Below are 122509 nucleotides of genomic sequence, written 5' to 3' on the forward strand. Positions count from 1 at the left end.
TAGAAATTTGGTGAGTTTGAACACACCCTTATGAAGACATGACACTCAATCCAGTAATTACAATTTCTTAAACATAGAATCATAGAACCAACTAGGTTGGAAAAGACCTTTAAGATCATCAAGTCCAAACGTTACCCCAAGAAATCACCAAATACAAAATAGAATAATATTATGGTAGACAAAGTATTAATGCTTATGAACAATTTAAAAACCATCTATTCATCAAGAAGGCTGAATTCATAGTTATTGTAATGCTGTTCACTTATTATTTCTATCATTTCTTATTTTCTAGATATTGTTCCTTTAGCTGAAATCTCCTTCAGCTTGCTTACCAACTTACTTGCTCAGTAACTGCCAGTAGTAACAGTGAAGAATGATTTACTTCAGCTTTCTCTGGGCCAGATCATGAAGTTTCTATTTAAATTTTGTCTGGTAACTTCCATGAGCTTTCAATGGTCTGTGCCTTTCGAAATCCACAAGTATAAGCTGTTTTATAGGATGCAGAGCAGTTTATGTGAAGAGTTCACCAACTAAAAGGCAAGGCTAAGCATGAATCTTTTAGATGCCACTGTGCGATGGCAGATGAAGTCCCTCCTAGTCTTGTTTCTGACACAGAGCCCTTGAAGCATGGAAATTTCAGTTCTCTAATCTAAAGTTCTTTACCAGTCCATGAGCAAAAGTAGCTACTCATTAATCTTCATTGTTACAGGATGAAAAAGAAATACTTGGATGTTTTCACAGAAACTGTGTGTGTTGGTATAGTCCATTTAAGCCAGAGATATTCTAAGCTAATACTCCAAACTTTCCTCATCCTGCAATAAACCTGCCTTGAACCTAGGAGGATTCCTACAGCAGCATTAAATAAGTCTGCAGCATTAGGATGGCAGTCTTCTCTACACCATCCTAAAAATTAGTACAGAGCCAATATCTGATTCTGAATACAGAGACAATGTATTTTAAATGCATGATATTATGCCAGAAAGCTTTTGACATGTCCTAAAGTTGGAGAATGCTATGCATCAATCCTCTATGTCTAGATGAACTTTGCCATTTTGAAACAAAAGTTAAAAAGTTAGATGGAGTTTTGCTCCAGTAGGCATTTATTTGAATTATGTCCATGGTTTCAATGGAAAAAGAATTGTATTTATTATTCTAATATGCTAGTAAATTGCCCTCCCATGTACCTTTGTATTTAAATGAAATGTGGGCAGTAGTTTTCACAATTTGTTTACAAGAAGATACATTCTACAACTGAAATTAATCCCTGAGGAAGAGTTATAAAAGAGTATTGTTACTGTTGCTGTGACATCCAGAATTCTAGAATTCCTTGGGTTTTCTTACAGTAACACACAGTTCCATCATTAAAATACACACACATGATTAAAAGCATGACATATTAAAAAATGATTGATGGAGTTCATGAGAATTTAGAATTACACCAGTATGTTTTTTTCCTGCATCCTAACAAATGGGTAAAAAACCAGCAAGGAGTAGCTCCCAACCTAAACTCTAAAAGGAGGAACTAAAACCAAGCAAGATAAAGGCAGAAAATAAATCTAGATCTGATATTAAATAACCTTTAGGGATTACAGAAAAATAAATTGAAACTAAGGCAGTGCTCCTTAAAACATCCTGAGGAAAACCACACAACTGCAACAATCTGTATAATTTTTCTTATCATTTCTTGGGTGCATTCTTCCCTGCTCTAAATATTTAGAGACGTTCATTGCATTCAAATATGCCCTATATTTTGATTATGGACACAACTCCACTTTGCTTAGGCGAGTCAGAAGCAGTCAAAGCTTTAAGTCCCCAGAAAATGAAAAGTGTTTAAAAAGCTAAAGCCCTTCTCATCTTCTGCCAGCAGAGGATCTGGCCTCCAGGTACTTAAATACAGAAGGTAAGCCAAAAAAACCGCTGTCTGAAAAAGTCTTCGTTTGCTGCTGCTTTGCCAGTCCAAACTGAACTGCAAATTTTTTCTTCTTTTGTTCTGCCCCCCCCCCCCCAAAATGTGTACAAAATATGTCACATAGTTATTAAAGATATTCTCTCTGGGCAAGAAAAATTCTTCCCAACCTCACAGGCACAAAGCATACCTCAAAAACAAAGGACAGTGAAACGGAGAAATGATGGACCCACAGAAGGGTCCACTTGCACACAGACTTCTTCACTTCAGCTTGCAGAGACATTAGGGGGCAGGCCAAGAAAGAAAAATAAAAGCATCTGAACAGTGAATCTGTAGCCAAACCATCGCTGTTGACAGCACTGGTACTGCATCAGCTGCTGAGGCTGAGGTTAAGGTAACACTCAAATATCCCAGACACCCAACAAGTAGACCACCACTGTGGCCTGTATGAAAGAAGAAAATTATGCAGTAGGGCAACTCTGTAACAACCTTACATATTCCTGCTTTAGACAACACCTTCTTTATAATAACAAAGTGCAGAATTATTTCAGACTCTTCATTTCCTTTTTCCTTCATGAATAGGAGTACCTGTACCTGCTGCAAAGGGGGTGGATATTTAAAGCCGCAAACTCATGGCCAAATAGATGAAGTAAGTGTTAACTACTTTACTTCAGACCTAACAAGTGAGTCAGCAGTCAGATTCTATTTCTCCTGCTGAAGTCAAGGAACAAATTAAGCTGACAGCATGCCTCTAATGGTGATGACATCACTCAGAGTGGAGTTATTTTCAGTCTCCACAGCACTGGTAAAGAAGCAGCATGAAAGAGAGTATGGGAAGCTTAACTTTTTCTCATGCCTACTAATACATTCTCTTTCCACCCACTCCCTCAAATTAGGTATTTTTTGCAATTGTCATTCCATGCTAAAAAGTATATATACATTTTTCAAAGGCTTGTAACTGAATATTTTTTTCTTTTTTTCTCTTTCTTTAGGGAGCACCAACACGTGATGGTTACAGCAATTTTAGCCTTGTATTAAGTGGGAACAAGTCCTCCAAATACTTTAGAATTGCACCTAATTAAACCAGGGAGGAGTTTAAACCATTTGTCAAAACATTCAAAAGTGACCTTATATGGAGTCTGTCAGATGCCCAACCTGTAAGCCCCAGAGGACAGTACAGAATGGGGCTCTACATCTGCAATAATATCTCTCTCTCAAGCGCACTACTAACTTTTAAAGTGGAGATGGAAGAGCTACTTTTCCTTTTTGACAGTACAAAACCTGTGCTTTGAAGAGTTTTCTAACTTGGAAAAAATACACTTTCTGGGACAGCAGCTGAGAGACATTATGAAGATGGATACAAGAAGACTCAAGGGGATTTGGGGAAGAGCAGGGATTTCTATGTGAAAAGCCTGAAGCACAGAGTGATATAAAAAATGCATGAGGCTAAGAAGCACTAGGAAAGAAGATGCAGAAGAATACAGAACCATGAACAAGGTAAAGGATAAAATGAGAAAAGTGAAGTAAGCGAGGACAGAGTTCTGCTGAGCCATGAAGCTGAACCCGAGGCAGAAGCAGAAAGAACTGAAGGTGAGGAAATGTCAAGAGAGATGGGAGCAGTTTGGTTTTGCTGGTGAGTGATGAGAGGAAAGGTGATGAAAACATTGCAGCAACGGGACTGCAACTCCTGGCAGTGGTGACAGACAGGAAATGCTGAATTGCAAATACACAGCTCCTGAAGGTACACAATTTAATGAGAAGCTGATGACTTGACAAGGAGGATTAGAGAGGTTTTTTGTAGAGCAAGTGGGAAGATATGAACAGAAAGGGTTTAAGTATGAAAAGGGAAAGCAATGCAGAGATAGGTAAAAATTAAGATGACTGCACAGGAAAGAGGAAATGTGGTGAGGAAATAGATGTGCATGAGGTGGGTGAGCATCTCGTACTCTATGTATTGCAGGGAGAGCAAGAGACATGCTTGTTCTGCCAAGTGCCAGAATTGACCTGTGCAAGAAGGATGAAGAATACCTTGAAAGAAACACAAGAATGAAGCTAAGAGAACCAGGTCTGTCTTCAGAAAATAAAATGAAGAAGGATAAATGTACAGAGGATTAGGAGGACTGAGAAAAGGCAGTCAGAGCTGACTGGAAGGAAATTAGTGACAAATTTCCTGCTTGCCTCCAAGGAAAAATAAACCCAGTGTGGAATGTAATTCTTTAAACACAAGCATTGATATGTCACTAATATTAAAGGGGTTTCTGTGGACTGAAGTAGACAAATTTTGTCATATGGATGAGTAGTGCTTTAAGGAGCTCATCAAGGATCTTTTTGTCCTGAGAAACTATTAAACAAAACAAAACAAAACAATCTGTTGCAATGAAATTAATAATTAAAGAAACCTTGCAACAGACTGATTCAGCACCCTCTGGAGATAGCCATCTTATTGCAATTCACACTCTTTTAACCAATGTCATTAGTAGTGGTTCTAGAAAGCACAAAGGAATGAGACACTGAAATACTGCAGGAACACTGTCAACACTGATCAAAGCCCTCATCACAGCCTTTGTTCAACTAGGGCAAGCAACCCATTTGTGCTCAGCAGACGAACATTCATTCTGGTGAGGCAGGCAAAATAATGTCATTTCTTCCTGAAAACTGTGATTTCTAAAATAGCTTCTTTGAAGTCAAAGTTTCAGTTTTGCTGAAAGTGAATCAGTAGAGGAGGAATGTAATCCTGAGAACTCTTTTAATCCTTTCTACTGTCTGTGGTGATATAATACCAAAGATTCCATTTATTTGTAGGCCCACTCATTAGCTGGAAATTTGCTTCTTACTGCAAACTTTTAGTTGAAGCCGTTCGAAATGTTATCTGGTTGTAATGGATTTAATGAGACACTGAATGCTTGTTTGTTTCATTACTCTTGTATTGAGTTACTTTAAAGAAGAAAATATTTGCAGATTTCTGCAATTGCTTACAGTATCTCTATGGCTTATCACTGTTATCACATCAGCCTATCCAATTTCCTGTGATTCACGAAATCTTGACACAAAAATTCTTATATAGGATTAACTGGTTATTCATTTTCAAGACACAGAAATGCTCATTATATGCTCTTTAGAATTGTTTTTTCTCTTCCTTAATCTTCTAAAAAAATTTAGAAAACTTTTCTCTCTTCCTTGTTTAAAGCATCACCTCTTCTTCTCAGCCTCACATTCCAATTTCCTCCTCCATCTTAGGTTACCTTCCTCTTCACTGGAGAATGACCAACAAGGCAAAAATCTTTTATGAGCTCCCCTCTTCCACCTACAGTATCTCACCTGATCTAGCAGTAGGTCAAGTCCTACTACTTCTTAGCTTAAGCACACCGTAGCCCAGAACATTTTACAGCTCAGACTGCACAGATTTTACAGTTCTGGACTTACCTGTCACATACACAACTTTTTGAAACACCAAAGCTCCAGATAAAGGACCATTTCTTAATGCAGCCTTCAGCTGCTCTGCAACACTGGATAAATGTTATTGCCTCCTCATCTTGGTACTCCTTATGGCAGGACCTTGAGGATGTCGGCTCCATTAAATAGGACAAAGTGGGTCAACACAGCAGGGGCAGAGCACAGTATCCATGAGGGGGACAGGGTTGTTCTAACTAACACATTTCTCTTCACTCCCTTCAGATAATGATATAGGTTACATCATGTTTATTCCTCCCTTCAGTAAGCACTGATTCTGAATGATGGAAATGAGCACTCACTGTGGAACTATGTCAACACATGGTTCTGGAATGATTGCTGGGGATCTGAAATATCCATATTCAGGGTAGGCACAGAGTAGGCTCCATGAGTGATTTTTCACCTGTAAATCACTCACATGAGTGACCTACACAGAGTAGGTCCCGTGAGTGATTTTTCACCATCACTCAGGTGACAAAAGGAAGGGTGCCAGTATACTTTGGAGTTTGCCAACCCCCAGCTCATAGTAAGTGGTGAAGAAATACTTCAGGGTAAGCCAACCATCAGTGAACTTCTTTTTTCACAGAAGTCATATATCAACGGTACATGGGAATGTGAATCCATCACATACCTGAATTACAAGGGGGCCAGGGCTCACTGCAGAAATTTCCCAGCTGCACTGAAAAGCAGACATCATACAGGCAGGTGGGGAAAATACTACATACATACAGCCTGTTGCACAACATGCACAATTACAATCCCTTGTGATTTACATTTGATGATGCAACAAGTTTTATTGATCACTGGAAAACACTTACAGGCATGGTCACAAACCTTCCCTCCCATCCCCCAAATGGCACTCCTTAGTTCCCTGCAGAGGAAAAGGCAAGGCACAAATGTAACATGCTGGTGGAAGAGCGAGTGAACTGTCTTGACAGAACACACAGATCTTTCAAATCAGTAGAGGCAGCACACCACATTTTTAGGTCTGATCACTTCAGCAGCAGGTATTTCAGCAGACTGCTGATAATGAGGATCAGTTGTTATCAAGCAGAATAAAGTACAGCTGTTAGCTCAGTCAGGAGAATCCTGTTGAGTGTAATTAGGGGTCAGGAAGGAGAAAGTAAAGCTTTCTATATTTAAAGGGGATTCTTGGTTAAGAGTTACTGGATAGTCTATAAAAGGAAATGAAGAGTAAGATTGTTAGATGATTTGGTAGGTAGCTTTTAAAAAGATCAAGGAACAGGGAGGACATTAAAACTATTTAATTGGGAGAGCATAAAACCAGAAAATTGAGGTAGTAAGGTTAAATCCCCCAAAAGCTAAACTGTGCTTTGCATGTCAGTAGACTTTAAAGCAGATCTAATTTGATAGCAATAATAAAAAGCAATAATAAAAATTATGTGACCCTTAAACTCCTAGATCTTGGGGATGAGACAGGTAGGGTATATATAGTGCTGTGGCCTCTTCCAGGCCTGGTGTGTCTTACAGCAGTGCCTTGTGAAGCTGACAAGTTTGTTATTGCTATAATATCTTATATATCATATTCTACCTCTATCACCTTTGTTGGTTTTTTTTTTTTTTCTTTTTGTGAGCAGCTTGCTTGTGTCATTTTTAACCCAGAACCTCAACCCTTGGCAACTGATCCTTACTCATACTCTACAGTTTCCTTTTTGTCTCAAAATACCACAATCTGAAATTCTGATCTGCTTATCAATGTTCCACTGTAACGGGGTGACAACTTGTAGTCAGTATGTGATAGCAGGTTTCCATGTAAGATTTCAAAGCTCAGCAAAAGGTTTCTCACACTCTGTGGTGAACGGGATAATCTTTGTCATTCAGAAGATAAATATGAGCTATCTGTAATGTACAGAAACACTAAAATGAGACCATATGTTGGAGACAGGTATGGTGTAATGAGACCATATTTTACTTAATTCCAGATTTCCACTCAGGATGTAGAAACCACAGGCACAGTATTTCCTGCTAGTACAGTGACCACAGATAAAAGTCAGAGCAGTAATACCATGGAACCTAGCCCATTACGCTTTACTCTATCAGTGTAAACGTACATACATTCAAAAAAGAGTTTTAAGTGATGAGTCAGACACCATATCTCTAATATACGCAGGATTTAAAGGTATTCTTATTGTCATTATCACATCTTCTACTGCACTTGCAGGATCAGAACTTCAAAGAAGAGCCTGCCAGAGGAAAATGTAGGAAATGTTTGCATTCCTGAATGATTCCATCATCCAGGGGCCTGTAATGGTGAAAGCACTCTTCAGCAGATGTTGTTTAAAAGGTCAGGTTAAGTCTTAATACACAATAGACATTCATTTCAGTTCTTCCCATTTTAATTATTGATTATAACTCCAACCCTGATTCATATAGCCAATCCTTCTGGGGTCGCTGCTGTAACAATTCACACCAGCTGGAAACTTCTTGCAACACTTTGTCTCTCTCTCCTTGGTCTTTTGTCAGCATTCCAAACATCAATGTAACATCTTTTCAATATCCCAATGAGGTTAAGGAGATGTTCTTTATATTCACAGCTAAAGCACAAAGCAACCAGTTCTAATTAGCACTAAGGATTCCTTAGTCTGTTTTGGCAGGATGTATTTACACTTCTCCAATCAAAGCCTCTTCACACTTTTGAAAACATCATGGAGAAAGAAGTTCCCTTAGTTGAATCTCATCTATATTGAGTGACTTACTAAATTACACAGTTGTCCTTTGTGATCTGCTAGGAATTGAATCCAGGTGTCTTAAGAGACTCTCTGCATCTACCGGCTATAGAAATAAATGGTACTGATTTTTTTTTTTAACTCCTTGGGGGTTTTTCCCACGGAAATTTGGACAGTAACTTCTGTATATTTTCTCATGCATTAAATTCAAATTATACACCTCAGTACTATGGCTGTAATATTTAAACTGAATTTCACACTTTTGGAAAGCATTTACTTTTTCATATTCTATTCATTTTAATCCAGAAGAGGCTGCATTATAATTCACACCTAGAACAATACTGCAGCTTCTAGATGAGCATCAGATTGTGGGGTTTGTTGCTATAAATACTTTGCTTTGTTTCCCCCCTCCCCCTTTTACTTGTATTTTAAAAATACAAGTGTAAGCTCCAAAGTATTATTCTGATAGCAACATTAGAAAACTAATCCCATTTTACACTTACTATTTTTGGGGTAGGACTATGGTGATTTACTATCTCTGCTATGAATTCTGCATTAATTGCAAAGAGTAAGTAGCTACTACTTCAAAGCTAGCAAAGCATTAGATACCACCAACCATAAGCAAGCTTTCCCAATTTCTGCTACTCACACACCAAGATGCCTTTTGTGGGGAAAGACAGCTAAGTCCTGCTAAGCTGATGTCTTTCAATACGGTGGCATTTTAGTGAGATCTGTTAGAAGCGAGATCAACAAATGGTGGGGTTTGTGAAGCCCACCTAATTCATACAACAGGTTAAGAGGATTTTATACAGCATTGTGATTTTGGTGTTATATGCTACCCTCTTCCTAATGAATGGGATCAAATTTTCCAGTGCAATGCATGCAAAATATTTGCCTGGATGGAATACAATTGCAATCACTTATGCAAAGGTGAAATCAACCCACACAACTGAGTCTAGTGACAGACAGTTATTAGTGGTGACTACAGTTGAGTAGTGAAGGCTGTGCCTAGAAGGAAAGAAGGTAAAAGGAAAGGTCTGCTGCCACAGGTGAAAGCATGATCTTGCTTTGGCCTAAGACAAAAGAAATGAAAAACAGGAGCTGCTGTCTTGAGGCAAAATATCTTCAGCATCTTACCTCTCACTGGGATTGCAATCCAACTCTGAGTTTACCAGGATCTGAAAGTCAGAATCCCCCGCATCTCCCAGAGATTTACTGATAGGTTTCTCTTCCCCGTGGAGACAATTTCCAGACAATTTTCTTGGCCTGAAATCTGTTCTTGCACTTCAGCTCCTATTAAAATCCTGATGCAGCTTTCTCCTTTATAAAATTTAAATGTGTGGTGTGATAATACTCAAACCCCTGAACAATGAAATGGCATACTTCTGCCTACCTTCTGTACTTCAGTGCCTGAGAAAAGGTCAGGTTTCTATTGTTTGCAAGCCTCTTATATGCTCATCCATAAAATCTCTGCCCTTGTTTTTTCTGGATTCACAGGACGCATAAAGGTAAGGACAAAAGATGACTAACATACAACATTTAGAGATGCTAACTGAAATGTGATGCCCACTCTCCTTCTAAAAAGAGGTTTTAATTCAATTTTAATTCAATTTGGAAGTTATCTAAGGCTGGAAAGGATTAGACAACCATGAGAGGAAAAGAGATCACTGAATTTTTTTATTTAAAGGAAGGAAGTCTCACATAAAGAGGGACTGCCTGAACTATGCTAAATGTAAGCTTAGGTTTATGTTTTTCTTCCTGTCGCCACCTTTCAGCTGCTCAGGCTCTTCTCCCTAACAGCATGTCCAGGTATATGTACCTGTGTAGCTGATGCAGGTACAACCGCATGAGCTTTGATACTGTGAATTATCCCCATGAAGGAATAGAAACTGATGTTTCCAAAGGGATGGAAAGAAACACTTTTTTTCATTATGGAATTTTACATGAACTCAAGGTTTTTTTAAGAAAGTCCTGATTTGCATGTCACATTACGTACAACTGCTGCGAACATGAGTTTTCTGTTCAGTATTCCAGCAGTTTGAGATGGAAGTGACCTGGTGCTGACCAGACTACAAAAAAATTATTCCTCACTATTAGTATTATGCTATTAAGCATAAAGACGGCAAAGCACTACTGAAATATCTATTTTCTGTTCTAAATTTCATACCAGTGACTGGCCAGAGTTTGGCAAAATGCCTCCATTTTTGAAGGAAGCAGTTTTGACCTCTCTTCAACCTTTGATAGAGTTGGTTGAGAGCGAGGGGAGGAGGGATCTGAGGACAACAGAAGGTGAAAAGGATAGGGTTAGTTTTGACGTACATCTGTTCCTCAGTCTAACTCACCATGTGACAGCTCAAGCAACTTCACCACTTCAAAAGAGAGACTGATGCAAGGGCCAGAGTGAACTGCAGTGAGCAAAGGGAGGGCACAGCTGCGTCTCCCGGCTGGCAGTGGAGATGTCAAGTGATCATTCAGTCATGACATTTTACTCCAAATGTGGAAGCCTCTGTAGTACTAGCTGAAGTCTGATTCATTCTGAGCAACTGTCTATCCACTCCTTTGTACCCCTCCATAGATAGGTATTTATGTTTACATGACTAGGAAGATGAAAAATGTTACCAGACAGAAACAGGAGTAGGCTGTGTGCATACACACACACACATTTTTAATTACTAGCACTCCTGCCATTCCTCCCACCCCCAAAAAAAACTCCAAATATTTAAAGAATGTTAACTTTTACCAGGGATGGAACAACACTTTGGGGCAGTGAAAATGAAGTGGCCTTCTCAAACAGTTATGAAAAATTTGGCTTCAACGACAAGATGTTCAGGACATCTGTCCAACAAGACACCAGGACCCACCTTCAGTGGCTGGTATAATGTTTCAAGGATTCTTCTGCATCAGCCAAGCCCTCTGATGCTGCAAATTGATGGGTGTTTATTACAGTGCTTAATAATTTAAAAGAGCCACGTAAGAACACACAGGTTCACAGATCTCAGTAAATGTAAGTCAGCTGTTTGTGTACTAGCTAACAGCTGATTATAAAAAGTAAAATAAGAGCTGTTTTCAGAACCTGTGGGTTGGTTTGGTCTTCTGTTGTTTGTCTTCTCTTTTTTCTGACAGCTTTATCTTCATGCCTCTTGGCCTGCAGAACTATGACTTTCTCACTTCGAGGCAACTCTTACTCATGCAGCCCAACCACTATTTAAATGGCATTGCTATAAAAACAAATTCCTGCATCTTAATTCCTTTCCCTCTTTACCTAATGATATGCCACACAACGCGATGTGTGCCTCCCCGTCCACACTCCCTCCCAACTTACCCATCTGTACTTCTGTTTATACAAGCAAACCTTCCGTCTCTCCCATTTCCCTCCACTCCCCGGGCCCTAGCCGTGCTTCCCAAGGCGTCTTCAACAGCCTTTCAGTGGCGGCTGCTCTGACTGAACCCCGCAGCGACGGCTCCGACAGTGAAACCCCGACACGGGCGCCTCGGATAAAGAGCCGCGCCTCGGCCGAGCCAGCTAGCCGGTCCGCCACCACCCTGCGCAGCGTCGACCAAAAACAACCGAGGCTGGAGAACAACTAAATATGGACAGGCTTTGCCTCAATAGCCCCCACCAGCCCGCCCGCCCGCGGTCACCGAGCGCTCCCCCCGCCATCCGGCCACGGGGTGGGGCTGCCTAGCCATGGCCGCGCCCGCGACTGACTTGGTCCTGCCTGGGCTTTCAGGCAGCGCCACGCTCCAGCCTTTCGCCCGTGGCTCCGCTCCTCCGGGCACCCTTCGCTGCGGCATTCCCCGCGGCGCGGCGCGGCCCGGCCCGGCCGCTGAGGGCGGAGAGGTCCGGGCCGCTGGCAGCAGACCCGCCTGGCGGTGGCGCGCGCAGGCGTCATTGTCCGGGCAGGTACGAGCCCGGCGCCATGTTGTGAGCGGAAGCCGGACCCGAGCGGCGGGTCGGGGGGAGGGCGGAAGCGCGGCTCCGCCTGGCAGTGGGGAGGTAGGCGGGGGGAGGGAGAGGCGGACGGACGGCGGCAGCGGGCAGCAGTCGCCGCGGGAGCTACCGCTAGAGTCAGCCGGGGTGTCCCGCGCCCTCCGAAGGGCTTGCTGTCTGCCTTACTGCCTCCGCCTTGTCCGCCGCCGCCGGGGTGCGGGAAAGCGGAGCGCGGAGGCTGCGGGAGCCGTGTAGGGAAGATGCCCCTGGCGCAGCTGGCGGACCCTTGGCAGAAGATGGCTGTGGAGAGTACGGCCGAAAGCAGCACCGAGGTACGGGGGGGTGGTGAGTTGTAGGGAAAGTTGTGAGGAAGGAACGGGACTCGGGCTCTCGCCGCCGCCGCTCAAGGGACAGGAAGAGTTTCCCCTCGCGAGCGCTGGGGACAACCAGAGCCGCCCCAGCGGGCGAGGGTCCGGGAGGGGGCCGGTGGGACGGCAGCCCGGCGGGGGATCGGAGCGCTGCGGGGCCACTCGGGTGGGCAGCGGGGGGAGCACTGGTGCTGCCGCCCGCCGGCCCCTGCGCGTCGCTTCCTTTTCGGGCACTGACTCACGGCCGAGGCCGGCCGGGGCTCCCCCGCGCCGGTGCTTGGGGCGTGTTTCATGGGACCGGGCTGCTCCCGGCGCGCTCCCTCCCCTTCCGCCCCTTTTACCGGGAGGGAGTGACCTGCTTCTGCGGCGGCGGGCGACTCGGGCGCTTTTGTTCCAGCGCGGTGTCTGGTTACTGTCACGGCGAGTTTCCTTTCCCCGGGCGGCCCCACCGCCTCCGCAAGCGCGGCTCGGGGTGGTGGGGGGGCAAGAGGGTAGGTCCTTGTCCTCACCTTGCCCGGTGCCCTTGCCTTGCCGCTGCTTCCCCTGAGGCGGCCGAGGGGCGTCCCCGCCCGTGTGCCACTGCCCCCTTATCTGAGCAGGATGGTATTGTCGCTGCAGTTTCGCAAGCGTTTGGGAAACCGCAGGGACGTTTCGCTTGGGTGAAGCTTTGTGCTTGACGGCGTTTATGGGAACATCCCCGAGATGCATCGCAGTGTGGTTTCCTGCTGTTGGTAGCAAGGAGTTGGGTGATGTACTCCTGCCCTTGTTAGGCAGGACGCGTGTCAGCTTTCCTAGGCTGAGGTAATGAGAGCGGCTGGAAATTAGATTCACGTGCATCCGAGACCATGGATGCCTTCGTTTTCACTTTTTTTCCTACAGCGTACTACTGTGTTGGTTCGGATCTATGTAAACACTGCACCTACACAGTCAGTTGTGCTTGCTCCATAATTCCCTAGTAGCCCACAATGCAAGTGCTAGTTTGCGATCAGACTTCCATCTGAAAAGAAATAGCGTCCTCTGACAGTGCAGCTTCTACCTGAATCTGCTCCAGCTGATATGCAGCCAAGCTGTTATAAGTGATGCTGATCTTGAACAGTTTGAACTCAGGCCAGCTCATGACAATTAGTTGCAAGGTTAGGACTTAGAGAGAGGAGCAAAGAGAGGGACCAGTGCAAAGTTACTGCAGTATCAGAAGTATTTGTCTTGCTGATGTTTGTCTTGTCTTACTTGTGCTTAAAGTGACTGCATCTCTGGGGGTCAGAATAATCTGCAGTTCTGATCTGGCAGGCATATCAGTCTTTTAAAATCTTGCTAGTTAGTGTAGTTTACTTTTAAATTCTTGCCAGTTGTTCACTGACTTCTGAAGTGGTGATCTTAAATGTTTTATTTTCTTTTAATGGGGAGTAACTACAATAGTAGTGTGATGCTTGAGGGCGGGGGAGAAGATGGTAGGGGAGGTGTTTCTGTAAGACTGCTTACACTAATGATTCAGAGAAAAGATCTTAACTGTTACTTTAGTCGTCCATGCTCACTGTATGTAGTCTGTGTATCTTCAATAATGGCATATATACTCTGGAAAGGTAGCAAAATAAGTTGCATTATTTAAAAAGTGTGTATATGCATGATTAGTTATACTTTATTACTTGTTTTAGCATATTTCAGTGGTCTAGGACCATTAACAAAACATGAAATGACAATGAGCTGATAGGTTTGCACTCTAAGGCCTTAGTCTAGAATCAGCACTCTTCTCTTGAAAAGACCAAACTGCACCTGTAAACACTCCTCATATAACCTTCAAAAGGAGAAAGGTTTAGAAAGGTTGCCTACCTGAAATGAGTCTTTAAGAAAAGGTATTTTAGTGAAAATAGAGAAGTTTAAGTCAAATACACAAACAAATGATCTAAATACATAACTTGCATTTTCAATTTGCATGAGTTGTGTTTTTCTGTATCATAGCAATACCCTCATTACAGACCCTATCCTGCAAGAGTATCCTTGGGCAAAAATATTTTTTACATCCACCTGGAAACTCTTTATGATTTCAGTCATAGTTTGGTAGTAATAATGCCTTTAGCTGTAATACTGAGTGAGTTAAAGAGTTTCCGCTAACCTCTCAGATTTGCTGACACAGTTCTTGTAATTCCATGTGGATAACAGTGTTACAAATTATTGAGCTTTAAAAATTGGCTCAGATGCTTTCCTGGTCTCAACCTTGCAGAGTTTTTAATCAGAATATTTTTTTTATTTGTTTCCTGCTGCAGTCTTTTATTTGATTTTACAGTGGTACCACTGAGGAGGTGATTTGCTGTGTTCTGTGAGCAAGTTTAGTAGGAGGACTAGAATACCTTTAACTAAAATGACTTTGGAAGACAGTATAGTTAACTATAACCAACTGCTGTAACTTAAGTGTACAGGAAAGCAGATCTGTAGAACATGGTCCTTAAGAAATAATGCAAAGAATTCTTTTAGGTAAAATATGGATTTATAGTCTTGAGAGATCAGTTGCAGGACTTCTGTTTCTCCACGTACAAATAGGTCAGTGATCAATGTTGCGTGTCCTACACCTTTTTTCAATTCATAAAGTTGTTACACTATTTTAAAAATAATTTGTCTATATAGAATAATGCATAGATTTGTTTTTAAAGTTTTACGGTTTAGATCACACCACCCTTAAAAGCCTATGAACTGATGACTGTCCTTTATTGACTAAGGGTCTACTCCACATTTCTAACAAGCATAGATGTGTTCTTCATGGTGAGAATGTGCCTGTTATTTCCAGTCATCTGCTTTCAAGCAGATTAAGTATTGATGATTTGAGTTTGTATTGGGATGCCTGAATAATTAGCTTCATCCTTTGATCTGTACTACAAGCTATGGGTAATAATGTCAAGTGGAGGAGAATGAATACAGTTATGGCTGTTGAATTGTGGACACTAGTACGCTGAAAGAACTGGCCATCATAGGAAGATGCTATTTACTAAGACTTTCTGGGAAACATTTCTGCCATCTGTCCTTAGGAGTTTTAATTTAGGTCCTCTAAATTGGCAGTGAAGAAAGTTCAGGCTTTTTCCGCTGCTCTTGACAGTAAATTTATGATCACCAATTTAGGTGTCTAAATAGATGGTATGAATCCCTTTTTGCAGAATTCCTTGTTTTATCTTTTATATCCAGAAATAATTAAACCTTGCACAGGACAAGGGGTGCTAACATTTAACAGTCGTGCTGATGCTTTAAAGAATCAAAGAATCTGGTATAACATCATTTTGCTATGTGATTCCATTCTGATGTCAATGTGACATTCTCTATGTCAATGGATACTTCTGGCACGGAATCTGAAATTTATGATATATCTTGCCATGAGTCTGTGGTTGTGATTGTCTCTTTAGGTGTCTGTGTAATCAGCGTTGTATTTACGTTCCACAGGACCAAAGGCTATATTTACAGTCATTTCTAGTATAAGCAACACAGACAATTCAAAGCCAAGGTGGAAACACCTAAATGGGCAGGTCTGTGTGGATTTTGAAGACTAGCCTTTGTCTCTCCATTGTAGGCAGAATTCTCTGCAGGACTTGGCTGTTGCATCTCATACATACATGCTCTCAGTACAATGTATTCTGAAGTCTGTGTTTTTCACAGATTTTTGAAGAGACATTTTCTTACACTGGGTTAAAAGTGGCCATTGGCAATTTAATTCTCATCTAAATAAATAATACACCCTGTATTCCACAAACTATACTGTGATAAGGAGACAGATAACAGATGTTATATATATGTAAATACTGTCTTGAGAAACACATCATCAGCATGAAAGGTGTTTAGGTGTGGGGGGGTTTTTTCATTCAGATTTTTCAGATCCTTAATGGTACAATTTTACCTGCTCTGTTTTTTAAGTTAGCAGAATTCTACTATGTGACATAGTGCTGATGCCCTGCTGCCACCTGGGTGGGTTAAGAGGAAGCAGGTGCTTTACCCTGCTGTATTCAGTACCTTCATGCAGTACTGTGTATGCTCCGTGGCTCTTGGTTTCCTCCTGGAAGATGTTGAGTTTGACTTCTTGAATCATTCTGTTATTTTTCTTACAACATCCACAATTCTTAGATTGTTATATTACTGTTTTGTTCTTTATAGAGAAGATATTATTTCTCACCACAGGTGGGACTTTAACACAAAGTAGATGTAAGCACATCTGTTGTTTTTGAATTGATTGTGATCTATCGCACTAGCTAGTTGTTTTTCATCTGAAATGCTCGATGTAGATTCATGATGATATGTAGACTAATAATTTTTTTTACAATAATTATTTCTACACATCAAAAATAATAGCTTTTTAAGTTGATTGATCTTAACAGTTGGCAGACTTATCCACTTTAAGAACTCATTCAAGATACTGGTTTTGGGTTGTGGAGCTTTGTTTGGTTTTTGGGGGTTATGTTTCAGTTTGTTTCCAAATACAATTCATAGCCATATTCCAATGATTAAACTTTTAAGCAGTTTTTCAGGCAAGACTGAAAACTTGTAATTGCCTTTTCAGTCTTGGTGACCTTTAAAAGGGGAATCATTTAATGATTCCTGGATAAGTTAGAATATCTTCAGGGAATTTTTAAGTTGAGACAAACTAAAGTGTTTGATTACTGCCAGTATTGTGCCATATGCTTGCGTACATGATACTTTACTGCTTATTCTCTCCTTATCTGAAATACGATTAAATGTGTTATCCGTTAAAAACCAGGGGGTGGGGAGGAGGGGGGTGGAACAGGGAGGACTGAAGGGGCGGAATCTTGTGTAACAGATGGGAAAATGAAGCTCAACAGTATAGTCACCCCATCTAGCCTCATTCATGGAGTGTGTTCTTGCTAGGAGATGAGCTCCGATTTCCAGGGACCTAGAACGTGGCTCAACCACAAAGTTACTGCTAGCTTGTTTTTATCAGTAACAGATACCATATGTTCACTTTGATGCAAGGAGCTCCCTGTGGTATTCTTAGGGCTCTATTTAACTCTTTTTTTGTTTTTGTTGTTGTTGTTGTTGTTTCTTTGAATGAAGCAATTCAATTGTGTAAGAAGTAGCACATGTCTTCTAAGTACATTATTATGGTCTAGGTCTGTTTTCTGGCACAGTTTCTAAGGTTCCATTTAATTAACTAAATTTCCATTTATCATTTAATTCCAAGCATTAATTTATTGGAACATGCTTAAGTATATACAGAAGATGTGAAGAAATGGTATTTTACTGTGATTTTTAAATCACAGCAAAACATAGGTTTGAGAGATAAAATCTCCTTCATCCTGCAGGCCTAAAAGGTGGAGGTTTCAGGATGTAATCAGACCATGATAAATATTATGTTTGTTATTCCTTACATAGTGTTGACTAATTTTGGCAATCATGTTAGAACTCAGACTTGCATGTTAAACAGTCCTTTTCACTTAATGGGGAGTCTTTCTCCTCCTGTCTTATAGAGGTTGAGAGTTGTTGTATAGTCACCTTGGAAAACCTGAATTTTAGGAAATGGTGAAGTTGCTCCATAGCTTAGTCTCCTTAGTTGAATTTACTAAAATAGCTAAATGACAAAGCGAGCATAAATGAGTAATGATTTAGTTGACTTCAGTATCAAATTCCAAGCTCTGTCATTTATCATGCAAAGAGATTCTGAGAAACCAACTCATGTCTGTAAACCTTTCTGCATTGTAAGAAGCTGCAGGCACACAGCCTAGCTGTGCCCGTTGACTGCCCCTGACTCACGAGGAAAGGAGCTGGTACAAATCCCTTATCTGTGAAAGAGCCTAGGTGAGTGGAGGGCATTCTGGTGGGCCTGGGACAAATTGTATTGTGCAAATACAGCCTTGGTAGTAAGACTGGTATACAATCAGGTGCTAGAGTCACTCTTAGGATAATGTGTGTGAACAGAGAAGGAATTTCTTTCCGTGAGTGCAGCAGTGGCTGGATTTATTGAAATGATTTCTACATGTATATTTCTTCTTCCTCTTTGGAGCAGATGAAAAGAGAATATATGGTGTGTATTTTGTTTGGGATTTCATTTGTTTGGTTAGCTGGTTACCACTCATACACGTAAGGAACTTTTTTTTTTTGTTGGCCTGGACAAGGATTTAATGATGCTATATGTCCTGCATCTTGGATAATGCCATGGCACTTATCTGACTTCAAGCTCGACTAATTCAGAGAATTAAACTCACTGGGAGCTACAAACTTTTCTTCTATAGAAGCACTAATTTTATTCCTTAAAAATAGTCATATCTGTAGTGTTTTGATTTTTCAAAAAATTCAAGTTTTTAATACTTGTGTGTACTATTTTTAACATAGTATGCAAAATGGATGAATGGAACCAGAACAGCTAAGGAAATCTAAGATGATAGCTCACTTCTGCTACTTACATATAGTAAGTTTTAATTGAGTCAGGATTTAGTTAAGTGCTTTGGATTGTTGTGGCTTCACAGCTCAGGAGTTAGGGCACAAGTTATTAACTCAAATTATATTAAATCCTTATATTTTAGTTAAGCATTGGAATAGATTGTGAAAACTCCATTACTGAAGATTTAAGAAGGGGATAGACATGAAAGTCTTATGAGTGATATTGCAGGAATGCCTTGGTGCACTGAGATAGATTGGATGACCCCTCAAGGTCTTCTCAGTCTACTTTCAACTGTTTTTCTGTGGACATACAGATTTTTTTCTCAGAGTAGCTTGTTGTGGCTTAGAATAGCAAGCTTGAGCATGTACAGTTTGAAAGGCTTTTATTGGATGTAGTTCCATGCAGCACCTTGTGTTGCTAACAGCAGATTTGTTATTAATGTTTTGATAGGAATACTGTATTCTTTGCTGCTATGAAATAAGTCAGAAGGATTGTTACAGCTTTACTCAGTTCAAAGATCACATCGTTCTTGAGCTTTGTCAGTTGAGAGTCCCTTGAAAACAACAGTGTTAAGTGCTCAGATGTATATATGGCCAGAGTTTTAGTGACTAAATCATAATACTGAGAGTTCATGTGTGTTTTGAAATAATTTTTTAGCAGAGAGGCTACTTAAAGAGCGCAGAATAGTCTACCAATAGTCTAAACACAAAGCAGAGATGTTTTGGGGGTGCAAGAAGACATTAGGTGGTGTCTAACATTGAAGAAGCTTTGGGGACAAACTTAGGTCCTTCAGAAAAAAAAAACCATTAAACTGTAGGAAAGAATGTAATATTCAGCAAGGTCAAGTCCAAGTTAGCAGAACTTCGGTTTGAAGATAGAATGTGAGAGTGGGGATGCTAAACTAAATCTAAAAACTTCAGGTGTATACTATTTGTAATATTATTGATGAAACTAACAGGAGAAATAGGGGGAAAATAGTACTACAGGAAACATGATTTGTTGATTTAATACTTCAGTTAATATGGTCTGTATATCTGTAATAAACCTGTGTGATAGGAATGATGAATACCTGGCATTACTATTAAAATAAGATACTCTGCACCAAATTGGTAAGTTTAAATCGCTCTTAAGGGTGGTTGTATTTTTCATACATTATTACCCAGGTGACTACAGTGTTAATCAAAAGGATAGGTGGGAATATCATTTGTTTTGTTGTGCAGGTGCCCAAGATAGTACAGTTTTACCAGACTGCTGAGATGAATTGGATCTCTTGCAGTAAATGTTGGAACCATAATTAAAAAAAATTTGTAAGTGGCATGAAGACTCTCAATCAATATACAGTGTAGAGTACAGGATATTCCCTGCTTCACAAAAAGTGGTTAATTGATTGTGAGTGGGATGTGGGCTACATTTCTGATGTACTTCTTTCTTACAAAGGATTTACTGTGATTATGTTTTCTAAATATCAATACCTTAACATACAGCACTACCTGCTACCTTTTGGTCCCTTTCAGTGCAGTAATTAATGACCATGCATTACTGGTTAAAAAGTGAAATAATCTGAAATTAAAAACAAAACAAAACAAAAACAACCCACAAAAGAAAAACAGAACACACACATGCAAAAAAACCCCACCCTCAAATCCCACAAAAACACACTCAAAACCCACCACCACATTCTTTAAGCTGCCTTTTTGCCAGGAAAATAGAGTACTTGATTATACCTTAAGAGTTCAGTGGGCTTAAACCTGTAATTTTTGATTGCTAGAAATACTGATGTTCATTCCCCGTTTTGTAGTTGATTTTCTTTTGTGTCAGAGGTTCTGAGAGTTCATACAGGGAACACTCACGTACCACCTGCCTGATGCAGATTCCCTGATACTTGGCTGTTTTATATGTACTTAAGGAACCTGTAGGATCAATTTGTGTTCCTGTCCATGTGTCTTCAAGAAAACTGCTGGAACACAATTGTATTTAAGTATTCATTTCTACCAATTTAGTTAAATGTGGCAACAGGTTTAAAAGCTTTTTGGAGTCAAACCTGTAGCTAACTTAAGATAACTGTTTCCACTGGAAAACAGAATAGGAAGTAGAACTTAAATGGACTAGACGAGCATTTTGTTAGGTTACCTTTGTAAAGCATATGCATCATCTTTTCATGGTGTAAATTGATTGCTGATGTGCTTAGGTGCAAGTAGAAACATTGTGTGGACCTTTTCTCTTATTTTTCTTATAGTTCTCTCATGCTGTCATCTGAAATATGTTCTACTCTTGGAGCCAGAGTGCTGGAAATACCAGCTCTTTGGTCCATTTTGCTTGTTTAGTGCCCCACTATGGGAGGAGTGCAGCTGAAGAACAATCAGGGTCTAGAATCTGTCTTTTGAATTAGACCGTGAGAAAAATATACTTAACCTTCTGTTATTCTCTATTCATCAGACTATTTATTTCCAATCTGTTATGTCATTGAGACATGCCCTTGGATCTAGTTAAATACTAGAGGGAGCCTACATCATTTGCTTGCCTCTTAAGCATGCTGCTGACCTCTTTGCTCCACAGTGGTTTTAATATTGCTATTACCAATATAGGAACCTTTTGGCTTTACATTTTAATTCATAAGAAAAACAGTACACTTTGTAATCTTTCTGAATACACAGCTGCATCTAATGGTATCATATACCATCAAACCATAAATCATACATACATATTCTTCTTTACCTTACATGGCTTAGACTGTTCTGAGAAAAACTGGTTCTGCCATCCAGTGATTCCTTTAGCATAATCGTTGCTTGGGTAGACTTATTTAAAAAGATCTTGCTAATCCAGTGATCTGGCTCAGACATGACAGCATAGAGTACATGCTGATTGCTTGAGTTTGTTCCTGGCTCCAATAATAGTGTTTGAAATTCGTTGCTTGAATTCAACTGAAAATTACCTGAAAGCAATGCAAGAAAACCAGATTGTACAAACCAGTTCATTTGTGTTGCAAGAGGTTTTTATGTTCCTTCTTGGGTTTGTTTTTGTTTTCTTTCCCCTGGTTAACTGATGAAATGTGGAAAAAGTCAATGAGGTAGATTGAGAACCTTTTTAAAAACGGAGGTTGGTCTCACATGGTTGCTTCAGAAAGGCTTGTTTCAAGTTTCTGATACTGTGTTCCACTTTCAACTATGTTTCGATTGCCTTAAAATAGTAAATGTGAAATCTTAAAGCTTATTGTGTAGTAAATTCTTATTTAACCTGCAGTTAATGTATGTTGTCATTCAGCAGAATGTCTGCTGTTTCTGAAAATCTGCATGTGGAGTCAGTTTAGAGCACATGGCTTTGATACACAAATTGCCCTATTTTAGGCCCCAGAGTTTAGCCATCATTAGTAGTTAGGACATTATAGACTCCTCCTTTCCAGCTAGAGTTAATTGTCTTGTTCTGCTGTTTTTCTTCTCATTTTTTCCTATTGACAAGATACTTTGGAAGCTGTCTTGTAGCATGAGCAGAATATAGAGATGTGTAGCTAAAATACAAATGTTAACATAATTTAAATATATGCCATAGATTAAAGGGAGAGTATGTGACTTGTGGCCTTGATGGTACTGGTACATGTATACACAATATGCTTTCTTGTAAACAGGCTTTATTAAAAACACTTTTATTAAAAACACTCATTTCTGTTACTTAGCTAAGCTGGTATTTTTATGGTCTTCTATTTGGTATTTTCAACTTCTTATGTATCTCAGGGAAGGATAGTACACTATTCGTTGCCAATATACTGTAAGTGAAAGATGTTACAGTAAGGGGAATTTAGGCTTTTTGGAGCATCATCTTATTAAATTACTCTTAGAAGGTTGTACTGACTGCCCTTAACAGAGACCACTTATGCAGATTATATTCATCTCTATAGTAAACTATAACATGTGAAGCTGATTTTTTACTAGTTGTCTGCCATGGAAAGATGACTGCTAGAGTAGGCTAGGGTTATATTAAAAGTCTCTAGTATCTTCCTGGAAACAGTTACGATAAGAAAATGCCAATGCCAGAGCTTTGCACTGGATAATTTAGCTTTATCCAGCTGCATCATTTAGCAAGAAAAATGCTCAGGAGAAAACTTGGTAGAGAGCTGGTAATCATCTGAGATGAAACATTCACTGTCCTTGAAATATTTGAAAATTAGAATTCATAAGTGGTTAGGATTTAATCTGTCATTTTGTATAAAAGATTCACCTTCAGCCATGTGCAAGCTGGGGAACTGTATTAATCAGAAGTTGTTACAGAAAGATGCTAGGAAGGTTCCACACAAGAAGTCTGCTGAAAAATTGAATTGTGGGAAGGGAGGTATAGAATGAAGCTAAAGTCTCTGAGCAGCTTTTATGCACTTTCTAACATCTAGAAAATATCTATCCATACATGCATGCAATTTTAAGTAAATTAAGCTTTGAAAAATAGATTAATTAGGCTTTGTGTCCTCTAGGGGAAAAAATACACAAATGAACTTAAATTCTGCCACCAGTGTTAATGGAAAATGTTATGATTTTTAATAGTTTCTTATTTGTTTCTAAAATCATATTGAAGCTTTAGGAGATGACTAAGAAGGTACCCTGTACTATAACTTAGGAAATAGATATTTTTCCTTACAACTTGGTAATACTCATGCTTGTTATGTAAGCAAGGTTGTTCTCTAAGTCTTTCTGGGAAAACTGTCACTTAGAGGTTGTTGAAGTATAATATCACTGACAAAGAAAGCATTTGTTGACCAACAAGATATTTAAGCTTTTTTTAAATCTTTATGGCAAATTTCAAATTCAAAAGCCTACTTCTCTGCATGGCTTGTTAGAATGCTTCTTAGAAAGATACAGAAAGTAGTAAATGATGGTTAGTAAAATTAATATTGCATTCAAAGTTTTTATAAGGCTATACTGTAGCTATTAATTTCCTTGAAGTAGTCATGGTAGAGTAAGGGCTGACTTGCTACATAAGGTCTTGCTCTTAGAAAGAACCTGTTTATTTGTTCTTTGTTGTGACTTTTTACTGTTCAGTCTTCATCAGGTTTAACTCTTTTGCAGAAGTTATAGTAGTGGAAAATAATGTTTAGCTGTGCAGTAGTAAGATCTCAAATGCCAGATTGTTTTGTATATTCTCACTGTGACTTCATCTAGTTTGATAATACATGAGGATCAAAACAAGACTGACATTGCATGCCAGCAGTATATGTTTACTTTCAATTTATAGAAATGGCAAAGAGAACACTTGATCCTGTGCAGTAGCATACTGTGAAAGCACATATCTTCTTGGATTAATTTCTAGTAACTTGCTGTGTCTGGTTTTTACAGAATGGACAGCAAATTGTGGATGAACCAATGGGAGAAGATGATATCAACCCACAAACTGTGAGTAAAAGATGGTTGTCAATAAGATACATAGCACGCTGTTGTAGCACACTGGTATTAATTTACAGGCATTTTGCCATTAATATTTGTTGTTTAGGTTTACTAGATGTGAGGTGCAATTTCGGATTCTGTTAGTTTTGAGAGAGGTTTTTTCTCACTCTCTTGCCTGGTTCAATATCCTACTGTTTGTTCTGATGAATTTTTTATGCTTTCCCTAGTATTTTTGTATGACGTAAGCTCTCTCTAATATTTTTGGTATGAGGTAGGCTTTCTTATGGAAAGCACAAAGCTGAATGTGGTGGAACTTATAATGGAGTTGGTGAGTGCGATGGTTTCGTAGTAAGATGTGGGTAGTTACAGCATTCCTGCATAGGGAGGTTGAGCTCCATTTAGCAAAGCTTGAAAACAAGTAGTTCTTTTTTACTGTCCACTTTTCCTAGAGGCAGTGAGCAAAGCACTTTCACTGACTTCTGGTAGTTTTATCATTTCATAGGTGAAAATATTTTACATCTATGAGTTCCAGAGTATGCTTCATTAATAGTTAAGATTTCCGTTGTGGTCGTGTCACAACAAATGATTCTCTCATGGTTAAATGCCACACAGATTCCGTTGCAGATGCATGTGTGCTTGTTGTTTGAAATATGATTCTTTCAGCATGTCAGTGTACACCTTAGCTTTTCCCTTTCTATTTTGATGTGCAACATGTAACAGTAACTATCACCTTTGTTTTTCCATACTGTTGTAAGATTTCTTGGCAGTATCTGTCTGTGCCCTTTAATTGTTAGCATTAGTCATTTCATATTTTCCTTATTGACCTATGTAAAACTAGATTATTTGCATAATGAATCTTCATTATCCTTGAAGATTCTTTCTATTCCCTTTCTCTATAGAACTAAAAATGCTAAGGTAGAGGTTTAAGTCCTCTTCCTGGGCTTCTGGCTGAAAAGTTTAGATGTGTCACTTCAGAGTGCATTCAAGAATAGCAAAGCTAGTCCATGGAGGCCCAGGGGTTTCTTAAGTCCTGTTGATGTACACTCCAGCTTTCTCTTGTGATGATAATTTAGCAAAATCAGAGTGGAAGAGACCTGTTTGTTGGTTCAGAGCTGAAGAAGCTGAGGCCTTCAGAAGTGTTTGCATGGAGATAACTCAAGATGATAGCTCTAAGTATCAACTTAGATGGTGACCTCAGACCTGTCCCCTGCCTGAGATAAGATGCTAAATGCTGAAACGTGCTTAGTGGAATTTTCATAGTGATGCAGTCGCCAAAAGCAGAGGCTGAACTACTAATGTAGATCTGTGTTTGCTGTAAATTGGATCTGGACAGTAAGCATTGGAGACCTCTCAACTAATGCACTGTGAAGCACACATAGGAGTACAGTGGTCGTTTTGACCTTGACCTAGCAAGTAAACACAGAAAAATGGTATCTATCCATTTTTTTCTTCCTTCCCCATAACATCTCCACTCCCCCCTGCCAGCTATCCGTAAACTCTAAAAGCTCATACTTCGTATTCCTTCTGCTTTCAGCTTTCAGTAGTCTTTCAGGGGTAAGTCAAAGGTGAGGAAGGACTGTGAAACTGTAGTTTCCATTGCTGTTGTTATTGAGAGGCATTAATCAAAGAAATTCTTAACCTAGGCTTCTCAAAAATAGTGGTTGCTGCTAAAGAGAAGATCACAGAAAAGTCAATTGATAATTTCTTCATGTTCCTTATCTTCATGTCAGACTTGCAGTTTACAAACTTCATAATGTGAAGATACGAGGGAGATCAGGGTTCTTACTGCAACACCCATGACTTTTTCTCAGATGTGAAGGCAACTTCAGTGTTTACCTGTAGTTTTGTGTCGGAGAGTGCTAGTTGACTGTTAAAACTAGTGATAAATGGCATTACGAATAAAACAGAATTTTTGGAACTCCGTATTTGGTTGGAATTCAGGATTCTATGCTGGTATTGCATATTGTGCAAACTTCAGCTTGTGATTAGATGATCAAAGCTGTTTACATCTATGTAACATAGATATAATTGACACACAATTGCAGTTTCTGCTGAAGTTGTGGACAGAGCCAGTTTAGAAAACATTGAATCAACCAAGTTGGAAAATGCCGGTAAGATTATCAAGTCCGACTGTTCCCCCAGGACTGTCAAGACCACCACTAAACCAAGTCAATAAAGGCCTCATATGCACAGTTTTTGAACACTTCCAAGGACAGTGATTTCACCACTTCCCTGGGCAGTCTGTTCCAATACTTGATCACCCTCTATGTGAAGATTTTCCTAATATCCAGTCTAAACCTCCCCTGGCGCAGCTTGAGGCCATTACCTCTTGTCCTGTCACTTGGAAGAGGTGATTAGCCACGTCCTTGGTGGAGTTACCTTTTTCGTGCTTGTCTTCAAAAATACCAATAATAGATGTAGCACTTAAGCTGATAGATTAGGAGATTAAAAGCCTCCACTATATAACTGCTTCTGATTCCTCCTCATAGCATGGGAGGCTCTGGTGTCTTAACATAGGGTGAATAAACAAAGCAAGTGCTGACAAATTACTCTAAAGTAGTGCAGTGTTAAAGAGTAAGAAAGGAAAAATACTTGTGTGGAACTGTGGCCCATGGATATTCATGCTGGAGTCTGTTCCTGAAGAACTGAACTCTGTGGAAGGGCCTATGCTGGAGCAGTTCTTGAAGAACTGTAGCTCGCGAGACAGACCCACGCTGGAGCAGGGGAAGCTGTGAGGAAGAAACAGCAGAGTGTTACAAACTGACTGCAATTCTCATTCCCCAGCCTATCTGTAATGCTGGGGGGAGGAGGTAGAAGAATAGCATATGAAGGAGTAAAGATCAGCCTAAGAAGAAGGGGAGGGTGGAGAGAAAGGTGGGTTTAGTTTTGTTGTTGTTTCTTACGACTGTATTCTATTTTTAATTGGCAATAAATTAAATTTTTCCCCAAATTGAGACTGTTTTGCCGGTGACAGTAACTGGTGACTGATTTCCCTGTTATGAGCTTTTCTTCACGTTATTTTCTTCTACTTGGTTAAGATTATTTTAGCTTTTTAATGCCTTAGACCAGTATTTTAGGAACAGAATTTACTTTGCATTTATTTCTAGGTTGTACTGAGTGAAAGGTTGCTAATAGTGATAAAATCTTTTTCTTTTTTTTTTTTTTTTAAACAGAAAGTTACTATGGCTGCTCAAACAGTTACAGCCGAAAGCTTGCCTTTGATGTCTGTTGCCTAATAAAATACTGCTTCATAGAATCATAGAATAGTTAGGGTTGGAAAGGACCTTAAGATCATCTAGTTCCACCCCTCCCTGCAATGGGCATGGACGCCTCCCACTAAACCATGCAAGGCTCTGTCCAACCTGGCCTTGAACACTGCCAAGGACGGAGCATTCACAGCTTCCTTGGGCAACCCATTCCAGTGCCTCACCACCCTTATATTAAAGAACTTCCTCCTTCTCTGTATGAACTTCAGCTAGGATGTGATATTCTCTCAGTGCTTTATATCTGTTTAGGTGCAAGATAAAGACGAATTTTAAATTACCACTGAAACTCACTAAAGTTCTTCTGTTTGACTTTACACTTAAGTGGACTTAGAGCACTATGTGGTCACTGATTTAGGAAATTCTCAGCTGTAACTGAGGACAGTAGAGCGAACAGGCCTAGCATGTGGTATCACATTGGGTAAGAAGACAAAATATTTTGGTAGGCGTGTAAGGTATGCAAGTGTAGGATAGAGAGTTGCCATTGTTCTGTGGAGGTAGAAAAAGATGAAAACTTGAAATACTACATGCTTCTGTAGTATTGTATATGTGGATAATGCAAATCAGTTAAGAAATTTGAAATAAATATTGAAGCCTGACACAGTCCTATCTACATAGGAACTCTCTCTAGTAGTCTATGTATCAAAAGATATATTTCGTTTTATTACATCCCTGTTCTTTTGGTCAGAAGTAAAGTTAATTGACAGGAGAGTCTGAGTTGTATACCTTTGGTTCAAATTCAGTAGTTTTTATTAAGAAAAGCAGGAACTATTATGGTACATACCCCTTTCTGATGCGTTCAAGATCCTGTATGCTTCAAAGTTTTGCTCCTCTTAAAAAAAGGTATCATTCAGTATTTCAGTTTTATTACAATGACTATACTGGTTACATCTGACTTTATGGCTTTTTTATGACTTTATGTATCTCGTTAATGATCTGACTACAGCATGAAATAAATGTAATAACAAGTAAACAACTGGCTGAAGGTAGACCTAATGTGAAAGTTTAAGTGAACATTACTGAAAGAGGGGAAGCTACTTAAAGCCTTTGCTATCTTTCTCAGTCTTGTGCTGTCTGCCATTGCTTTCTATGTCTCTATGTCCATAGAGATTAAGTAAATCAACTGAGAAAATTGTTTTAAGCTCTCACAATCATGGTGCATGCTACTATATAAAGCTAACCAGAAACTACAGCTAGTCCAGCAAGTGACTTCCCATTTTGTATATATGTGAAGAGCATATAGTGTGTGCTGTGTTCTTGTTACACTCTGCTACCTGGATTCAGTTTAGCTGTTAAGACACTTACTACATCAGATGTGCTACCATTGCACTCTACTAGCTTAAGCATAATTATTAAACAAAAATATTAGATTCCAGGAGTTTGTGAAAAGTTGTTTTCAATAATACTTTGTCAGTTGCAGAAAAACTTCAGCGTATTTCTTTTTGGTAACCTGCAAGACTGAAGATTACTTTTTTTAGTACGGGCAGGAGTATTTCAAGCTCAAACAACTGGGATGAAAAAGTAAATCCTCTCTCAAGTGGAGTTAGTTGGGTAATATTATCGCACTTCTTTTGTGCTTTGGTAAAACTTTAAACAAAACCCTACTTTTAAATAAGGAGAATTAAAGCTTACATAGAATTAAATAGAACTAAAGCAAAAAGCAGTATATTAAAATATGATCTGGATGATGAAAAACTAAATCTTGGTGGCTGTCATCCTCTTACTAAAATTATGTAAGATCACCCAAGACTGTAGTGAGAGGCTAGTCAAAAGGTGTAGTGTAAGAAATGCTTGCAAAGAAAATGTAGTAGTTAAAAATATATTATTTATTTTTCTTTAGTAGAATTTAAATAAAGCAACTGTTTGCAGTCAGGGGAGATGAAAATTATGACCTTTGTCCTGCCAATCAGTGTTTTAATAGAAGAGCTTATAAGAAAAGTGTGATCTTGGAATTAAGACACATTAGAAAAACAATTTGAAGCACGTGGGCAATATGGTCTCTTTGTGGAAGCACTGAACTTGATCAGTCAGTAGTAACAATGTTGAGATTCTGTATTGTGTTATGCCTGTATACTGTACAATTTATCATGAATCTCTAAAACACTGGTCAGCATGGGGATTGGGCACAGAGATGTCAAGATAAGGATAGAGAGAACATCCTCCCATTACTCAGGCAATAATACTAAACTCAGAATAATCTGGGATAATCTCATTTGTTTTGTCACCATCCATGAAAATAACAGGTAAGAATGTTAAAATGAAGTAATTCAGAAAAAGAGATATTAAACTGACAAATATTTTAAAATTCAAAAGACTCATTTTCCATTTCATCTCAATTTTAATACTATATCATTGTACTAGTGTGAACTCTTAGTTTCAAAAACTTTGTTTGCATTTTGGCAGGTTGAAGCACTGTTTCAGGACTGCTCCAAACTCTCGTTGGATATTGCTGTTCAGGTGCTCAATAACAGTTTCCAGTTACAGGAATAATCATGCATATTAACATGACAATCAACATTTCTGATGATTGTTTTGATATGTTTTCCTTTTGCTGGTATAACCTTTATATACATTTATATACGTTTCAATTTTCTGTTTGCGTATTTCTGTCGGGTTTTGGATATAAATTCTTGGCTCCTGTGGTAGGGCATAGCTAGAATTTCTTTAATATTACAGAAATGTTTGGGTTCACAAGTGTCTGTAGACTGCCGAGTTTGGGATTTCACATTTTTTACAGACTGATACTTAATTTTAGCTGAGACAGCTACTTGTATAGCTTATCAGAAGTAAACCAGTGACAATTTAACTTTTTTGCAGTTTTACTGAAAGATGATATATACAGCCAAGTTATTCTTTCACATTGCTTACACATTCTTGAATGTGTAATTAGTGTCTGTTTATATGCAAATCAGACTAAGAAGACTTTCTTTAAAGCCGTAGCAATGCAATTGTTTGAAACCAAAGTACTACATAACTCAGTATACCACCATGTTCCTTGTTATGTAGTGAGTTGTAGTTTCTGTTAAAGCTAGGTGATAACCTGGCCATATGATGAGTCGGTGTCCACTGTGTGGTGGAGTAAAGGAAACAATCTGGGTTACAAATACTAAACTCAGACTTGAAGGTCCATAATTCTTACATTCCTTCTAATGTATCCTACTAAATATACTTAAATATACATATGCATGTATTTAATTGTATTTTACATTCAAATAACTTGATTCTTGAACAAGTAAGTTTCTCATTTACATCTGTAGAACTTGAATCCACTTACTCCCTTCTCAGTGCCTGCATTTTCCTTTGTTAAAGGCAGTATACCTTTTTTCCCCCTCTAATATAATGAAATTGGAAGTCATTGTCTTCCAAAGCACTGTGCTGTGCTGCACTGTGGATGAATTTTGCTAGAAACTCTGTGAAGTGCATGCATCTTACCTGTGTAAGAACAGACTTAGTGGTCCTCTTATAAGAAGTTACAGAGTCATTGTGACCAGTGCAAAGCTTTTAGTCTTGGTAAATTAACTGCTAGATAGCAAACCCATATAAAGAAGGTAACCTCTGGAATATATATATTATTTTATCCCCCCCTCCCCCCCGATGTGATCAGGTGTTTAGGAAGGGTTATAGCAAAACTCTTCTTACTGATGTCTTCTAATGGATTTTGAGTGGCTTATTTTATACTTAGTGTCTTAGGTGCAGTGTTCTTCCTGGATCTTGGTCAGAAAATTGATTAATCTGAGAGTATAAGCAAGATTCGAAGTCAAGCTGCTTTCTTATTACATGAAGAGAAAACAGATGGGAACCCGGAAAAGCCTGTAAACTAACAGATGGAAGCTGCCACACCCCCTCATTAATAGAGTATTGCTGCTTTGGCTATACAAACATTTATTATGAAGAGAAGTATATTATGCGGCTTCTGAAAACTCCAAAAAGTAGCCCTCTTCCTCAACGGTTGAACTTCATCAAATGAGTGCTTTTCAGTCCTTCTGTGTACTCCGTTTTTGTGTTTTCCAGATAATTGAAGGCAATCCGTACTATAGAGCCTTGCTTACCTAGCAGCAAACATGCTTAATTTGCATTATTACACTTCTTGGCCTGAGGGTATTGAAAGATTATGGACTCAGATGAAATGCTTCATGCACAGTTTATTCAATAAAACCTATGGATTCCCACATATCCTGTACCGCCTTGAGAATTCCTCCAGCATCTTTCAGTTCTCACTGTGGAGGCTGTAAGCCCCATTCTCTTTGAATGTCTGCACAGCAAGTCTGACATTTTCTCTCCATTTTCGTAACTTCAGAGCATTGATATATATATTTTTGTACTAGAGGCGAGGTGCATTGTGCACGTGGAGTTCTGCAACTGAGAACTGTCACTGGCAGGCATAGCAAATTCCTTTTGTTATGGAGACAGTTGTGATGTGTGATAAACATGTATAATAAAAATCCTTTTCAAAGACTTCAAGGTAAGGGGAGCAATTTGCTGGAGCAATTTGTCCTTGTTATCACAGATTTCCCTGTTGGGGACTGCTGCCCTCTAACCTGCCTCTTCCTCATTCGAAGGAATATATAAAAGGGCAAGCTCTCTTCTCAGAGATTCTCAAGATGAATTATGTAGCATATATCTTGATGTTTCTGATTGGCTGGTAGTGCTCTTTGGGAACCATGCAGCCTCTATTCTCCCAGAACACAAGAAATTTCTTCCACCTGCTGTGGGACTCATGCTAGTCATAGGAGAACTATTGTTGTGAAGTAACCCCACTGACCCCTGAGCACTGTGCTTTGTATTTTGCTAGGAGGTCACATAAAAGATTTTGGAGAGCAGTAGTCAGTAACTGTATGAATGTTGCAGTTGAAATGCTTTATTCCTGTCACCCTTAGCAGATAGAGCTTATCTGCAGCAGAATACACTCATATAACCTTACAGGAAAAGGGAAAGAAACTGGTTATTTACCCACAGTATTTTTTCATCTTTAAACAACATTGTAGTTAGTGTAGATCTTATCACTTAGCCTCTATTTCTGCTTTTAGCTGTCCTTGCTACCATAGAGTTTAATTTAGTGACTCGGAGATTGCTGCTCACTCTGTTTTTACTGCACTCATACATGCTGTTGACAAGGTAAGCTAGAGAGCTTGAATGGTCTATCATTTATTTATTTAAATTTGAGTTAAGTCTTCAAAGTGTAAACAACTATATTGCTGTTAAACTGCAATTCTTGAGATATTTCAGGGGGACGTATCTGGAGTTTATTTCTTCTCTGCATTTGGACAAGAGGGTCTTCGCTCACACTGGGGAGACATGTAATCCAGGTTTTAAAAGCAAAGTTAGAAACTGATACTGTAGGCAGCCAGGATGTGGCAGAGATAGAAGCAACATGTTCTGTCACTTAAAATAAATAAATTACTGGCTTTGTCTTCTGAAGAGGAATTAAAATCTAAAACCACCTACAGTATTCCAGGTATTTGTTGGCACCCAATCAAAGGAGGTAGTTTGGAGGGTTACCTCTTAGCTTCTTGTACACGAAGAAGTACTGTATTTTGCTGCACGTTCCCTTTGGTTCAGAGTCACTAAATGGAATCACCTGGATCTGTTTATAGCTGAGTACTTGTATATACCTTAGACTAAATATTGTTACTTGCCTTTATTTATTCCTTGAAGAGAAACATTCTTGCTCCATATTCTAATAGTGCATACACTGTGTAATTCAGTGGTTTTACTAAGTATCAGAAAAGCTAGAGATGCTGTCAATATTCAGGAAAATACCCTCTGTACTAAATCTAAAGAGAGATCAAATAAACTTCATCTCTAGCTGTTTGAAGTAATGAGACTGAATTCTCATTCGTATTCTCAACTTATTTGAAGTTGGTTTGTTTTCGTTTTTAAACATTGAATGAAAGCTTATGTATATTTATTACTTTAAGACAATTTTTGCTCTGTACAAGCAATATAATATTGGTGTCTAAGTCAGATACTTGAGCTGGATGATCCAATTCAAATAATTTCTACAGTTTGTCTTGGCCTAAACCCTCTAACATCTGTATAGCATTTTCTATGTGCAGTATTTCAAAGGGCTATGAACGGGGTCAGTTGGTCCTCCAACAACACTAGTAAATAAAAATAGTCATTAAGCATACACATACTGCATTCTCTTCATTGAAGTCTAAAAAATTGTGGTATCTGTTATTTTGTGAAATAAAAATTAATAAAAATACAATTATCATGTTTAGGACTTAAAGTAGTTGCTATTCTGCTTAACTAGTGAGATGTTGCATGGTAGTGTGATTTCTGAAATAGATGTTGATGGTTTTTCTTTTCTGGGAACCACGAATAACTTACTGTCTGCAGCAGCATGTTGCTATCAGTCAATCTGCTCTAAGTTTCCTGTGCTGATCTGTACAGCATCGGCAGCATGAGTACCACTGCTGCCCAGTTTAAATTTACCACAGGCAGGGGGAAGAATCATCTGTTTTCTTTTTTTTTTTTTTTTTTTTTTTAATTTCCCTTCTCTCTCCCCACCCCCCAACTGTGTCTGACTTGCCTGACAGGAAATTTTCTAATTGCCGGAACAGCTGGTCACAGCAAAAACGCCAGGGTTGGTCTTCCCTGTTAGACTTATGATCGCTCAGTCAGAAAATCTAAACATCATGGTTTCTTAGTCATGTTTAAATTTCTGGCTCTACGTGCTCGTTCTGTTCGGGTGAGCTTAGTTTCTTATTTAAAACAATAAGGGGGAAAAGGGGAAATTTTATTTTAATCTCCTAATTTCAAGGCAGTGGTAGTCTTTTGCCTCTTTGGGATCAGTACCGTTTGAATACAGATCCTTTTGTATTTTCTTAAAAAACGGCTTGTGTTGTGCTCATGTTTCGTACTTGGTTTTGGGGTACCTGTTGATAATTTAGCCTGGTTGGGAAATGCTTACCTCTATGTAAATACTGTAAAACTTACTTTGTTTTTTCCTCCAGAAGTATATGATCTTAGCTGTATGTTAAGTTTTCTCACTGAGTCTAGTGTCATTAAAAATGTTTAGATTTTTAAAAGTAATACTTAGTGGTTATTTTAATAGTTACGTTTTCATATAGTGCTTTAAAATGTGAAATATGGTTATGTGTGAAGTGACAGTTAAAATAACTCTAGCTTATTGTTTTAAATTTACTTCTGAAAATGGTGCTAGGAATAGTGATACCCTTGCTTGCTAATGTTATTGTTATTTCAGCTTTTAGATAATAATTTAGTCATAGCAGACATTTAATTTGTATAATTTGTCTTGTTGTTGAGCATAAATTTAAACATAAAAGGGTTTTCTGAAGTTGAGAAAAAAACTCTATTGGAGAAACGTGTTATCCTGAGCACTGTTTGTGAACTGTTCAACAATACATGTAAGCATGCAATGTGATAAAGCATTTGACTGTTAAAACTCAAGTCACTTTTCATGTTTCCCCTCTTGTAAGTCTGCAAGTACTTTTCAGTGAGGGGAATTAAAAAAAAAAAAAAAAAAAGACAAACCCAACCCCCCAAAACCCCTTCTGTTGTATTGTCTTAACATCTTAAGTGAAGCAGGCCGGCTAATTTATAAGGAAAAGGGGTAGTAATTTAACACCTACTAGCCTATGCACTGGTTTAAACTTTGCATTATGTGTTAGAAAATGAACTTTAATTTGCTTGCCATAACTGAAACACTGAAACAAGGCATATATGTAAAACAATAGAATGTAGTGTGCATTATATACAGGGGTTTTTAAATGTAAACCTTGTAAAATAAACATTTATCAACTTGTAGTCCTGAATTAGAGTTCTTTTCCACAGACAACATGAAAGGAACACCTTAGAATTTTCTGATTAAAAAAAAATAAATAAAAGAGATATTGTTTTATCTACCTATGGCAGCTTGATTATATTAACATTCTGTTGATTTTAAAATGCTACACAGTGCAGACCAAGCTAAGGGTTTTCACCCATACAGAAGTTAGAGTATATTTAGGCTATTATCTCAATCAAACAGGAATCGTAGCTTTCATAGGTAAGTGCTGATTATGTTCATGGATTCTTTAAAAAACATATGTTTTTTTTATTTTTTTTTAAACTGCAATGCTCTGAAACATTAGTGCTTACAAGGTAGGAACAAAACTTATATTGAAGCTACTGGGAAATGAAATTTGCGATACAAATCTGCTTTTGGTGACCAACACTGAAGTTTTACATGGTAACAGAAATTCCTCAGCTTTACCTGCTAAACAGCCTACTGCTCACAGTTCTTTATAGAGTCCTACTTATGGCTGGGCCTTTGTGTTTTCATTCTGAGGGGGGAAAGCATCTTCAGGCTTATCCTCCCAGTTTGGCCAGCTATGTTTATCCAAAGGACCTCATCCATCCTTTGAGTTGTTGCTTTGGGACAGGACTTGCTCTTCAAACTACTCTCTTGCTTCATCCGTAATGCCAAACGAATGGGAGGAGTTTGGTCATGGTAACCAGGTCTGCAGTTTTCATTATGTGAGCTGGCTACCTGAAATAAATGTGGACATAGACATCCTTCTAGATCTTAAAACTGTTGTAGTAGAAAGCCAGGAATGGGAAAGAGTAGAAAGTCTAGAAAGAAAGGAACAAATACATAAATACAGTGATTTTTCTTTATTATCTCCCCGCATTGCTTTTCTCTTAGAGACTTAACAATTTAAGAATAAAAAAGAAACCCTGAAACTAAACATTTAAAAATGGTTTGCTTTTAGGAAATCTTGTTTTCTGTCAGGTGAAACAATAGATTCTGTCTGCAACAAGTAATTTGATGTCAGTTGAAAGTGCTTCTTTTAGAAAGATGGAAAAACTTACAAAGACATAAATTATGGAAGCCTGTATTTCTGACTTCAAATGTCCATGTTAATTACAGCTTACTTCTGCTGTATTCTTGTTTTTCTTTGGTAGAAGTATAAAACAGGCAACATCAACAGAATATCCTTAAGTCAGCTTGACCCAATTTTATGCATGGCAGTGCTTGCTTTTTGTTGTATTAGAATAATTGCTACTTCAAAAGCAGCATTTTTAATCAGCTTTTTAGAACAATTGTTTGTGTATGAACATTTAAGTAATCGTTAGCTCTATTAAGTGACTCAATTTGAATATTAGTCACAGATATGGGGAATGTTGTGGGGCTTTTTTATTCTGTGGTTTAGCTCACTAACATTGCTTACTGAAGTAATGGGAGGTTGTGAAATGTTTGTTGGACATAGAATATTTTCTTTTTAAACGCAGTTTTGAATTTAAAGGTAGGAGTATAATGAGTATAGAATGTATGAATACATGTGGAACATCCGAGACTTTAAAAAATACCTACACTGGTGCACTCTTCATGTTTTTAATTCCCATTTTTACCTTAATAAAGATTTCTGTAGGCCTTAATGCAAAAGGTAGAAGTAATCAGTTTTTATTTTGCTAGCTCTTTTTTACTTTAAAAAGCATAGCTCATAGGGGTTTTATTTCTTCAGGTAATACTGAAAATTCATCCTATACTCATAACAAGTTGGGAAAGTAAAAATGTATCTAGGAGACTTCCTGACTCAAGGGAGGGGAGGAAAAGGAAATTATGTATATGAGCTGGGGAACTGTGCCAACATTGAGTCATCCTTTTAAAATCACTTGATATCCAATAAGTTTACAGTCTTTACAGGACATAACTGCTTTATGTAACTTCAGCACCAAAGTTTAGTATCATAGTCAGTTTTTCAAAAATGGTTTCTATTTGATTACTGGCATCAACATTATTCTGCCTGTGACTGAAAAATATTTTGCCTAATACTTGCAAATATTTTGCAGTGTCTAGCAGAGCCCTGATCTGTACAATGAAGGCTAGCAAAGTAGTAAAAGGAAACCTGCAGCTGTGTTTGGAGCAGTGTTAAGTAACTTGCCTGGGAATCCATTTTTCTAGTTTCAGTGTTATCTTGTACATGTGTCTCAAGAACAAACATTTGTCTAGAGGAAGCAAAATGTTCCTGAAGGATATTGAGAGGGGTGAAAACAAAGCCGCTACTTCCGTAATGAAAATGGAAAAATCTAGGTAGCTATGTACCTAATATTAAGAAATGAAAACTGATAAAAGCAGTATTTTTGCCGCTGCTCAACTTCCATGTGGAAAATAAGATTGCAATTAGATCTTTATTAATTGGATTTTCTTTTTTGAAAATTGTGTGGTCAGTAGCCTAAACTCATTCCATAGTGAGTTTGTCAGAAAAATTAAAATTGATTAATTGAAGTTGAACAGTATTACAGGGAAGTACACTGCAAACTGTCCTGTACACTGGTAAAAATTACTATTACCTGTATTAGAGGAAAAGGTTTGCACTTTAATACTGTTGTGATGTCTGTATATTTATTTCAGTAACTCAATGCTAAAATTTATTTTTGGGGCCGTCATCTTATCTTGAAAAATGGCTAATGTGTAAGGGGATATTCACCAGTACTGGCAATATAGATCTGGCTTAGTTGTTGTGATTAAAACTAGCAGCAAGATTTATTTTTTTTCTCCTTCTTTCTCTTTCTGGTTCCTGACTGTATAGAAGTTGAAATTCCAGAATTGTGAACTTTCTTAGTGGTGATTGTGGCAGTTTCTCATATGTAAATTATCACTATACAAAATAAATATATAAACCAGATTTTAATCCAGTCTAAAAATCTTACTTTAAAGAGAAAATTGTCATGAAACAGTTCCTTGAAGAGTTCCTAGTGAGATCCCACCAGCATTTTTTTATGTATTAATTGTGTCCTTCCACAAAGAGTGTTAAAAATACCAATATGGGCACAGTTAAATGCTGAACTGTATATTAGGAACAAAGGATCTTGGACAGTATGGGGAAGTGACTTTGGCAGAGCAGCAACTCTGAAAGGACTAGCAGTGTGACTGAATGCTCATGGTCAGTGCCTTGGCAACTTCAGTCACTGCAAGTCGAGGCAGGAAGATTGTGGATAGTAATATGGGGCTATTGCGCTATCAGTCCATTAATGCTTTGTCTAGCAGGGGCTTGGGGCCTTCCAAAATAACATTAAAAATCAAGTATTAAAAATAGAAAAAACTATTCTGAGAATACCTCAAAAGAATAGGAGCTTTAAGGTCACTTTACACCAAAAAACCTGAAAACTCAAATTAAGTCATAACTTATGTCTGTAAGTAACTATATGTAGAAGATACTTCTGATTGTACCTTCTTAACTCTGTTAAGAGCAGAACAGAATTAATGGATGAAGGTGAAATCTGTTGGAACCAGGGATATCAGTATTAAAATTAATTCCTTCAGTGGTTACTTAAACTGGCTAAGATATTAGAACAGATTTTAATTATCCATGAGATTAAAATTTGTTAATTAGTTTATCTAACGTTTACCTTAAGTCAAAGTCTTAAGTCATAGAATCATAGAATAGTTAGGGTTGGAAAGGACCTTAAGATCCAGGGGGGTTCTAACCCCTCTGCCATGGGCAGAGACACCTCACACTAAAATCAGTTTTTACAGTTTATGGTCAGCATGTCAACCATGTTTGCTGTCCAGGAAGGACTTTTTGGAGTACGGGACCAGCCTAACGATTTGTTGGAAATGCCACATTTCTGTCCATGAGTTTTGATGAATTCAATTTATGTATAGCCATGTGTGTCCTAGTCATCTGTGCCTCTTAATATAAAAATATGGTTTATTTAAAATCTCCACTGAGAGGCAACAAGTTGTTTCTCTATTCCAAAAGCAAGCATACTATGGTATTTTCTTGTTCAGAAATCATGTTGTATAATTAAGAGGGTTTATTTAAAATGAATGTGGAGGATAGTGTTCTTGTTCCTTTTTTATGTCAGTTATTTCGTAATTTCCAGGAGACTTTCACCTGCATTTAGGTAGTATTTTGTTTTGTGGCAAAGTGACCCGTGCAAGTTGTTTTGCAGTCACTTCTGTCCCTTTTATTAACAGAATACGGATGTTGTGTGTTAATATTCCCTTCATGATGCAGAGGTTTCGAGATAGGATGCAGTTATTTATCACATATTTCACATAAGAACTTCTGGGGCTTTCTAAATCGATATGTGAACTTTTTTAGAAAGAGAATTTTCTCATCTGTTTATGAAATTGTTAAAGCTTCCTGGTGAAATGTGATTATGATGGAGCCATTTATTTTATTTATAGTATTTTACACCCTTATTCTGTCATCAAATAAGAACACCCATTTTTCCACAACAGCAGGCATTAGTGTAATCAAAAATATAATGCCAATCCTTTTGAAGTGTTTTAGCATGTTAAAAATAAATTGAATGTTCTTTCAGAAAGCCTTAATCTATAGGTACTAATAGCAGGTACTGCACATACAAATTTGCTTTTGATATTATTGAAAATAAGCTGCCAGTTATTGTTATTCTATGCGTAGTTGAGCACAATTTTTTTTTTTTTTTTTTTTTTTTAACCAACACTGTTGTTATCAAATAAAACCTTCCTGACATGTTGTGCATGCCTATCTCTGTTAGAGATCTTACCTTTGGATATCTTGGTTTTGGTTAACTTTGTGTTTCATCTGATTTCAGTTTAATTTCAGTGAGGCTGACAGCAGAAGTGATGCAGTCAGTCTTTCTTTTCAGGATGGGTCTAGTTTAATTTCAGAGTCAACAGGCTGTTTGACCTGAATACTTTGGATATCTTAAGCTATAAATGTTTCATTGTGTTTTTTCTTACCTTTCCAATTCTATGTCACTTCATGACTATGCCCATTAAATGTCACTCATGTATAGGAACAATTTAAATACACATTCCATTATTACTATTGCTGTAAAACTATATTTTTTTAGATGGCTGCTCTTTTCCCCTTTGGTATAATCTATACATACCATAATTTTAACTTACACATACAGTATACTGAAGAGTGTATACTCAGATCTTTGTCACTCATTGTGAAGGTGATGAACTAGTTGCTCTTTTAATAGCAGTTATCTAAAATATGCTATCATAAAGAGTTAAGCATTTAAAATATTTTTACTCATATTCACATAATTAGAGTACCCAGAAAAGGAGGAATCTGTCTTCCAGGGCTACCTTTCCTAAGTAAGCGTTCCATACATGACTTAACCAGCTTACTCTTTGATGTTCTGCTTAAGTCAATTCACATCTAATTCTTACACATCTTTGAAAGTAAGGTAACATTCTTCCTGAATTTCCCCTTTCTGCCCCAGTGTTTTGAAATTTCTTTGTCAAGCACTTGTCATTGTGATGTTCACACTTTGCTTATGTGTTTATTCATAAAACCTGAAACTGAGAGTTTTAGATGTGGCAGGACCCCTGTGGTGTTTGGATGTGTTAATTTTCCTTATTCTGGATGGCCTTCTTCTTCCTGATATTAGTAAGCACATAAATATGATCTTGTGCCATCTATTTAGATGATTCCAAACATTTTTCCTTGTGGATTATTTTGTTGGTGTCAGAGCACAGAGTTAATTTTCTTTTTGGTATTATTATTGTAGTCTTTGGTTGGTTGTTTCTCTGTCCTCTGTATATAAAATTTGTAGACTAAGAATACTTACATGTTTTTTGGAGGTGCTATTCAAATTCTGGCAATATACTAGGATATATCAGAGATATATCAGTTTACTAGCCCCAGACTGGCTTTTCGGTTGTCACTAGTACATACTGCTCAAAAAAAACCAGTCTGAGATAAACACATATGATCCTACATATAGATAAACTCACTTTTTTCTCTGGCTTTGCTGGGCTTTTTCCTTACTACTGAGAAATGCTTACCTGGTGAGGCTCTTCTGCGTCTACTTCCTTAAGGGTTTGAAGTCCAGTTTCCTTTTAATGCGTTATCTAGTTGTTGTTCCTGTAATAAGATCTCAGAAACAAATACAAGTATTTTATGTTACAGCAGAGTTTGTCTTGAATTAAAAAGTAAACATAAAAGAAATTCACATAAATTCAATTACTAGAAAAAATTAGTATTTAGTATTCATAAAGTACCTAAAAATACAATATTTTTGTTATTCTTTATAGCCCAATAATGCTTAAATAGTTTTTCACTGCTTGCCTAGAAGGTGTGCATCCTAATTTTTTTTTTTTGTCTCCCTACAAGTATGTTTTCTATTCTAATTTGCAGCTGATTCTTAAAGAGAAAAATGATTCACACTTGGTGCTCATGCCGCCACCTCCCCCCACCTTTTCTTTTTTTAAGCTTTTCTATTCTAGGTTTGACTTGTCTGTGTCCATTCACTGTTCTTTCCTATGTAGGTATGAATTCCTGTGCGTAGACATATATTGTGAGTGTACCTTGTTAAAAGCTTTATTCTGAAATACTGGTGTTTTAAATTCATACACATACTTGTTTGTCACTTACTTCCTTTCTAGGCCAGTGTTGATTTAGCACTGTTATACTGTTAAGGAAATGTTAAGGAAACTCAGAGTAATGTTACCTTCTGTTTGTTTCCTTGTATTCTATATTTAGCTTCATGATAACAGAAGCCAGTAGCAACCACTTTTAAGTTGACAAATGTGTTTAGTTGAGTTTAGTTTTCTTTCTTTTTCTTTTTTTTTTTTTTTTTTTTTTAATGTGGCTTTTTGTGACAGTTTTACTTTGCAGCATGAAGAAGGATGTAAGGCAGCTGTGTGGCTAGGAAAAGAAATTTATGTCTTGGGACTTTTATTTAGACACTGCTGCAATATAAGGCTTGAGAGAAGGGAGCTTTACAAGCTTATAAATAACAAATAAAATACAGGCAGTAGGGTGTTATAACTGTAAAGAAGATCACACCACTGCAGCAGCCAGATCGCTGGTGTGAGTGTCTGCAGTGGTGTGAAAGTTGTCAAGGAATGGAATAAAGGAGAGGAGGAGCAGTCTTTTAGCACCCTATATGTAATCTCATTTAATTTGAATTCATCACGTGGGACAATGTTGGTGTTTTTCAGGGAATGATTAGAGGTGGGGCTTCAGTACCAAACTGAACAGCTGGCTTCTCTTCCAGTTTGCTGTAAGACAATATCTATCAACTAATGTAATTAGTACAGTTGGCTGAGAACGAGATTGCTTTCTACAGTGTGAAAGTCTTGTATTTTAATTCAGGTAGATAGTGGGTGCAGTGAGGGTTGATTACTTCTGCATATAATTTTCATTTCTATAAAAGGTTTTGCTTTTATATTTTTTTATATTTTTAACTGCATTTGTGAAATAGTTTAGGTTAAAATAACAAATGTTCTGCAATTATGTCAAAAAAGGAAACTGCAAATTTGTGGGTAATTATCGTAAATCTTGCTCCTAGATGCATGTAATGGACAAGCTACTAAAGTTATCTGCGTTCCGTTTTGTTTAAAAGAGTTGTATAAGGTCTGCCTTATGAAGACTGAAGTGTATCTGAACCCTGAGAAACTGTGAGGACTGGGAATATTCTGTTAGTATCAGGAATACGAAGTGGTGGTTTCGTTTTGGGTTTGTTTTGTTGTTTTGGGTTTGTTTTAGAGGGTGCCCAAAATAATCACTGGAAAGTTGATTGCGTAATAATTGCATTGCACTCAAAAATAATTTTTGTTTGTGTATAGAGAACAAGTTAATACCTATCTTCTTCGTTTCTTGTTTTTGTTACATTCTGTGATGCTTTTAAAGCAGTGTGTCTGCCTGATCACTCTGTGTCCCTGAGTCTGAGTAGGTAAGAGAAAGGTTTGAGGAAGTTCTGTTTCACACATTTTTCACTTTGCCAAGATTTCTAGAGAGCTAATAGATAAAACAATTCAGCAGAAATGGAACAAAGTATTTGAAGTAAGAATACTTGGCAGTCTGTTCTACTGTGCTATTCCTCCGCTGGGATTCTTTAAAATTGCAGTGGGTGGTTTAGGTAGTATGTAATGCAGCTGATCATAAACTAATGTAAAAGATGAAAATACAAATGTCCACCAGCAAATAGTTCCCTTGACAAATAGAATGAATCAGTATTTCTTTTAAATTCTGTAAGGATTCAGCCTTGAGTTAACGATGGTAGAATTTTCACCTGAAAGGAGAAAGGAATTTAAGTTTATTAGGAGTGGTACACAGCATGCATACATGTACACACATGCAAAAATTTGTCAATATTACAATGGAAACTAGCATCTATCCTTACTGGTCATCTTAGATTTAGAATACCCAAGACAAACGCAAGTTCTTTACAATGTTTACATTCTTTACAATGTCTTTAAAATATGTTTTTTCACCTTCCAATTTTTAAAGTTGCTGGGATGATGTGTTCATTCTGCCAAAGTGTACATCTGATTTTTTTTGTATATATACACACTCTGGCACACATACGTGCTCAGGATTTGTAACATGCAGTTTGTTTCCAACTTTGCTGGAATATATTGAAAAAAAGAATATTTTGAAAGAGAAATGTTGATCTAAGAGAAGTATGTGTTTGAGCATGCTGATGTGTACACACAGTTGCTGTGCACGTACAGATGGTACTGAAATGATCAGATACAAAAGGATATTTTCGGCAATAATTCATGCACATAGATTTTGCTGAATACTTGAAAAATATATAAATTAGTGCTTCAGAAGCACAGCTTTAGAATGCTGCCTCTGCTGCCTCATCACCAGAACCAGTTAGTGCACATTTTGGCACATATAGATAAAGGGAAGGTCTGGAGAAGGGAAGACATACTCTTGATGGAAAAGGGTCAGGTTAGAGAATACTTGGGCATACAGAAGTCCGTTGGTCCCGACAGGATGCACACATGAGTGCTGAGGGACCTGGCAGATGTCACTACGAGGCCCCTCTTGATTATATTCCAATGATCACAGTGACTGGGAGAGATGCCTGAGGACTGAAGTAAAGCAAATACCACTCCTGTCTTTAAAAAAGATGAGGAGGAGGAGCCAGGGAGCTACAGAATGGTCAGGCATACCTTCATCCCTGGGATGGTGATAGAACAGCTAATCTTGGAAACCATTTCCATGTACAAAAGGACAGAAAGGTAACTGGGGTTAGTCAGTATGGATTCACAAAGGTGAAATCATAATTGACCAACCTGAAGGGAGGGTGCAAAGAAGACAGAGCCAGGCTCTTTTCAGCAATGCCTAGTGACGGAACCAGAGACAGTGGGCACAAACTGAAAAGTAGGGGGCTCCTCCTGAACATCAGGAAACATTTTTTCACTGTGAAGGTGACTGAGCCCTAGCACAGGTTGCCCAGGGAGGTTGTGAAGTCACCATCCTTGGAGATACTCAGAAGTTGCTTGGACAAGGTCCTGGTCTAGGTGGCTGTGCTTGAGCGGTGGGGTTAGGCCAGATGACTTCCAGCGGTCGCTTTCAACCTCAGCTAGTCAATTCTGTGAAACAGATCTGAGACTTCATCATTAAATAGAGGAAAAGCGTTCTCACTTTTTTTTTTATCCGCTATCGCCATAGAAGGAATAGAAAGAGAATGCACAAAAAGTTGAAGTTAGTATGTTTGCATTATCAGAGTTAACTTAGTGTTTCATAGGTTGGATTGCATGTAATACCTAGATAGTTCTTCATATGGCATTGATAAAGATACAGGTTTTTACTTCGGAACGATAGAAGTTGCCGATAAGTTCTGAAATTCTTTCCTTGTGTGGCAGGAAGCATTGCTTTTCAGGGGATTTTTAAGTTCTGTGCAGACAGTGCTGACTTAAGTGCAGAACACAAAAAGACTAGAAGATCCACTGTGCGTTAGAGCTTTCTGGTGACCAGTTTCTTACAAAAGGGGAAATGCTGAAGACTGGTAGCTTTTATAGAATAGTCTCTCTTCAGTAAGAGAGCAAATGTGATTCTTTTTATCACAAGAATTTTCTCAGTGGCAGGTGAAGAGTTTATTGCTGCTGAAATGGGGGTGGAGGGTGTGCTGCATTGCATGGAAATGTCTTGAGTCTTACACTGTCATATAAAAGTGAGCATTGGCATCACTGCAGCATAGTGGTGCTCATTCAAGTGTGAAAAAGGAGGGCTTTACCAACCTAGGTCCATTTTGTGCATTTTATGTGTGATTTAAGAGGATTAAATTCTTAAGAAGATTGGTTTCCATTAACAAGTTGTGAAACTGGAATGGATAGTATAAACCAAACAATATGGGCCTAAGCACAAAAGCTTTGGGATTGCCAACTTGTATTGTCCACTCTGTTACATCTGGATTCTAATGCATCCCTAAAAGTTTAAGCCACATTGTTACTGAACTAATATTGCTTTTTGTGACAGATATAATTATTTTGTGTGTGTGTGTGTGTGTGTGTTAATTATGCAAATAGCATTGCTCAGTGTTTTGTGTCTACATTTGGGAGCATGTAGTTGGTTGGATTCAGGCTTACTGTTTTTTTTCCACATACTGGGAATTTATAAATGTTTTAGGAAGATACACCACTAGTATCATTCATTCCATTCTTTTCCTCTGTCAGGAAGAAGAAAATATCAAAGAAATTGCAATAACTCACCATGTAAAGGAAGGACATGAGAAAGCAGACCCTTCACAGTTTGAACTTCTGAAAGTACTAGGACAAGGATCCTTTGGAAAGGTTGGTAACTGAACTTTTGTGGAGCAAATGTTCAGGAATACAGCATTGAATAATGTTAGGAGTGAAATATTTAGAACAGCCACAATTTTGCGTTAAGGCAGTTTTGGAAGTGAAAGCTGCTTTCTAAATTAGTGCTAACTAACCACTGTACTTGTGTCAGATCTTTTTGTAAAGCAGTAAATTTTTTTTCTAGTTTGTGTACTATGTAGATCTTGAAGTTCCGTAGAAAAATTGGCTTGATATGAAATAATTGGGTATTCACTGTTAAAATGAAATGTGATTTTTCTATAATTACTCTTCTTTTATATTTGAGAGGGAGGTAAGGTTAAAAGGTTTTTTTAATAAGTATTCCTAGTTGCTAGCTTGCTAATGGTAGGTCATCACCAGTACAGAAGCTATAGGCAGAATTTATTTTTATGGCAGTTTGGAATTATGAAGAACATATTTTAGGCAATAATGGCTAATGAATTAAACATGATATGCCCTAGTCATGTTCGTGGTAGGCATTATCTGCGTAATTTGGTTAAGGCACAGTGTACTTTGATATTTATTTGAAGATCAGTTAAAGACTTGGTGTTTCTAGCCTGTAGTGAGTACTGTCCACATGTCCACACTGAGATCTCAGTAGCTGTATGTCATATTTTTGCTTGTCCAAATCCAACTCTGAAGCAAACATGTGGCAAGATAGATTGAGACAGAATGCAATATGCAATGTAAGGCAACAGAGCCTTTATATCCATTTTCAGCCTTAAATGTAATTCTGAATATGATGTGTAAGCTCTAGCATATAATGCCAGATCCATTTTGGATATGGGGGAAAATGAGAACAGTCAGTCCAGTTCTCATCTGGTAGTAGAAACTTGCTGTTAGTCACGTTATTGCAGTAGCAGTTCAAGTTCAGCTTGGAAATCTGTAACTCTAGAAACTGTAAAATTTTGCACTTGAACTGGTAAGAATTCACTGAGAAACCTGATTCCAAAGGTGATTTCTTATGTTGTTTGATTTCATCCAGAATCATAACCAAGTTTTTACTTGGAAATCTTCAGGTCAGGAAAAGTAAATCATTCAGGGGCAAGGAAATATAAGCTAATACATAATTTCAGCAGTCCCTTTTATTTTGTTGATATTACTAAATTCAGTGCTATAAGGGGGGGTGTGCAAAACAGAAAAATAATTAACTGTTTAGCTGACTCAAAGTATGCAAAAAATGCCAGTTTTGTCCTCGATTGTTTTAACACTTATGCAAAAAGGAATAATATTGTAAAACACATAATCCCTTTTTTCTAACGATTTGCGAAGATGTCGCTGCTTCCCATTCAGTCTAAAAGGACTAATTCTTCGTGCTTTTCAAGGTCTCTTGATGATGTTTTGGTAATCTCTTGATAATGCAAAGGGACATTAACATAAGTGAGAACCAGATAAAAAACCAGACATAAACCTAATTTCATATAACTTGTTTAACATTTTCATATACCACAACATGTCTCTATGCTTTTACATAAATAACCAGAAAACCTGTGACAGGTTTATTTTTTTTATTCTTCACTTCTACATCTAAAAACTGGCTCTGCTAGAATTAATTTTCTATTAAGGATATTAAAAACAATCCCACTCAAGAAATCCCATTGCACTGAAGAAGGAAATGAAACACACTTAAGATGGGGCTGGTTGCTCTTTATTGGTATGTGCAAAACTCATCCTAAATATGTCATAAAAAATGTTTTTGAGATCGAAGAGGTTAGTTCTTATAATTTTATATGTTTGAGGTTTTTTTAATTATTTTGTTATGTATTGTTTCATACAGTTTTCTCGATCAACTTTTGTACACACATTTATCTTCGTATCTAACAATTTTAGTAGCACATTTGCTATGCTATCTTATGAATTTTAATAAGACAAAACTATTTAGATATTAATATTTAAAGGCTGAATTGTGTTTCAAATTTCTTTCAACTTCTGAGAGAATATCAATTCATCCTTTCTTTTACTCACTAAAATCAATTAAGTTAAACCAAAATTAATTTGGCAGACTGTCTTTAAAGAACCTTTTATATTATGAAATGAAGGAATAGTAGGAAAAATTGCAAGAAAATTTTTGTTTGGCTTTGTAGAATCTAAAACTGTCGAGTTGAGTTTCATTGAAATAATACTGACTACTTGAATTTCACAGCAAAGTATATTGATCTGACTTGCCTTTATTTTCTTTGAAGAATTCTTTTTGATTTTCAATACAGGTCTTTCTTGTCAAAAAAATCTCAGGATCAGATGCTAGACAGCTTTATGCAATGAAGGTATTGAAAAAGGCCACCTTGAAAGGTAAGGACTGTTAGAGAGAAAAAAAAAAAAAAAAATCTGGGACATTATACAAAAACTTCATCTTTACACACATGCTGTTCCTACAGATTGTGTCTCAGAACTTTCTTTTATCAAAGAGCAAATAGCAGAATACACTGCTTTGTTTGCTTAATACTTCAGGGTTTACAATACAACAGTACTGTATTGATAGGTACAGGGGAAAGCAGGTTCCTTTCCATGCTAAATTCATTAGGTGGTGGTGGTTTAATAGAGTAGTTCTGTTACATCTGCCACCTGACTTGCTCTTGAGCTGTTATTTGAAACTTAATATCCTTCCTTTTTTCATTTGCTGTGTATCACCAAGGATACAGTTAATGCCTTTTGCTCAGTTTATATTTAGGTCATGATATTTAGAAGTGCATTATATCATCTGTTTTATTCTAAAAGTTCTAAGCGCGGGAGTTTAAGTGTTTCTGTAAAATAGGAATATCCAGTACATTTTCCCAAAACTTTTGGCACTGTTTCTGGATGTAGGCTGTATTTGATAAAATCTGAAGTTGATTGTCTAAGTTACTTGATCAAAAATGAGTTGCAAATTGTTTTGTTTCTTGTGTGGTTTTAGTCTTGAATGGTATGAGTAACAAAATAAGTTTAAACCTGAACAATCTCAATTCTGTCCTGGAGAATTCTATCAGGGGAAGAGAAACAAACAATGTCTTTTTTACTGTAGATTAAATGAAAGTGATCTTTCACACTAATACCTTAACCAGGATGTGTATGTGTTGCTTTATACCATTTATTAATACTTCTGTCTATTTGTAGTTCTTCAACTCTTGCCTGCACTGAAATTGCAATAATAATTAGGGGATAGTTCCAACAACTTACAGTACTTCATCTATGTTGTTGATTATGATATTGATTTGCAATTTTAATACATGCTTTCATCTGAAAGTATTCATGGAATAATGGAAGGAACAAAACTCACATGGAATTGTGAACTTCTGCTAAAATGTTAACCTGAATTTTTTCTGCTTAAGATCTAGTGCAGAATATGTCTCACAAATTTCATTATATATGGCTTTCGTTTAAAACTATTACAGAGGGTATAAGTGTTTTTGAAGTTTCCTATGTGTTCTGTGGCACGTGTTATTCTCATTATTTACTTCCTATTTTTCTGAAATTGATGTCCATTCATTTAAGGTACTTTGATACCCTCAGCAGCTTTTCATTCTCCAGCCAGTTAATAGCTTGAGACTGGAGTCAAAGGTCACTCAGCAGTTGCTTTTTCAAACCGTTTCAGGGCTTCTCTACATCACCTTTTGATTGTGTTTTAACGTTATGTGTAAAAATTAGTCCAAGCTGTGGATCTAGTTTTGCCTACAGATGGCAGAGACTGATAAATATTGAGATCTAAAGCTCGACTTTCAGTTGGAAGATGAGGCTCTTTGAGGCACTTAGAGTTCAAGGATGCAAAAGGCTTGGGTGGAAAGGTGACGGTAGCGGCAAGGTGCCACACTTTTCAACACTTTGAATTTTCAAATGCTTTTGAGTATTTTCTAGTTGCAGTTCCTGTTTTGGGAAGAGTGAAGTTGCAAACAAATAAAGATTGCTGTTGAAATCTTAACATGAAATTAATTTAAATGAATTCTTTTTCCATAATTGCAACATATTTTGAGATCTAATGCTGTAGTTTTAAATAATACACTGTATAACTTCATTTGTCTGAGGTTCTTTAGCTCTTCCAAATCTATTTCATAAAGTTATTGTGTTCTAAAATTAAAGATTAAAATGCCCTTTAAGCCTGCTTCTTAATTGAAGGCGGTGTGGATGATTCACAAATCAAATTTAGAGAGAATATTTTCATAGGAATGCAACTATATTAGCCAGAACACTGTGGTGTAACTACACAGTCCAACCTTTTGATTTTTAGAGCAAATCCAAGTATACACACATGCAGCATACAACTTTTAGTGCAGAGACTAGTTTATTAATACACTCTGATTGAAGGTGTCATCTTTCAGTGCCCCTTTATGATGGGGAGAAAGAGAAAGAGGGCCAAATCACTGCTAGAGAGTCTGTCATCAAATCTAATAAGAAAAGTCAGTAATTCCAGCAGTACACATATGGAAACTATAAGTCAGCAAAAGTCAGATTTTAAGTCAGATAATGGCTAATACCGATACCTGAAATGAATTCAGTTCCTTATACTTTTTTTTTTTTTTTGGTCGAGATTTTATAAATCTAGACTTTATATCTTTTCAGAAATCAGGTTTGTTATCCATGTAATTGTTGCATAGCTATACTTATAAGTATTTTGACTGTTTTTTCTAAACTGAATCTGCCTAAAAAAAGAATATTCTGAATTTCAATTTTGTAATTGAGATGAACCCTTGGAACAGTGGAATTGCACAACTGTCTTGTGACATTTTCATGACTTTAGATTTAAAGGTCAAAATCCAAATGTAATGCTTGCTCTATGTTCAGTGAGCATTTATTTTTGTGCTTCCGTTTTTCGGAATCTCTTTGCAAGGAGATGGAAATTTGATAGGTTCATTCATGAAAATATATCTATATAATTTTTCACAAGTACCTGTAGGTTTGTAAGTGCCTGTTTCTAGGAAAAGATAACCAAGCTTCTGATGGCTTGTTTACTTTCCAAGGAGTGCCAGCAACTCTTAACTTTTGACTATTTAATTTCTCTGGGGTGCTTCCCTCAGGAAGTTGTAACATTTGGGAAAGGGGCAGTAACAAAATGTAGATTAAGGGAAGGAAAGAGAAATGCAATATCTTAAACCACTGTAGCAAAATTTACTACCTCTCGTTTGTGAGAGTTCTGAATTTTGTCTGTGTTCTGACTGATTTGGAACCTCAGATGGGAACCAGGCACTGATGCGTGGCAGGGGAGTTGCCTAGGACAGCTGAAGCAGGTGCTGTGCTTAGCTGATCATCCTGCCTGTGTTCATGGATTGCCAGCCACATATGCACATGATGCTCATTTAGTTTAATCTGTAGTTGCATAGGATACATGTCCCATTCTGAGCCATCATGGTGGGACAGCACAGGCAGCTTGAGCAGTGACCACTTCTGATGTCTGATGTACTTCTCCATGCACACGTTTGCTCTCAGTACATCTTTCTAAAATCAAAAAGATTGTTTGAAATACACACCACCTTCGATGGATACCCTTTTTATTGTAAGCTCATAATAAAAGAAATAAAAAAGAAAAATCTTTTCCAAATTGCAAAAATACTGAAGATCTTAACAGTACAAGTTATTTGAATGAGCTAAAACAATTGAATAAGTTGAACCGATATACACCAGTATCTTTATGATAGTATAGGTGTGTTAATATTGTAAGATTCTTTTGCTGTAACTTTTATTGTTCCCCTTTTTAAGCAGCTGAGAAAATAGCTGCATTTTCTGTGCATAGCTCTGGCAGTTTTGCTCCACTGTTTAAAAGGATAACTAAATGTAGGGCAGACTGAAGGATGGTTATGTTTTCTCATGTGCTTTGGTAAGTCCATTTACCCAGCGTCAGATTTTCCCCGTAACAAACTGAAGCAAATTGAAATGCATGAAGAGATTTAAAAAAAACAAAACAACCAGCTCTGCAGTGTGAAATACATTCTCTCTTAAATGTTTTCTGCCTATAGTGACCTACAGACAGTTGTAATACAATGTGATGAATACGCTGGGATACAGCGTGAAGTACATCAGGAAACATACTGATTCATAATGTAATGTTTTTTCTTTTTTTTTTTAAATCTTGCTCATGTTGTAGTTCGAGATCGGGTTCGGACAAAAATGGAACGTGATATCCTAGTAGAAGTTAACCATCCTTTTATCGTCAAGTTACACTATGGTGAGTTGCAGAAAAAATCATTTTTATATTGTAAAAATGGGTGCTTGTCAAGATAGTACCTGATACTTGCTTTGTGGTTCAGAGAATTGTAGAAAATTAGTGTGCTATCTAAATCCTGATTGTGCGAAGATTCCCTGTGTAATAATTCTCATGTAAAGTAAGTCCATGGCTGACTTGATGCACAGTGTTAAATATTCATAGGACTGAGTGTCTGTAGTCCTTACTGTTACTAAAAAGCAGTTATCTGTTTATGCCTAGCCATTCTTTTCCAAAACCTCTTAATCTTTTGTATATGTCACTCACTTTTTTAAGTCTTTCTTATCCTTACTTTATTTACTCTGTAGGAAAAACACAATGACATTATTTTCAGTTGCATCAAAATTGGTGGGAATATGCCTTTTAGTAGCATGGGCAGCTGTAAAATTTTTTCAGGGGGGCAGGGGGGAGGGAGGAGGTGGAGAGTGGAAGAGTGATGTGGGTTGTTGGGGAGGGGATCAGTTCTCTTAATGTGTCATGCAGAAAGTAAACTGAGAAAAGAGAGTGAACAGTTCCGTTGGGTTTTGACTGGGGGGAGCGGCTTCAGTTTGTATTTTTCTTCTAGGATCCAGTTTTTCCTGCAGATCTCCGTCACTCTTATGTGGCTTAAATAATGTGGCTTTTACTATTTTACTTGCCACTCTTTTGCACACTAGACTAGATCTCCCTGTTAAGCTGAGTTTCTAGAGGCTATAGAGTATGTGCATCAGTTACTATTTTGCCCTTCTAAATCTAGGAATTTTACTTCCAAAATCTGGAATGAAATGCTGACTAACTTAAGTATAGCTTATACTTTTACAAATTCCATTGGTGACTTGCTTTGCTTTCACTAGGTATGGGAGTTGTTTGGTCTATGATAGAGGAACAGTTATTAAATTCATTTAAACAAATTTTTCCACAAAGGAGAAAGAATAATTAATTTTTACAATGCAAATAAGCATGAATTATTTGTTAGGTTATTCTTCTGCTCATGGGTAAAATTAGAATATGTTTAATTTTTTTTAATCGATCTTTTCAGCTTTTCAAACAGAAGGGAAGCTATATCTTATTTTGGATTTTCTCAGGGGAGGAGACTTGTTTACACGTTTATCCAAAGAGGTAAACTTTTTTTAATTTGAAAATAGTCTATGGGTAAAATCTGACTGTAAATTGCCTGTATTAGGAGAGTTTACTTTTAAAATTCAGTTTTCATTGAATGGAATTTTTATTATCTTCTTTTAACCAGCTAGGGTTTCTTTGCACGAAGTAGTCACTCCATGAAAATGCTATTGGGAATTTACATTGTTTCTGAAAAAAGGCTTAGACAAGCAGTCTGTCTGGGCTGCTTTTTACACCTTGCAAAAGTTTCTTCTCCTACTGCCACCATGTCTAAAGATGAGTCTCATAAAGAGCATGGATTTATACAAAGTGCTTGTATTCAAATTAACAGATTTATGACTGGTTTTAATATCCAGAATCTAGTGCTGGATATTTTTCCATGATTTGCATATGAACATGAAATTGCATTATTTATAAATACTTAAAAAGCAAGAATTTTATTCCACTTACTTTAGTAATTTTCCAAACATGAACATTGTGGCTCCATCATGCTGATGATATCTCTATAAATATGTCAAATAACGACTTCAAAAATTTTGAATACATTTATTTTATTATAACTTCTAGAATAAATACTGACATTTCACAGATCAGATATTTTGTTTGGTTTGGTTTTTTTTTTTTCCCATCACTCATGTACAAAAACTTTCAGCAAATATATGGTAGAATAGAGATATAAATATATCTATCTGGAAGCCGGAACTTGTAACTGCCTTCCATTTTCCCTTGCTACAGCGTATCTGGGTCGGTGGGTCACCACTACAAAGCTGTGTGGTTATTAAGATGAGAATAGAATGCAGTGCATTTTGTGTATAGGTATATCATCATATTTCTGCTGACCACATAAATTACTACATTTAACTCAGCGAAGCCATCTGTTTCAAGCTGCTGCTTCTAGTTTGTTTTGCCATGGATAAAGTAGAAATTTATTGGTACTCTAAAACTAAGATAATTTTTTTTTTCCCTCCTCATTAAAATCCATAATTCTTTCTTGGTTCCTAAGAATGAATGTATATCACTATCCTGCTGGTGACTTTTTTCATCTTGAGCCACTCAAATTTGGTAGATTTTTTTATATGGCTAGATAAGAAATATTCACTATAGGTACCTGAAACTAAGCAAATTGTTTATAACTGAGGGAGCGAAATGCAAGTTGGATGCGATGAATGTCATCCTCATATCAATTCATGTGATTTTTAAAGTAGATTAGATGAACTGCAGCCTAAAGTTCCTGCTTTTTCCCTATTGACTGCAAAGGGAAAAGTGGTTAATTCAGAGCTAGACGTATACACTGCAGATGTTTAAGGTTAGGAGAAATGAATTCCATGCAGTGTTTATAAGGAACACCCACTATGTGTAGAGTGTATTATCATCCTCATGGGATCTTTCATCATTTGAGCTTTTAAATATTTCTCACTGAGATTTTGCTTCTTGAATGTGTCTGTACTTAAATATTGGCTATTTTGAAAAAGTAACATCAGCAGCAACCTTTTATACAAGCTTTGATACTGCTTTCTGCCTTTAAACTACTAAAGGGAAAAGATATTCTACTGTCTTAATTCTTGCTTAATATAATGTTCATCTGTGCTCCCCATTGCCATTCTTTTTTTTTCAGGTCCATATGCTGTATCTAAAGATATTAGTCTTAAATTCCAAGTAAAAAAAAAGAGGAGAGGAAAAAAAAAAAAAAGGCTGAGTAGTAAATGCAGTAGAATCGTATCATGAAGGATTTTTTTTCCTTCTTTTTCTAGATTCTCAGAAATATTTAATTGTAATGTTTCCTGTCAGTGCGTTACAACAGTTGCTGGCATAATTGGCACAACATTTTCATTGAATGTAAACAGGGATTAGTTTGTCTTCCCGATAGAAAAATGGCATTGCTACTTGAGATCTTAATTGTGCTCTTATGTAGGTTATTTCTTTATTTTACTCTTTTATTTCCTTCTTCTGTAGTTACATCTCAGGCTGCATCTTAGGGGCTTTGCCATCAGCGTAGCTTATTTTTCATAGTACTTAGAGACAGACTCCTCAAAACCAAGATGAATATGGTCGTCTTGTGCCTCTGACTTTGTAGATGAAATTAAGGCATTTGGACTTCTTTGGTCCATTTGTTGTCTGGAAATGAAATGGTCACATCCAGTAAAGAGATTACTCGCTTTCTTTACACACTTCCCAAAATTTTTCAGCCCCACTACAATGTGTCTCTCTGCACTCTTGAACAATCAGAAGCTAATAACCTCAGTTTTGCATAAAAAAATAATATATTGGCTTCAGAAGTTCTTTTTCAGGACTGTACTGCAAAATAGTGTTTATTATAAAGTCCTATTTTTTTCTAACCAAGAAATTGGAATTTCATGGAATTTGTATAGAAATTAGTTAAAAGTGTTATGAAGAGCTATTCTACGAAACCGGTGTTACTATTGTTTGGTTGATGCTAGTGTAAGCTTTACAGATTTTACATGTAAAATACATTGGTTTACTTTTTCAGGTGATGTTCACAGAAGATGATGTTAAATTTTACCTGGCAGAATTAGCACTTGCTTTAGATCATCTGCATAGTCTTGGAATAATATACCGGGACCTAAAACCAGAAAAGTAAGACTTCTCTGCAGCAACTGCAGAGTATTAATTTGATTTCTATTGTACTTCTACCTATGCATTTCTCTTTGCAGCTGTTAAAATTCAGTAATTTATTATGTAAACTGAACAGGGAGGGAGGTGGGGGAAGCTAGCAGACTGTTTTAATTAAAAAGGTTGAATTTTGTACCTTCCCACCCAAACCATTCTATGATTTCATTTCCACTAGAACTTGACCATTTAGTTTGAGTGATATGCCAAGTACATCTATGTTACTTTAAGTAATGCGTATACTGAAATATTCTTAGCTTTCATTTTCCAGGGTGATTAGAGCATACAATGGGGAAGAGGTGATCTTGTTTTTTTGGTTTTGTCATTATTGTAGAATTTCTGGACTAGAAATAAACTTATAACAAATACATGATACAAAGTTAGAGTTGAATGTGCTTTTTGTTCTCTTAGACATTTGAAAGCCTAACGACAAACATTGGGTTTGGGGTTTTTTTCCAACACTGTAGTAATAGCAGAATGAGGTTTAAATTTTAAAATAAAATATGAAAATAATAAGTCACAGGCTTTTAGTGTATTGACGATCACATAATTACATTGAAAATTTAAAATAAGCTTGAAGCTACAGTTCTGGTATGGTGTTGTATCTCAATATATTAGTCATCTATGCTTCATTCAAATGACTGAATTCTGTCTCCTGTTTATGTATTTCCTCCAGTAACTTTTTTTTTTTAAATATAGTTTTAGAAGTTTTGACATAGAAAATGTCAGTGCTGTCATCTGGAACATTTGAGCCGTTCAGATATAAATGTATGCTGTAGTGTTACCCTCTGCCTGGAGGGGAATCTAGGTGACGGTGTAATATGTGCATTTCTGTTGTGCTTAATCAGATAGTTAGCATACTGCCTCATTGCCAGGAAATCTGTAATAACTCTGAAGTCCTAATGGTGACCATTATTCTCTGTTATGGCTATATGGAGAACCTGAAAAGTCTGTGAGATAACTATCTCATGCAAAATATTGATGGAAAAGAGCAAATACAAGTATCACAGAACCTGGCTGTTCTGTGGAGCTTCCATTAGGATAGCTTGTTCTTTTGTGCGTCTTGTGGAAAAGACACAAATTTCAAAATCACAGAACATTAGGAATTGGAAGGGACCTCAAAAGATCATCTAGTCCAATCCCCCCTGCCGTAGCAGGAACACCTAGATGCGGTTACACAGGAATGTGTCCAGGCGGGTTTTGAATGTCTCCAGAGAAGGAGACTCCACAACCTCCCTGGGCAGCCTGTTCCAGTGTTCTGTCACCCTCACTGAGAAGAAGTTTCTTCTCAAGTTTAAGTGGAACCTCTTGTGTTCCAGTTTATACCCATTACCCCTTGTCTTACCATTGGTTGCCACCGAGAAGAGCCTGGCTCCATCCTCATGACACTCCCCCTTTATATATTTATAAACATTAATGAGGTTTAGCCCTGACTAAAAAGAAGGGAAATATTCATACTCAAATCAGAAAGCTGGGGACTTTTAGCATGAATTGGCACTTACAAATGAACACAGAATGGTGTTAAAGCTTTGGGAGTGTTCTGTTAAGTGACTCTGAAGTGAGGAAAAATAAGCTTACCAAGTGGAAAAAGATCATTAAATTGCAAAGCAAGTGAACTTTAGTTATTTTGCTAACATTTACTTCCAAGAGGAAAAGAATGAAATAGTAATTGTCAGAAGACTAAATAACTACAGCCTTAAATATAGGAGCTTTTGTGTTTTGTTTCTGGGTTGGGGTTATTTTTTTGTTTGTTTGGATTTTTTGGTCTTTTGATTTTTTTGGGGGGGTATTTTGTTTTGTTTTTTTAATTATTTGGTTTTAAGCCTTGGATGTATCTGGTTTAAAAAAAAAAAACTATCAAAGGTTAAAATTACTGACAAGTGATGGATGAGATGGTAGTAACTTTCACTGTAGCCTATACCTGTACTGTGGAGCTGTTTCCCACCATGGCAACTGCAAGCAGGAAATGGACAAGCAGTGTGTGCCTGGGTTGTGTCTCATTCTCAGAATGAAATGCAGCTCCCCACAGAAGAAGCTGGAGAAACTAAGTCTGCTGTGTAGGTGGTGTTATAGAGTCCAGTTCTTGAATACTGTGCATGCTTTGACTTGCAATTATATGCAGTGGTGATTAAGGATAAGTTGGCATCTTGGCGAAGTGTGGCCTTTTTTGTGACTGAAACAGGCAGAAGCCCAAGACCTGCTCTGAGTGTAGGGCCTGTGTGTCCTGTCCTTTGGTACAGCATGAGAATATTTATTACTTGATGTTATTTGAAGTGGTCAACACCCTTTGAAATGATAGTATGCTGTTCTGTTTATTCCTAAATGTTGTCAGTACCTTATCTGAAACAACAGTCAGAAAATATTCTAACTAGTTTATTTTATTCTTTTTATTGTTTTTTAGCATCCTGCTTGATGAGGAAGGACATATCAAATTGACAGGTGAATAAAGGGAAATTGCAACACCTGGAGCTTTTCTGTTCATCATAAAATCTTTTAATTTTCTTTTCTTTTTTTTTCAGTAAACCAATATGGTAAAATAAGTGATTTTAACTGGTAGGTAATTTTTCTGTGGAGCAAATAGTGCAAATACGTTGAAATAAATCACATGCATAAATATTTAAATATCTGCTTTATAATTATATCTGATGTTATGGACCTGTGGTAATATGGGGAGGGAAGGAGGATTCTCTAAGTCCGTTATATGTAAATGGATGTATATACAAATGATACAAGCACTGCATTTCACATTATGGTACAAATATTAACAGTGGGTGATTAAAAAAGAAAAAATTACATTTAGAACTATTTTTCTTTTTCCTTCCAGATTTTGGTTTAAGTAAGGAGTCAATTGATCATGAAAAAAAAGCCTACTCTTTCTGTGGAACAGTGGAATATATGGCACCAGAAGTCGTTAATAGACGAGGCCATACACAGAGTGCAGACTGGTGGTCTTTTGGTGTTTTAATGGTAGGTTTCTGGTAAATGTAAATGGTAGCAAAACTGCTTTGCAAGGTTTGGTGAAACAAATCAAACATTAAACTCTAAGGTGAGCTTTCAATGAATTCTCACTACAAAAGAAGTCTAAATTATATGAAATTAATAACAATACCACAGAGTTTGGATCAAGAACATAGGCTAGGTCTCATATCAACACCAACAATATGCCATATTTTTGTTATCGTTGAATACTGTGCATCTAAATACTGCCTCTTCCAAGGCAAGGAAGACATTTAGATCCAAATTTTAAATCTAAATTTATCCTGAAGTGGAAAAAATGAGTGGTAACTTTATAATTAGTCTCGAGTGTAATTGCAGCTCAATGAAATAATGACTGCTGTTGCTCTCCCACATAAAATAATCTAAATGGCACTGAGCTGATATGGGATGTAATTGTTCAGTTGCTTACAGTGTTTCTGCAAGGAGTTAATTTCTATGAAGTTGCAGGGTAGGGGGAAATAATGTGTCTATCAAAAATGGCTTTGGACAAGAAAAATAGATCATGTTTGGTATTTTAGGAATGCTGAATGGCTTTTAATATTTATAATCTTTGTGTGCCTTTTTGACATAAAGATTAAATAATTGTACTTGTGAAGGAAATGTTTGTTTCTTAACTGCTTCTGTTACGTATGACTGTAATAGTACAACTAACGTATGCATTTTGTCATGAGGACTCTTGTGTCTGAAAATAAGTCATCCTGTCACCTTTTAATCATCCCGAATGCTGTTGTGATCTGAAAACTGACTATGTAAAAGGAGCACCTGATAACTAAACTCACTTAAGACAAACACACGCACACCCTATCACAAGTTCACATTTTGTCAATAAGAACACAATTAAAATGTAACTACTGTAGCTGCAGAAAATCTGTTGTTGATAACACATAGTTAAAGTTCACCTTTATAAAGCTGGAAAACATAACTTCGTTCTTATAAAGTGGGTATGTTAAAACTGAAAATTGCTGAAGGATGTTAGGTGTGACTGGTATAGCTGTCACAGTCTAAGAGTACTGCATTTTAAACGCTTTGGCTTCTACTTTGAATACAAAAATATAATCATAAAAAGCAAATTCTCAATTTAGTATATGGAATACAGCACAGTTTTCTCTGACACATTTTTGTTGCTTGCATTTCTTGTTTACATGGTAATTTTTATAGACAATCTGTATGTATCCACTCTTAAATCATTCTTAATTAGAATCTGTGTTGATTGGGAATTCAAGTGGTTGTTGGTATGGTATGAGTACCCAGTATCTAGATTGAACAGAAGTAACAGCACAGAAACAAAAATTAGCAAAACATCTCAACAAATCATTTGGCCTCTTTTCTCCTGCTCCTAGGCACTAAGTATGTTTAAACCACCATTGAGAAGGCTATTCCAAATTGTCCTTTAAAACTGTGACTGTTTTAAGGAATGACAGATATCTGAAAACATTAATTTAAAAGTTTTCAGAAGTATTAAGTATTTGTTGAGGTACTCTCCTGCTGAAATAAAAGATGGTAACTTGGGAAGGCCAGTGTTGGCTTATTCTTAAAGTACTGTTGGCTTATTGATGTTGGAATATATTATTTGGTGGGGTTGGGCAGGGGTGTCCCCGCACATACAGAGAACACATATGCTGAGTTATTAACACAAGTGACAAATAGGAGCTTGCTAAAGAAACTTTATTTCAAACAAGTGTAAGTGAAACATACAGCACTACAAATGTACCTTTAGAAAAGTTTCTTTATAAGTGAAATTTGTGAGAATCATTCTAAACTAAAACAAAGGGGGAAATTTTGTTTATAGTTTTGGCTGTCTTTCTTATTCCTGACAACTTTCTTGAGAACTGTTAAAAGTAGGGTTTTTTCACGCTGGCATTATGTTACATTTTAAATATAAGTATATCTATATATATATATATATATATATATAAAAAATTAAAAAGTGTCTGGCAGTAGTGAAGAGTTGGCATCTGTTATTCTCTGAATATTTCATAAGGTAGTAAGGAATTTTAAATTCTATTTTAATAAGGAGTTTTAAAGAATGCTGTTAGTGCAACTTAATGCTCTTAATGTAGATGTAACAACACTATAGTCACACGTTGTTCATTCAAGGTATCCGTGTATATTTTTGATGCTTTATAAGGCTGAATGTTTGAGCGGTACCAGAAAAGAGGGGAATAGAGAGGATACCTTGTGGTCAGGATGATTTAAGTTTTCATGAGCTGTTCATATGGTTTCTTTATCATTATTTTAACGACTTTAAAGGTATGCCATGAAAATTCATTAAACTGAATTGTTTTATAATTCTAAAACCAAAAATTGGGATTTCTGCCTCAGACTGTTGGCTGCTGTGACTGCTGCCAGACTGCTTTCACTTCCTCATTTAGATCTGAGAACCCTGCAGTACACTGCAGCCCAGAGGAAGTGCCTTTATATTTATCTATTTTTACTCAGTCACTTTCAGAACAAATCAGTGTTTTAACAGTGTCTGTTGCCTACTACCAGGCACTGTAGGATGTGCATGCACGTACTGTGTAGCTCTTACATGTTCCTTCAGGCTTTATTTCCTCTGTATGCATACAGTAACCACTTTTCATCATGCATGTCTTTGTCAATCAACTAACCTTTTTCCCCTTTCCAATGAAGGCTATTACATGCCAATTTTAAAACTTTTGACTTTTTAAAGTATCTCTGCATGAGGAGAAATTGTCACTAACTTTTGAATGGGGAGTCTTTTTCCCCTACCCCCCACTCTTGAAAACTAAAATACAGTTATATAAATCAAGTCTTCCAAGAATTAACATTTTGGGAAGGAATAGAACACAGACCATTGTAGTCTAAATTGTTCGAATAAAAGCATGTAAAGCAAAGTATCAATATAGGAAAATATTTTGCAGCTTTATAAATGGCAAAGGCTGCTTTAATGTTTGTAGTAATTTAAACTGTACAATGAGAAGTTGTTTTGCACAGACTTGGTTGTTAACATGCATGAATTTTTTAAGGTTAAGATGCTAAGTAGTTTTGACAAAAATTAGATTTTGTCCAGGTAATGTAATTGATGAAAGTTTTACTCTATACAGTTTGAAATGCTCACTGGTACTCTACCTTTCCAAGGGAAAGACAGAAAAGAAACCATGACTATGATTCTCAAGTGAGTACACTCTTATTTATATATCTCATCAGGTATTCTACAGGAATGCCCTCCGGGCTGCAATATCTAATTCCTACTCTTCCCTCATTTCCAAAGGTACTGGTAAATCCTCACTCCCTATTCCATACTATTAATTCCCTTTGCTGCATATCTAATTTGCCTTTCTATTCCTCCCCCATACCAGGTACAAAGAATCTGATAGCAGCGCTTTAATAGCTTCTCCCACCATGTTATCTTTCCCATCTTATTTACATAATGTTTTTTAACTTTCTTATCCTTTTTGGTAACCTGTGCATTTTTTAGCTTGTTGGTTTTTGGTTTAGGGTTTTGGTTTGTGGGTGAGGTTTTGGGTTTTTTTTGGTTTTGGGGGTGTTTTTTTCTTTTGGGTTTTTTGGGGATTTTGGGGTTTGTTTTTGGTGTTTTTTTTTTTTAAAGTATTTTCTCTTTTTATCCTTCTCTACCTTACCAGCTCCTCACCCCACTTTTTTGTATTACTGGCGCTGCCAACAACTTGCTTCCCTGATACTCCCCCTATTTGCTAAAGTGCCTCCATCCTCTGTTATGTACTCCTCTATGACTCGCCCAAGTTTCAGTTTTCCCCTTTGCTATTTCCAGTATAGATTTTGTATTAGCTATATTGTGAAAATTGTTTTCCTTCATGCAGTTAATGTTTCTGGTTTTGCTAATGAAGGCCTGCTTTTTTTCCTTGCTGATCCCCTGCATATTCTCTGAACTAATACAACCTATCACATAATTGTCCTGCTTTTGGGACTGTAGCCTAACACTGTGCAAACAACTGTTTCCTCATATCATAGTTTCACTTCTCTTTTTCCATCCATTTTTTACTAATACCATTTTTCCCTCATCTCATGGAAGCTCATGAGATTATTTTAGTTTTCTGCTTCATAGTTCATCATTGTTCTTAGTCCTGTTAGCACTTGTCTACCTATATATTGAAGCCAGCGTTTCTTTTGCATCAACAGCCTGTTTTGAAAAGTAAATATATGTAATTCTTCCATATTTTTACTAAGTAATTAGAATGTGAAACCCAGTAGAAAACAAACTCATTCTTTTCCTTGCTTTTGCTTTCGTAATGCATATACTTTGTTATTCTTTGCACTTGTTTTTCTTCCTCATATTTGCAAATGTATTTAGTTTCTTCTGCTGCCTCAACACCATGCTAATTCAAATCATGTTGTGATTATAGAATGTTCCTTAACAGTGTTTCCACTGCTGATAGAAAAATCTTTTGTTCAGCCGTGTAGAATATCCTCCTTGCATCTCTGCAGTTAATTGACGTTCATAGTCATCATAGCTCAAAGCGTGGTGGTGAATGGAGTTAAATCCACTTCATGGATTTTTTAACTTGGTGGTCCACTGGTCACAAGTGGTATCCAGGGCTGACTGTTGAGGCCAGATCTGCTTAATATCTTTATCCATGATCTGGATGAGGGGATTGAGTGCGCCCTTAGAAAGTTTGCAGGTGACACAAAGTTAGGGGCTGGAGGATAAGAAGGCTCTACATAGGGATTTAGACAGGTTGGATCATTGGGCTGAGGCAAATGACACAAGATTCAACAAGGCTCAGTGCTGGGTCCTCCACTTGGGTCACAACAACCCTATGCAGCACTACAGGCTTGGGAAGAGCGGCTGGAAAGCTGCCCAGCAGAAAAGGACCTGGGGTGTTGGTCAACAGCTGGATGAGCATAAGCCGGCTTGTGCCCAGGTGGCCAAGAAAATCAACAGCATCCTGGCTTGTATTAGAACTAGTGTTGCTATCAGGAGTAGGGAAAAGATCATCCCCCCCTGTACTCAGCACTGGTGAGGCTGCTCCTGGTTCCTCTGGTGAGAAACACCTCAAATACTGTGTTCAGTTTTGGGCCCCTCATGACAAGAAAGATGTTGAGGTGCTGGAGCGGGTCCAAAGAAGGACAGCAAAGCTGGTGAAGGGTCTGGAGCACAAGTCTTTCAGGGAGCAGCTGGGGGGAACTGAGGTTGTTTAGCCTGGAGGAAAGGAGCTCAAGGGAAACCTTATCACTGCCTACAACTGCCTGAAAGGATGTTGTAGTGAGAGGGGTATTTGGTCTCTTCTCCCAAATAACAAGGGATAGGATAAGAGGAAGTGGCCTCAAGCTGCACCAGGTGAGATTTAAATTGGACAGTGGGAACAAATTCTTCACTGGAAAGGTTGTCAAGCATTGGAACAGGCTGCCCAGGGAAGTGGTTGAGTCACCATCCCTGGAGGTATTTAAAAGATGTGTAGATGTGGCACTTAGGGACATGGTTTAGTGGTGGACTTGGTAGTGTTGGGTTAATCATTGGACTCAGTGATCTTAAAGGTTTTTTCCAACCTAAACTATTCTATAATTTCAGATTTTATCTGAGCATGTATCCCTAATTACCTTTCCAACTTCTTTCTTTTCTCATCTTCTAGTCTTTGTAATTGCTGTTAGTTTCAGGGAGTTGCTAAAAAAATGTAGTATTAAGTTAAGAATGTTTATCCCTGTTTTAATGTTCTGTACACTTACAATTATTACATACATATAAATCTATTTTTCTGTTGGTAATACGAACAGCTGAAAAACAGAAGGTATTTTAAAGTCTTCTGATAAGTTTGCATTTTTGTCTAGCCCCGTAAGTGTGGCAGTATGTTTTTATTTTCTGTATTCTAGTAAAAGTACTATATTTCTCCTTAATTTTTTCATCAAACTGTTTAAAATGGAAAGGTGTGCATACAAATTCATACTGTCATAGTGTATCATTTATGATATCCTGCTTTTCTTACCTTCCTTTCCTGAAAATCCACAGGAAATGTATTTGTCTTACAACACGTGTTTTTCTGGGACCTTTATTTCTCACATCATTACCAGGACAAGTTTCTGCTTATTCTTGTGTGTTTTACCTAAAACTAGAAACTGCAATTTGAAGAAATTGTAGTTTGCAGCAATAACGTTAACTTCTTAAAGTATCTTTTCCTCTTTACTGAAGAGGTATACCTTAATATAAAATTTTGTCTTCGTCCATCAGGAATGTCAGAAAAAAATTGCTGTCATTCATGTAGCTGTGTAAACTAAGAACTGAGGACCTGGCCTCACTTTTTCTCTGGCCTCGCCATTTCTTCTGCTGTGTCACATGGCCAGTAAAGGATTTCGTGAAATGCACTCCTTCATAATAGAAAAGGAGCAATGACAGTCTTAACTGTGATTTGCACAAGGGCCTCCAATTCACTCCACTATAGACTGTAGTACATACCATTCCTCCAGAATTTCTTCTGCATATTCTGTTTCTGTTCACTGAGTCATTTCTCTGTAAGATTAATTGCAGCCATGGTTTTGGCCTGGTTTTAGATTTTTCTAAGCTGTTGACCTCTCCTGCTGAACCTCCAGGGCTGTATCCTACTGTTGGAGCTGTTTGGGATTATAACAGGACCAAGATTTCCACCCTCTCCAGCACAGTCCTGTCATATTCAGATGTGTCTTCTCTGTCGTTCAGTAACATTGTAAATGGTGTTTCTGCAGACAATGTGCTCCTTGCTTCCTTCTTACAGCTCTGATACTTTGCTGTGAGCAGAAATGACATCAAGTAAATGCACAATGAAATCACTGCATATAAAGTGCATAGAGTTCAGCTGCTAGTGGCACATTGCAATTGGGGAAGCATTGAATGGCCCACTCACTGCGCATTCCTCCACTCCATTGGTGGTCTTGATCTGCCTGTAGAGTGTTATTGAAGAGCCCAGAGAAGGCAAAGTATTTCAAGACTTCTCTGCACACACCCAGCTCTGGCTTCTTTAAATGAAAGAAATAGAAAAATCAGTAAATTCTAGTTTTAAAGTAATGAATAGTGAATCAATGGCAATTCGTATGCACTTGCTGAAGTGACACGAAAGTGGACATCCACGAGTAGCTGGAACACAAGCCAAATCATGTCTTTGGGTTGAAACACTGAGAAAGCTTGTGTCACAAATTCTTACAGAAAAATAGAAGCTACAGATTAAGTAAGAGATGGAAAGGATGTACCCATCCTTACCGTTACCATGTTTGTAAGAAACAGTGGGAGAATGGAGGCTCAACATTGAATGGAGAGGGGAAAAATATGGTGAGAATTACAAAACAAAATTAAGTGACCAAACTACAAAAACTTAAATTAAAAAATTCAAAACTGGCAAGTTTTAAAGTACTATTTAGAGGGGGGAAGAGAGGAGAAAGGAAAGTGAGTGATCTTTTTCTCTTTAACCTGCTAATCTTGCAAGACCTGTCCTACCTTAATGCAAATTCTACATTCTAGCTTAGGTTTCCTGTTGTTTTGCTTAAGTGTTCTTGCTGTTTGTCATACTATTCTAGTGTTCTTACCCCTTCTAAAATGTCTTTTTTTCTTACTGTTAGAATGGATTTGCTTGTTTGGTGCCATTTGGTAATAACTAGACTTAAAAGTGGATCAAAGCGTATTACTAAAATTTACAAATTGGTAAACTCTTATCCTATTGTAGCCTAACTATTCTTCTCCACATTTTTTACCACCTCTTTCTCTACTCAAGTTCTTGAGTTGTTACTGAAAATATTATATTACTCAAAATGAGGGAAAAAGAAAAGAAAAAAGAAATTACAGGTTTACATGACTGACAGCACTTTTGCTCTGCTTCTGATATACGAAGGCAATTTCTCAGTGGTGCTTTTTTTGTTTGATATGGATTTGTTGAATGACAAAGGACAAGGGGAATGCAGAGTTAATTCTTACCTAAATATGTTTGTATGCTATTAATTATTTTTGTTCTATAGGGCCAAACTTGGAATGCCTCAGTTCTTGAGTCCTGAAGCACAGAGTCTTCTGCGAATGCTTTTCAAAAGAAACCCAGCAAACAGATTAGGTAGAGTGTTTAGGAGAATATTTGAAGTTTAATTAAAATATTGGTAACATCAGTGATCATTAAAGTAATTAAATGTACAGTTTATTATGTAAAATGAGTTTTGAAGTAAGAATATAGTTTGCCTGTTTGCTTTTCTAATGATCAACAAAATATTATCACTTCTGCTAGCCATACATCTAAAATTAATGCAGAAGAAATAACAAATATAATTTTGCTCATTATTCTTTAGACCAACAAGAAAATAATTGATGGACATTTTTCTTCCTTTATAAAAGGAGCGGGTCCAGATGGAGTTGAAGAAATTAAGAGGCATGCATTTTTTTCCAAAATAGATTGGAATGTGAGTATCTAGTTAAAAATCAACTCAGTAAATTTCTTTAAGTATTCGGTGATGTTGTATAACTGTTTAATTTACTCTGGCTTATGCCTTCTCTTCAGAAATTGTACAGGAGAGAAATTCATCCCCCTTTTAAACCTGCAACTGGCAGACCTGAAGATACATTTTATTTTGACCCTGAGTTTACAGCAAAAACTCCAAAAGGTAAAAAGAGAAGAATTAAACAATTTACATATTCAAAAACCAAAAATACTGTTCTTGTTCAGCATATGTCAAGCGTCTTGTTGTTCTGGGGGTTGCTGGACTAAGTGAATGCTCCATAGTTCATAAAAGTTTTTGCCATCTTTGGTGTAAATGTATCATAAGGGAAAACTGAGTTGTTCTATGGTGAAAGTGAAGTACTCTTCAGCAACAAAACGTACACCTAAGTTCAGTTTTCTTATCTAAGTAATCTCTTTCTTAATTAAATGAAAAGAAAGGTTATCCGTAATCTGTATCTGTTTAAAGGCTATATTCTGTGCCTTCATTTAATTCATGATCGTGACTCTACATGCTATGTATATATAGAAGCTGAGTCTTCATTTCAGACTTCCGGTGGCAAATTTGCTGTTTCAGTGTAATCTGTCTGCATGGTTTTACATTGATCTATTCAAAATATGACAGAAATTTTTGTCTTTACAAATTCAGGGTGTTACCAAAATTTGAGTACTACTACTCCATAGATACAAATATGCTTCTATATGTAAATATTTTCTGCAAAGTAATGTGTTTTGTATAATAAAATATTGTCTGACAGCAATAGCTTTGTAGTCATTAATCATCAGTTGTGTTTCTAGATGCTGTCTGCAGACCAATTCAGTAATTATTTATATTTTGGTCCTCAGAAACACTTTCTGCAAATTCCAGTTTCTGTGTACTTTATAGCATAAAGCTGTAGTTTGCTTTTCAGAGTAGACATAATCTCATCTCTACATTTTAAAAACTCTGCTCATAAGTAGGTGGTGTGTTTTTCAGATTCGCCAGGTATCCCACCTAGTGCTAATGCGCATCAGCTGTTTCGGGGATTTAGTTTTGTAGCTATTGCATCAGATGATGAAAGCCAAGCAATGCAGACAGTTGGAGTGCATTCAATTGTCCAGGTGAGTACATGTGCTTAAAAAAAGGTCAATAGAGCAGTATTTCTGTCTCTTGGTGGAGGGATTGTTTCCTTTATCACAGAATGAAGTAACATGACAAAAGTCATAAAGTTATCAGCTTTATACAAGAGAAGTAAAAATCAGATTGTATTATCCAGTTATCCAAACCTCTGAAGGTGCAGGGCCTGTTTAATTACTGAATAGTCACAGGTGGGATTAGGACTTACACTCTCAAATGAAAACATTCTACCATCTCTACTGTATTAACTCTTTCAAGCCACAACTCTAAGGTGAAGGGGAATAACATGCATCTCAGTCTTTCTTCCCCCATGCATGAAAATATCGGTTGATTCGTGCAGTGCAGTAGGAGGCATAGGAGTACAATTGTGAATTTTACCTGGCTGTTTTGTACTGCTTTACCTTTTGGAACCCATGACCCAGAACATGTTTTACTCCTCCCAAGCCACTTAATGTGCTAATCTGTGATATTTTGTGACTAATTCCAGTGTATCATACAACTCAAAGTTACGGTATGCACACAAGCTTTGTTTTCCTAGCAGTATCATGATGACTCTGATACTATCTCCTGTATTAATAATTGTGAGATTGTCACTTTTAATAGCCTTATGCAGTCACTATTCTTATAGAATCTATTACTGCCAGTATCGCTTATTTTTGGACAACAAGCCTTTGGTTAGGTACAGTTTTGTGTGAAACAAGAAAGGTGAACCCCATGCTAGAATGGGGCAGAGGCATGCCTTGCCTCCTTATGAAGGTGAGGTCATTTTAGACTAGAGAGTATACAATCAGCAGGGGAAAAAACAGATGAATATTCAGGAAAAAGAACTGGAAGACCTTTACCAAAACTGGATTTCTGCCTCTTCTTTCTGCTTTTAATAATTAATAGCCAAGGAAGACTGAGTTGTGAAAAGCAATTGGTGATATAGATTGTATTGAAAACTTACTGGTGTATAGGTAGGAATAAAAATACTGCATGAATGGGTTTATTTCTGTCTTTCACTGCAAGGATATTTTGAAAATGCCTGAGAAAATTTAAAAAAAAATAAGTAATTATTCGGACCATAACTATCTCTTCTATTTTTTAATCCACTCATTATGTCTAGAGTATTTGTAGCATGCTTGTTTGTACACATTACCTGTTCCATTTTTAGTAAACTATTACATTTCAAGGGCTTTAGATCCTTTCTTATTCTAAAGAAGCTGCCTAATTTGGTATCCGCATCAGAAGGACATTTGGACCTGAAGTCTTGCTAAAGTTTCTGCAAGCTTTTTTTTACTCCTTCTTTCCCACATAGTTTTGTGGATAAAATTCTCTTTGTATATGATTTCTTTCTCTTGTAAAGGTCTCTTTCTCTGCTGCCTTTCCTCTGTGCTCTTCTACTGCTTCCTCACTCCTATTTCCTCTTTTCTGTGCTGCAGGATATCCAGATGGTTTCCTGCAAATGCTCTGCATCCTTTGCACAAACTCCTTATACTAGAACACCATTTACTTCCCTTACAAGAGTGAACACTTGTCCTTCTTTCAGCTTTTTATTTCTGTGAAAGGATTTCTGACTGCCATTCCGTGCAATTTCCAGTTAATCTGATTCTATTCAGTATGTCTGAATTTTCCAGCTGGCACTCATCTATTCAGATAATAGAAATAGTGATGCTTTTTTGCTATTATTTTATCATGTAGTCTTCCGATCTCCTTTGTTTTGGAGATTCATTCAAGGCTGGATTGGACAGAGCCTTGGGCATGGTTTAGTGTGAAGCATCCCTTTCTGTGGCCGGGTGGTTGGAACTAGATGATCTTAAGGTCCTTTCCAACACTAACCATCCTATGATTCTATCTGTAATGAATCAGTAAATGGAAAAATCATTTTGTCAGTGTCCAAAATACAGTGTGTGGTATAATGATATATTAGACAATGTGTCTAATATATCATTTCTCATACTAATATCAAACAGAAGGTAGTGGCTATTTAGACCATTTTGACCTAGTATAGCCATCAGTTTAAAATTCACTGCAATTCAGTAGGAATTCAGAAACTTATTTTTAATATAAAGTTCAGTTATATATTTAGAATATTCATCAAGTGATAATGTTATTTTGGTAGCAGCTGCACAGGAACAGCATCCAGTTTACTGATGGATATGAAGTAAAGGAAGATATTGGAGTTGGGTCTTACTCTATCTGCAAGAGATGTATTCATAAAGCTTCAAACATGGAATATGCTGTAAAGGTAATTACTTTGTAATAAAATACACTGCAGGGTGTCATTAATTTATTTGCCATTAAGAACATAGCAAATAAGATTTTTTTTTTTATGATAAAAAAGTTCAGATGCCAATGTGAATTATACTAATCAATCAAATAGAATATTCACTGAATATACTATCAACCAGATATGAAAATTTATATATTCTACGGAATTGCTGTGTGTTTTGTTATTTATATGCTGATTTAGGTGGTGGAAAGCAATCTTCAGTCTTCGAAATACCTATGTAAGTACAGTAAAACTGGTGGGAGTTACAGACTGCTTCTAGAAGGAAACATGAAAAATTTATATGACTTCATAATTCTTTAAATGTGTAATTGATTACTTTTATTTAAACATAGCTACAGATGGTTTTATTGCTTCCAAAGTAGATTCAGGTAGCTAGGAGCTCGTAACAGTGCTGAAGTCTGGTATACCTTCGAGAATAAACTTCAACATTTTGTCTTTGTGTGGTAGTTTTTAACAAGGTTTCTAATGTTGCTTTAACGTTATTCTGTCAGGCTTTTTAGGACTACTTTGAAGGCATTAAATTCTTAATTGAAATCAGTGGAGGTCCCTGAAGTGGAATTACAAGTGTTTTGTCTTTCTGTGCTGAATGGTTACTTAGGGAAGCAGGAGTATGGATTAGCAGACTTTAGGGAGGAGGGGAGAGAAAAAAATGAAAAAAATATTTAAATCCCATGCCTTGAGGCAGTTCTCTTTGAGGTGTAAACGGTTTCCTACTTAAATATGTAAAATGGGAAATAAAATTAAGTATGTATTGCTGTATCCCTGTATGGATTGTCTACTGGAAACCCTCCAATTTCAGTTTTGTAGTTACATACTTGCCTTTGGTTCTGACCAGGAACACATTTTACTGTTTTGCTGCAATTCAAAGTAATTTCTTGAAACTGAAAGAAAGTACTCACATAGCTATTAATTCCCTACCATTTCATAACATTTATTGTGAACATTGTCTCGTTTTTCTGTTGTCTTTGTGGCTTTTTTCCCTCAAGGAATCATGAAAGAAGAATAAGGTGATCAGTGGGCAATGTGTTGGGATAGTACTGGTAGCAGTAAGGGCTTAAGGATATCAAAAGGAACAAGGAGGTTAGATGGAGATGGAGAATACATTTGAGAAAATTCTACAGTTCAAAAGGAGAGGAAAGAGTCAAGAATGCTTTTTAAGTAGGACAAAATAGTATTTTGCTTGTTTGCACAGGGAGAACTTCAGAGCTCAACAGCTAGCATCCAGAGGTTCAAATGAACTTTTATAATTGAATGCTAATCTGAATTAACTCTCAGGATTTTTTTCCTTTTTATTTTTGGTTCCATTACTCTCCTGCTTTGTCTTTTCCTGCACTAAATATTACTTTGAGATTAACTTTTTTAAAATCAGTTCATTAGCATCGTCAAAACAGTAACTCATGTCAAGTTAGGAACTGAAGTTTTACCTACTGAACCTTGCATTATTTATCACAGTGTGAGGGATTAGATCACTTATCCTACAAAACTGTTTTCAGTTGAGAGATTTTTCCATGTTTTTCCAACATCTTTTCGTTTGCCTTCCTGTTACAATTTAACAAACTTTGTTTTGGTTGTAATCCATGCCCTTTACCAACAATAAATACTGTTTATCTGTTTATGCTAATAAGCACACCAAAGTGTTACGCTATGTAATATTCACAAAAATAATTATGCCTATGTATCTATTTCCTCCTATAGATTATTGACAAGAGTAAAAGAGATCCAACAGAGGAAATTGAAATCCTGCTGCGCTATGGACAGCATCCAAATATTATAACCCTGAAAGATGTAAGTAGTGTGATAAAAGATATCCCTTAGTGTATTATAATTGCATATCACTTTCTAACTTGAGAAATTGCTAACTACATTTTATATTTATTGCTTGGGTTTCAGTATTTAAAAATAAAACAAGTCCTAATGCAATTTATTCAGCAAAATCCAATTTTTCACTGAGATGTCTCGTTGTCATCTTTTAAAGATGCTCATATTTTGATACAACGTAATCCTAAGCAGTCAAATAATTTATCCTTTGTAAATCCTAGCACAGAAATAATTCATTTAATGTTGGCTGTATTTTTAAAGGAACAACAAAGTTGGTTTTGTTTGCTTAGTTAACTGTGTATCAACTTCTATTTAATTAGTCAAAAGCAATTTTAAAGTTATATAAAGTTATATAACTGAGGACTCACTTATTAGCAGAATACCCAAAGTAATTTTCATGGACAGTAATGAGTGTTACTCTGTAGTGGACAAAATCTTTTCATGGTCATCACTTTTCTGTACCTTCATCTGGTCTTTTTACGAAGATTACTTAGATGATTTTTTTCTTTTGGTATTGCTCTGACCATGAGCACACTTTGACCATAAAAAGCAAAGAATAATCTAAATTGGAAGAGGTTTTTCATAGTGAACAGTAGATTCTGATGATCTAACAGAAAAAGAAAATGGTCTTTCTCTCCTTGATTATGCATTAAATAGGATTAAAAATTAAACAGACATGTGCTTAATGATTGACTTAGTCTGCAGCAAAGTATTCTGGTCCCCAGAACCTAACCTCAATTAAAACAGCTAACCATTTCCAGGAAGCTGAGCTCATCTGAGGTGAGATTCTCAGACATTTTGAAGTCATAAATGCTGTGGAGATGAGTACTCAAGAACTATGCCTAAAGTTCTCCTCCTGATTTCACCTTACCAATATCATATAGTTTGTCCCTTTCTTGACAGAGTAAGTCAGATATACAAGGGAGCCCACCATGGAGCATACCTTATTGTAAGCTAGATACCATAATTATAATCCCGCTTCCTGTTTGTTCTGCTTCATATGGTTGGACAGTAAAGCTACCTGATACCAACTGTTCTAACAGGGAACTTGACTCAGCATTTACTTTGCTTTTAGTGCTGCATGCTAGATTTATGTGTTACTTCAATTCATAATAGAGTTTACATCATTTAAGCAGGAAGACAAACATAACGAATGTGAGTACTTACCTGAACTTTAGCATTATGCATATTTTACACTCAGAGAAACCCAGGCAGCCTCAAAAAGTTGCCACATATGCTGAATTATTTTACTTTGTAATTAATTCTTCATCATCAGTTATCCTCCAGCAGGACCATCTTTCATTCATGCCAACAGTAATAGATAAATAGCAAAAGGAAACTACAAAATAAAAAAACCTTAAGTCCGCAGTTTCCCAAGCAGGGTTTATGGAAGTACGCCCAGTGTAAGGAAAGAGGTATAGGATTCATATGCAATAGAAACTTGTATAATATTCACTACTGTAAGAATTTGACATTGTTTGTTTGAAGTTTTCAGTGTTCTAATATAGATGCATGGGGCAGATTGCTTGCATATCCCACAATACAAAGATGTGCTATTACAATTTCAGAGGAAAGAATAAAAAGTACTTGGCTTTCAGGCTTCAAGCTCATCAAGATCAGCCTTATTACACGAATAATACAGCCTGTATTTCCCAGTTGATTTGACTCAATTTTTCATTCAATTCTGTAACAAATTTTCAATCTTTCTATTTTGAAATACAAAATTAAAATGTTTCAGCATTTGAGTGGATGTCTTTGGAAATTACAGTTCTGCAAGAAATACCTTCTTTTCTTGTATTCAAAAAATAAATGTAGTAATATTTTTAATTTAGCTTAGAATGGAAATTTTCATTCTTGCTCCCTCTTTTTATGTAACTTAATTCTGAAGGTGTTTGCATTGAAACGATGGATATTCAAAAGCCCAAATTCTTCCTGCAGTGCGCAGTCCTCTGGGGTTTTTCCTTCTGATTGTTATCAGTGGTCTTTTTCAATTACACACTACATGAACAAAAGAAGGAGCTATATTGTGCTAAATCAGATGTCCTTCTTATCCAATATCCTGCTTCTGACAGTGGCGATGCCTAGGAAATGGTGTAAGAACGGAAGAAGCACACAGCTTCCAACAAACCATTACCTAGAAACTTCCTGTGCCAGACCATTTATATGTATTTCACCTTTTTTTACCTATTAGTTATTGTTCTGTAGAAGATCTTTTGTCCTTTTTTTAAGTTATTTAAAGCACTGGCTGAAGAATCTTTTCAGAAGCATTTTAGAAACCTGAATACAGTATCTTACCTCCCTGCCCACGTGCTTATTTATGAGTTCAAAATGCCTAGTATCTATGGGAAATATTATTTCATTTTGCAAAAAAACATGTTTTCTTTCTCCATTACATTATATTTTGTTCATATGCCTACATCTGTTCCTCACCATAGTTTCTTCCAGTTTGTCTGGTAGAGAACACATACTGACTGATCTTTGGCATGTGCCAGGAGTTACTTTTAAAAGCTAGGATCACATTTATTATCTCAGCATAATACTGTGCACCTAACTGTGAAGCAAACTTCAGAAGTATCTATAAATTGCAGATAATTAAATTGCTAATACCATTAGAGAAATCAGAGCAAAGGGAGTGGTTAGTTTGAGGTGCATTTGGGTTTTGTTTGGAGTTTGTAGGTTTTTGGGGATGGTTGGTGTTTGTTTTTTGGCAGGCAGGTAGGACCAGCAAGGGGTGGCAGATAAAATTGCAACCAAATGCATCATAAGCCTATAGAATTGTAAAGCCTACAGAATTATTTCTTTAGTGCTCTTCCTCTTTTTTATTTGGTAAGAAAATAAATCCTTCTAAGCTTAGAACTTCCCAGGTAGTTTAAGACATGGAAATTGGGATGAAACTCTTTTTTTTTTTTTTCCTTTTTTTTTTTTTTTTTTTTTTTTTGTGTGTGTGTGTGTGTGTGTGTGTGTAATTTAGCTGATATCCCTATTTTTATTTTACTACAACTTGGATAATTGTTTCTACTTAAACTAACTAGTTTTTATTTCACATGTATTATTCAAGAGAACAATTGCAACATCATCATAAAAAATAGGCTGAAATAATAATAGGGAACACAGTCTGTAAAAGGTTTCACTAAAGCAGGAACATACTTTCTGGATTAAGTTAAAACCCCAAGAAAGCGCAACTGAAATGAAGTGCTTAGGTGTACCTTAAAACATATTTTGGTATAGTTCAGTCTGTAGTGCCCCCTGGTGGCAATATAAATAATTCTCAATTACTGTTTCCCTGGAATATAAAAGCCAAGCAATTTAAGCCATTTTCCATAACTAAAAGGACTAAAATATACGTATTTTATTAATTTTAGACTTTGCTATATGCTTTATGTTCAGAGTAATGTATAAGTTGTAGGCTTTTTTCATAGCAACTTTGTATACATTAACTTCAGTGTGCATAGAGGCTGTTTGAGGTGAACTTAGTATTTTTGGGTTTGGGTTCTTGGGTTTGTTTTTTGGTTTGGTTTTTTTTTTTTTCTTGTCTGACTTTTCAGTTGAATGATCTCTGATCATATTTTTAATTTGTGCAATAATTGCGCCTAGAATTAGCTTTGGTTTTTCCTTAATTAAACTAGTTTCCATTTATTACTACTTTTTAGTTTCTCCCATGTCTAGTTCAGTTTGTCTCAGTAAAACTGTAGGGAAATCTGCATGTTATTAATCTGGAGGTTTTATTTCTTTAAATATTTACAAGCCAGTATTTTTGTTACTTCCTTACTGTGCTACCTTTTTGTAGAAGGTTGTGTGTACATTTCTGAAGATGAGCAATGTTTGGAAAGCAGGGGAGTGAGAAATATAATTAAAGAAAACAGCTTGTGGATGCACCTGCACTATCTCTGTGCATTCCATAGGAAGATAGCAGAGAATAAATATTTTGAAGTTTAATTGTTATGTACTTTTTGCAGGTGTATGATGATGGAAAATATGTATATGTAGTAACAGAACTTATGAAAGGAGGAGAACTGCTGGATAAAATTCTTAGGCAAAAATTTTTCTCAGAACGAGAAGCTAGTGCTGTTCTCTTCACAATAACAAAAACAGTTGAATATCTCCATGCACAAGGGGTAAGTTCTCATCTTGGAAACAGTGCTTAGAGGTGTTAATACTCTTTTCAGAAGAATAAACTCATACCTTGATATGTTTTTCTGTATGGTAATTAAGTAATTTTTTGTAAGTAATTACACTGTAGCAGGAATTTGTGTTGAAATCAAAACATTCCCCATCATGTGAAGATCTCCAGATAATGGAGATGATGCAGCTCTTTCTGCGTCTGAATTTGATCAAGACTCTACAACTCAACAACTCAAGCAGACTGGTTCTAGAAACAGTCTGCCAGATCCCCAGCTCTGCTGTTTCCATTGCCTACCCTACCTCTTCCATTGTACCCTTTTTAGGATCTATTAAAAAAAAAAAAATTAAAACCACCAACAAGAATAAAACTGGTTTTTTTCTTCTGCCTCTTGGAGCAGTAAAGGATTTCATTTATTTTAATTTATTTCATTTATTACTTAGAGAAAAAGAATTCTGATCTATCTAAATGCCAAAAAAAAAAAAAATGAGGGCTATCAGGAGCCAATTCTGTCATACACTGACATCTCAAGTCAGGATGTTTCCCTTAACATCTACCCAATGCAAATTCTTTAATATCATTTGTATGTTTCAGTTTATAAGGTGCTTATTTCCATAATTTTAAGTATTTGTTTTGTTAAATCTGAGAATTGCAAAGTATTTGCATGCTGAAAAAGCCTTTACTGAAGACACTTAGTATATTAAATGGCCTTACAGTCTGCAGACCCTCTGCAGTCTTTTACTTCTTGGTCTTGGACTGCTTACTTTCTGAAAAAGTGCATAGAGCTTCTGATTCTGCACATCGTTCACTGGAGTTTTGGGTTATCTTCTTGTTCTAATGTGATTACCTTCTTGAAATATTTCACCACTATCTTTTGCATTCAAATGTAACCCTGCAAAAGCTGTAGTTTAATATTAATCAAATACATAGGTCAATCAGGAAGGTAAAGGCCTTCACAGCAGGTCTGTTTAAATATTTAAAAGAAGACATTTAGATCAGCTCTACTGTCTACACTATATACCCCTTTCTTTCCAGATAGCAAAGACTACAGAGGCTTTAGGCTAATTTGTCTTGTGAAGAAAATGTAACAGGTCATCTGATTTCAAAGACTGTCCTTGTGAATTCCAGGTTTTATGAAGGCTTGCTATAACACAGCTTCAAATAAGATCCGATTAATCCTGCCAGACCTTTGGCAGCTTCTACAGTTTTTGTCAAGCATTTTACGTCTTAATCCTCTACAAAATAGCCACTTGGGAACCACTATGGGGTTTTCTTGACATGCCAGTTCCTTAGGAAAAAACCTTTTTGCTATTTTGTTATTTTTTTGGCAGAACTACATTAAAATTCATTCTTAATTAGGCATTAAGTGTTTGCAGTGAGATTAATTCAGATTATCTCAATGAAGAGAATGGAATACAGAGGGTTACTCCAACATAACTAGCGTGTGGTTATGTAGCACAGTGGCGCATGAGCAGCTACAGACATCCATGACTCCAAAAGATACTACTAGTCAAAGGTTCTGATTTAAAGAACCTTGTAGGTATGCATGTTAAAGTAAGAAATATATATATTCACCCACTAGAACTAGACATTTGGAATCATATGTACAAATAAATTAGGGAAGAGTGGGATGTCTGCGTGGGGCTTTATAATTAGAGTTTCCAAGTTATAACTGTAGTACTCTAGACACCAAAGAGCATCAGAATACTGTAGCTGATATTAGAAGCTGAAAATCTGGAAAGTGATTGCTGATGGGAGATTTGAAATTAGGTAGCAGAATTGAGAATTATAAAACCTTTCATATGGTTATTGTATTTAGTGGTTTGTTTTATTTTTTTAGGTTGTTCATAGAGACCTCAAGCCTAGCAATATTCTTTATGTCGATGAATCTGGTAATCCAGAATCAATTCGAATTTGTGATTTTGGCTTTGCAAAACAACTGCGAGCAGAAAATGGTCTTCTGATGACTCCATGTTACACAGCAAATTTTGTCGCACCAGAGGTAAATACCAGGATAGCTTATATGCCTTGATTTATTTTGATGGTGTTTTTTTGCTACTTAGATATTTGCTTCATTCTTGTGTAACAGTGAAATCACTTTGTAAATATTGACAATTTGTAATATCACTATTTGTGGCATAATCAAAGCATTTCTAAGCATTTTTAACTTCAGAAAAAAATATTTGTCTCCCTCAGGTTTTAAAGAGGCAAGGTTATGATGCTGCATGTGACATATGGAGCCTTGGAGTTCTACTTTATACCATGCTGACTGGGTAAGGGTGATTTTAGTTTACTTTGCTGTAGAAGAGCAAAGCAGTATAAACAAAAAGAATAATAAATGTAGGCACACTGTTGAGGATGTTTCTATCAAGGTACTGATTAATCTCAGCTTTGGCTTCAGTACGGGTAGCATATGCTTTGTCTCTAGTAGAAGCCAAGTTTGCAGGGGCTGATGTGAAAAATTCCTGGCTTCTTATATCTCATCTATTTTAGGGGTTTAATTTCTGCTTTATGGTGATTTAGGAGTAAGAACTGATTGCTTCATATGAAAGTTAGCTGATTAAGCAGCATATATGTTGAAATATATGTTGCAAATATAATTGCAATGCATGGAAGCATGATTGCATGCAAAATTCAGCCACTGGATAGTTTGAACTGAGGCACTTAAGATACAATAAGCGCAGCAAGTGCATTTATATATGCAACAGAAATTAATTGTATAAAATATGATGAATAATAAATTCAAGTATAGTTCCACAAGTTCGAAAGATAGTGGCTATTGCACCTGCCAATTAGATTATCTTTTTATGATGGATTATTCAGATTGCCACTTTGGTTGAGAGTTAATATCATCATTTTTTAGTTGTTGGTATTCTGGCAGTGGCAGCAGCAGCAAAAATGCTTATAGTAGAGCAAGGAAAATTGCTGCACCTTCCTCTAGTATCAAACCAGTATTTATTCTTTTTCAGCCTCTTCATAGTGTCTTCATTTTTAATTTTATAACAGCTTGTTTTATTACTTCACTGAAATGGGAAGGCTTAAAGAATACTTTCTGTAATTCAGGAACTACCGGTACTTGGACTGCTATAAGAAAAAAATCTGGTTTTCATACCAGATATAGAGGGAATGCATGCAGTAAGAACAGATCTGTAGTCAGTACTATGCGTTTTCATATGTTAAGAATAATTTTTTTACAGCTATTTGACTATGTTTGGACTATATTTATGTTGAACTCACCGAATATTGTGATCATTTATAACAACTATAGAGGTCCGGGTTATGGAAGTTGTTAACATCGAAATTGTTTGTTTAAATAGCTACACTCCTTTTGCAAATGGTCCTGATGATACCCCAGAGGAGATTTTGGCCCGAATAGGTAGTGGAAAGTTCTCTCTCAGTGGTGGTTATTGGAATACAGTTTCAGAAACAGCTAAGGCAAGTATATTTGCTTTGTCCTTTGTGGAATGAGAAATGGGTTGGAGTGTAACATGTTGCTTATAATGTATATGTTGTATCACTTATGATTGGGTAAAAATACTGATACTAGGAGTTTTTTGTTTGCTATTTATGGTCCTTTCACATTTCAACAGTCCCTTGCATGTAGGAATTAAAACAGGTGTGCCTTATACAATAGCAATTAACAACTGTCCTTAGAAATATAGTGTATTTTATCAGCATTTGCACAATCACCCATGATGAGAAATGCTGTAATTAAAACTCAAGTGGAAGCATGACATTCAAAAATTATATCTAAATCAGGATAATGAAAAAATTATTATAATCACCATGTGCTCCACTGATTCAGGCTAGAAAAGTAAATAGTTTTTCACATTTTTCTGTTGGGTCAGTTCTTCACAGTTATCCAGAACAGTTTATCTCATACTCTTTCATTAGGATTTGAGCAGCTTATTCTTTTAAGTAAGAACTTTCAGTCCTTAAGGACATCATATCTACTTAAAAACAAAATAAAAAAAAATAAAAAAAAAAAAATTAAAACCAGCCAATGAAGTATTGTATTTTCTTTCTATTGCATTTGTATGAAGTAAAAATTTTAAACAACTTTTTTGAGAGGGGAGGAGTACATTTTTTACATCAAATGGACTCTAAACTGAAGTGTGCAATATCCTTTATTCCCCTTTTGTGAAGGGGCAGTAAAGTCCTAAAGTTCTTACAAAATTGTTTACATATGTTGTGCTCTTTCTAGCTACTTGATTTGTGATGTGCTTTCTAATGTTCTCTTCACACAATTCAATCATTTTCCCACAAATCATGTAATTCATTTGATTGGGCAAATCAACCTGTTAGAATAACATGTCTACACTAATCTGTAGCATCACCTTTTTGTTCCTTCAGGGCCATTCTATTCAGTTGTACTTGGGAGTCTAGAATGAACCAAAAACTTACCAGCTATGGAAAAAAAACCACCTTAGATTCCTTTTTAATAATATTTTTTATGTTCAGATTCTTTTTTGAATTACAAAAGCATTTTATATGAAAAAGTCCAGTATTGCTAATGTAACTGAAATTAACTTAGATCCAGATTTAGTCAACTGTGTTTCTGTACAACTAATTACTTAACGTAGAAATATTATTTATGCTTTACCCTTACTGACTGATATCTAAAGACAGCTATAAAATATTATGCTGCTGTATAAATTTGTTTTCAACTTCTTACTACCATAATTTCGAAAGGGTAAAATAGAAGTTCAAAAGGTGGTAGAAAATGATGTACCAAAACAACAGTGTGTATCTCATCAGATGTTGAGAGCCATTTGCATGTAAAGAAAGTAAATAGAACATGGTGTTTCCTCTCAGCAGAGCTGAGTGACATGACAGACAAACAAGACCTTACATATATGGCCAGCAGGAATACTAAAATTCAACCTTCAACTTTCACAGGTTGAAAGCTTACTACACACTGGGAAGTCATGCAAAGGAAAGGATCGTTGTTATTTTCTTAACTGTTCTTTTTCCCATATTGATTCCCCACATACCTGTTGCTTGTTATTGTTAAAAATAAAATACTGGTATAGCCCAATGTGCGTATTTTGATGTTTGCGTATTTTGCCTTACTTAATTGGATACTTTTTTGTGTGTTACCGTACACCTGTTAAGTCATGTAAGTAAAAGAGAAAATGTTAACATTGCCAGGCAGCTTTTCAGCATTTCAAACTGACATTATGAATGTGTTTTTTATAGCAGTGAAATCTTTGGTTTTGAACTATGACTTGGTTTACAGATTAAGTTTTACTATTGCTTGCATTGACTCTTTGTATATCATTTGACAGGACCTTGTTTCAAAAATGCTTCATGTTGACCCACATCAAAGATTAACTGCAGCCCAAGTTCTTAGTCACCCCTGGATAGTTCACTGTGACCAGTTGCCTCAATACCAGCTGAACAGGCAGGATGCTCCCCATTTAGTGAAGGTAAGTATGTATTTGTTCAGCTTGCTGTCTAGCCACGGTAAGTGTAAACAAAAGGGTTAAAAAGAAAAAAAGGTTATGGTAGCATGTGTTTTTTCTAAATACTATTTAAAAGTTATGACTTGGAGTTGCAATAAGCCATAAAGTGAACTTGTAATATCTAATAGGATTTCATAAGAACCCACTCGGGGTGGGGGGAGGGAGGGGGAATCCAACCAAAAACCAAGTAATACATTTGAAAGACTTTAATTTTCTTAGGTTTGAAATTTATTGGACTTACACTGGGAGGCTTACTTGCCTTAAGAACCAGCACAGAAGAAACTGTTCTTCTGGTAGTGAAAATGTTGTCAGATGACAATAGGGGAGCTGAAATACAGTTTGACTGATTTTACAGTTTCAGAGGAGGTTAATTGTCAATGGCTAAAAGAAAATACTTCATGATCACAGTATAAGCTAAAAAGAAGTCAAAAAGGCAGAGTTAATTAATATGGTATTGTACTGCTCTGCACTCTGTCTGAAACACAGTCTGGTTTTGACCCTGATAAACCTTTTTGACTTAGAACAAGCAGAAAGAAATAAAAAATAATTGAATTCTATTTCTCTATATTCCACCCTGCCTTCAGTCCTATATCCAAGAATCTGTTGTGCAACATAAAAGGGATCTGAAGAATATAATTAACACTCTGAGTCAGCTATTAGAAATTTCTAGCATCCAGAAACACAAGTGGAAGGTCGGAAGTTCAGATCCCACAGGTTACAACTTCCTAGCTTTTTTTTTTTTTTTTTTTTGTATATCTTCATGTGCTGAATGATGTGGGTGATTTTTTTTTAAATATTGTGTTGAAAATGGAAATGATTATGTAAGTGAAAATGGAAATTATTATGTAAGTGATAAGCAGAGACAGCATCTACTGGTGGGATTTCATCCCCCAACTATCTCACAAAGCATAGAGACAGAACTTAATTTAGCAATTTATACCTTCTGGGTTTGACTTTTTAAGCAAGGTAAAATTGCTTTAGATTGATGTGAAAACTATTTACTACCCTAACAAACACTCACTCCTAACACTGCTGGTATTTGAGTATTGCGGTGGTATGTTTGTGTTGTAGATGAAGGTAGACTGGAAGTTAAAACTCGTTCAGAAACTCTGGCAGTTAGCACTGTGATCTCTAGTGTGTGCATCAGTCACGACATACTCTTCTTGGGTTTTTCCCCCTCTGCCCCACAGGGTGCAATGGCAGCAACATACTCTGCTTTGAATCGCAATCAGTCACCAGTTTTGGAGCCAGTTGGCCGTTCTACTCTTGCTCAGAGGAGAGGTATAAAAAAAATTACCTCAACAGCCCTGTGAAGTGACCTCAAACAGATACTTGGTACCATGGCATAAGATGATAGCACAAATCATGGCGACAGGTAGCACATATCTGACAGATACCTGCAAGCACACTCTGTCCCAGCTGGTACCTATAATGCTGCTGCTCCTGCTGCTGCTATTGCTTTCATCTACTCTCGCTTTAAACTGTTGACAGCAAGTTACTGATCTTACTGGAGCTTCAAATGGAGTGACAAGTGGAAACACAATGAAAATTATCATGTTCACGATTGAATAAACCAGAAGAATTATGAATGCCACCTCTGTCAAAAATACACTGAATAAAGCACTCTGCACCACATAGCATTATTTTTATAAGGAATATTTTTTGTCCCCTAAAATATTCTTTGTTACAGGTAGAGATGGACAGTTTATGTTAAGCACTTAGCTTAAACAATCTCTTTATATTAGCACTATATACTTCGTGCCATCCAACATTTTGTATGTTTTTGTAAACAGTTCACAAGCAGTACGTTTCTGTGCTGTTTTCTTTAATGTATACATGCCTTGTTTTACTTAGATATTACTAATCATTTTGACAATTAAGTCTGATTAAACGGTTCAGCTGGATTAATCAGTATTGTTGGACAGCTCTAAAAGAAGCCTGACTGTTAAACAGCTATTGAATGTAATACTATGAATACGTATTTCTCCATGTCTATGTCTTTTCTACATTTCCATGTTTTTGACACTGCATGTCATGTTATAAAAATCAGGATGCTGTTTATAGTATTCAAAACTTAAACAGTGAATCTTTCTCCATACTATATATACAATAGGTAATATAACCCAGAGAAAAGATAACTCTGTCTTTTGTTCCCCCTCCTCTCCCTTTTATTCTCTCCGATCTAATCTCTGGACTCAGGAATCATAGCTAAATCCTTTCTGATAGAGGACATTTCTATATTGTTTATTTCTTATAATCCATTGTTAATATTTTATCTCTATCCTGTGACTTTTGTTTAAGCTGCAAAGGATTTGTTCAGTGAATGTTGGCATTATAGAAGAAAGGCTACATTGAAGATAAAGCAAAACATATTGTCTGCTAATAAGCAGAAGCCTGCAAAAAGCAGGTTTAAACTGCATTCGCTGCAGTTGCAAAACTGATGGATCTGATGTTCTGTCAGTTATTTTCTGATAATTGACATCCAAAGCAAAATGAGAAGAGAGTCATCCAGATCAGTCAGGGGTTAGAAAAGGGTCATTGTAATGTATCATGAAAATAGAATTGTCCCAGTAAGATAAGACAAAACTGTTCAGAGTGAGTGCTTCGCTTTTCCCCAGGTGGAAGCAAGTTTGTAATGAGCGTGAAAGACTAATTTTCAGTACTAATATAAACTTCTAATACTCTTGGCCTCTTGGCATCTTAAGTAATTAAAGGTGTTTTTTGACAGCTAGTCTTGAAAAATCAAATTACCCACATGAGAACATGCGCTGGAATGTGTTTGGATTCAGTCAGTGGCCCACTCCCCCAAAATGATACGCTGCATCAACTCGTTCCAGATATGAAAATGGCTATTGGGAATTCCAGCTTTAATAAATAATGGATCTGGATGAACAGCTCAGTGAATAACACAATTTAAAAACTGAAAGGTGCAATTTTGTGTTTTGCATAAGAAGGCATTTTCTTGATTTAGGGATATTAAATTTTTTTATGGTGATTAATTTGCTAGTTTCCCTGAAATCATCAGAGGTTTACTGAAAGGGAGAATCACCTTTATGGTATCACAGATTTGATCTAAATGAATGCAAGAGTGTTCCTTCTGTTATAGGTTTTTCTGAGTTCCTTGGGGAAGGGATCCCATGTCTATTGCCCTTAAGAATTTGTTAAATGTTTAATCAATTGTGTAAAGAATTGCATTTATGAACAAGGATTCTTAAATTTCTATACATCTTAGAAAACTGAACATACAGCTCTTCCAAGCAATTAGCATTTTTCCCTTACTTGGTGCTCTAGCGCTGAAGTTCCCTTGAGTTGTAGAGATGCATCTACCCTTCCTTCAAGAAACATCTTTCGCTAAAGGCAAAAAAAGGCCATTTGGGTTTTTTTTGTTTGACACTGGCTGCAGCTCCAGAGGAATTTAATAAAACTTTTTCTTTCAGAAAATGTATTTTCAGCTCTGTGAGCGATCAGTAAGTCAGGCTTCTCAAAACCTAGAAACCATACCTTCTGGAGTGGCTTTTAAATGTGTTAATCTAAAGATTGTGGTATCTAGTCAACAAAAGAGATTTAAAACTGAGGCTGTTGAAATGAAGGGATAGCAGTAATCGCTAGTGTCAATAATAGCATTTCAGTTCAGAAAGGAATTTCTCCTGTGTTCTCGGTGTGTATATATAGCTGCCTGGCAAAGAACAGACCAAAAGGAGGAAGTGCTTTACTGTTGGCAATATCCATGTTACAGTAATATGAAAGTACTTTCATGAGTTTTATTTTAGCCATATTTTGTGGCCCTTGAGCTCACTGGTCATTAGCCAGATAGTGAAGCAGAGTTAACTCCTACGTCTTACATATCTACATTCTCAAGTGAGCTGTTAATTTAGACTTTACAGATGTTGCTACTGTGTTGTGTGTAAAGCAACATAGAGTGATCATTTTAAATGCTAATAAAACAGGGCAGTTTAGCACATGCTAAATCAATGTGTTGAAGTCTAGATCCACTACAGTTTGAAGTTACTTTCTAAACCAAGATATAAATGGCCCATGAATGCAAAAGGTATGTTTTACAAGCCAGAATTACATGGTAATTTTGTGTACCTTACCACCTGCTTTGGATCCATGCTCACAACTTCACGTTTATTGTTATCATTTTGTAGCCACAGTTGTTAGAAGATACAAAGAAATCCACATAGTGCTGCTTTAGATCCCAGCACCTTTCTATTAGAATATGAGTATGTATGACACACTGCGTAACTTCATTGCTGGGCTGCTGCTTGGTCTGCAAAGCATAGCAAGTAACTCTAGGATACAAGAGTCATGGAGAATAAAAAAGGAGAACTGCAGATACAGGTGAATTTTCTGTATATAGATCATGGTTTGTTTAATGTGAAATTACCACTTAACTGTATTTGAGAGCATGAGAGAACAGAGGGAAGAGTATAGTTGCAATACCCAATAAATGCCATCTATATCCAGTAAGGGCAAAGTTCTTTATTCATAATCACTATAACATTGAATGAAACTTCTAAGGAGTTTTTCAAGAGAATATTTAAAACTTTTTTCTAAAGAGGCAAGGGCGTAAGAAAATAGATTTACGTGTCTGGGACATTTTTGTGTGTGTGTTGCTTTTGTAAATGTGGTGTACCAACTAAAGCTGTGCTTTTCTATTATTGGAAGGAAAGGATTCAAAGTATGCTGGCCCTTAGTAAGTGGCAATGGTTAATAGATGAATTTTCACTTATGAAAATGATGTAAATGATTAGCTTTATCTTGATACTCTTGACCTAATCAAAGGGAAGGTGTACTTATGGGGGATGTAATTATTTTGCAACCTAGTTGGGGGGGGTCTACTTAAAATGTTTTTAAGAAATGACAAAATCACAGATAAAATATTTTTCTACAATTCTATACAATCATTCTTTATACTAGTTTTCTCAGCATGGCATGTGAGTCTGAGGTACTGTTCCAGGACCTTGTTCAAGACTATTACAACAGCATCTCTTAGATGCTTGGCACTGCTGTCATAGAACTGAAATGCTAGTGAAAGAAAAAAAAATTGTACTGAATACTTTAAATGATTGTTTTGTTCAGAGTCTGATCTAGGAAATGTTCCAATCATGCTATTAATGTGTAATTAGAACTGTTCCAGATGTAACTATGAACAGTTCTGGAAAGGTATCATTGCTTATATTCCTGTCTAATGGCAGGTTTTGTAGTCTTCAAAAGAAATTGAAATTTCTACTATGAATAAACTTTCAAACATCTTAAAGTGCTTTTTGGTTAATCATTTGTTCTGCTCAGTTATGTAAGTTCTTCATTAACACTGAAATACATTACAGTGTACCAAGTCTGCAGTTCCAACCAGAAAGAGCTTTTTAATAAGCAAGTGTTTGTCGGTTAAAATGTCACTGCATTACATAAAGTTGCAGCAGCTGTGATAGAGCATTGTAACCAGAGGTCTTGCTGAGGATGCCAAAAGGTGGCTCTAAGAGGACATGAAGAGAATAACAAGCAGAAGCAAGCACAACGCTAGGGCAAGAGGAGCAGGTACCACTACCTTCCGGCTGGAGTTCACACCTTAGATCCCAGGTGTGCACCAGCACCATCCTGTGCCCCAGCACGAGCCTTGATCCTGCCTTTCTAAATCCATCTTTAAATGAATTTTCGAGTAAACTGGGTCATTTTTAAGCCCTGAGAAGCCCTGGAGAAGGGAAGAAAAGAAGGGATCAGTGTAACACTGGACCCCGAGGACTTGCTTTACTTCAGACTTCCCTTGCTTTCACACCCTCCGCGTGCAACCCTTGGTCTACCAAAGGTTGATGGGGCGAGACTTCTCCCGGGCGCTGCTCGCCTGCCCCGGCCAGAGACCACCGCAGGAACCCCGCCTTCCCCACCAGCTGCCGGAGCCAGGCCACACTCCCGGCACAGGGGCGGGGAGGGGCCCGCTGTGGCTGTCGTGGGGGAACCGTTCTCCGGCGTCGCCGCTGCAGGTCCTAGTCCGAATTCGCGCACGCGCGGGTCAAACCAAAGCCACCGGCCCGGACCGAGAGCGCCCCGCAGGCCCTCCCAGCACCGCCCCCTAGAGCCTCTGATTGGCCGCCGGTGCCCGCCAGCTGCGTCGCTCTGACCAGTCGCGGTGCGCCCGCCCATCGGGGCGTGTCCCCCCGACGTCGCTACGCCGCCGGGAGCGGGCAGGCTGCCGGGAGGACGCATGCGCAGAGAGGGCACCGCCGGGAGGCGGAGAGCCCTCCTGCCCGCCAGGAGGCGCTGTGGGTCGGATCAGCGCCCAGCAGCCGGAACGCACGAGTCAGCCCCAGCCCCGGACCCGGTCCTGGTCCCGCTGTGCGAGGAGCTGCTGCCTTCCTCCGCCTCGCGCGAGCCGCGTGAAGCCCCAGCCGCCGCCCCTGCCCGTAGGCCCTCCGCGGCTGAGCGCCCGGCGCCATGCCCAAGAATAAAGGTGAGGCGCGCTACCCTCCGCTGGGCCTCCTTTGGCGGCCCGGCCCTTCGCCGTAGCTACGAGGCCGGGTCCTAGCGCGGCCGCGCTGGGGAGGCCCGCGGAGGCTCCCGGGGCCACCACCGTCGCCTTTCACGTGGGAGCCGCCGCGGCCCGGTGCCCCCGGGCGGGGCGGGGAGGGGGCGGAGGAGCCCGCCCGCCAGCCAGCGCGCGTTGCTGTACCGGCGGGTCCCTGCGGCCGGTTCTCCCGGCAACGCTCAGGCGTGGGTCCCGGTCTGGCCCCGGTCGGGCGCAGCCCAGCAGCGTGTCGGAGGCTTCTGGGGCCTGGGCGGCCGGGAGTGGAGGCCTTGGCGGGGCCTGGCTGTCAGGGACGTCCGCCGAGGAAGTGAGCGGGTGTGCTGTGCGTTTCGCTCTGTGCTCTCGCTGGGTACGGCGGCTTCTCCCTTCTCCCCAGCTCGCTGCCTGAAGGGAACGAAGAAATGAGAGGAAGGGAACAGCACCATTTTAATTGAGGAAGGGGTGGCGAGGAGAGTAAGAGCTGTTGTTATGTGTCTTCACGAAGAGCATCTAGTCCTGTTGCCACGTGTGTGCGTTTAAAAAGGGCATCTTCACTTGGAGCATAAGCCTTCACCTGAGTATTTCAGCATTACAGCAACCCCTCAATTTATGTGCAACGGGGCATCCCACCATTATTTGTGAGGTATCTGGCTGCAACAGTAACAAAAACTGAAAATGGAGATCTTGTGCAGATCTCTGTTGAAGGCTACTGTCGTTCCGGAGCATCTTTTAATTGTTATGTTACCATTCAGTTAAAAATTTGGAGCAAAAATGTTAAAAGCAAGCAATAAATCTAGATCTGGATGGGATACTTAAAACAGTCAAGTAAAGAACAAGCATGGAAAAAACCCATAAGTGTGATTATTTCATTCACTGTATTCAGAGATAGTAACATGTGCTTCTTTTCCTGTCTCCCCTTTTAATTTAGGCAAAGGAGGTAAAAATAGGCGACGAGGTAAGAATGAGAATGAATCGGAAAAAAGAGAACTGGTGTTCAAGGAGGATGGGCAAGGTGAGTCTCTAACTATAGTACTATAGTATTGTTTTCATCAGATACTGTAAGTGATGTACATTGATACACAAGACATCTAGATGTCTGAGAAATACAAAGTTATTGTGCTATAAAGAGGCGTTCTTACTGGGGTTGTAGTTGAATTCTAAATGACATACTTGAGTGTAGGAGGAAGACCTTAGGTAAAGGGAAATTTTTAAATAGCTTCACTGCTTAAGAATGATGTCTGTCTTTCCTTGACCTTATTGCGATGCCGTGTGTAATACAGTGTGTATGTAAAAATTCCCTAGAAGTCCCTTGAGTAGCTCTGTGTGAGGGTCAGTAAGCACCTGGCTTGGGTGATGTAGTTCAGTGCTGCCAGTAGTTGTCTGTGAGACGCACAGTCCCACTTTCTGTTTTGTACCAACTGGAACCGTTTCTTGGATCTTGCGATGAGCTCTCTGAAGTCCCTGACCTGGCAGAACAGTTCATCTGACTGTTCTCCTGCTGTCCCGTGATGTTTGGTTGAATTAGCTCTTGGGCTGGGACATCTAACAATTTTAAACCAGGAGCACTAGGTCAGGTCCTTACGTGGATGTTGTCAAGTAGAGTAAGCCACAAGAGTGTTCAGCTGGAGGGTGGATTCCCTTCTCCACTGCCTTGTGGTGACAGTGAGATTACCTCCTTTTTGGTTTACTCTGGCTTGTGTGTCATGCACTTGTGGTTGCTCACGTATACTCAAGGGCTTGCGTAGTGACCAATTAATGAGTTGGTTTGTTCAAAATACAGGGAAAGTACTGATTTAAATCACTGTAAAAGAAGTGACTCTGAACTTACTTTTTAAGCTCTTTCTGATATTCTGTGACAGTTAAAAAAGGAGTTGATTTTGATGCAGCTGTAAAACATAAAATCCTTTTCACCTCCCAAGCAAAGTCTACTTAATGAAACATTACTCTCAGTTATTAATAGTCTCATGTGTGGCTTGTTGGACTATCTAACTTGTGCTGAGGAAAGATTTTAGAACAGTGCAATACAGCTCCAGCTAATTGAGAAATTACTTTTTTCCTGGCAGATATGGACAGTCAGATAATGGTGTAATTCTTACAAGCTTTATAATAATAATGTTATAATTCTTACAAGTTTTATTACTTTTAGTTAAATGGTAATACGTTATACTGCAGACTTTAATAGTATGTGAAGTGTTTCAGTAGTGATTTCTGGAACTTGGTGAGGGAAGGACATTAAATATAAGTTGAGAGACTGAGGGTGGGTGTTGGAGAGAAGTTTCATAGCTCTCAGCTGATGCCTGGTTCTTGCCTTTCAGACAGTATCTGAGAACAGCAGAACGTGTCCTTTCAAGAGCAGCATTTTTCCCCACAGAGCCTCTGCAGGAGGCATTCAGAGTATCAGTATATAGGATGTGCCACTTTCTTCTCTTCCCTCAATGACACATAAGATTTTGTCACTTAGCACAGGTGCTAAGTGTCATGAAGTTTCAAACTCTGCGTGTGACTTGACAGTTCCAAAACTACCTGTAGTAAGCATTTCAGAGGGAACAAGAGCATGGATACCACTAAGAATGAGCAGTGTTTGAAAGTGTTAACAGTGATAAGAAAACAGTGATACATTCAGCAGCCTGTGTGGCTGATGAAAGCTCCTGTCAATTGTCCATGTTTGATAAAATGTTACAGCAAATTTTGGTTACAGTAGCAAAAGTTATTGGTTGTTTCATAAAGCTGCTGTATTTGTTTAGAAATTTTGCTGTGTGGCACTTAGTTCAAGGTGGCCTTGGTAACAGGTGGACTCAATCAACTTAAAGGTCTCTTCCAACCTAAGTGATTCTGTAATTCAATGATTCTGTATGTTACCATCTCTTTCAGAATATGCACAGGTGATCAAGATGTTAGGCAATGGAAGACTGGAGGCATTATGTTTTGATGGTGTGAAGCGGTTATGTCATATTAGAGGGAAACTAAGAAAAAAGGTAATTCTGAAGCAGTGCAATAGAATACAGTGGCATTATGCATGATATGTAATTATAAAAATTTACACATTACAAAATAGGTAATTACAAAAGTTAACATTTCTATTGTATTTAACATCTTAGACTTATTTTTTGATAGTAAACTAGCTTGTTCTTGTTTTGATAATACACTTGTTTGTATTGCCGGCACAGAAATTGGCTTTGACTTTTGAGTGAAGCTGGCAGTTGAAGGGCTGCCTTTGGATGTGTGTATTTTAGAGGAGATGTTTTTTTTGTCTGTGTATGAAATGCGATTTTTTTACGTTCTTGGAAGTTATATGTATATGGCTGATTAAAAAGATCCCTAATTTTAGGTGGGGAACCTGATGACTGTTCGGAAAATCAGCATGTTTTGTCTGGGAGAAGATCAGTACTTAGCTTACCAGGAGAACTTCTATTAATGTGAAGATTGACACCCAGCATAGGAAAATTAAAGTGTAAGAGGGTTGTCTGAAGCCAACATTTTTGTATGCTATTTCCCAAAACCAGTAAGAATCAGGGTTGGATAGATTGGCTTGGTTTGATCCAGGGAGAACTGAATAATTATCATCTCACCAGGGCATCATCTGAGCATAAGTTCAATAAGGGTGGTTTGGGAAGGCTTCTTTGCAGCTTCCCACAGGCATCTCAGATACCATCATTTCATTGTTGACTTAATCTGTTCCCAAAGTACTTTCCTGCAAAGCTGATCCGCAACAGTGTGTACCTTCCAGGAGGTCAGGTGTACATGTTTGTATTCTTAACTGTGTGGTCAATCTGTGGATGGTGTCACCTCTTGCCCTTGTCAGATGTTACAGCTTTCTGTCCTCTGCTGGTGTGTGTAGCGTACAGAGGAGTTACTCTCAGTCTGTTCCCAATGAATCAGATGTTCACTGTGTTCATTCTGGATTGTTCCACCTGTTTGGTTTGGAGACTAGTGGTATCACAGTAAGCCCTGCTAGCTGCTGCAATGCACTGCAGTAAACTGTTGAAGGTAGTAGAGAATGTGCATAGATAAATGCTGAGTGCTGCAGAATTATTTTCTTGCTGCAGAAAGCATCACTTATCTAGTCCTCAAGTCTAAAATAAAGGAAGTGTCAACTGAAATATATTTAATCTCAAAAAAAGCTGATGTGAGATAGTTCTATCTTGTGCATTTAAATTAGCATGTCCTGTTTTGCAGGTTTCTGGCTTTGGTTTGACTGATTAGCATAGCCAGTTACTAGAAACAACTCCATTCATTTTCCTCTGCTCTTCACTGTGTGTGTCCATCACCCCTTTCATCTGGTTTTTCTTGCATTTTTTGCCCCTGCAGAGCTCAATTCACAGACTGGTGGCCTCATGGATTATTTCTGTTCTCTCAGAAGTTAGGACTTAATGACCATGTTGGCTAGGAGCTCGTCAAATAAAGTTGATTTACCTTAGTAATAGCTCCATATAATGTGAAATAATGTATTTGTGAGTATTTATGACCTTGGTTTTGCCGTTAAAATATGAAATTGGGTGTCTTCATTTTACTGGTTATAAGGTGAAATGTCGGCTGTACTGAAATTTTTCATGTGTCTCAGTAAACTTAAATATGCAGTTTGACTCTTGCGTTATACAACAGAAGTTGAGTTCCTGCAGTATAACATACGTTTTTTCTCTTTCAGGTTTGGATAAATACATCTGATATTATATTGGTTGGCTTAAGAGACTACCAGGTAAAAACTCAGTGTAATTTGCCAATGAAGAATATCTTAAAACCAGCACTTTTAATGCTAAATAGCAGCAGATATCATGAGGAAATTCCCATCTAACTTCTTTTAATTTGTATTCAGTTATGCTAAATCATTACTTTTAGTTTCCTCATATTACAGGAAGATTGTCATGAGTAGATGAGAAATCCTGGTTCAACTTGTTTTTCTAAATTGCACCCTGAGTCCTTGTGAATGAAGGTGCTTACCGGCATCACACTGACATCATTGACTTCTTGTCAGGTGTAGCTGTTTGATGCTCGGATCCTGTGATATAAGGAGGATTGAGCCAAGCACCGATTATTTTATTGTGATAATCAGAATTTCTGGAAATCAGAATGTTGGAGCCTTGATGTTTAGGCTTTTACCTTAGGAGGCAAATTTATCAGTGATCAGTTTCTACTTAAATTTCAAAAAACAGAATAGCATAATTTTGCCTAATATAAAGGTTAACGGAAAACAGTTGTCAATTTTTTATTAGGTAAATGCTTTTTCATGAACCTTAGTGTTGTGTCATCAGTTGTTTGAAGATAGATTCAATTTGTGAAACATGTATTGGAGTTGTAAGCCATCTAGGATACTGTCATTTGCTGTGTACATTGAACTACTTGAAACTAGGAAGTTTTAACTTTCTGACTGACCACCAGACACCTCACTATGTGCATTCTCTGAAGAAAGATTAATTTCAAAGGCATTAAACAACTTCTTAAATTACTTAAAATAGGAGAAAATTAAGTTATCATCCCAATGAAATTAAAGTATTCTACAAATGAGCAATTTCTACTTCACATTTAAAGAAACTGAAGGGGAAGGAGGAACAAGATAGTCTTACGTAAATAATATAGGTGTGGTTCTTCTGAAAATAAGTTAGGTGTTAGTAGTCTGCTGAGGTTAATAGGGAGGTTTTTTTCCTTCATAGATGACTAATACATTCTAATAAATTCTTATTTAGGATAACAAGGCTGATGTTATCCTAAAGTACAATGCAGATGAAGCCAGAAGTCTGAAAGCATATGGGGAGCTTCCAGAACATGGTAAGAATCTTTTCTGTTCAAATGGGAAGTTCATATTGGACAAGAATATTCAATCTGTCTTGAGTTGGTGTGAGTGCACTCCTTTAACTTCTCTAAATCCTGTTTTAGCTAAAATCAATGAAACAGACACATTTGGTCCTGGAGATGATGATGAAATCCAGTTTGATGATATTGGAGATGATGATGAAGATATTGATGACGTAAGTAGTAAACATATATTTTGTGTCATATGCTTGAAACTGTCACCTTTAGCAATAAGCTGTTTTTCCTTGGTTTTGAGCAAGTAAAATAGTACATGGATGTTCAGAATAGCTCACCTTCTCAGAGACTGCTTCAGAAAGTGGTGTGGACATATGCCTGCCAGCTTTCTGTTATCTCATCTATACTACAATCACCTTCTAGTTGACCTCTAAGGAAATAGTATGCTTAGTGTCATACTATTAAAACATACCTGGAGAGAGGCTTCTCATTACCCGTAAGACATCAAAGAGAAAATCGAAGTCATTTGACCCCAAAGACCTAGAGTTACATAGCAGTGTCCATTCAAATGACCATGTTGTATGTACAGATAGATATATGTGTGCGTGTGTGTGTGTGCACAAAGGATTGCAGTTACACAAGTTGTTAACTACATACATACATATAGCTGGGTATGTTCATACATCCAGTTCCTTAAAGGAACTGAAGTATTGCTCTCTGAAGTGTAAGAGCCGTACAAGCTTATGATGGAAAGCAAAGTAGATGGTAAAGGAAGGTTTAGCAGACTAGTAGGGTTTCCTGCACAGTAGGGGGACCCCTCAGGGTCAGAAAGATGTCTCAAGGAGCAGGCACAATGATTGGTGGGTCAGCTCCTGTGCCACATAGGGCAGCTGTGGCCAGCTCAGTCATAAATTGCTGATGCAAGCTATGTTGGACACCAACTGCTGGAAAAGGTTGCAGGTTATAGGTGTCCTGGCAAACTGAATGAACACTTAGGGGTTTTACCTTTCTGCTTCCTTTGTACTTTTAACAACCTCACTGATTAATAGTAACTACAGAAGTCATTGAGGGATTTATGTTCTTAAAAACCAAAGATTTTGTTTCCATTTTTGTTTACATAAAAAGCTGCATCTTAGGTAGTTACTAGAATTTAACCATAATCCTGATTGTCACCATCAGTTGTGTTTCTGCTTGTTGCCAAGACTACGCACACTCCTACATTGTAGTAGTAATATTGTTATAATTCAAATCATACAGCAAATTGCAGAATTAGAATGTGCTGTGAAATGTTTTCTAAGATGATGCACTTTATTTTGCAGTTGACACTGTGTAGAGTCAACTGGCTGAGAGGTTAAGTAATAATGTACTGAGCCAGTGAGTTAACTTAGTTGGATAGACTGTTCTAAGTATATTATTATGTTTTAATTCTTCATCTTTTTAGTCCTCTCTGAGTTGGCAATATGACTAATCCTCTCTAAGTGCTAACATTGACTTCTTGAGGTTCTCAGTGTATTATGCATTAGATCAGATACTGTTAAAATATCAAAATCTTGATGAATTTGTCTTCAGCCTTTCGAAAATTTCACTTCGGGCCTGTCAGTGGTCGAGCTGATTGAAGCTAGAAACGCTTCCTAGTACTGCATGCTTTTAATAATGAAGTATTGTAAGATGTCAAAGTGATAAGTAGCTGTAGGAATATTGAAGTAATAAAATTTACAAACTAATGGATCTTTTTGTGGGATAATGTATTTAAGTGAGTTTTTAAGCTTCTGTCAGCTATGCAGTATACTATTAGTATCATACTTTCAGAAAGGAAAAGATGTCACGAGATAAAATGTGAATAACCTTTCTGAGGATCATTGTAGTCTACCTAGAATGAAGTATAGCTTCCAAGATCAGAGTTAAGGTGAGAGACTTGGTGGAATCTTTACTGTGTTGTTTATCTCAGAAGAATAGTTTAAAAAACATTCATTCTGCCACCAAATTAATTTGACAGTCACTACTTAAGGAGATTACCCTTGAACTCAGGTTTGGTTGCTGTTTTGAGAATCATGAGCTAATTTATGTGCACTCTTGATGCATAGTTATGTCGGCAGAATTGCTCGACTGCGTAACTATAGTAACAGTTGTGGTGAGATAGTAAGAGGAGAGTAATTGTTCACATGTGAAGAGAACAGGATATGAGCTGAGGCAAAAGCAGTACTGTACTGCCTTCACCAAGTCTCCTGTTGAACTGTAAAAATAACTTTAAAGAAAGAGCTATCTGATAAAAAAAATGTATGTGAATTAAATACATGGTGTGGTGTTTTTGCTTTTCAGATCTAATTTGGAACAGAGGTTTACATTCCGACTTTTTTCCTCCACGGATTGTTCTACATTGATATTTCGATTATTTTTTGGGGTGGAGTCCCTTTCTCTTAAGAAGACTGAAAATTCTCAGTAAAGAGTGTAGTTTGTTACATCAAAAGGGTTTATTTTCAGTGTTTGCTTTAAAGTATTTATATTTCTTTAGAAATGGATAATGCTGGATTATCACAAAGGTTCAATGAAATGCCACAAATATTTTGTTTCTTCACCAACTAGAGCTTTTACCTCTGGATGTAAGTGAGATGCAGTGACATGGGCTGTAAAAGACTGCATTTTTCCCTCTTCCATTTTCATCACTACAATTCCAGTTAAACTTCCAGTATTTTGAAATAAAAATTGTGTACCCTGTAATTATCATGAATTTTGATCAAATGCAAATGCCCAATTCAGATTAGTATCAAATCATACTATGCAGTGTCTGACCTTATACCCCTTGCCTTGATGTTATCTTTAAGAAGATTTTGATAATATAAAAGGAAGGCAGAAATGTGCATTTAAATACATAATGCATGATCAGTCTGCTTTTCACGTCTAGTAGCATGCTGCTATTTTTATACTGATTTTGATAATTAAAAACACTCATTATTTCAAAGATGTAAATTCGCCACAGTGGAGGGGTAGGGGAGAAGTAAAGATAAAAAGTAAGCAGCATCTCAAGTTTGCAGTTGTTGAAAACTGTCTTGTTACGTGTAGTTGCAAGTCAAGCTGCAGTTGCAGACGATGAACACTGGGTGGCACCCGACTGAACAGGGATACGTTGATACAAAACATCAGCAGTTGGGTTTGTACTGGAAAATACATAAACGTTTTTCCCCAAAGCGAATGCTTAACATTCTTGATATGTTAAACATGTAGAATATTTTTACATTATAGAAGAGGTTATGTTAAGACTAGAGTTTTATTTTAATCTCGAATTCCATACATTGTAAGGTACAATAGTAAAGCTTATGTGAACTTCAAATTAACAGTATAAATGAGAAATTAAATTTGTATCAAACGTAGGAAAAGAGACTTTTCAACCAGAATAAATCCCTGAAACAAACTAATGGGAAGATTCTTCTCCACCTTCAAACAGGAGGAGTCAGTTCAGACGCTGAATAAAGACTAACGTCATCATGAAAATATTATTTTGTGGTAGCCTTAGTTTCTTTGTCTTCAATTATGTATTTAACAACTCTGAAAGCAGGTTAATGGAAACTTCCTTTTGTGCCATAAAAATCTGATTTTTGACACTTGTATTCGTAAACAGTCTTTTTGGTATGATGTAAAGTGACTACCCCAATAGATAAAACCAAAATGGCTTTAAATACAGAGTGGCCTCATTGCTTTACATGGTTTTTGATGACACGTTCTATCCTAGAGCTGAACTTCCAGAGCTTTTCTTTTGTGAAAATGTCTTCTCTTTTACTTTTTTCTTTCATGATAATGTCTATTTTTCTTACATGGATCTGGTATCTTATTTGAGGGATAACATTTTCTTAGTATTAAGTTATTTTGCCAAATGTTTCATGGGTTTTAAACATTTGTGGTAAAAACTTGCTAAATATTGGGAGAAGATACTACCAATACAGCATTCTTAACTCCACTGATCTTAAAGTATATGAACTTACTGGTTTTGTGTGCCTTTAAGGTTCAGTTGTGAAGCAATATAGATGCCGCAGTGTTTCAGAATAAGGTTTTCTGCTTTCCTCAACCTAATAAGCAGACTAGGAACAGCTCTGAAAATGGTTAAAAGTTCTCAAACCTGATCTTGAGGTCCAACTTATTTCACTGTACTGGAGTTCTTCAGTATAGCAGAGACTTCAGCTGTGGGACAACGATCAAACTGCTCCTGGCAGAACTGGTTATGTTTGCCCTCAGATTCCTTCATTGCTCTTGGCTCGTGCCTGGCTCAGCCTAAACTCTGCAGGGTTTTTAAGGAAATTTCCTATTTAACTATGAATTTCTTATTAATGCTCTGGTGGAACACTGTCTGGTTTCTACTTATAAGCTAGGCCACGTTGCCTTCCCTGAATGTACTTCCTCATCTTGTTTCTCTGTCCCCTGCTAAAGCTTCTTCTGTAGCCCAGTCTGAGCAGCTTTATATCGTCCCTTCTTGCTTCTCTTTTCTTTGTGGAGGGGAAAACAACTTGTGCAAGTAGCTCTCTTCCCAGCATCTCCACATGACGAACAGTGGAAGAACAGCAGCTGTCAGGTAGAGCCTTGCAAGATTGCTGGCTGTGAAGCCATGGAATGTGCTCCATCTGTAACAGTGATTTTTAGTTAAATTTTTAGTAATTCTCATTTAATTTTGGGAACTGCTGCTGCCTTTTCACCTGTGGTGTGAAATTGGAAGTAGGGATTCAAAAATTAATTTCCTGCAGCTAAAGTATAAACTTTTTGTTCTCCAGTGTTTCCCACTTTGAGGTCTTCCCTCTGATTGAAACTTTGAAACATGATTTTTGTTTATTGTTCCATATCTTCTTTGCCTCTTCACAATGGGGCAGGTGTGCATTTGGTTTCACAGCCCTACTGCTTTTCCACCCTAATCCTTAGCAGATACAGTCCAGACATACTAACTGAAAAAAAGAGTATACACTTAAAAGCAAAACAAAACACTCTCCTTATGCAAGAGTATGAGGAGGAGACAGTAACCCATGATTGTTGAGCTCTGTGCCATGTACTTGTTACTACTGATAGGTTTTATCATATGACTACAGTGTTTGTGCTAGTATGGATATATGTGGTACTGTGTGCTAGTGCCATGCATATTGTCTTGGTTGCAGCAGCAGCAGTCAGTTTTTCTCCTTCTTAGTAGCTGGTGCAGTGCTGTGGTTTTGACTTTCAGCCTGGGAATAATACTGATAAAGCTGATGTTTTCAGTTACTGGTCAGAATGTTTACCCTGACCAAGGACTTTGTGAGTCTCATGCTCTGCCAGGGAGGAGGGGAACCCGAGAGGAAGCAGAGACAGGACACCTGACCCAAACCAAAGAGGTATTCCATACCACAGCACGTCATGCCAGGACGTAACTGGGAGTTACCCAGAAGGGCATGCGCTGCTCAGTTGGACTCGTTTTTGGCGGGCGGCATTGTATTCTCTCCCCTTGTTATTTCCCTTATCATTATTATTATTGGTGGTAGCAGCAGTGATTTGTGTTATACCTTAGTTACTGGGCTGTTTTTATCGCAACCCATGGAAGTTACATTCTTTCTATTCTCCCCATCCCTCGGGGGGGGGGGGGGGGGGGGGGGGGGAGGAGGAGTAGAAACTGTGTGGCTGACTTGCCGACTGGCTTAAACCACGACACATATATATGATCATATTGCTTTGCATGGCAAGGTTGTGGTGGTGGGGCTACAGGAGTGGCTTCTGTGAGAAGCTGCCGGAAGTTTCCCCAATGTCCAATACAGCCAGTGCCAGCCGGCTCCAAGATGGACCTGTTGCTGGCCAAGGCTGAGCCCATCAGTGATGGTAGCATGTCTGTGGTAACATATTTAAGAAGAGGAAAAAGTTACTGCACAACAGCAACTGTGGCTGGAGAGAGTGAGAGAGATTATGAGGGCAACAGCGCTGCAGACTCCAAGTGCACTGTAGAAGCAGGGGAGGAGGTGCTTCAGATGTTAAAGCCTGTGATGCAGACCATGGTGAGGCAGCTGTTCCCCTGCAGCGCACGGAGGTCCACGGTGGAGCAGATCTCCACCTGCAGCACATGGAGGATCTCATGCTGGAGCAGGGGGACGCCAAAGGAGGCTGTCATCCCATGGGAAGCCTGCACTGGAACAGGCTCCTGGCAGGACCTGTGGTCCTGTGGAGAGAGGAGCCCACACTGGAGCAGGTTTGCTGCAGAACTTGTGACCCCACAGAAGGGACCCATGCTGGAGCAGTCTGTTCCTGAAGGGCTGCCCCCTGTGAAAGGGACCCATGCTGGAGCAGTTAATGAAGAACTGCAGCCTGTAGGAAGGACTCATGTTGGAGAAGTTATTGGAGGACTGCTTCCCATGGGAGGAACCCCACACTGGAGCAGAGAAGAGTGTGAAGAGTCCTCCCCTGAGGAGGAAGGAGCAGCAGAGATGTGTGATGAACTGACCGAAAGCGTCATCCCCTGTGCCTCTGGAGGGGAGGAGGTAGAGAATTTGGGAGTAAAGGTGAGCCTGGAAAGGAGGGTGGGGTGGGGAGAAGGTGTTTTATGTTCTGTTTTTATTTCTCATTATCACACTCTGATTTGATTGGCAATAAATTGAACTGATTTCCCCAAGCTGAGCTGTTTTGACAGTAACTGGTGAGTGGTCTCCCTGTCCTTATCTCAACCCATGAGCCTTTTGTTAAGTTTTCCCTCCCTTATCCAGCTGAGGAGAGGAGTAATAGAGTGGCTTCAGTGGCCCCGGTGTCAGCCAGGGTCAGTCCACCACAGTGATACATGCCATACATAGATATGGTACCATATGTATATACACACACATTTACATTAGTGTATAGTATACAACCTGTTAGAGATTAGGCTGCCACAATGCTTGCTCTGTAATCTGAGTGATGTCCATGAATGAAAGTGAGCTGGTGACCAAGGGTGGCAGTTTGCTCAGTGTGGTGCCCGGCTGTACTGACCAGGTTCTTCTGTGATGATCAGCTGGGACTCACCGCATGTGATAGTGCTGGGACCACTGCTCCCTGCAGCCCCGTGGTGATAAGGTAAGTCCTGTTTCAGGTGAGTTGGAGTGTCGACTGTTTCTACTCTTCAGGAAGCTCCAGTCTAAGCCGTAATTATGTGCTGTTACTGAACACAAGTATGGGACTTGAATACCTGTGTCACATGAGTCACTAGAGGACTCAAGCCTAGTTTTTTCTCTATGAAAAGGAGGAGCTAGGGCACATATGGACACTATGCTGTCCTGTAGGCAGTTTGACCACTTTATAGGAGCGAGCACTTAAAATAAGTGCAGCCTTTTGGACAACACATGGGAAGAGGAAAATCTCACGTGAAATAATCTTGGAGTAGTCTGAGTCTCTGTAAACCTGAGCCCTGTTGCTGGCTTCATGGAGGTACCTGTTGGCAGTGCTTTCTAATTCTGGTACAAACCCATGAATCTTCAGATTTTATTTCGCATGCCGTGTATGCCTATCTCTTTGGAGAAGGGGGAGAAGAGGTCATCAGGAAGGATGCCTTGCACACCAAGCAAGAGCTGGAGTTCCTATTGATTAAATCCAGTTGCTTGTGCTGTACCTTGCTCATCGAATTTAATGCCAAAGATCAACTTTGTGATTATAAAATACAACTTCAACCAAATAGAGAAGCTGAAAACAGTGAGTAGCTTCATGTAGTAATTCCATCTAGGAAGTAGATATTAGCAGCAGGGTACCACTGGAAGTGCCAAAGACTTGCTTCTTTCAGGTGCTTGGTTTGTTCCTGGGCTACACTTGGGATCCAAATGTTTTAATTACACCAATTATGTTTCCAGGTTTTTCTTTAGATGCTTAGGGGGGCAGAAATACTTAAAAAGAATACATAGGTGAGACTATGTTTTCTGTCTTATGAGTTACTTTTTCTTCATGTTTTCCTAATGTGCTTAAGCAGAAGCTGAAAGAGACCTGGTTAACAGTGAAGGGCCCTGTTACTGCATCATGCCTAACACTAAATTCTGTTTTGAAGTACTCTCAGTGTATTCTGTAGGCACTCATTCTTCCCTCTTACAAAAGCGGGTAGCTCATATTTGTGTGTCTAGGCTGTGATAGTTTAGGAGTGTCTTCTGCGGTCACCAGCATCTATATCCCTTAATCAGCCCTACTTTTCTTCGTGGTTAAATTAATGAGTTTTATTCCCAATGAGGAAGAGCATCAGAAAAATGCCTTTGCGTGCTTGGCCTCTGGAGGGTGCAGACAAGCCAAAAAACAAACCATCCTTGGCAGATGAGAGCAAGCAGATTGCCTCTAACTTGTAGGTAGAGAGTTCTGAAGAACAAGCTGACCCAGGCATGTAAGTATGGGCTGAGGTCCAAGCCTGTCACTGGCAGGAACACTTGATGGATACTGCTGGTTCCATCTGTAGTAAATATAGCTAAGAGCAGCAGATATACACCCAGGCTCGCATGGGTTATATACATCCCACCATCAGTGGTCCATTCTGTCAGAGAGGATTCAGCTTTGTGGCAATCTTTACGACAGTGACAAGACTCTGCAGTTACTCTATTTAGTCTCTGGGCTTAGAGCAGAAAGTCAAGTGCTACAAAGCGCTTGAGGAAACAGCTTCTGACTTACAAGGTTTTAAAACCAATTGGAGCAGACAGTGGGGGAGTGGGGAAAAATGCATTAAGGAGGTTTCTGAGGAGAATTTTACTCTTGCTGCCTGACCAAAGTGAAAGATCTCCCTGCTCATGGCTGAAACTGGAGATACACAGAGAAGCTACAGTGGTTAAAGCTGGGGTTGTGGAGGCTTGCCGAGAAGCTCAAAACCCTGAAAAGATGTGGAAGACCTTGCCTTCTTCTGCACCTATGGACAGCGACTGTCCCAATTTGCCTTGTCAAATTGCTCTGGAATAGGTCTGAGATGTTGATTATCAACTGATGTGGCTGACCAGAGGGACTCTTGCAACAGCTCTGTCGTAGGGACCTTTGTTTCTTAAGCAAGTAACAGTATGCAGCTAGATCCTCAGTTCTGCTGAAGATGGCAGAAGTAGTCAGTGCTAAATAATGGTGCAGGGCGTGATGGAATATAGAGATGGATCTTCAGACTGGAGATACAACCTCACAGTCCCCTGCTGCTAACTGGCTGCAGCATAGGAGCCTGAGTAGAAATGGAAAGGAAGATGCCACAGTTCAGTTGTTAGTGTGTGTAGGGATAGGTTTCCTCTAAACTTGGTAAACAGCTTCTTAAACTCTGGAGAAATAGTGTTTTGACTTTTGCAGCTGTTAGTCTAACCACAAGGACCCGCAGTATGTTATTCTCAGTTAACCTGTGGCTTATTAAATACTTAATGGAACATTAGATTCTTTGTTCCTAAACAGCACTAGCCACATTCAAAAAGTATGGGTGCATCTACTGATTTTAGTATTCATAAAGATATTAGATGGTTCTGTCAGACCTTTCGGCTGAAAACATATTAAAAGATGCCCTCAGACCCGTTGGTGTGGTTGTCCAGTCTTAGTGTATTCCACTTGAGTCACTGAGTCAGAAGTAATGGGCACCCTGTATCCCGCTGTGGTTGTCAGCTCCACCCCCTTAATAGGAGCTTATACCACTTGTAACCCAGTTAACCAGAGTATTGGCAAGCAAGCATGACGTGGTTTAAGTCCAGCCAGCAGCTCAGGCAGCTGGTTTAAGCCAAGCAGCAGGCAGCTGCTTGGTCACTCCCCCTACTCTCCAGTGAGATGAGGAGGAGAATCAGAAGTAAGTAAAACCCAAAGGTTGAGATAAGAACAGTTCAATAATTTAAATTAAGTAAAATATAATAACAATAGAAATAGTAACTACAGTAATAAAATTGTTACTAATAATAGGGGAAAAAAAAACAGAAAAACAAAACAACGAAATAACAAAAGGAGAAATGAATATGCAGAAAACACAAGATACCCAGACTGACCCCAGCAGCAATCGGTCCCCTCTGTGTAACTCCTCCCCCATTTATATACTGGGCACGATGTGCTGTGGTGTGGAAAACCGCTTTGGCTGGTATGGGTCAGGTGTCCTATCTCTGCTTCCTGGCTTCCCGTGTCCCTCCTCACTGGCAGAGCATGAGACTGAAAAGTCTTTGGTCAAAGTACTGGCTGGACTTACACCACAACAGAGCAGAAAGCTCTTTCCAAAATAGGGCATCAACTTCATCAAGGCGTTGGAAATGTACAACAGCGTAGGTGGCGTTTCACTAAAATGTAAGCATGCCATCTATAAGTGGAACAAATATTGGTGTTTTGTTTGTTATAATAACACCAACTAATGAAATATTTGCTGAAAAGGAAGTGGAAAAGGCCAAGGTTAGCTAGCGCTCCTCTGTATTTAATTGTGCTGCAATCCTGAACAGCCTCCTCCTCTCCCCAATTTGAATTGATGCTATCATATTACTAGGTGTACATTTGATTTACGAAGGTAGGAAGGCGGTGTTCAAGGCCAGGTTGGACAGAGCCTTGGGGGACATGGTTTAGTGTGAGGTGTCCCTGCCCATGGCAGGGGGGTTGGAACTTGATGATCTTAAGGTCCTTTCCAACCCTAACTGTTCTATGATTCTACGATTCTATAAGAATGATTTCAGGCTTCATGACATGTTTTAAACTAAACTGCTGTAATGCTACTGTTTAGAACTACAAAAGTCAAAGTTAACTGTAGTATTTAGTACAGTATAATACAGAAAATAATGTATGGTAACTAAGAAAAAGAAAAGAATATAACCAGTAGCTGAATATATGTTGCTATAAGCAGCTTATGTTAACCCAGCAATAGTTATATAGGTAGATGTCAGAGTATCAAAAAACCACCGAAGATGTGTGTCTGATTTAGGGCATGGGAAAGCACTTAGAAGAAACAGTTTAAGTGCCAAGTAGCAAATAACTTTATATTGAGAAGACAGCATGACTGTTTCAGATTTCTTGCACAGATTGACATTTTCTAAATAAAATAATAAAAGGGGTAAAGGAGGAGAGTACAGCACTTAATAGTTTCCTTCCTTAATACCCAGGCCCTTCTTCAACCAGGTGATGTCCTGTCAGCTGCATGAGGCTAGGTACGGGTGTAGGAGATATACCTATGAGAGGCACCCACCCCATAACAATCATGTGGAGCAAAAAGTTAACTCATTTACCAAAAACTGGAAGCTATTTTAAATGTGGTTTCTTCCTTTGTATTTACTTCTGAATCCCTCAATAAAACTTGTGTATGAGATGCATCCAAAAGATGGAGCACATTCCTCCCATTTTGTAGGTTACTGTGTAGTTTGCCAGAAGAAAGTACTGGTAGGTCAAAAATGTTTCCAGCTCAAGTAATTCTGTCTACGGGTAGCACAGTGAGGACAGCAGGTTTTGAGTAACTTCCTTTTTTGTGCTGTGCAGTAAAGGCTAAGTGTACTCCAGTCCCTATTCCAAGCTTCTTGTGTAGATGATGCACGCGTGCCTGAAGAGACAAGGTGTAAACCACTGAGCACTCCCCAAACTGGAGTGCTGAGAAATTTAAACTTTCACAATATTCGGAGAGTCTACACTGATTCTCAGAACACATTGAAGAACATGGTATGCGAGGAGAAAATTACATAGAATCATAGAATAGTCAGGGTTGGAAAGGACCTTAAGATCATCTAGTTCCAACCCCCCTGCCATGGGCAGGGACACCTCACACTAAACCATGTCACCCAAGGCCTCACCCAACCTGGCCTTGAACACCGCCAGGGATGGAGCATTCACAACCTCCCTGGGCAACCCATTCCAGTGCCTCACCACCCTCTCAGTAAAGAATTTCTTCCTTAGATCCAATCGAAACTTCCCCTGTTTAAGTTTGAACCCGTTACCCCTTCTCCTGTCACTACAGTCCCTAATGAAGAGTCCATCCCCAGCATCCTTGTAGGCCCCCTTCAGATACTGGAAGACTGCTATGAGGTCTCCACACAGCCTTCTCTTCACATCCACTGGAGATCAGGACTATTACATCTTGCTTATCAATCAGAGATTCGGATTAAGAGGTCCTGCCTGTCCACATAGTTTCTGATATTTTTCATGGTAACAATGATAAGCACACTTAATCTACATGGCTGCAGTACTATATCCATATGATTCCTTCAGCAGATGTTCTTATGTTGTACTTTTATACAATAACAAGAAATCAGAAGCCACAGAAGCCTTGTTTTCTGTGGAGCTGAGCTGAATTAGCAGTAGCATATGAGACTTTTCAACTGAAGTTCCCCCAGTGTCGTAGTTCTGTGAAATTATTCCCTTGATAGTACTAAAGTTAGGTTCATGTTTCTTAGTATAGGGTATAGAACTGTTGCTTTTCAAATATTTTCAAGAATGGAATTTCCACAGCCTCTCTGGGAAATTTGTTCCAGGGTCTGACCACCCTCATGGTTGAAAAGAAATAACTTCCTTGCATCTCATTGGAATCTTCTGTGTTCTGAGCTGTGTCCATTGTCTCTTGCTTGTCTCACAGATGAGAAGAGATGAGAGAACTAAGAAGATTCTGGCTCTCTTCTCCTCCACCCCAAATACATAGTTGCAGACAGGAGAAATATTTCCCCTCATCATTCTTTTCTAGCAGCTAAGTAAACCCAGATCTCTGAGCCTCTCCTCAGTACATTGTACTCCAGTCCTTTCAGCAGGCTTGTTAGTCATCTGCTGCACTTGCTCGTTTTCTCATGCTGGGGAGCCCTGGAGAGGCCACGGTACTTCAGCCGTGGTCTCAACATCACAGTGTTCTTCCCTGCAGTCTGAACAAAGTATTTGGTATAGTGTTTTTTGTCCACTGCTGAGCCACTGGAGCAGTTGATCTGTATCACAAGACTTGAACATGACTCCAAGAATCTGAGAACTCCTGACTCATTGCCCTGTTAGAGAAGGCAATTGAGTGACTTGAATGTCTCAGCAGAGGATTTGTATAAAAAGAAAAAATACAATTGGGAAATTGCATAAAAATTTAGAGGTTCACTTTTTCTTCCCCCCCCCCCCACCCCCCCCCACCTGGCTTTTAACCTCAATGCAATCAATGCCTGTATCTGTAGTGAAAACTTCACCATGGACTATGATACTGGTTCTTGTCATAACCACAGATCTACAGATCTGAAAACCTTTGGGAGCAGGGGGGACATCATTCTCATGTTTTATGGACTCCCTGTGAATTAGTTTTTAAAATTATTTTTTTAACTATGTGGGGTTTTAGTTTCCTTAATAGCCATTGAATTGAGTTGGGAGGATAAGTGAGATTCAGGCTGTCACTGCAGGCTTCTGAACCAGATAAAGAATTCTCCACAAGATGACAGATTTTATATGTGCTTATGTCTTGAGTTTACATTGGGACTTTTGTTAAATTCAAGCTAAGGCTTTAGGCTATCCCCCTAAGATTCATTCAGCATTGAGTCACCAAAGTTCAATCTACTAAGGTTTTTTGGGGGTTTTGTTTCCTGTCAGAACTATATGGTTGCCAAAAAGAATTGGCTGCATAGGATAGTTATGGAAAGGTTTTTATCTATTATTTCAGTGGTTTTAATTTGTTAACTTGGAGCTAAGATTCAAAGGTCTGATTCATATCTCCTGAATCCCAGCTGAGAAAACCAAACGTTAGTCTGGAGGGTAGGACATACTTTTCACACCAGAAAGACCTTCAGAAGTGTACCTGTTAGAGCTGTGAGGCTCTGAAATTATTTTTAAGTTCATGTTTAAATGAAGTATTTTCCTAAGTCTATGACTGCTCTGAGTATTTATGCTGCAGGATCATTTCTTCATCTTTTTACTTCATTGCTTGCAGCGTTTCTTCTAGGGAAGTGCTTGCTGAGGAAATAAGTGCAACTCCTGGCATAATTTCACTGTTGTTATTGCTGAGAACCTGTCTATTCAAGCCCTATTTTAAACTCCTTTCCACCTGGATTTGGTAGATGGACTGATCGGTGGATAAGGAATTGGCTGGATGGTCACTATCCAGAGGGTAGTGGTCAATGACTCAATGTCCAGATGGAGATTGGTGACAAGTGGTGTCCCTCAGGGGTTCATACTGGGACCAGTGCTGTTTAATATCTTCATCAATGACAGACAGTGGGATCAAGTGCACCCTCAGCAAGTCTGCAGACAACACCAAGCTGAGTGGTGCGGTTGATGTGCCTGAGGGATGGGATGCCATCAAGAGCAACCTGGACAAGCTTGAGAAGTGGGCCAGTGTGAATTTCATAAGGTTCAACAAGACCAAGTGCAAGGTCCTACACATCTGTTGGGGCAATCCCAAGCACAAATGCAAGTTGGCTGATGACAGGATTGAGAGCAGCCCTGAAGAAAAGGACAAGGACAAAAGGCAGGTAAAAGGAGACTTCTGTTGCTTCAATCAAAAAGAAATGGGAGGTCAGATACAGTGTTTCCATACATCCACAAGTACTTGCTATTTCTCCCCAGAGGCAGGACTTGGCACTTCCATTTCTGTTGACCTATTTCTTCAGCCTGCTGACGTCCCTTAGAATGGCAGTGTGCCCATTTGATGTACTACCTACTCCTCCCAGTTCTGTGTCATTTGCAAACTTGCTGAGGGTGTGTTCTGTCTCTCTCGTCATCTACGTCATTAATGAAGATGTTGAGGAGTATTAACTCCTGGGGTACACTACTAGTGGCTGGCCTCCAGCTTGACCTCATGCCACTGATCACAACCCTTTAAGCCTGGCAGTTCAGTTAGTTTTCAGTTCACCTCACTGTCCATTTATCTAGTCCATCAGTTTGTCTGAGGATGCTATGGAAGACAGTGTTGAAAGCCTTGCTCAAGTCAACATAAATAATGTCCACTACTCTCCCTTCCTTCACCAAGCCACCCATATATCATCTCATCATAGGGGAGGCATAATCTTCTCTTCGTAAATCAATGCTGACTACTCTGGAACACCTTCTTATCCTTAACAAGTTTGGAAATCCTTCCCAGAGAGGTGAGGCTGCCTGCGCTATAGATTCTTGGATCTTCCTTTTTGCCCTTCCTGAAGAGAGCAGCGACATTTGCTTTTATTCCAGTCCCCAGGAACCTCCCCTGATCATCATCACCCTTCAGAGATTAGCAAGAGTTGGCCTCACAGTGACATCAGCCATCTCTATGATATTTTAACTTGTGTTATTCAAATCTACAGGAGGCAGCATGTTCCATGAATTTCAGGATTTGCAAGGAGGAAGAAAACTGATCCTCAGTTGTACATGACAGTGATCTTTAACCTTTGGAATTAAGGTAAGTTAATGTTTGATTAACATCATATGTTTACTCAAGTTTTGAAATGTACAACTATCTAAATACATCTCTCTCAAACTTCTGTAAAGTTACATTATTTTATCTTATTAGCGTATGTATTTCAGATTTCTTTGCTAAAGATTTATACACTATAAACCAAAACATTTGTTTTCTCAGCACTTGTAGGTATATTAGGTGCATCCCATCCTCTTTGTTTCAGACAAGGCAAAAGGAACAACTGGGTTTAGATTCAGATTTTAATGTGGTAGAAGACTAAGTCAACTAAGTTGGAAAAGTGAATGGGTGCCAGGGCAAGGGAAAGAGGGATGTGGAGCAGAAGTGTGATTTGCATGCCTTTCCTTAGCTGAAGTCTCTTGCTATAGTTCTGTCTCCATAAAGTGGGATAAGAGAGGTGTTGTCTCATTTATGCAATGCATCTCACCAACGTGTTTCCCATCTGTTGAATCTTCTCTCTTCAAACAGGCTAGGTGACAATCTTCTGCCACCGCTCATGAAAACAAACAAGTTAATCAGTATTTTAATAATAGGGCTTTATTAATAAGATGTTGTGAGACCTGCTGCAAGAGAATAAAAATATTGGTTGGAAGTCTCCTCTGAAGGTTGTCTCTTAGTTTGACCATCTCATGACTAGATTATGTCACTCTTGGTTTTGCCCAAGTCTTGAAAAGCCCCAGTGACAGAGATTCCTCCACCCCTCTGGACAACCTATTCTAGTACCCGGCTACCTTCTTGTTGATTTTATTTTCTGATACCCAGTCTGAACCTTCCAAGTTGTAAACTGTGGCAATTGCTCTGTTAGACCAGCAGTAGCAAGAAGAGTTTGGTTCTGCCACTTTTGTTAATAGTCCTTCAAACAGTTGTAGGCTGATGTTATGTTACTTCTTAGCTCCCTTTTCACCAGGCTAAGTAAATCCAGCTCCTTCAGCCCCTCTTCAATAGTTTTCTTATTCACTCTCCACTGAATTTCACCATGTCTCTCTGAAGCAAAGGTATCCAAAACTAAACACTATTTCAGTTATTTCAGGTGTGGCTTCACCAGTACCAAGCAGAGATTTTCAGCAAATTTCCCTTGATGTGCTGGCCACACTTATAATGTAACTCAGTACATACCTTCTTTCAGAAAGGCATGCCACAGGTTCACATTCAGCCCAGTGTGCACTGTAACCCACAGGACTATGACCTACTCAGCCACTTCCCAGCCTATACTCAAACATGAGGTTATTCCAGCTGTCCCAGGTGCAGAACTTCATAAGGATCATGACGTCTTCATCCAATCCTCAAGATTTTCAGGGTTCTTTGGGGTTGAACCAGCAGCCACTCACCCTAACTTAGACTCATCTCCAGATCTGCTTAGAATGAGCTCTGCACTGCAGCCAGGTTGGTAACGAAGGCACTGGATAAGGGTGCCAATATTGATCCCAGCTTACCAGCAAAATGTTGAATTATTGACTGCTACCCTTACTGCCAATTTTCAAGTTATCTAAACAGTCTGTTTGTCCAGTCCATACTTCTGCTGTTTCCAAAGAGGAAGGCTGGGGAAGGTGGTGTCAAAAGCTGTATTCAGGTCAAGGTATATTACACCCATTGCTCTGCCCTTGCCCACAGAGCCATTCATGTTATCATAGCAGGGAATCACGCAGGTCAAACACAATTTGTCTTCCTGGGCTGACTGCTGCTGATTGTGTGCTCCCTGATCTTTCCACTGACTGAGGTGAAACTGACTGGCATATCGTTTCCCAAGTCCTCCTTTGTGCCTTCTTTAAAGGTAGATAGTAACCTCACACTCAAGCCCAACAAGTGCTCCATTAGCTTGGGCTTCTTCCTTTCCAGCCCAATGGATTTGAATACATCCAGTTTCTCTAACCTGTTGCTCCTCCACTGCTGCCTGCCCAGTTCCTTCCCCGATTGTACCCATACAGGGAGTTGGGAGTCTGGGAGTTGGCTTTGACTGTGAAGACAGAGGCAGAAGAAAAGCATTAAGTTCACCAGCTTTTGCAATGACACCTGTTGGCACTAGGGGCTTTCATCACCAGAAACCCATTTTCCTTAAACTTGCTTTTCCAATTAGCATTCTTACAGAATCGGTCTTGCTCCAACCAGTGCCCCTTAGCCATATCAGCTACAGCTGGGCTTTGGACTTCCTGATTTTGACACTAAGTACCCAACACTGCTTTGTGTGTGTGTGTGTGTGTGTGTGTGTGTCGGTCAAGTGGTAGTGGTTTGCTTAAAATGTTGGAATAATTTTATTTAGTTTGGCTAACCTAAACCACATAGGAGATGGTCTTTCTGACTGTTGCACGCTTCTGCCCCAGTAGGTCAAGGCTCATGAATGAACATGTAAAAATTGCTCCAACTGCTGAAGCAATTGTCTGCTAGTAAGAAGACATAGAGAAGATGTCTGAAATTACACTCAGTTAATTGTGATTAATACAAATACCAATAAAAATGGAATGGAATTCTTCTGATTTTTAAACACTGAGAAGAAAGATGTAATAGACAGTGAAGACCAACAAATCACCCTGTAGGAAGGTTTAGGGTTGGTCTGCCACTGGAAAACATTTTTTGGAAGAGGATTATACACCAGTTTGAATTAAGGACTTGGATTAAGCTTAATTTGATTGATAAGATCTTAAATTTAGAAGTAGGGAACAAAGCTGGGAAAGACTCATTTAATCTGCATGAGGATAATGCAGTGAGAAAGAAATATCAGCGGATCAGAGGAATGAAAGTGCCAGTACTGATTAGAGCACTTGCTGGCTAATATAGAGTGGGAAAATACTGGCTAAAAATTAGCCTCTTGTGATAGCCAGTACAAATCTATTACATTAGTACAACAAAACAGCGGATCCATAATAATTCAGTAAGAATGTGAAACTAGCTAGTACAGAGACCTGTGGAGGATTAGCAGTTGTGGCTGGAATATCAGGATAGAAGTATATGCATCATTTAGGAAAAACAGAAGAGAAAAATTAAGATGGTGAAATAGCATTATGCATTAATGACTTCAGGAAAAGGAAAGGGATGGTATGTATAGTGTGGATCATGTTTGAGTTAAGATTGTTTAGAGGAAGGTAGAAAAAATATTGTACTGAAGTATCATAGAATCAATAGAATAGGGTTGGAAAGGACCTTAAGATCATCAAGTTCCAACCCCCCCGCACAACTTCCCTGGGCAACCCATGCCAGTGCCTCACCACCCTCTCAGTAAAGAATTTCTTCCTTAGATCCAATCTAAACTTCCCCTGTTTAAGTTTTAACCTGTTACCCCTTGTCCTATCACTAGAGTTCCTAATGGAGAGAGCCTGCAGTATCTAAAAGAGCCTAAGGTTGGATTTAGACATGGATTTAGATCTCTGTCATGAGAAGCACCCTTAGCATCTATAAATACAGAAAATTTAAGTCCCCAGATTGGAAGACCTACCTGTTCCTAGATGTGCTAACGGATCACTACACTGTGGTAACAAGACATGCAAGAGTGCTATGAAAACTTTGTCATATGGCTAGGAGGAAAAAATGCAGAATCCTTAAAAAATTTTTAACTACAAGTAATTTCCATTACTTTGATTTGAAATGAAAAGGAATTCTGAAATGGCAGAATTCTCTCTGAATAAAAATGCTGGGTTAGCCATCTTATTTTGTTTTCCAACTAGCTGGGTTAGTTGCATCAGGTTGTATCTTCAAATTGAGCTTGAAGACATAGTAAATAACTTCTGTCTTAAATATCACAAATTCATTTAAAAGCAAACTTTGAATGTTCTGAACTACAGTAGAAATAAAAAAAAAAAAAAAAAAGGGATATTACAAAATGCATTACTAGATGTAATTAGACCTGATTTTTGGCGGTCACAGGTAGGGAGGGGTAGGGAGACTAATTTCCAAGGAGAGAGATTTCACTAACACACTGACTGCAAAACCAGCATTAAGCATCTGGCACCATCCTTCATATTATTGCCACAGAGTCTGTCATGGCTATTTTTAGTAACTCATTAGCAATTACCAGATTATTTTACTTTATATTTTGGTCCTCTTATGTTGGTTGCAGAGGTTTGTAAACATTTACAAAATGCATTCACTGTGTTTGCTTAGTTATAATTCCTGTAAAATTCAAATTTACAGGAAGCAGCACATTCCATGAATTGCTGGATTGGCAGAGAGGCAGAAAATTGATCTGTAATCATACATTGGAATGACTTTTAACCTATGAAATTAAGGTAAGTTAATGTTTGATTAATATCTGATATTTACTCAAGTTTTGAAATGTATGACAACTATTTAAATACATCTCTGTGAGACTTCTAGATTTTTTCTTTTTAGCACATATATTTCAGATCTCTTTTTTGAATGTTTATGCATTATAAAAAGAAATATTTTTTTTCTGTTCAGAGGCAGACTGTGTAATTTGTTGTGGCTGCATTGAACTCAGTGGAGCTCAGCCTGAAGATCCATTTCGTTCTTGATGAACAAGTTTTGTCAATAGACCTCCTCGTTTTGTGTTTAAATGTTCAGTGTAATATTTTATACTCATTGATTTGAGGCTCAGGTCAGCCATTTTTCAAACATTACTTGCTTCAAAATTATTGGTTTCATTTTAATAACCAGGAGACCTTTAGACTGTAGGTATCTACAGGCACAGCCTGACTTATCTTGCTTTGAAGCAACCACAGTGACCAGCATCGCATTCTCTACGCTTGAGTGCGCCAAGTCACACGCATGAATAACTGCCATGGTCTATGGAAGTTAAGGAAGAATGAAAATTGATTATGAAAGTAAATAAACTCCTCATCTTTTACAATGTTCTTTCTCTCTTCTTCAATAAAAGCAATCAGAATTCAACTTCTATTTTCCTATGCAGGGCAGGTATTAAGTATATTCTTCAGTGACATCTGTTTCTGTCATGAATTACTGTTTGTGACTTATAAAAATAATTTTAAATGTTCAGTTGTGAAAGCAGACCTAAAGCACACTGACTTCAATCCTCAAATTGTCAAGTGTCAAGTCCCTCCCAGAGTTATCTTATCGATAGTGCTCAGAAAGGCTGAGGCATTAGACTTAGGAGGCATATGGGCAAGGGTGAGCAGAGAGCATGCCAATAGTCTCACTGTAAGTGTGAGGCACAATCATCTGTACACGTCATAAATTTATGTAGCATCAAGACCACATGGCTTCTTGGTTCTACCTGGTATATATGTTCCAAGAGGTGTTGCATCCCCAGGGTAGTCAGACTTCCCTTCAAGGTGCCTTAACTTATACACGTGATGCTAGTTTAACCAAAAAAGTAAAAAACTAATTCTCTACTGACTGCCATCTGATGCAGTACAATTATTATTCAATGAGAACTAAACTTAATTAGTTTGATGCTATTTTAGGCATTCAATCAGGGTAGAAATATCTTAGGATTTGATATTCCATAACCTTGAGAACAGCTTATTATCAATCTGACGTAGATATGTTCCTGTCCATGCTTCTGTCATATATGAATATAACATAATTGTCCCTACATGAATGTACCGCTGGGGAAAGAATGCTCCTCTTCTTGGCAAAGTACACTGGTGCAGTTAAACAAAAATACTACAAATAACTGCAAATCCTTCAGGCAAATATCAATCACTTCAGCAGGTGGTGAAGAGAAATGGAGAAACGTTTCTACGGCTGCAGGGCAGACATTCTTTCCTTCCTAAGCAAGACTTATCTTCTCCTGCCTCTCCCAGCAAATGCTAAGACCGTGTCACATCCTGTTAAAGCATGAAAAGCTAACAGAGCTTTTGCCTTTTCTTTGCCTAATACTGCAGTAAAGAACCTTTAGTTTAATCGAAGAATCAAAAGCAATCCAAAACTCATCAAAATCTAACTTGTTCATATCTCCCAATGATACCTAGCCACAAATCTGAAAATAAATTAGTAAGAAAGCTCTTAAGATTCAAGGCTTACAAGGTTTTGAATCTGGAAGAGAAGGTATTTGGTGGTAAATAAGGAAGGCCTTATTTCTGGGAGAACTGGAGAAAAAATATGTATCAACCTTATAAATGAAACACTGGTGAAAAAAATATTCAACTTAAATCAGGTGTGAAATAGGTCTGTGGGGCATTCAACTGCTGTTTATTCCATTACCGTGCTCAGCAAAGCAGGGTGTGTAGGCAGGGCTATGTTTGTACATGACTTCAAATGCCTCGGCTGTCAGTAAAAAATGAAGGACAAGGTGATGACAGAGCTCCTCTCTTTCTCTGTTTTAACTTATTTTTGTGAAGATTGACCCCATTAGTTCCAAATCAAATAGCTCCAGCTGCACTTCAGAAGATAACATGAATGCATAAGGCAAGTGAGAGTATGCTCCCAGTTCAAGGCATTCTGTGAGTATAAAAAATCATACATGGCATAGGACAGTGGGGTAGAAGATGTGTGATTTAACAATGTAGGTGGGTTTTAATGTATATTTTCAAGTGGAGAACAACTAATACAATTTTTGCATGCTAAATGACAAATACAAAAGCAATACATTATGATTCATCCCAAAAGTTATTTTAACATTAGGCTGATATTATTCACTGAATGACACTTCTTAGCTATGCAAGTACTCAAAAATAAGGCAGACAGATGTAGTTTAAGCTTTGCCAGACTGAGCTAGCTACACATTTGTCCTGCTCTTCAATCAAGGGAACTTAAAAAGATATCTTAATTCCTGTGGGTATTCTGCCCATGGGTTTTCAGACAGTGAGAGACAAACAGAAATCAAAGCCATTTCACCAGTCAAATTCATGACTAAAAGGCAGAATTCCCTTAGAAATACAACCATGACTTTTGATTTCAAAATTGTGGTTTTGAAACAGAGCACCATTTTGCTGTTGATATCTAGCTGTGATAACACATATTATATTCTCAGTTATCATACTGTGCCTCAGTTTATTGACTCAGTGCCCATGAATTTTTTGTGTAAGACTGATCCCTCATGAGGAAGATTTCTTATCAGTCAACTAGTCCATGAGCATTTCTGTCATCTGCAAACCTAGTTTCTCAATAGCTCTCTAAGTATGATTATGATTGATGATCTATTTTAGAAGAATGCTTAAGGTGGTGAGTTAATATTTCAACAATCATGAATAACTATAATTAGTCATACCCACAACCTTTTTTTCAGTTTCTGATATATGTGTTAAAACACTCTTTTTAACTTCTGAGTCATGTTGTTTTTCTCGGACACAAAGCTACCTGATGAAGAGGATTATTTCTCTTCATACAAATGAGTATCGTCTGTAAAAATACAGCAGTGCAAGTACTCAGTTTCAAGCACTCCATTTCATTCGTAAGTTATAAGGCACTGGACTTCCAGGAGTTTAAGTTTCCAGGAAGGTTGATTTTGAACTTAAAGCAGACAAATATTGGCTGGGAGAAATGGATTTCCCATCTTTGATATGCAGTGTTTACGTGACGCTGGGCCAATCACTTTAACTGAAATATCACAGGCAGCCATTCTGTTTGCCTCACTTTTTTGGCTTCCCAACTTGTTGGCTGTCAATTCAAAATGGCAAAATAGAGCTGAAACTGTGGACCATCACAGATTGGGCCAGTTTGCTCAGCATTCACCATTCTGTCTCCCTCAGAAGCATCTCTAGGGATAGATTTCTAGGGATAGGCTTTGGTCACATAGGTAAAACCACAAGATATAAAAAACACTGAAAAAAGAAGCCAAGATTTTCAAAATAATTCTGCACTTTTGTCAACTTTATTTTAATGTCTATAAGGTTGCAAACCGAGAGTCCCTCCATCTTCCTTCTGTCTGCATCCTTAACTGACTTCATCTCTCTGCAGATTTACATGAGATTTTCCCAGACTTAGGTGGACCAACACCTACTGTAGCTCATGTATGAATATTTGCACAAACCTGTTTAAATACAGTACCTGCAGAAAATGCATGGTAAGAAAAGAAAGCTGTTTTCCACAAAAGAAACCCAAAGTAGTATTGATTTTAACAGTGCACAACACACTATGAAAGAAAGAAAAATGCTTTAAAATACAACAATCTGGAACAAATATTATCAGAGTTCCATTCACAGAAGGACAAACTAGGCACCAGATGAAGAAAGCAGAATAACCTAAGTATCTTCAATAAAACACGTTCCCAATCTGAGGACTCTGTGACGTTGTGTTTGGGAGATGAAGTTGTGCTTGGGAGAATTCCTGCATTGCCTTACAATTCATGACAGACAGCTGATGGTAAGAGGCTGGCTGCAGCCCAGCACGCAGATAGCCTCTACCTTCCCATTGACCTGTCCTCACAGGCAGTGCTGTGATAATTCATGCTTCTGGTCCCAGGGGTAAGGAGAAACTTCCCAGACCCGTGCCTCAGCTCCCCAAGGCTGTAGGGCTGTCAGGTTATGTGTTCCTTCCCCTGCCACTGAAAAGTGGAGCCTCACATTGCTCCTGGTGACATGCTGCCTCTAGGACGGTTTCCATTAGCATGATATGAAGGGACAGCAAAGCAAGGCGGGGGTAGAGGGTTGTAGAAGGACATGGTGACATCTCCAACACTGAGCATGCAGGCACCGGCTGTAGTCCCATCACCATTGGAATAGCTCCTTTAGCTACTATGGTCAAGAAGATAATTTTGTTCTGTGAAGTATGGGCACAATCAAACAGTTCATAACTTCCTTTTTAAACACTGAAGATTAAAATATTCCCCAGAGTTCCTTTATCTGTCATAAAGAAGGGTACACAGGTATGTCTGAAACTAGCTCCAGACTCCTGGAGCTACTATGCACTTACACAGGTGTAAGTGCATACCAAAGCTTTGTAGACTGCAAGTGACCCACTACACCTGGTGCTTAAAGACCCTTAAAGTATTTAAAATCTAACCTGAACAAGAACAGTTATGGTCTTGTTTCTTAGATGCTGGTAGGTGCAAACTGTATTAAATCCAATATTCCCTGCTTTAAAACAATTTGCCAAGCTCCACAATATAAAAGAATTAACAAACAATTACAGACAACTCCAGATACAATACCTTCTGTTAGTTCTTCCCTGTGTGTAAAATACGATATTACTACTGTGATGGTACTACTTCAACTTAGAAGGCTGTTATAAAGTTAAATTTATAATGCTTGAAGGAGTTATAAGAGTACCACAGTAAAGCCATCATGGAAATTAATTAACCTGCCTTCAAGGCAGGGTTTGAAGAATATACAGTGAATATGACATGAAAGGTTCCACTTTACATGACAAAAATGAAGAGAAACACTGAAGAACTGTACATTAATTAAAAACATCCTTTGCATTGAGCAGGAGGCTTGTGGAAAAAAACACACTGCAAAGGTAATTTAAAAACTGACTCATATCACATACTACATACAATATTATAGGGAAGGTTTTGTCTTTGGAGCTTTAATGTTTTCCATATAGTTTTCTTATGTTTCCTTTAAAATCTTTTTCACTGCATGACTACCAGGCTGAATACTGGTGAGGCTGACAGCCAGCTATCAAAGGAGATTACAGTCATAGGAGACTACTTATTTCTCCATGTGACACACTGTGCTCATACACTTCACGACCACTTGAGAGCCAGCACTAGTAGGCTCACATTCCCAGAGGCAGGTTCTCCTGTGGTCCTATTAGTCTTTTTCCACCCAACCACTGGCTCCCACCCAAATACCCTCCTTGCTGAGACTTCCTTCTCCAGCTTCTGGCTATACTCCTCCATCTTTTCCTGTTCCTTAGTATCCTCACATCCATTCCCTGCTTTCCTAATTCCCAGTCCTGGAATCTCATGTTCTCTGTTCCTGTTCCCTCACCACTAAGACCATGTAACTTGCACTGAAACCAGCTGTTCTTTCCTGCATGTTTGTGAGGCAGCAATAGGCTGGAGATTAATTAAGATTACAGGAGAGTCATCCTTCTTTTGGTTTTGCTGCCAAAGGAGCCCCTGGAAATCATGAGGCACAGCTACAGTAAGACAGGTAGGATTCTTCTTCCATAACATGAGCAAATCAGTACAATTTCATCTTTATACAGGTAGAATAATTTTAAGTGGAGGCCCTTGACAGAAGTTTAGCCTGAGAAACAGCTGGCATCAAAATGTCAATTGACACTTTTACAAGTGGCACAGTTATAAACAATGAAAATGGAGTCTTTCAATGCTAAAGCAATGTTAGGAATAACTGTTACTATACACACCAACAAAAACTAAGTATGTCTAGTTAAACTTTTATTGGGATGTGTGAACCCCAACATGAGGACACCACTTGAATGTATAGATGGAAGACAAACTGTTGACCAGTGCCCCAGGGGAATAATTTGCACTTAATAGGAAATAGCAATTTACTGGGAGACACATCATAAAATCACAGAATCATAGAATGGTTTGGGTTGGAAAGGACTTTAACATCATCCAGTTCCAATCCCCTTGCCATGGCCAGGGACACCTTTCACTGGACCAGGTTGCTCAAAGCCCCATCAACCTGGCCTTGAACACTGCCAGGGATGGGGCAGCCACAGCTTCTCTGGGCAACCTGTGCCAGCGCCTCACAACCCTCACAGGGAAGAATTCCTTCCAAATCCAAATCTATCCTCTTCTAGTTTAAAGCCATTTGCCCTTGTTCTATCACTACAGGCCCTCCTAAACAGCCCCTCTCCTGATTCCTTGTAGCCTCCCTTCACGTACTGGAAGCTGCCCTAAGGTCTCCCCAGAGCCTTCTCCAGGCTGAACAAGCCCAGCTCTCTCAGCCTGCCTTCACAGAAGACATGCTCCAGCCCTCTGATCATCGTTGTGGCCTCCCCTGGACTCCCTCACGTTCTTCTTATTTGGGCATACCAAAGAAAATGCTTTCCAAAAAAACCTGAACAGAAAATACTTTCTTCCTCTACACCCTTATATAGACCATGGTCTCTATTTTCAGGTAAAAAATTATATAACTGCTAGACAAAAATAACAGAAGGACTAAGAATGGGAAGTAGAAGCATTAAATATGCCTTAAATTTCAATTCTGGTAAACTGGCATTGCAAAGGAGGCAATAAGGTGTTTGGCACCTGGGACCAGTTCTGGTGATGCCTCAAGACAGTGAAGCAGGAGCTGCCCCATGCCCAAGGTCCCTGTGTGTCCCTGAGGCACTGCAACTGTTCCCACATGGCCAAGAAGCAGCAGAAACAGGAAGGCGGGAAGACAACAAATAGGCAAGCTGTGTGTTCAACTTCTCAGTGTTGTTGGTTTTTTTTTGACCGCTAGCATATAAATGATCAATAGAAAAAAAGTGTATGTTTCTTTATTTGTCCTCTCCTAAAACTGAGTACAAAATGGCAGCCAAGCCCAGCCCAAAGGGCATCCTTAGGCCTGTGCCTGGGCATGACCTTGGGGTGGAACCTCTAGCAACAGCTGGACCAGGAAGGCATGCTCCTGCCTTTCTCCAGTGTTACCGCTCAAGCCGAGGTGGCACATGGCTGCAAACCGCACACACAGCCTCCTGGATGTTGGCGGATGAAGTTGCTAAGCCACTGGCCATTATATTTGAAAAATCATGGCAGTCAGGTGAAGTTTCCGACGACTGGAAAAAGGGAAATATAACCCCCATTTTCAAGAAGGGGAAAATGGATGACCCAGGGAATTACAGACCAGTCAGTCTCACCTCTGTGCCTGGCAAACTCTTGGAGCAGATTCTCCTGGAAGGCATGCTAAGGCACATGACAAACAAGGAGGTGCTTGGTGCCAGCCAGCATGGCTTCACTAAGGGGAAATCCTGCCTGACCAATTTGGTGGCCTTCTATGATGGGGCTACGGAACTGATGGACAGGGGCAGAGCAGTTGATGTCATCTACCTGGACTTGTGCAAAGCGTTCGACACTGTCCCACATGACATCCTTGTCTCTAAATTGGAGAGACATCAATTGGATGGGTGGACCACTCGGTGGATAAAGAACTGGCTGGATGGCCGCTCGCAAAGAGTTGTGGTCAATGGCTCGATGTCCGGCTGGAGACCGGTAACGAGTGGTGTCCCTCAGGGATCGGTGTTGGGACCGGTCTTGTTCAACATCTTTGTCGGTGACATGGACAGTGGGATTGAGTGCGCCCTCAGCAAGTTTGCCGATGACACCAAGCTGTGTGGTTCGGTTGATACGCCGGAGGGAAGGGATGCCATCCAGAGGGACCTCGACACGCTTGTGAGGTGGGCTGATGCCAACCTGATGAAGTTTAACCATGCCAAGTGCAAGGTCCTGCAGCTGGGTTGGAGCAATCCCAGGCACGGTTACAGGTTGGGCAGAGAAGAGATTCAGAGCAGCCCTGCAGAGAAGGACTTGGGGGTGTTGGTTGATGAAAAAATGAACATGAGCTGGCTTCAGTGTGTGCTCACAGCCCAGAAAGCCAACCGTATCCTGGGCTGCATCAAAAGGAGCGTGACCAGCAGGTCGAAGGAGGTGATCCTGCCCCTCTACTCTGCTCTCGTGAGACCTCACTTGGAGTATTGTGTGCAGTTCTGGTGTCCTCAACATAAAAAGGACATGGAACTGTTGGAACAAGTCCAGAGGAGGGCCACGAGGATGATCAGGGGACTGGAGCACCTCCCGTATGAAGACAGGCTGAGAAAGTTGAGGCTGTTCAGCCTGGAGAAGAGAAGGCTGCGTGGAGACCTCATAGCAGCCTTCCAGTATCTGAAGGGGGCCTACAAGGATGCTGGGGAGGGACTCTTCATCAGGGACTGTAGTGAGAGGACAAGGGGTAATGGGTTCAAACTTAAACAGGGGAAGTTTAGATTGGATCTAAGGAAGAAATTCTTTACTGTTAGGGTGGTGAGGCACTGGAATGGGTTGCCCAGGGAAGTTGTGAATGTTCCATCCTTGGTGGTGTTCAAGGCCAGGTTGGGTGAGGCCTTGGGTGACATGGTTTAGTGTGAGGTGTCCCTGCCCATGGCGGGGGGGTTGGAACTAGATGATCTTAAGGTCCTTTCCAACCCTAACTATTCTATGATTCTATGTAAAAATCTGGAAAAATCGGCAGGACCTCTAGGGAAGCTGGGAGCATGTGGCTTGGCTCTCCGAGATAAACCAATTAAATGTGCCTGGTCACTAACTCACAGCTTCGGCCGCGCTGCCCTGCCTAAGGGGCACAGCCTCCCGACAGGAGTTAACGCCCT

The 122509-nt window shown here is 38.3% G+C and overlaps 2 protein-coding genes across 6 annotated transcripts; both read left to right on the forward strand.

Moving 5' to 3' along the window:
- The first annotated feature begins 12050 nt into the window (after positions 1 to 12050).
- RPS6KA3 (ribosomal protein S6 kinase A3) lies at positions 12051 to 87152 on the forward strand. Of its 5 annotated transcripts, none has more exons than XM_080612870.1 (23): positions 12051 to 12306; positions 24028 to 24084; positions 29742 to 29795; positions 45712 to 45828; positions 48063 to 48144; positions 51905 to 51985; positions 53040 to 53119; positions 55608 to 55714; positions 58149 to 58186; positions 58572 to 58714; positions 61810 to 61880; positions 66659 to 66747; positions 67023 to 67087; positions 67186 to 67288; positions 68099 to 68223; positions 70341 to 70466; positions 72207 to 72296; positions 76286 to 76444; positions 78290 to 78451; positions 78646 to 78722; positions 79767 to 79884; positions 81738 to 81878; positions 83105 to 87152. In XM_080612870.1, exons 1-23 carry the CDS (start codon positions 12235 to 12237, stop codon positions 83225 to 83227), a joined length of 2280 nt encoding a protein of 759 aa, XP_080468996.1. In that variant the 5' UTR covers positions 12051 to 12234; the 3' UTR covers positions 83228 to 87152. The 5 variants fall into 5 exon arrangements, with proteins under 5 accessions (XP_080468996.1, XP_080468997.1, XP_080468998.1 ...); XM_080612871.1 differs by having other exon boundaries at positions 70344 to 70466; XM_080612872.1 differs by lacking the exon at positions 29742 to 29795.
- Positions 87153 to 88187: 1035 nt separating this feature from the next.
- On the forward strand, positions 88188 to 97850 carry EIF1AX (eukaryotic translation initiation factor 1A X-linked). The gene is made up of 7 exons (XM_080612971.1): positions 88188 to 88362; positions 89345 to 89428; positions 91288 to 91391; positions 93062 to 93112; positions 94098 to 94179; positions 94288 to 94379; positions 96478 to 97850. Exons 1-7 carry the CDS (start codon positions 88347 to 88349, stop codon positions 96481 to 96483), a joined length of 435 nt encoding a protein of 144 aa, XP_080469097.1. The 5' UTR covers positions 88188 to 88346; the 3' UTR covers positions 96484 to 97850.
- The last annotated feature ends 24659 nt before the right edge of the window (positions 97851 to 122509 follow it).

The sequence above is a fragment of the Psittacula echo genome (assembly GCF_963264785.1).
Source record: "Psittacula echo genome assembly, chromosome: 3".
In the NCBI taxonomy this organism is placed as follows: Eukaryota; Metazoa; Chordata; class Aves; order Psittaciformes; family Psittacidae; genus Psittacula; species Psittacula echo.

Coding starts and splice junctions, on each gene's coding strand:
- RPS6KA3 (XM_080612870.1), top strand. CDS start 12,235: ATGCCCCTGGCGCAGCTGGCGGACCCTTGGCAGAAGATGGCTGTGGAG. Junction 72,297..76,285: donor ATATTATAACCCTGAAAGAT/GTAAGTAGTGTG, acceptor TACTTTTTGCAG/GTGTATGATGATGGAAAATA. Junction 78,723..79,766: donor CTTTATACCATGCTGACTGG/GTAAGGGTGATT, acceptor TTGTTTAAATAG/CTACACTCCTTTTGCAAATG.
- EIF1AX (XM_080612971.1), top strand. Junction 91,392..93,061: donor GAGGGAAACTAAGAAAAAAG/GTAATTCTGAAG, acceptor TTTCTCTTTCAG/GTTTGGATAAATACATCTGA. Junction 93,113..94,097: donor TTGGCTTAAGAGACTACCAG/GTAAAAACTCAG, acceptor ATTCTTATTTAG/GATAACAAGGCTGATGTTAT.